This window comes from Nerophis lumbriciformis, linkage group LG21 (assembly GCF_033978685.3).
Source record: "Nerophis lumbriciformis linkage group LG21, RoL_Nlum_v2.1, whole genome shotgun sequence".
Classification (NCBI taxonomy): Eukaryota; Metazoa; Chordata; class Actinopteri; order Syngnathiformes; family Syngnathidae; genus Nerophis; species Nerophis lumbriciformis.
The window spans coordinates 15,291,771-15,435,949 of NC_084568.2; the positions used below are offsets into that span (position 1 = coordinate 15,291,771).

The window sequence follows — 144,179 nt, forward strand, 5'->3', positions numbered from 1 at the left end:
CATTTTTTGTCAAAACATTGTTTTTAAGGAAAATACACGATATGTACCGTATTATGTTTTTTCCCAAAAAATGTCAAAGTGGAATATCTGATGTGAGATAATTGGATAATAAATATATATATATATATATATGCATACATACATATATATGTATACACACATACATATGTATGTATACACACAAACATATATACACACATACTGTATGTGTATATGTGTGGTGTGTGTGTGACAATCATTGGTACTTTAACTTTGGTGTGTATATATATATATATATATATATATATATATATATATATATATATATATATATATACATATATATATATATGTGTATATATATATATATATATATATTTATTTATATATATATATATATATATATATATATATATGTATGTTTGTTTTATGCCATTTTTTGTCAAAACATTGTTTTTTAAGGAAAATACACAATATGTACCGTATTATGTTTTTCCCCAAAAAATGTCAAAGTGGAATATCTGATGTGAGATAATTGGATAATAAATAATTCATAACATCATTGACTGATAAAAAAAAAAAAAAGTCTGTCCCACTAATATTAATGGGGATCCAAAAGGCACCTACTCATAAAAGTGTTAAAAATAAGTCATACATTTGTTTTTTACTTTCAGCGCTTAAGTCTCTAGATCTACTTTAGGTCCATCCATCGATTATTAGTTTGTTTGTTTTTAATGTTTTTTTGTTTGGTTGTTTTATGACCTTTTTGTCAAAAAAAACTTTATTTTTATGGCAAACACACAAACTATGCAATATTTCCCCAAATAAATATTTCAAAGTGAAATATTTGATGTGAAGTAATTGAAGTAATTGGAGTCTTGAACAAAATATATACAAAAAAAACAATATTGATTTTGATTCATTATCATTTTTCGAGCAATGGCATTTTCAAAGAAAAAAAAACAGCCTGCAGGGCAGGTATGTATGATTAGAGTGAACATTGCTACTTTTTCTTATTACATTTCACCTGTTTGCTCTTTCATTCCACTTTTTATGTTATTTTTGATGGTATTTTTACAATGCTAAAGAAGTAGCTGCGGGCCTCAAATGGCCCACTCGCCACACTTTGAACACCCCTGGTCTAAAATGAGCTTTAAAGGGCCACACAGGACTTGGGGAGGGGGGAGGGCGCAGTGAAAGGAAACTTTCATCAACTGGTTATTACTATCATGTTAACTTTGACAGCCCCAGTAAAATGTATAAAAATATCTATTGTTCGTGCACAATGATGTTACCTCCGTCCTTCTGGTTTTCTCTCATCCTGCCCACTAACCATGCAGCAGTTTCTTCCGTGGTGTCAGCTGACAGCTCCACCACCACCAGGGGGAAATGGCCGGATGCCCGACGAGAAAACTCCATCATGATTAAGTGTGACAAAGCACCTGTCAAACAACAAACAACATCCTGGTAACTTAAGCAACAATATGAAACAATGATTTATCACAACTTGTACAGCCAGGTATGCACACTGCTGGCTAAAATATCAATTACATACACATAATGTGTAAATATAATAATATATTAATCCCTTAATGTGTGCAGCAAGCTGTTGGAGATCTTTTTCAGTTAGTTGTGGCCAGTACCCTGTACTTTGCAGTGGTTTGTTGGGGGAGCAGCACCAGCAAAAAGGACTTAAACAGGATTGACAAACTGATCCAGAAAGCCAGCCAAACTATTGGCACACAGTTGGAGGCGTTTGTGTCAGTGAGGAACAGGAGGACACAGGACAAACTGCGGTCGCCTCCAAGGTTTCTCATTGTTATCCCATTGGGTTGAGTTTTTTCTTGCCCTGATGTGGGATCTGAGCCAAGGATGTCGTTGTGGCTTGTGCAGCCCTTTGAGACACTTGTGATTTAGGGCTATATAAGTAAACATCGATTGATTGATTGATTGAAATAAACAAGTACTGTATTATAGCGGTTGCTTTAAGTACATAATTCACCACACCTGTTTACTTGACTTTGTCATCATTATTCACTGTCATTGTTCGATTGTGCACATAACAATGTTGTTCTTCTTTAGCCTTCATATATGCAGTTAAGAGTGAGTAATTCGCAGCGGCCCCTTTAAGTGACCGTCAGGAGATTTTCGCAAAAGTGGGGGTTTGTTGTGACCGCCATTTTGAGTCGCTTGATATTAGGAGTCATTCCTTCTCGTCATTGATGAATAAACGGCGCACACGTTTTTGTGTGTCAAAAGATACTTCAAGTTGTCTTGCTTTGCGTTACAAGCGCAACAGTATATACATTTGCAAAAAAAATAAATAACTTTTCACATTGTCATTATGTGGTATTGTGTGGAGAAGTTTGAGGACAAAAATGAATGTGTTTCATTTTGGAATGAGGCTGTAACATAACAAAATGTGGAAAAACTGAAGTGCTGTGAATACTTTCCAGGTGCACTGTATTTTTTTGCTTTACAAACAGCCCCTTTTGTGTTTATCAGTAACATTTGATATGAAATAATATCACACATTTGTTAAGACACAAAGCAAAAAGGTGTTCTTTTTTTTTTTTTACCTGTCTTACACACCTGATTATGATTTTGAGACATGTGTTTTGCCTTGCTATCCATGGTTACCTGCAGAAATAAACATTTAAGTTGCTTAACAACTTAAATTATTGCAGACAAACTTTATTACAGTCATAATTATTTTCAGACTAAATTAGGCTGTAATGTAATTACAATATATAATAATAACATAATAACAATGCAATATATTTTTTTAAATTTGAATTTTTAACCATTGTAATTAGAATGCCAAAAGTGTGTATTTATCTTAAATAAGTAAACACAAAATAGACTGTCAATCTCTGTCAGCAAACATAATTTTACTTAAATAAACATAGAATAACTTGAAGTGTGTGTCATTTAAACTTTTTCTATTGACATTATCATGCCTTTAAGCACTTTGTTCAACTTTTGCTGTTGTTGTCGTGTTCAAATGTGAGTTTAAATCGTGTTAAGGAGGACTAATAATAACAAGCTGGGGGTAGTTCGAGAACATTCCGAGTATTTTTGGGGCGTAAAAGTCTTTGTACACAACAAAAGTACAACATTAATGACACACTGTCACGTCATCCCAAATGTTACAAACTGCATTTTGAATACCAAATGTAATGTTAGGTGGAATATACTGAAGAAATATGAACATGTTCCTACCGTTTATGTCATCGCTAAAGACCACTTCCTGAAAGTGAAGCTCTTTCTTCTTTTACTTTGCTTGTTGCCTATCCAGGTTGGCAGCGCACTACCGCCACCTGCTGGATGGTAGAGGAGGAGGTTTTAGGTTTTGTCTTTATTTCTACTTTTTTAAACAATCACTTGTTGCTCTGAAATCAATTTAATTGTATTGCATTGATTTGTATATGATTATTTTTCATGTATACCTGTTTGTATCGTGTTTCTGCTCATGTTTAATTACAAAAACCCAAAACCAGTGAAGTTGGCACATTGTGTAAATAGTAAATAAAAACAGAATACACTGATTTGCAAATCCTTTTCAACCTATATTCAATTGAATAGACTGCAAAGACAAGATACTTAACGTTCAAACTGGAAAACTGGGTTATTTGTTGCAAATATTAGCTCATTTGGAATTTGATGCCTGCAACATGTTTCAAAAAAGCTGGCACAAGTGGCAAAAAAGACTGAGAAAGTTGAGGAATGTTCATCAAACACTTATTTGGAATATCCCACAGGTGAACAGGCTCAGTGGGAACAAGTGGGTGCCATGATTGGGTATAAAAGCAGCTTTCATGAAATGCTCAGTCATTCACAAACAAGGATGGGGCGAGGGTCACCACTTTGTCAACAAATGCCTGAGCAAATTGTCGAACAGTTAAAGAAAATTTCTCAAAGAGCTATTGCAAGGAATTTAGGGATTTCACCATCTAGTTTGTCGCTACATCTGTAAGTGCAAGTTAAAACTCTACTATGCAAAGCAAAAGCCATTTATCAACAACACCCAGAAATGCCGCCGGCTTCACTGGGCCCGAGCTCATCTAAGATGGACTGATGCAAAGTGGAAAAGTATTTTGTGATCTGACGAGTCCACATTTCAAATTGTTTATGGAAACTGTGGACATCGTGTCCTCCAGAAGAAAGAGGAAAAGAACCATTCGGATTGTTATAGGCGCAAAGTTGAAAAGCCAGCATCTGTGATGGTATGGGGGTGTATTAGTGCCCAAGGCATGGGTAACTTACACATCTGTGAAGGCACCATTAATGCTGAAAGGTACATGCAGGTTTTGGAGCAACATATGTTGCCATCCAAGCAACATTATCATGGACGCCCCTGCTTATTTCAGCAAGACAATGCCAAGCCACGTGTTACTGCGTTCGAATTTTGTGAATGCAATTTTTTTGCATCAAATTATGCTGACAATTTCTATAAATTAAGCGATACATGACCAAAGTGTGTTTGTAAAAACATTTAGTTTTGTTAAAGTACAGTGTTTTGGAATTAATTTTGTAATATAAAAAAATAAGTGCAGAAATATTTGTTGCTTAGAAACTCAAGATTCACTTCCGGTAAATTGACACTGAAGAAACGAATCCTGTCTCGGAACCAGCCAATGAGGCGCTTCAGTCTTAATTTACAGGAAGTGAGTCTTGAGTTTTGAAGCAACAAATATTTTTGCACAAAATGTTTCTGCAATTAATCTTTTACACTGATTTTTTTCTGCAATTAATTTTTAAACAGTGATTTTTTTTCTGCACCAAATTAGTTTGACACAGAATTTTCCTACACCAAATTTGTAGACTGAATTTTTTTTACACTGATTTTTTCCGGCACCAAATTTTTTTACAATGATGATTTTTTTCACTGAATTTTCCTGCACCAAATTGTATCACACATAATTTTTTACACTGATTTTTTCTGCACCTAATTTTTTTACAATGATGATTTTTCACTGAATTTTTCTGCACCAAATTTTTCTACAATGGTGATTTTTTTTTCACTGAATTTTCCTGCACCAAATTTTATTACACTGATTTTTTTCTGCACCTAATTTTTTTACAATGATGATTTTTCACTGAATTTTTCTGCACCAAAATTTTTCTACACTGGTGATTTTTTTTCCCACTGAATTTTCCTGCACCAAATTTTATTACACTGATTTTTCTGCACCTAATTTTTTTACAATGATGATTTTTCACTGAATTTTTCTGCACCAAATTTTTCTACAATGGTGATTTTTTTTCCACTGAATTTTCCTGCACCAAATTTTATTACACTGAATTTTATTACACTGATTTTTTTCTGCACCTAATTTTTTTACAATGATGATTTTTCACTGAATTTTTCTGCACCAAAATTTTTCTACACTGGTGATTTTTTTTTCACTGAATTTTCCTGCACCAAATTTTATTACACTGATTTTTCTGCACCTAATTTTTTTACAATGATGATTTTTCACAGAATTTTACTTCACCAAATTTTTCTACAATGGTGATTTTTTTTTCACTGAATTTTCCTACACTAAATTTTTTACACTGATTTCTTCTGCACCAAAAGTTTTTACACTGTTTTTTTGGTCACTGATTTTTTCTGCACCAATTTTTTTTAGTGATTTTTGTCACTGAATTTTCCTGCACCAAATTTTTATCACACTGATTTTTTCTACACTAAAAGTTTTTACACTGACCTTTTCCACTTAATTTTTCTGCACCAATTTTTCTTTGACACTGAAATTGTACCCACTGAATTTAAAAAACCTGTATTTTAACAAACATAGTTTTTTTGCAGGGACAGTACTAATTTGAGTTTGCTTTATGGACACTTAAACACTTGGTAGAGTGATGAATCAAACACATTTTCCTATCAAACACAAATTAATTAATAACTTTTATTTCACGTTGTTTTGTTACATTTTGCCCCTGATAGATTAACATAAAATAGTTTACTCTTCCTGGCTTTATACTTGGTTAAACTTGTTAAATCAGCAAATACGTAGAAGAAAAATAATGTAATCAAGACAAAATAAGTATTACATAAGCAGTAGAGGTGCCAAAAAATCTTAATTATTCTGATTCTGATTTTCTGCTCTGCCCCCCTTGCCTGCGTGGAGAGGTCTTCAGTTTCCACGGTGGATCCGTTGCACTGGTCACCCAGGGGGAAGGGGGTTTCCACATCTGCGGTCCCTTCCAAGGTTTATCGTCGTCCCATTGGGTTGAGTTTTTTCTTGCCCTGATGTGGGATTACAGCCAAGGTTGCAGCCCTTTGAGGTATTTGTGATTAAGGGTTGACTACCAATACTAAATGTTGTCACAAACTGAGCTACAGTCTCACTTTTTCTGCAAGAAACTAGTTGCCAGACATCTGGCTGGACATTTACTATGGAATCTACGACCCATGTGGAGGACGAGATGAAAGTTTTTGAGTGGAAAGGGGAGAAGAGAGGGTTCATAGGGTAGTAAAGACTTTGTAAAGCCACCATAAAAAGACCTTTGAAAGAAATAAAACATGTTTAACGGCAATAGACTTTATTTTCCTCTCTTCTAAGAACAAGTAACTACTGGGCTGCATTGTAAAATGTCTGGTTCGCATGTTGATGTGGCTGAAATGAAGGTAGAGCAGCACATTGCTTAAGTTCGACACAGCAGAACGTCTGCAAAAGGGCCCAGAAGGTTGTTGTTGAATATACATCTGACCCACACCAGGTAGGTGGTGAAAGGCTTGATATTTTCTGAAAAGGTGTAGTTTTGTTGAGGAAGAATATAAGGCATGTAGGTGTTCTCTCCTTGTTCTTGAATCCATACCTCGTACTTGACTTCTTTGACTTTCAGGTATTTCAGATTCCAGGGGATGTGCCAGGAGACGGTGAGCTTTGCCTTGTCGGTAGCTTGCACCGAGGTTTGACACTGGGCTTCTCTGACCCGGCCTGGATGGAGCTTGCTGGCGGGCTTGGACATCTTGAAGCCGCGCTGTGACTTCACGGCCTCCCCGGCAACATCAAGGAGTGACGGAATGTCTACTTGGGTGTCTTGGTAGATCCGAAAGAGCCACTCTGGGTTGCGGCAACACAAGTGGCGTGAGACTTCTTTGCTGGTCAAGATTCGCTCTTGCTCTTCCTTCTCCAAGTGAGCAATGCCTCCTTGTTCCCAAGCTCTGTCGGGATGGGTTCGAGTGTTCTCCTTCTTGGTGTTCCTCCATGAAACATAGTGAAGGTCCATGCCTGGAAGAGTGGCAAGGGTTTTGTATGGAGTATAGTGCTCTGGGTTTATGGCAAAAGGGAACAGTTCCACCACCACTGCTCCTCTGGGGAGGAAAAGAGAGGTGATGAGCTGAGCCCCATGCATGCTGACGAGCATGGAGGCCCCACTGACCACCTGGACAATGCTGGGAAAAGACTGCTCCTCCAGGGACACCTTGAAGACCTTCATTTGGAACTCCTGAGCCAGCGCCATGATCAACTCAGCCTCATTGACTATCAGCCGTGTTGCTAAGCGACTGAACATAACGATGTATTTGTCGTCCGCAGCTTTCTTGGCCGTTCTCGTGATGTTCATTTTATCCAAAAAAGCTTTGGCAAACTGACGAATCTCGTTCCCCGAAACCAACAGGTTAGCTTTGGGCCCCTGTGGCTGCACAAAACCGTACTGATACCAGGTTGTCATTTTGGACAAGCCCACGTATGCCTTGGTGAAACAAATGAGCTTTCCAAAGTTCCTTAGCTGTTCTTTGAGAAGAGGCTGTTTGTTGCTCAGCAGTTTGTAGAGGTCGAAGTGCGGCCCTTCCCCCCAGCCCTCCATGAACACCAAGCGGGCGTGGTCGTCCAGGTCGGAATACAGCTTCATGGTGTAGAAGGCCGGCAGAAGGTCATCATGGAACACATGCATGATGTTGTCGGGGTTGAAGCGGTTTAAAATGAACGCCACATCTGGCACAAACACGGGCTTGGGCAAGAACTTCAAAGCGGCCGCCGGGAGCTCCAGGAAATTAAAGTACTGCGTACTGTGGTCTTCTACCGAGGACATGTCCAGCAGAGCAGGTTGGAAGCGTCTGGAACCAAGGTTTGGCAACATGACGGAGGAGTTGGAATGAAAGAAGACAAACTCTTCTGCCTCCGCGTTGTAGCAGAGGTCATCAAAGCGGCAGATGCGATCGGTGTGCATTTTGCTGCTGCACACCATGCGGGTGCCATCTTCTTGAAGCGCTCGCAGGGCCAGGTGATAGTCCAGATGGGCCTGAGTGAGTTCTTGGGATGGCCCCGTCATGTGCAGCTCCTCCTCCAGCATGGCGGCGTGCTCTCTTAACTTGGAATACTCCCAAAGCAGAGCTGCTACCACGGACACCAGCAGCCCGTTGAAAAGCACAGCCAAACTCATCCTGCAGCCCGACACCAACGTGTGCATCCTGCGCTTGTTGAGGACTCCAACCTGTGACTACGCCAGTGGCAAGCCTCTGCTGCCAGTAACGCAGACGAGAGAGGGGGAAGGAGGACCAGGGGGAAGTGTGGAAAAAGAAGAGAGAGAGAATGAAACAGGAAGTAAAAGACAGAGAGAAGGAAAGAGGAAGTAGAAGGCAAAGAGAATGAAACAGGAAATAGAAGACAGAGACAAGGAAAGAGGAAGTTGAAGACGAAGAAGGACGGAGGAAAAAGAAGACAGAGAAATTGAAACAGGAAGTAGAAGACAGAGAAGGAAAGAGGAAGTAAAAGACAGAGAGAAAGAAACAGGAAGTAGACGACAGCAAGAATGAAACAGGAAGTAGAAGACAGAGAGAAGGAAAGAGGAAATAGAAGACAGAGAGAATGAAACAGGAAGTAGAAGACACAGAGAATGAAACAGGAAATAGGAGACAGAGAGAAGGAAAGAAGAAATAGAAGACAGAGAAAATGAAACAGGAAGTAGAAGACAGAGAGAAGGAACGAGGATGTAGAAGACACAGAGAATAAAACAGGAAATAGAAGATAGAGAGAAGGAAAGAGGAAGTAGATGACATAGAGAATGAAACAGGAAGTAAAAGACAGAGAGAATGAAACAGGAAGTAGAAGACAGAGAGAAGGAAAGAGGAAATAGAAGACAGAGAGAATGAAACAGGAAGTAGAAGACAGAGAATGAAAGAGGAAGTAGAAGACAGAGAGAAGGAAAGAGGAAGTAGAATAAGGAGAAGGAAGGAGGAAAAAGAAGACAGAGAGAAGGAAAGAAGAAGTAGAAGACACAAAGAATGAAACAGGAAATAGAAGCCAGAGACAAGGAAAGAGGAAGTAGATGACATAGAGAATGAAACAGGAAGTAAAAGACAGAGAGAATGAAACAGGAAATAGAAGACAGAGAGAATGAAACAGGAAGTAGATGACATAGAGAATGAAACATGAAGTAGAAAACAGAGAGAAGGAAAGAAGAAGTAGAAGACGCAGAAAATGAAACCGGAAATAGAAGACAGAGAGAAGGAAACAGGAAGTAGACAACAGAGAGAAGGAAACAGGAAGTAGAAGACACAGAGAATGAAACAGTAAGTAGAAGACAGAGAGAATGAAACAGGAAGTAGAAAACAGAGAGAAGGAAAGAAGAAGTAGAAGACACAGAAATTGAAACAGGAAGTAGAAGACAGAGAGAAGGAAACAGGAAGTAGACAACAGAAAGAATGAAACAGGAAGTAGAAGACAAAGAGAATGAAACAGGAAGTAGAAGACAGAGAGAAGGAAACAGGAAGTAGACAACAGAAAGAATGAAACAGGAAGTAGAAGACAAAGAGAATGAAACAGGAAGTAGAAGACAGAGAGAAGGAGAGAGGAAGTGGAAGACACAGAGAAGGAAACAGGAAGTAGAAGACGGGAGGGAAGGAGAGAGGAAGTAGAAGACGGGAGGGAAGGAAAGAAGTTCAAGCATGTAAGATGAAAATAAGGTCAAAGAGAAACAAGGCTAACAATTTAACAGTAAGAGTTTATGGTATAAAAATCTGAGATTGTATTGGCTAAAAGAGTAATGTGTGTTGTGTCTTCATGCAAACTCATCCAATCATATTTCACTTGCCTATGAAATAAATTGCTGATCATGCTGGATGTCTTCCAGGTGTCCTCCATGCAATGTCCCTGATGGCCTCTAGGGGTGCTCCTCATCTGGAATCCTGCTGCTCATCTCGGGGACAAGGAATTGATGTCACATGTTCCTGAGCAGGACATGACGCTACTATACCAAATATCATAATAATGATGAATATACCTTATGCTGTTCACATCAACAATCATGTAATTGACTGACAATACTAATACAGACAATAATAATCAAAATAATATAATAAGTACTAAATATCAATGTACACATTTTAAAATTGTGTGTATTATTAGTGTGTGTTTTGATAGGTAATACAGAGTGGCATTATGGTCCTTTTATCCTCATCTCATCTCATCTTCTTTTGCAATTTTGCGTCTCATTCGCAACTTCTGTGTGAGACAAGAACGCATATGTCATTCTCTTTTTCATTTCATTCTAAATCATAACTAAGCGATAGCAAGAGACGGCTAACATTTCAAGAAATGGGATTCGATTTATTCCGCCTAGCCTTCTAAAAAAACCTCCAACAACATTTTATGTACATGCTGTAAGTACAGTATTTATGTAATGTAGTCACAGGCACATTCACAACAACATGTAATATTTACGTTATTTTGCTCAGAAATTTTATTTTTGGGCGTATTAATTTCACAGAGCGCATCACAACGTTCGCAATTTCCTTTAAAAATATCAACAACTACTAATCATGGTGGACTTCATGACAGACGACGACTACTTTGGGACAAATTATGATCCAGAAACTTATATTTTTGAGCCTGAATATAGGGAGGAAGATCTATAAGTTTTATCAACTCTGTGCTAAGCAGATGAAGCTTTAGTGAAACACTAATCATCATGTAGCAGTATTGCTAAGGGCTAACCTCTAAAAGCAGGTCTAAAATTTGTACATTTTAAGGTCAAGGCAAGTGTTGCCTTAAAGGAGGGCTCATATCTTAGGGCACCAAGGCAAGTTGGAAGTGCACCAAGGCAAACATTATTTTCTTTCGAGGCAGGGGCTCCAAAGCATGCATGCGTATATATATATATATATATATATATATATATATATATATATATATATATATATATATATATATATATATATATACACATACATACATATACATATATATATATATATATATATATATATATATATATATATATACATACATACATATACATATATATATATATATATATATATATATATATATATATATATATATATAAATGTTGAAAGATGACACCTGATGGCCATAAGACGTAACTGCACTTTTTGTCCTATAGATAAAAATAGTGTTCATGTATGAGATCTAGGGCTGCAAATTATGGCCAAAGTAATAAGTTTATTGTTATCAATATTGAAATCATGATTACTGATTGTTAGGTAAAGCAGTGTTGGGGTGTGAACTTAATACCATCATGTCATTTGTAATGTCTAATAAAGAGACTATAGATAAACGTTATCTATATGTCTATCGACAAGTATTAGGATTTATTATTCTTTAATAATCGCAATTTGTCAGCTTTTTGTCATTACATGATGCCTTAATCTCTATTTTTACATTTTAATGGAGGTAGTTATTTTTTTAAATTATTTATTAATTTTTTAAAGTGATGTACATTCATATGTTCATGTAGATGATGTATCAGGAGTCAGGACAGATCCATTAAGAGTTTGAGTAGAATTATGTCGTATAGGAATTAACTATACACAAAAGAACATTAACAAAATGCTGTGTCACAAAAATGGTTTTTGAAGTAATACCTTTTTGACATGAAAAAAACACAAGTAATGTAAAAAAAACATGGTGTTTACTTTTTTATATAAAAATAAAACAATGCAGTTCAGCTAGATGAAGTCTAATAAACAAGCTTTGTTCTTCTCCAACGCCTCCTTGTGGTTCAGTACAAGAGTTTGGCCAACAAAAATAAAGAGAAGTGATATCTCACACATCAAATACACAATCTTCACAGCCTTTGTTCAATTCAATGAGAAGGCAAAACATTTTTGCAAGTATTGATGTTATTTGAATACTGATAAATAAAGGACGAGTGAACTTCCCTGTCAACAAAGTAAAAACTTTATAAACAAGTTGTGACAACGTTCACGACACATCGCCTGCTGCATGTTTACTTACGTCATTAACTCTCAGTCACAGCAGCTGATGGACGCTGTATTGAGAAAATAAAAGCAACATCAAATAGTTTTATCCTTCCCTGTGTACTTTTAGTGTGGGGACAAGTGCGTCCGTCTCCAATATTGTCCACACCTGTCTCCATCTAAACACAGCAATGCGCTCTTAAGCACACACGTTTAATCCGAAGGGGAAATCTCCCAAGCAAATTCCTTCATGATTATCAAGCGACGCTAGTGCGCATGCGCCTGGCTTTGTGTTGCCTAAAATGCATTAATAAATGACGGGTTTATGGTAATTAAAAAATTAGACGGTATTACGAACCGTCTGGAATTTTATTGCGAATTATCCTGATACCGTTTACCGTTACATCCCTCGTCCATTAACAAGTAAAAAGTCAAGGGCGGTCACGGCATGTTCTTGCCGCTGAAGTTGGTCAATTTTTTAGGGCATTACGGCAAACGACGGTTGCCGAGGTTGCCATGGTTAAATTTGAGCCCTGTAAAAGTAGTTCCTCAGTGTTAGCGCTTATAATAACAATATCGCTAATACTTGGTTAATATTCAGGTGACGACATGTAAATGGAGGATTGTTGGTGGTTCTTAGGTGTTTTTTAGAGTGCGCAATAGAGTACCCGCATTAGCTGCATTGTTAGCCACCTCGTACTTGCCGTATTTTACGATTTAGAATGCATTAAAAAAAAGAAAAACATATGTGTTCTTGTCTTACATAGGGATTGTGAATGATTGGCAAAATTCCAAAAAAAAGTGCAGTTCCCCTTTAATGATTTCTAAAATGAAACAAAACTGCTCGCAGGAAATTCTCCAACATTTATTGGAGAATTTGCCATATTTACAAATGTGAGTACTACAATGATGTATTGCAATATATGGATGTACTATTATCATTAGGTATTATCATGATATATTGTATAATGGTGTATTACTATCATCCATTATTACCTTGATCATGTATTGTAATATAATGGTGCATAATTATCATTAAGTATTAACATGACGTTTTGTAAAATAATGATGTATTACTATCAATAGTTATCGCCATGAAGTATTATATAATAATAATGTATTAAGATAATTATGCTATCATTTGTCAATGTCTGTGGATCATCGATGCGAGTGAATTTAAGCATTTAAAGGTCGTCTTTTATCAAATATCAGCTTAGCTGACTGATTATTTAAAAAAAAGAAGAAGAGAGATTAAACAAATATTACATATTTACCTTTCAGCAGGAGACCGAATATTATCGACATATTCCAGAAACAAGCGTTTTGTTTCAAGCGCTGACCTCCACTGTAGTCACTTCCGGTGCAGGCCATACAGGAAATGCCAAAATAAAATGTCAGCGGCACTTCCAATTGATCAGATTTTCAAAATAAAACGGCGTAGACGCTCCGGTAGAATTTATTTACTCAATATTTATTCCACTATTCAACCAAAGTCCCTTTCAGCCGAATAACGTGAACTACTAGAAATATTTGGAGCTTTTAATTTGGACAATTAAAACATGAGCATCTTTTCCTGTGTCATGTTTATGATACATTATTTGCAAATTGCAGTTCCTGCAAATCGACAATATTTGACTTGTAACTATAAAAACTAATATTATAATAAAAATGTGCTTTAATAGTAATGAGTTTTCATACGAAATAAATAATATATATACTTATATATTATATATGTTATAAGTAAATTTATTGACAACACAGTAAACATTACACAGCATTCAATTCAAATAAAACATTTTTTTATATAATATAAGCATTATTAATTCCAGCATTGTCTTTCATGATTAATGTCTAATTCATGTACCATCCAGATGTAAGTAAACGATATAATTATTTATTTGTACCGTTACTCCTTGTCAGTGTAGAAAGAAGCGTTGATAAAATAGTTTGAAAAGTCCACTTAAAGGATGTGTAATTTTTTAAATCTTCTTATATATGGTATCTATCCTGTATTTTCACCTCTAAACCTTTAAAAGAATACCAAATATTAAGAAACCGTGTATTAAAAGTGCTAAACTAAAATTAATCTAAAACACATGATTGCAACCACTAAATATGGCTAATTAAATATGGCAAATTAAATATGATAGATTAAATATGTCCAATTTAATTTGACAGAACAAACATGTCAATTAAATATTACGAATTAAATATAGTTAATTAAATATGACTAATTAACTATTAAATATGACCAATTGAATGTAGTTAATTAAATATGACTAATTAAATATGACTAATTAACTATTAAATATGACCAATTGAATGTAGTTAATTAAATATGACTAATTAAATATGAGCAATTAAACATAGGTAATTAAATATGATTACATTAGTATGACAAATTAAATATGACCAATTCAATATGATTAATTCAATGTGACCAATTAAATATGACCAATTAAATATGACCATTTAAATGTGGTTCATTAAATATGACCAATTAAATACTGCATGGCCAGTTAAATATGAAAAATAAAAATGGTTGATTGAATTTGACCAATCAAATATGACGAAGTATGATCAATTGAATATGAGCAGTTAAATATGGTTAATTGCCTAATCAAATATGATCAAATATGTTCAATTAAATACGAGAAATAATAATGATCAATAAAATATGGTTAATAAAATATGACTAAATATGATCAATTAGATATGTCCAATCAAATACGACCAAATATGACCAATTGAATATGGTTAATTGAATATATAACCAATTAAATATGGTTTATAATTAATATGGTTAATTCAATATGACCAATTGAATATGACTAAATACAGTATAAACTATTCAATATACTATTCAATGTGATCAATTAAATATGGTAAATTGAATATGACTGATTAAATATGACAAAAAAAATTATAATTTAAATATGAAAAATGAGATTCGACCGATAAGATATGGGTAACGGAATATGTCAAAAATAAATATCACAAAAAAAATTATCAATAAATATAATTAATTAGAAATATTCACTTCAATATGGTAACTATGGTTCCTTCATTGTCTGCAAGTTCAGCATGAAAATAAACAACTTGGATCAACTAAAGCACTAAACTGTAAGTATAGCTTCATAAAAGTTATAATGTATAATAATAATAATGTAAATGTTTCCTTCAACTTAGGGTTTATATATGTTATCTATTATGTGTTCTTCTATGAAATCAATAAACTCCAGAAATAAAAGCATCAAAATGACTGAGGACAAGCTGGTCTCACAATGTTTGGTTAGATTTACTGAGCAATGTGGTGCGTTCACTGACACTCTGGAAACACACACCCTTGTTTACTTTACCACATAATACAACTTTAATTGTCTATGCTGGAGTATTGTACAACATACTCGATAAGAAGCGACTGACTTTTTAATTCTACTTGAACCAAAACAGCGTTTGAAAACATGACATTACATATTACAAAACTGTTGTGTACACAAATTCACAGATGCTATTTTATTATAAAAAGGTCAGTAAATGGTTCTATATATTTGTAAACGCTCTGAAGTGGGAAAGGGGTAGGATTAAATAAGCTTTGCTTCTTCCTACTCTTTTTCGGACATGATGTAAAGTGAAATGATATGAAACTGTAAGTGTGTTCATGTTCGAAATAAACTAAAGAAAGAAGGAAAACCAAGACACATTTTCACCTAAAACTGAATCAGGCTCAAATGAGGTACAAAATTATTTTGAATGGAATTAAGGAAGATAAATGAAACAGTGACATTTATTCATGTTATTAATCACTAATTGTATGACTCATTAATTGGACATCGGCAAGATTATGAAATTCGGTCACTAATCTACTTATTTAAGCAAATAAAAAGCACAAATAAAAGAAAGAACAACTCTAAATGCTGACCCATCATATTGATTGTTAAAATGTACGTTTTACATGATTGGAAAAAGTTATTTTTATTCAATAAAAATGAGTAATTAATCATTATAATCTGCTTCAAACTTGTATTTGTACATGACGTACACACCGTTGCCTTATGAAGAAGTGGTCAATCAAAATAAAATAATATAGCAATAGCAAACACAGTACTAACTGCATGCACAGTAAAACTGCTCAATGACTAAAGTGTTGATGAATATTAGAAATGTTTCACACGACGTCCTTCTTAATCTGTGAAACTTCCTGCAGGAAAACGATGAACAACTTGGTGCCTTCAATGTAGTTGTACCTGGAAAATGTACACAAACATCATGTATATGTTATAGATACTGGGTTTGTATAAATAAATATATATATATATATATATATATATATATATATATGCACACACACAGTATATGTACAGTATATACATGTATGTATATATACACATATATATATATATATACATATATAATATATATATGTATGTGTGTGTGTATATATATAGAGAGCTATACATATATATGTATATATACATATATATGTGTGTGTGCGTGTGTGTGTATAGATATATATATGTATGTGTGTATATATACAGTATATGTAGAGAGAGATATACATATATATGTATATATAAATATATATATATGTGTGTATGTGTATATATATATATGTATATGTATATATATATATATGTGTATATATATAAATATATATATGTGTGTATGTATATATGTATGTATGTATGTATATATATATATATGTATATATATACGTGTATATATACACATATATATACATATTTATATATATATATATATATATATATATATATATATATATATATATAGGTATATATATATATATATATATATATATATATATATATATATATATATATATATATATATATATAGGTATATATATATATATATATATATATATATGTGTGTGTGTATATACTGTATATATATATATATATATATATATATATATATATATATATATATATATATATATATATATATATATATATATATATATATATATAAACAGATATACATATATAGATATATGTATGTATGTATGTATGCACGGTAAGCATCAAACCTGCTTATTTTCTCATTTTGGGAGTGCAGGCCGTCATCAAAGCCTCCAATAGGAATCATGATGATGTTTTTTCCAGTCACATCTTGGAAGGTTTTGGCGATGGGGATGGTTCCGCCCTCGCGGATCAGATCCGGCTCGACATTAAAAACTACAAAATGACGAATTGTGTCACTGCTCTGCATCCCAACAGCATGAACAATGTTCATTTTCCATATTGTCAGCCGTGAATCATTGTATGTATAGTTATGTACAGTTTAATCTGTCATGTAAAAACCAATGACGATCACAATCAATTAATCAATTAAACAACGAGTCAAAAAGTGCAGTAGTTTTAGACAAATATTTGGATAGTGCAGAATTGAAAAAGAACAATATTCAATCATTTTGCTGTTAAAGGGATTAAAAAAGATTAACAAGTCGTAAATTGTAGGATTCATACTACAGTACACAGGAAAAAAGCTGAGTTTATGGTACAAAACTGCCAGTTTAGAAAAAAATAATGGTACTGTTTTTAACATTTACAGTAATTTGCTGTAAAAATCACTGTACATTTTTACTGTAGAATTCTGCCAACTAAGCTGTCAGTTTTGGGGGGTTTTTTTTTACAGTAAAATTTACAGATGTTTTTGTGTAAGTATGACTGTGCTTTAACTGGGTGACACTTATATGGTTTGGTGTGGCATAAAAGGGTGCTTGTGGTATGGGTTGGTGTGGTGTAAAAGGGTGCCAGTGGTTTGGTTTGGTGTGGTGTAAAAGGGTGCCTGTGGTTTGGTTTGGTTTGGCTTGGTTTGGTGCGGTGTAAAAGGGTGCTTGTGGTATGGGTTGGTGTGGTGTAAAAGGGTGCCAGTGTTTTGGTTTGGTGTGGTGAAGAAGGGTGTGTGTGGTTTGGTTTGGTTTGGTGTGGTGGAGAAAGGTGCCTGTGGTTTGGTTTGATTTGGTGTGGTGTAGAAGGGTGCCTGTGGTTTGGTGCGGTGTAAAAGGGTATTTGTGGTATGGATTGATGTGGTGTAAAAGGGTGCCAGTGGTTTGGTTTGGTTTAGTGTGGTGTGAAAGTGTGCCAATGGTTTGGTTTGGTGTAGAAGCATGCCAGTGGTTTGGTTTGGTGTGGTGTAGAAGGGTGCCAGTGGTTTGGTTTGGTTTGCTGTGGTGTAGAAGGGCGCCTGTGGTTTGGTTTGGTTTGGTATGGTGTGGTGTAAAAGGGTGCGTGTGGTATGGGTTGGTGTGGTGTAGAAGGGTGCCAGTGTTTTGGTTTGGTGTGGTGTAGAAAGGTGCCTGTGGTATGGTTTGGTGTAGAAAGGTGCCAATGGTATGGTTTAGTGTACTGTAAAAAGGTGCCAGTGGTTTGTGATGTAGAAATGTGCAATTGGTATGGTTTGGTGTGGCATAAAAGGGTGACAGTGTTTTGGTTTGGTGGGGTGCAAAAGGGTACCTGTGGTATGGTGTGGTGCGGTGTGATGTGGTGTAGAAGGGTGCCTGTGGTATGGTGTGGTGTAGAAATGTGCCAGTTTTATGGTTTGGTGTTGTGTAGAAAGGTGCCAGTGGTTGGGTTTGGTGTGGTGTAGAAGGGTGCCTGTGGCTTGGTTTGGTTTGGTGTGGTGTAGAAGGGTGCCTGTGGTTTGGTTTGGTTTGGTGTGGTGTAGAAGGGTGCCTGTGGTTTGGTTTGGTTTGGTTTGGTGTAGTGTAGAAGGGTTCCTGTGGTATGGTTTGGTGTAGAAAGGTGCCAATGGTATGATTTGGTGTACTGTAAAATGGTGCCAGTGTTTTGGTTTGGTGTGGTGTAGAAGGGTGCCTGTGGTATGGTTTGGTGTAGAAAGGTGCCAATGGTATGGTTTAGTGTACTGTAAAAAGGTGCCAGTGGTTTGGTTTAGTGTGGTGTAGAATGGTGCCTGTGGTATGGTTTGGTGTAGAAAGGTGCCAATGGTATGGTTTGGTGTACTGTAAAAATGGTGCCAGTGGTTTGGTTTGGTTTAACGTGATGTAGAAAGGTACCAGTGGTTTGGTTTGGTGTGGTGTGGTGTAGAAGGGTGCCAGTGGTTTGGTGTAGTATAGAAAGGTGCCAGTGGTGTGGTTTGGTGTGGTGTAGAAGAGTGCCTGTGGCATGGTGGGGTGTTGAAATGTGCCAGTAGTATGGTTTGGTGTTGTGTAGAAAGGTGCTTCTGGTATGGTTTGGTGTGGTGTAGAAGGGTGCCTGTGGTATGTTGTAGTATAGAAAGGTGCTAGTGGTATGGTTTGGTGTACTGTAAAAATGGTGCCAGTGGTTTGGTTTGGTTTAACGTGATGTAGAAAGGTACCAGTGGTTTGGTTTGGTGTGGTGTGGTGTAGAAGGGTGCCAGTGGTTTGGTTTGGTTTGGTGGGGTGCAAAAGGGTGCCTGCAGTATGGTGTGGTGTGGTGGGGTGTAGAAGGGTGCCTGTGGTATGGTGTAGTATAGAAAGGTGCCAGTGGTGTGGTTTGGTGTGGTGTAGAAGAGTGCCTGTGGCATGGTGGGGTGTTGAAATGTGCCAGTAGTATGGTTTGGTGTTGTGTAGAAAGGTGCTTCTGGTATGGTTTGGTGTGGTGTAGAAGGGTGCCTGTGGTATGTTGTAGTATAGAAAGGTGCTAGTGGTATGGTTTGATGTGGTGTGGAAGGGTGCCAGTGGTATGGATTGGTGTGGTGTGGTGTAAAAGGGTACTTGTGGTATGGTTTGGTGTGGTGGTAAAGGGTGCTTGTGGTATGGTTTGGTGTAGAAAGGGTCAGTGGTATGGTTTGGTGTGGTGTAGAAAGGGTCAGTGGTATGGTTTGGTGTGGTGTAGAAATGTGTCAGTGGTATAGTTTGGTGTGGTGTGTACCTTTCCTGACAGCAGCCTTTCCAGCTTCATAAAGAATATTTTGAGGATCTGCTAACCAAGGTTTTGCTCCAATCACCATCTGAACTTTTAGTGTGTTTGGACTTCTTCTCTTGGCAAACATTGAATGCAGGTAGTCAGTGACCTAAAGGTGAAGAATCAGTAACAAGATGGATTATGATATATGTGTATTACCTATCATATTACCTATGTACTGTACCTGTTTTTCCACGGTAGAAGGTTCCATGTTCGGGACTTGTCTAATGGAGAACTTTGCGGTCACTTTAGCAGGAATGACAGTTTTAGTGCCAGCATCAGAGAACGCCCCCTCAATGCCGTGGATGGAGACAGTAGGATAGCGCCACCTATGGGCCAGCAAGTCCACCTGCAGGAGAGACAACGACAATCAACTTCACAATTTCATATGTTGGCATGATTTCTTACCTTGTTATTGTACATCAGCTGATCCACGCCAATCTTGTTCTTGTAATGATCGACATCAAACTCAATGTCTTGGAACATTTTCCATTCTTCGTCAGACAAAGCAGATACCACCTCTCTGATGCCAGGAATCAGAATTTTACCACTTGGACTTATCAAAGTGTCTGCAAATACATACATAAATACAGAACATGTACATACATTTACTATTAGTATTTATTTATTTACTGTTAGTATTTATTATTTGATCTGATCCAGATTCCTAGGGTGAAGATTCCATTCAGGACCGATTCTCGATTCAAACCAATTCTCGCAATATATTATTTGGTAAAATACCGTATTTTTCGGACTATAAGGCGCACTTAAAATCCTTTCATTTTCTAAAAAATTGACAGTGCGCCTTATAGCCCGGTGCGCCTAATGTACGGCGGCATAATTCTGGTTGTGCTTACTGACCTCGAAGCAATTTTATTTGGTACATGGTGTAATGATAAGTGTGACCAGTAGATGGCAGTCACACATAAGAGATATGTGTAGACTGCAATATGATGGCAGTAAACAACACCAAAACTTTAAATGTTCCATTGAGAGTATAGAACATTAAACGGGGCGCTCAAAAATGTGTCAAAATGTTTTTAGTACGACTTTGGTAAGCTATGAAGCCGCACCACTTGATGGATTGTTGGCGCATTAAACATACGAGTATTATTATGGTGTGTGTATAAGGACCGCAAAATGGCACCTATTAGCAGACATATTACCTGACATATTGTTTCGCAATATTATGCGAAACCAACTTTTCTTACCTTCTGGTACCTGCTGATGTGCATTTGGGATCTGCATAAGTCCTGAAAATGTCCGCACATCCGCAATTATAGTCCATGTCGACACCGTAGTCATAAGCTTCTTCTTTTTCTCTACCTTCTTATGTGACATTCATCTTCCACGGTTGCCATTTGTAATATAAAGTAGTGTAAAGTTCTTACTTATATCTGTCAGTAAACTCGCCATGAAAACGTTAAAACATACCGGTGTAATGAGTTTACATTATTCACCCAAGGAACTTTAGTTATTAGAGGGTTCCGGTCAGACGGTTTTTCCGGCGTTGTTGTTGCATTATTGAGCCACGGATGAGAAGACGCTGCTCCGTTATTGATTTAAGTAAAGTCAGAATGTCATTTAAACAGTTCGCGCCATCTTTTGACACTTCTTCCACTACCGTCCTTGCACACTACACCGCTACAACAAAGTTGACGGGGGAGAAGACGCTGTCGAAGGTGAGCCACGTGAATAAGACCGCCCACAAAACGGCGCATCCGGAAGCGACTGTCAGAAAGCTACTTGAAAATGGTCAGTAAAACATAATCTATGCAACATTTTGACCAAAGAACCACCATTACATGTTATGTAGACCACAAGATAGTGTTTTAAATTTAGAAAAAAATCATAATATGACCTCTTTAATGCGCCTTATAATCCGGTACGCCTTTTGTATGAAAAATGACCTGACAAGACCCACCCATTGGCAGTGCACCTTTTAGTCCGGTGCGCCCTATGGTCCGAAAAATACGGTAGTTATAACGAAACATTTTCAAAACAGGTTACAGGTTAGAAACGCTCCTTCTGGTTGCACGGAGAGGGCCCAAAAACATATTTGTGTGTTATTTTATGAAATCAATAAACCACACAAATGAAAAATGATCAAAACTACTGAGGACAGCCAGTCTTCACAATTGTACTAAAGTGTTTGGTTAGATTTACTTAGCAGTGCGTTGCGCTCACTGACACTCTGGAAACACGCACTCTTGTTGACTTTACTACATGATACAACTTTGATTGTCTATGTTGGAGTATTTTACATTATACTCTGCGAGAAGCCCAGACGGACTTTTTAACTCTACTTAAACCAACACAGCGTTTGAAAACCAAGACAGATTTTCACCTACAACTGAATCATGCTCAAATTAGGGCGTACGAAAAGAATCGATACTTGATTCAACACGTTTTTCGATTCAAACCGATTCTCGCAATGTATTATTTGGTATAATAATTATAATGAAACATTTTCAAAATGGGTTACAGGTTGGAAACGCTCCTTCTGGTTGCACGGAGATAGCCTAAAAACTTATTTTTTTTAATTGTTTTTTACAACAAAACATTTTTAACAGATTTTTAAAAATTTGAATGTGAATTTTTTTTGTGCCCCCAATTTACTATATAACTAATGATTAAATTTACTTTTAAGTACTGTAGTAAATATATTATGACGCAATGAGAATGAATGAGAAGAAATGATAAGAAGCTGATTCTGGACAAAAGTAGCATATATTTAGTAAATGTAAACACAAAAGTACATATTCGACAACGTTGTTTTTCTTTCCATTTTATAGTGCTCTTTACTTGAGTGAAACTCACAGTGATACTTGTACCTTTTTTAAGGTATAACTAGCAGTTTCTCTCTTGGCTCTTGGCAAAGGCGGTCGCACTCCCTCCCCTCTCCGTGTTTGCCCTGTTTGCCTCTTTGTCTCGTCCTGTCTTGTTTAACTTTCTTGGAGCCTCTTTTTGCACTGCTCTCCAAAATCTAAACAATGAAAGTGATCAACTGGCCTCTCAACAAAATTGACAAGATCCCGGGTTCAGGGGAACCTGTCTGTCCTGTCGGAACGGTTGTCGCTGGACACACGGCGGACTCTTGGGAGAAGCGGAGTTCCGCGTGCCCGGCGACCCTTTCAGCTCGGTACGTTGACTATTTGGAACCATGATAACAGGACAGCTTCTGATTGGAGTAAGCGTTTCCTTCCACAATGGTTGCCTGAGGAAAATCTGCCGAATCTTTTGACCTGACAAAATAACAAACAAGGAGCTGTATGCCAAAACCGGAGGTTGAGATGTGGTCCTTTAAATCAGATGACTCAGGTGGCTAAGCCACATTCTAAGAATGGAGGAAAAGAGGATAACTAAGGTAGCGTTAAGATGAACACCACCTGGAAAACATAACTCGGGGCGGTCTAAGGGAGCTCAAAGAGATTAAGCTTACACGGAGCGAGGTAAAGAGAACAGCAAAAGACCATGATGAATGGCGTCGAGTCGTTGAAGCCTCATTTCCCATCCGGGAAGAAGAGGATTGAGTAAGTAAGTGATGTATGGACAAATTGGAAGATGCTGGCAGCCATTCAAAGTACCCCAAAGCTGCCACAAATGATTGGAGGATGCGGGCAAAACTGTGGACACACAGACTTTTGTAATTTTGGATAACATCGGACCGTCTGCCCTGCAGGATGAATTTGAGGACCAGAAATAGACAATTAAAGTAAAAAGTTTAAAGTTGTTTTTGCTCGCTCAAACACAACCATTCTAATTTTAATTGTTTTCCCTGGCTGCGACATCTTCGAGATTCTCCTCGAAGACGAAACAAACTTCTTCCCAGTCAACAACACCTGAAAAGATAAACTCTGTTCCTTTGCCACCGCACACAGAGCGACTCCAGGCTTACAGACTTAACACACACACACACCTTGGACCATGGTTACATATGCATACATACACCCCAACCCCACCCCACCCCTTTGCAACCGCTTCACCCCACATGGTTTGACGGACAACATGGGCCGGATGCCTGCCCCCTCCCCTCCTGTTGCAGGTCTTGTGGTTTCTGTGTCATCATGTGCATCATGTGCTTATTGGCGATCAAGTTTTTGTCTCGGCCCCAGTCTGTGCCCCATCCCCCATAGGAGCCCAGTCCGACATCGACTTTTTTTTACTCATCCTCTCCCAGCATCTACCTTTTTCCCACCTTTTATGACCACCCATCACCGTTCTTGTTCTGTTGCTGTACAATGCTTGTCTAATCTCAAATGGGTTTGTGGTGAAAACGAAATTTTGTTGTACTTGTGAAATGACAATAAAGAGCATACCATACCAAAGCATAGTGTGCAGACTTTCCTGTAAGAACTTCCGAAATAAAAAATATTATAATTCTCAATAATGCCTTCTTTTTAGTTCATGATTTTGTTATCCGTAGAATTTGAAAGAAGCACACCAAGATCATCCTGGTCTGGTCCAGATAAAAAGTGAAAGTGCAACAAAGCAGTAACTCACCAAGAAGGCCAACAATGTCAGTCATTGGTTCGATGACGGTGCCTCCATAAACACCAGAGTGTAAGTCCTTCTTAGGGCCTTCAACCTGCAAACAGACATCAGTTCAGATTCGACTGAGCTTGCTGATTGGGGCATGTATCTGCGCTCAGTCGTACTACCTCAGCAAAGAAATAGCAGTTTCCACGAGTGCCATAGGTTAAAGCTGGCTTTGTGCTGAGCCATCCACAGTCGGAGATGATGATGTAATCCACGTCAGAGAAGAAAGTGTCTTTGTGAGACACGATCATTGAGTCCAGACCATTGGAACCTGTTTCTTCCATGCCCTCGATCAAAAACTTCACATTTACTGGTAATTCCTGGTGGACAACAACAGACATCGAGTCTTACACTTCTTTGTGTACATTTTGTGTATTTATCATGTTTGAGGAAGATTTAGGCACATCCATCCATCCATTTTCTACCGCTTGTCCCTTTCGGGGTCGCGGGGGGCACTGGAGCCCATCTCAGCTGCATTTGGGCGGAAGGCGGGGTGCACCCTGGACAAGTCGCCACCTCATCACAGGGCCAACACAGATAGACAGACAACATTCACACTCACATTCACACACTATGGACTAAGGCACATTTCAAATGAATTTGAATTGAATTGTTTCCAAAAGGGACAAGCGGTAGAAAGTGGATGGATGGATGTTCTATTCTATTAGTTACATTCCCTCTATTCATTACATTCTCTCTGTTACTTAAGTTGCTTCTATTAGTTACATTGCTTCTATTCATTACATTACTTCTATTAATTGAAGTATTTCTATTCATTACAATTCTTCTATTCATTACAATTCTTCTATTCAATACAATTCTTCTATTCGTTACATTCCTTCTATTAATTACATTATTTCTATTCATTACATTTCTTCTATTTGTTACATTCCTTCTATTAATTACATTATTTCTATTCATTACATTCCTTCTATTCATTACATTATTCCTATTCATTACATTTCTTCTATTCATTACATTCCTTCTATTAATTACATTATTTCTATTCATTACATTCCTTCTATTCATTACATTATTTCTATTCATTACATTTGTTCTATTCATTACATTCCTTCTATTAATTACATTATTTCTTTCCTTCTATTAATTACATTTCTATTCATTAAATTTTTTCTATTCATTAATTGTTTTCTATTCATTACATTCTTTCTATTCATTACATTCCTTCTGTTCATTACGTTCCTTCTATTACTTACATTTCTTCTATTAGTTACATGATTTCCATTCATTACATTCCTTCTACTAATTACATTATTTCTAATCATTATAATTCCTATATTCATTACATTCCTCCTATTCATTACATTTTTTCTATTCATTAGATTCCTTCTATTAATTACGTTCCTTCTATCTATTGCGTTCCTTCTATTATTATGTTTCTTCTATTCATTACGTTCCTTCTGTTAACTATATTCCTTCTACAAATTAAATTATTTCTATTCATCACATTCCTTCTATTCATTATGTTCCTTTTGTTATTAACATTCCTCTATACATCACATTCATTCTATCGATTATGTTCCTTCTATTTATTACATTCCTTCTATTCATCACGTTCCTTCTAATAATTACATTCCTTATATTCATTATGTTCCTTCTATTTAATACATTCCTTCTATTAATTACATTCCCTCAATTAATTATGTTTCTTCTATTCATTATATTCCTTCTATTCATTACATTCCCTCTATTCATCACTTTCCTTCTATTCTTTACATTCCTTCTATTAATTACATTCCTTCTAATAATTATATTCCTTCTATTTATTCATTCTTTCTATTAATTATATTCCTTCCATTAATTAAATTTCTTCTATTTATCAAATTCCTTTTATTCCTCACGTTCCTTCTATTCATTACATTCCTTCTGTTCATTACGTTTCTTCCATTTAATACATTCCTTCTATTCATCACGTTCTTTCTATTAATTACGTTCATTCTATTCATTATGTTCCTTTCTTTAAATACATTCCTTCTATTCATCACATTCCTTTTATTAATAACGTTCCATCTATTATATATTATATATATATATTCATTACTTTACTTCTATTAATCATATTCCTTTTATTTAATACCTTCCTTCTATTAATTACATTCCCTCTATTCATTACATTTCTTCTATTCATTACGTTTCTTCTATTCATTATGTTCCTTCTATTCATTACATTCCCTCTATTAATGACATTCCTTTTATTACTTAGATTCCGTTTATTAGTTACATTCCTTCTATTAATTACATTCATTTTATTCATTACATTCCTTCTATTCATTACGTTCCTTTTTTTCATTAAATTCCTTCTATTCATTACTTTACTTCTATTAATCATATTCCTTTTATTCATTACGTTCCTTCTATTTATTACATTCCTTCTATTTATTACATATACATAGATACTTTAGATGTATAGATGTAGAGTCATATAGTGAAATAGATGTAGTGATCTTTGACAAGACCAACAGGTGAGGATGGATATTTCCTCATAGACAAGACAGATATACAATAGATATTGATCAAGCAGATGTCGTCTGACCATATCAAGTGACTTGTAAGCTTCCACAGCATGAATCCAAGCTAAAACTGGAGCTTTGTTGTCCGACGCCCCTCTTCCATACAGGTTTCCTGCACATAAAGAATGACTTATATAGTATCAAATATGACACTTTCACATACGACTTTTATAGTATAAATAATGGGGAGAAATATATAGATTTATGACACCAAAAGACTTACAAAGTTTGCAAGGAAAAAGATCTGATCAAAATAGTATCAATCCCACGGAGATTCCCGAGCCATTTTGAGAGATAACGAGGAAGCCAGTCACGTGATCGCGTGAGGTCGTGCTAGGAACCACAGATCTCTTTCCCATCAACAACAATGCTAATCAAGCAGACTTTGTGAGAGCCAAAAACGATTACTTCTGGAAAAATTATGATCCGGGACCTTATATTTTTGAGCCCGTACACAAAGAGGATGAATAATAGGCTTTAGACGCCGAGTGATGTATTCAGTTTCATTGTGACACGAGCATCCGCTGCCTAAACATACAAACTAACAATTTTAAACCATAATAAAACAAACACTTACTGTAATAGTTCCACTCTCACTGGGATGCCCACCGACGGGACGCTCACATAATTCTGTTTGGATGAAGATTCAATCTCAATCCTCACAAAGTGTTTAAAAAAAGTTGCTGTTACAAGCGCCGTTTTGTGTCTTTTTCGCCAAAGTCCACCAGCCCGTCAGTCCATGGCCACATTTGTCTACTGGCAGGTGAGAGATGCATAGAATTTACTTTTCGCAAGATTGAGACCAAGCAGAAACAGCTGCCGGTTTATATAGTGTGTCAACAATAGCAGCGCAAGCATTAGCTCACTGCTATCAATGCGCCGCTAAAATAGTCCGTCTGCGTTGCCCACTAAAATAGTCCATCGGGCCTGCCGCGGAACGGGGTGTGGCAGGACCGGCCTCGAAGACAGCGACAGGTGCGTAGATGGCCCAGGTGGGCCTTGTTATCTAATCACCTGTCGCCTTTATTAGCAGCAGCCGTGATGAGACGGGTTAGTCGGGGTTCAAGGTGCTGCTTAGCGGATGCAGCAGACAAAGACACTTTGCTGAAAAGCAAAAGCCTCTGCACCTGTTATGAAAATAAAACAGTGTTATACCCTGACATTTCTGGCTCTTCTGGCAGTGTGTGGTGGTCTGAAGAACCCACTAGAGGGCAACCCCTACACACTCATATTTGGTTAATTTTCAGGTCTCGACATGTAAATGGAGTATTTTTGGTGCCTTCTGAATGTTTTTAGAGAAAGTGTAATGAGCTCAACAGAGGACCCTCAATCTGTTGACTCAATTGTTAGCTATTTATTTACGATTTTCAAATGCATAACAAAAGCCAAGCATATGTATTCTTGTCTTATATAAAGATTGTGAATGATATCTTTACAATGTTTGCGTATTTCCAGTCGGATTGTACAGTATACCGGTATTAGTATAGTACCGCGATACTAATGAGTCATTTTCGGTACTATACCGCCTCTGAAAAGTACCGTTCCATCACAACATCGTCTTTGTTTTTAAAAAAATGTATATTATGTTTATAAAGTCAGGAAATATGTCCCTGGACACATGAGGACTTTGAATATGACCAATGTATGATCCTGTAACGACTTGGTATCAAATTGATACCCAAATTCGTGGTATCATCCAAAACTAATGTAAAGTATCAAACAACAGAAGAATAAGTGATTATTACATTTTAACAGAAGTGTAGATAAAACATGTTAGAAGAGAAAGTAAGCAGATATTAACAGTAAATGAAGAAGTGGATGAATAATTCATTTTCTACCACTTGTCCTTAATTATTTTGACAAAATAATAGAATGGAAAATGACACAATATGTTACTGCATATGTCAGCAGCTAAATTAGGAGGCTTTGTTTGCTTACCTACTAATAAAAGACAAGTTGTCTTGTATGTTCACTATTTTATTTAAGGACAAACTTGCAATAAGAAACATATGTTTAATGTACCCTAAGATTTTTTGTTAAAATAAAGCCAATAATGCAATTTTTTGTGGTCCCCTTTATTTAGAAAAGTACCGAAAAGTATCGAAATAATTTTGGTACCGGTAGCAGTACCAAAATATTGATATCGGGACAACAGTAATTTCCAGTGTGACTTACCTAATAATATGGTCAGAGTGCAGAAGCGTTACTACAGTGACATAGAATCTATGGAAAATACTAAAGTTGTATTCTGTTCTACAGAGAAGCAACAACACAAGGCGTTAGTTACCGTTGACCTCAGTCAGGTTGTATGGTTGTGTAGCCCAGCCGTCCTCCAGCTTGGCAGGTTGGACATCCACGTGACCGTAAACACACACCGTGATCTTGTTGACGTCGTTGCCAAACTGAGCCGCCACCACTTTAGGTAACGTTAAGTTCTGTCCGTCAGGCAGCTGCACACACAAAGTCACCGTGATGGAAATGTGCGAGAAATTTCAAGCTTTACTTTTTGAAAAGAGAGCCGAATGGTAGATGCCCATTTCAGTCAAAGTCTGTTTTTGCTGATCTTGACAAAACATTTGTCATGTCCTACTAGTGTTGTACCGATACCGGTACTAAAATTATTTCGATACTTTTCGGTACTTTTCTAAATAAAGTATTGCATTATTGGCTTTATTTTAACAAAAAAATCTTAAGGTACATTAAACATATGTTTATTATTGCAAGTTTGTCCTTAAATAAAATAGTGAACATACAAGACAACTTGTCTTTTATTAGTAATTAAGCAAACAAAGGCTCCTAATTGATCTGCTGACATATGCAGTAACATATTGTGTCATTTATCATTCTATTATTTTGTCAACATTATTAAGGACAAGCTGTAAAAAAATAATTATTAATCTACTTGTTCATTTACTGTTAATATCTGCTTACTTTCTCTTTTAGACATTAGACATTAGACAAACTTTAATGATCCACAAGGGAAATTGTTCCACACGGTAGCTCAGTTACAAAGGATGGAAAGTGTAAGGATGGAAAGGATAATGCAGGTATAAAGTAGACTGTAAGGATGGAAAGGATAATGTAGGTATAAAGTAGACTGTTCTATCTACACTTGTGTTAAAATGTAATAATCTCTTATTATTCTGAATGATACTTTACATTAGTTTTGGATGACACCACAAATTTGGGTATCAATCCGATACCAAGTCGTTACAGGATCACACATTGGTCATATTCAAAGTTCTCATGTGTCCAGGGACATATTTCCTGACTTTATAAACATAATATACATTTTAAAAAAACGAAAGAAGATGTTGTGATGCCAAAAAATATCGACGTAATCATAGTAGTATTGACTAGATACACTCCTGTACTTGGTATCATTACAGTGGATGTCAGGTGTAGACTGATACTTTTCAAAGGCAGTATAGTATACTGGTATACCGTACAACCCTATGTCCTACTGTGCCGGGACAGGATCCAAAATGTCCGCTCAAAGGATATTTGTGCAATGTTTCTACATGAGTTGTGTTCTTCACTGACCTCCTGATGGCCGACATGGATTAACTCCACACTTCCTCCCAGTTGTCTCAGTTTCTGTGCGGTCACGTCCATCATGTGGTGTAGGTTACTTCTCTTCAACACGTTGCTGGAGTCGCTTTCTATAGACACCCATTCTCGCAGAATCTGTCATAAATATATTCATTTTCGTTCTTTCATGCTCAATGTTACTTCCTTTTCATACACACAGTTCTTTATTTTACTACTTTTCAATACTCCACTTTCTGGATATTACCATGTTTAATATGCAATATTGCTCCCCTTCAATACTCAATATTACCACTTTTTTTTCTTCATATTGTCACTTTTTTTAATATTCTTTATAGGACTACTTTTTATTACAACCATTTAATATGCAATATTCTCATTAACATTACTACTCATTATTCTTCACATTACCACTTTTATTACTCAATATTACTTATTTTTTCTCATCATCATTGCTTTTTAATATTCTATTTTCTTTATATTACAAATTTTTAATACACAGTATTACAACCTTTTAAATTCTTATTACAACCTTTTAATATGCTTTGTAGTCATTATTACACATTTTTGATATTCAATATTTTCAATATTACTTTATTATAATATCCAATATTACTACTTTTTAATACGCAATATTACTACTTTCTTACATAGATTGTACGTCCTTACATATGTGTGTATACGTCATTAAGTATGTGTACATATACATCCTTACATATGTGTATATACAGTACATTGTTAAGTATATGTACATATACATCCATACATATGTGTATATATGTCGTTAACTATACGTACATATACATCCTTACATATGTGTATATATGTTGTTAGCTATATGTACATATACATCCTTACATATGTGTATAAATGTCGTTAAGTATATGTACATATACGTCCTTAGGTATGTGCATATATGTCCTTACATATGTGCACATACGTCCTTACATCTGTGTATATATCTCTTTACCTATGTGCACATATACGTCCTTACATATATACTAATACTGTACGTTCTTACATATGTGCATATATCTCTTTACATATGTGCATATACGTCCTTACATAAAGTATATATAATAATACTGTACGTCCTTACGTATGTGCATATATGTTCTTACATATGTGCATATATTTCTTTACGTATGTGCATATACGTCCTTACATATATACTAATACTGTACATCCTTACATATGTGCATATATATATCTCTACATATACAGTATGCATATATTGCTTTACATATGTGCATATACGGTCTTACATATTTGCTAATACTGTACGTCCTTACGTATGTGCATATATGTCCTTACATATGTGCATATATATCTTTACGTATGTGCATATACGTCCTTACATATATACTAATACTGTACGTCCTTACATATGTACATTTATATAGCTCTACATATACAGTATGCATATATTGCTTTACATATGTGCATATACGGTCTTACATATTTCATATTTGCTAATACTGTACGTCCTTACGTATGTGCATGTATGTCCTTACATATGTGCATATATATCTTTACGTATGTGCATATACGTCCTTACATATATAATAATACTGTACGTCCTTACATACTTACATATATGTCCTTACATATATGTATGCATATATCTCTTTATGCATGTGCATATACGTCCTTACATATTTACTAATACTGTACGTCCTTACGTATGTGCATATATGTCCTAACATATGTGCATATGTATCTTTACACATGTGCATATATGTATCTCTACATATGTGCATATATATCTTTACGTATGTGCATATATGTATCTCTACTTATGTGCATACATATCTTTACATATGTGCATATATGTATCTCTACATATGTGCATGTATATCTTTATGTATGTGCATATATGTATCTCTACATATGTGCATATATATCTTTATGTATGTGCATATATGTATCTCTACATATGTGCATATATATCTTTACGTATGTGCATATACGTCCTTACATATGTGCATATATCTCTTTACATATGTGCATATACGTCCTTACATGTGTGCATATATCTCTTTACATATGTGCATATACGTCCTTACATATATACTAATACTGTACGTCCTTACATATGTGCATATATCTCTTTACATATGTGCATATATCTCTTTATGTATGTGCATGTACGTCCTTACATATATACTAATACTGTACGTCCTTACATATGTGCATATATATCTTTACATATGTGCATATACGTATGTATCTCTACATATGTGCATATGTATCATTACGTATGTGCATATACATCCTTACATACAGTATGTGCATATATCTCTTTAAATATGTGCATATACGTCCTTACATATATACTAATACTGTACGTCCTTATGTATGTGCATGTATGTCCTTACATACGTGCATATTTCTCTTTACATATGTGCATATATTAATTTATGTATGTGCATACACGTCCTTACATATATACTAATACTATATGTCGCTATGCATGTGCATATATGTCCTTACATATGTGCATATATATCTTTACATATGTGCATATATCTCTTTATGTATGTGCATATACGTCCTTACATATATACTAATACTGTACGTCCTTACATATGTGCATATATATCTTTACATATGTGCATATACATTTTTACATATGTGCATACATTTCTTTATGTTAATGCATATACGTCCTTAAAAAAATATACTAATACTGTACGTCCTTACATATGTGCATATATATATAGTATCTTTACGTATGTTCATATACGTCTTTACATATATAATATGTGCATATATCTCTTTACATATGTGCATATATATCTTTACGTATGTGCATATACGTCCTTACATATATACTAATACTGTACGTTCTTACATATGTGCATACAGCTCTTTACATATGTGCATATATATCTTTACGTATGTGCATATACGTCCTTACATATATATATACTAATACTCTACGTACTTAGGTATGTGCATATACGTCCTTACATATGTGCATATACTGTATATATATCTCTACATATGTGCATATATCTCTTTGCGTATGTGCATATACGTCTTTACATATATACCGTACTAATACTGTACGTTCTTACATATGTGCATACATCTCTTTACATATGTGCATATATATCTTTACGTATGTGCATATACGTCCTTACATATATATATACTAATACTCTACGTACTTACGTATGTGCATATACGTCCTTACATATGTGCATATACTGTATATATATCTCTACATATGTGCATATATCTCTTTGCGTATGTGCATATACGTCTTTACATATATACCGTACTAATACTGTACGTCCTTACGTATGTGCATATACGTCCTTACATATGTGCATATATCTCTTTACATATGTGCATATATATCTTTACGTATGTGCATATACGTCCTTACATATATATACTAATACTGTACGTCCTTACGTATGTGCATATACGTCCTTACATATGTGCATATACTGTATATATATCTCTACATATGTGCATATATCTCTTTACGTATGTGCATATACGTCTTTACATATATACCGTACTAATACTGTACGTCCTTATGTATGTGCATATATGTCCTTACATATATACTAATATTGTACGACTTTATGTATGTGCATATATGTATCTCTACATATGTGTATATATATCTTTACGTATGTGCATATACGTCCTTACATATATACTAATACTGTACGACTTTATGTACTGTATGTGCATATATGTCCTTACATATGTGCATGTGCATAGATATCCCATGTACTTGTATTTGATATTGTTGTGTTGCTACTGTAATATCAAAAGGTTGTATTTGCATACCTCGACGTACTCTTCTTGATGGCGGTCCACGTGTTGGGCCAGTCTGTCGTACTCAAAAGCATCAACATTGCACAAGAGCAGCAGGATGGAGAAAAGCCCTTGACCAATCATCTGATGAAAAGATAAGACACATTTTTTTACTGAACTTTTATGACCAAACATCCATCCATCCATCCATTTTCTACCAACAGGTTACAACAAATACTTTTTACTGTACTTTTATGACCAAACACATTAAAACAAAACTTGTTTACTGTACTTGTATGACCAAACAGGTTACAACAAATACTTTTTACTGTACTTTTATGACCAAAACATGTTACAACTAATACTTTTTTACTGTACTTTTATGAACAGACATGTTACAAAAATACTTTTTACTGTACTTTTATGACCAAACAGGTTACAACAGATACTTTTTACTGTACTTTAATGACCAGACATGTTACAGCAATTTTTTAAACTGTACTTTTATGACCAGACAGATTACAACAAATACTTGTTACTGTACTTTTATGACCAAACATGTTACAACAAATACTTTTTACTGTACTTTTATGACCAAAACATGTTACAACTAATACTTTTTTACTGTACTTTTATGACCAGACATGTTACAAAAATATTTTTTACTGTACTTTTATGACCAAACAGGTTACAACAGATACTTTTTCCTGTACTTTAATGACCAGACATGTTACAGCAATTTTTTAAACTGTACTTTTATGACCAGACAGGTTACAACAAATACTTTTTACTGTACTTTTATGACCAAACATGTTACAACAAATACTTTTTTACTGTACTTTTATGACAAAACACTTTTCCAACAAATACTTTTTACTGTACTTTTAGGACCAAACACATTACAACAAATACTTTTTTACTGTACTTTTATGACAAAACACTTTTCCAACAAATACTTTTTACTGTACTTTTAGGACCAAACACATTACAACAAATACTTTTTTACTGTACTTTAATGAACAAACAGCTTACAACAAATACCTTTTTATTGTACTTTTATGACCAGGCATATTCCAACAAATACTTTTTTACTGTACTTTTATGAACAAACACGTTACAACAAATACTTTTTACTGTACTTTTATGACCAAACACATTATAAAAAAATACTTTTTACTGTACTTTTATGACCAGGCACGTTACAAAAATACTTTTTACTGTACTTTTATGACCAAACAGGTTACAACAGATATTTTTTACTGTACTTTAATGACCAGACATGTTACACCAAATATTTTTACTGTACTTTAATGACCAGAAAATGTTACAACGAATATTTTTTACTGTACTTTTGTGACCAAACATGTTACAAAAAATACTTCTTTTTTTTACTGTACTTTCATAAACAAACACATTACAACAAATACTTTTTACTGTACTTTCATGAACAAACAGGTTACAACAAATATTTTTTACTGTACAAATACTTTTTACTGTACTTTCATGACCAAACATTACAACAAATACTTTTTACTGTACTTTTATGACCAAACATGTTACAACAAATACTTTTTTACTGTACTTTCATGAACAAACAGGTTACAACAAATACTTTTTACTGTACTTTTATGACCAAACAGGTTACAACAAATTATTTTTACTGTACTTTTATGACCAAACAGGTTACAACAAATTATTTTTACTGTACTTTTATGTAGTTTTAAAGTGCTTTATCTACTGTACTCCTGAGTTAATGTTGCTAATTAATTTTAATGTATTAATATTTATTCAGTTTTTTTTTTGTTTTTTTTTGTTTTTAGAATCTAATGGCTCAAGTCGGTGAAAAATGTTCACAGTTTTAAAATGTTTTCTTTTAATTTTGGTTAAATTGATGCACTTTAAATTGTTTCTATTACAGACTAAAAAGCAATGTTAATAATGTTACTTTTTGTTGTAAGTTGATCCATGTTTCTTTTTTGTTTTTAATCATGTTAATTAAGATAGCGTTATGCAGAGGTGTACTTATAACAATTGTTGATGTATTCATGCATGCTCAAAATTATTTTGTGAACTTAAATTGCATGAAAAGTTGTAAACATGTTTTTTTTGTTTTTTTTACTGACACAGCAAATATACTATGATGATTTTCATGTCTCGTTCATTAGACCAAAAATGGAATCCACAGTTTTTACCAGGCCAGAGTCAAAAAACGTGTGTACAATGTAAAGTACAGTACAAAAGGTATTGTTTCCAATACTTAAAAGTTGTTTCTACTATTTTAGAGAGAACTTTGACGTCATGACAATAGATCAAGAGAACATCCTACTCACCTTGTCCTTTGGCTTTCCTTGCTTCTGTGAGTGTGTTGAAGTTCTTTGTTTCTTTTATAGACCCTCCCCTCCTTCTGGTCCCCCTCAAACTTGTCCTGACTGCCAACACAGCAGTTTTCCCCCAGCTGGAAAGCACCAAGCTGATGTCTTTAATCAGTTGATCCCAGCAGTAACATGGGGAAAGAGCACATTCCACTGCTGAATTTTCCATGTCAACACGCTAATTAATCTGTTTGGTAAATCATCTTGACACTCAACTTGGACTTACTGCTCATGTTCCAACCCTCAAAGAACTGCGGTAAGTTTTAGAACTATAATATTTACTAATGAAAGAGTAAATACTGAGGCTACACTTCTAGAATAAACACACACACACACACACACACACACACACACACACACACACACACACACACACACACACACACACACACACACACACACACACACATGTGATCAAAAATGTACATAATAAGAACATAATGTCATGGCTGTCTTGAGTTTTCAATAATTTCTACAACTCTTATTTTTTTGTGATAGAGTGATTGGAGCACATACTTGTTGGTCACAAAAAACATTCATGAAGTTTGGTTCTTTTATGAATTTATTATGGGTCTACTGAAAATGTGATCAAATCTGCTGGGTCAAAAGTATACATACAGCAATGTTAATATTTGCTTACAAGTTTCACTGCAATAAGGCGCTTTTGGTAGCCATCCACAAGCTTCTGGTTGAATTTTTGACCACTCTTTGACAAAATTGGTGCAGTTCAGCTAAATGTGTTGGTTTTCTGATGTGGACTTGTTTCTTCAGCATTGTCCACACGTTTAAGTCAGGACTTTGGGAAGGCCATTCTAAAACCTTCATTCTAGCCTGATTTAGCCATTCCTTTACCACTTTTGACGTGTGTTTGGGGTCATTGTCCTGTTGGAACACCCAACTGCGCCCAAGACCCAACCTCCGGGCTGATGATTTTAGGTTGTCCTGAAGAATTTGGAGGTAATCCTCCCATTTACTCTCTGTAAAGCACCAGTTCCATTGGCAGCAAAAAAGGCCCAGAGCATAATACTACCACCACCATGCTTGACGGTAGGAATGGTGTTCCTGGGATTGAAGTCCTCACCTTTTCTCCTCCAAACATTTGTATACTCTAGCCTTTGAATAGCCCCCCTTTTTTTAGACCAGTTAATCTGCCGTTTATTTTCTTTTCTCCTCTGCTCCCCCCTATCCCTTGTGGAAGGGGAGACACACAGATCCGGTGGCCATGGATGGGGTGCTGGCTGTCCGGGGTCGGGACCCGGGGTGGACCGCTCGCCAGTATATCGGTTGGGAACATCTCTGCGCTGCTGACCCCCCTGCAAAAAATGTTCTATAGAATTTCTAAAGAATATCTCTATAGAATTTCTAATGAACTTTAGGACCGAAGTTCTATAGAATTTCTAAAGAATATCTCTATAGAATTTCTAATGAACTTTAGGACCGAAGTTCTATAGAACAGGATTCTAAAGAATGGTTCTATAGAACATGGTTCTAAAGAATGGTTCTATAGAACAGGGTTCTAAAGAATGGTTCTATAGAACAGGGTTCTAAAGAATGGTTCTATAGAACAGGGTTCTAAAGAATGGTTCTATAGAACAGGGTTCTAAAGAATGGTTCTATAGATCTCCTCTAAAGAATAGTGCTATAGAAGAAAGTTCTAAAGAGTAGTTCTATAGAACAGGCTCCTATGGAATGGCTTTCTGTGGAATACGGTTCAGAATGATGTAGAAATGATTGGGCAGGCATTCTACAAAATCTGTGGTCTAACACTGGCAATGGAGAAAGACAAATATTGCAGTTGAATGAATGTTGACTTGTATTTATTATATACATGTAACTCAAATCTTGACGTAATAAATAAATGTCAGCAGCATAAATCAACATGATCACCGCGCTTCCCCGACTGTTAGAGACGGCTAGACGTCCAGCAGAATTTGTTTCTGAGGCCTTCTTTTTTTCCCATTTTCTGCGCAATGTTCAGTTTCACTCCAATGATTTTCTTTATCACATTTGCTTCACTTGAGGGATGGAGCTTCTTCACAAAATCTGAAAGATCAATAAAATATACCAGAATTAGTGTCTGCAGACACCAAGACACTAGCTGTCATGCAATGAGTTACACTATGGCATTTTTCAGCTCGATAAAGAGAGTGATGTCTATCATTTAATCAATGCAATGGATAGTCAACACACTGCATACATTGCATATCACGCGTTTCTATGCTGTAAGGCACTTGCACTGCTTGACGCACACAAAATCATATGTGGTGCAATCATGCCAGGCTTTACGAACTGCAACAAATCTGTATCAAATTCTGACAGTGCATGTACACTATTCATTAGCTATATAGAAAATCCATTCAGTGTGTGAAATATTTTTCAAATTATTTTCAGGATTTCACTTTCTTGTGAATCTTGTTGTGTACTTGATGGGTGTCCCCAATGGCGTTCGAACAATCACGAAAGTGCATTAATAGAATTCTAATAAAAATATTTAACTTCAATCTGATTGAAACCATATCCACATCGGGAAGGGGATCTGACACATTCCCTATCTAAAAGTCGTTCACTTCTCAACTTGCAGCAGAACTCACGGAAATTCCCGACGCTAGTTGTTAAATAGTAAGGCGGAGAATGCCGATATAAGATATCAAACGAGAAAAAGGTGTAGATATCCGTGCGCTGCGGTTTTTGCTTAGTCACTTGATGTTGGTTTCCGACGAGATCAAAGCTAATGTGACCACCCATGCCTATAAATCTGTCAAAACGAACATCTCGCAGTCAATTCATGGACCAAGCAGACTGGAAGCTATGGATATCTATACTTCATGCCAAACGATCACGGAACGACTTGGAGATAGGAAAAGGGTCAGATCCACTTCCCTGATGTGGATATGGTTTTAATCAGATTGATTTAACTTATACTCACCAATAATAGCAGACACTTTCTTGTCATCCAGTTTTGGTTTCTCATGCTTATCCTTAAAAGCATTGGATTTTTTTCCTGTCCAGCTGCTGTTGGCCAGCTCCTCTCTGGCAGAGCGACAGCAGGACGTCGAGCTGATAGTATTGTTGCCTGACGTGATAAGTCGTCCATCTTCATTAGCAGGCCAGGAAGTCCTTTAATAGAAAAAAGTACATTGTGATGCAGACACAATAAAAAAAAAAATACATTAATAACATGAAGCTGGCGATATCCAAACCGCTCGGCTCTAACCCCAGCTATCATAATGTAAGGGTATTTTGATAGGAATCTTGTTCAAGTCAAGGGAAACATGGTAAGGAAGCAATCAAAGATGAAAAATATAAAACCATATATATTAATTCATCCTGACCACGCGAAGATTTAATATTTGTCGGTCAAGTATTAATCAGATATCCAGCTGAGACAAAATATCAAGAAGGGACGTAACTCTTGCTAATATAAGAGAAACACACAAAAACGGACGGACAGACAGACAAACAAACAAGTACCATATGGCCTCCCCTTATTTAGAGGGGAGGACATCACAACTTAGGATGTTGTATATGCAACAGTTCTGAAATTATCCCAAATCATAAATGGATTTTTATTGGAAAAAAGGGGCATAACTCTGGAAAATATTGTCCGAGACGACTCATTTTCGATCTATCTTGTTACACTAAGATAAATAGATGTAACAAGTTTGGTTTCCGTACATGAAACAATTCTGTAAATATTGCGGTGACGGATGGACAGCCGTACATGACGACAATACCCGTAGGCCAAAGTTAGATGAAAATACAGTACCGTATTTTCCGCACTATAAGGCGCACCTAAAAACCACAATTTTTCTCAAAAGCTGACAGTGCGCCTAATAACCCGGTGCGCTTTATTACGATTCATTTTCATAAAGTTTCGGTCTCGCAACTTCGGTAAACAGCCGCCATCTTTTTTCCCGGTAGAACAGGAAGCGCTTCTTCTTCTACGCAAGCAACCGCCAAGGAAAGCACCCGCCCCCATAGAACAGGAAGCGCTTCACCCGCCCCCATAGAACAGGAAGCGCTTCACCCGCCCCCGGAAGAAGAAGAAAAAACGCGCGGATATCACCGTACGTTTCATTTCCTGTTTACATCTGTAAAGACCACAAAATGGCTCCTACTAAACGATCCGGTTCATAAAAAGACGCAATCTCTCCATCCGCACACGGATTACTACCGTATTTCACAGCAACTGAACCGCACTGTGGAACGGGAGCACGTACGGTGAATATTCGCTCCACAGGGAATGAGAAGTCATCCTTCACTGTGGTTCTAGCTTGCCATGCTAACTTCCACCCATCCAAAAGAGACCTTTCCAGCCGGCGTCATCATAAAAGCTAACTCGAAGGGATGGATGGATGAAGAAAAGATGAGCGAGTGGTTAAGGGAAGTTTACGCGAAGAGGCCGGGTGGCTTTTTTCACACAGCTCCGAAGGCGAACACACCTTCACTAAGACGGGCAGACAGCCTCGGACGACATACGCCAACATCTGCCAGTGGATCATAAATGCTTGGGCAGATATTTCGGTCACAACTGTGGTCCGAGCTTTCCGGAAGGCAGGATTCACAGAACAACAGCGACACTGACTCCCGATGACTTCTACGAGACGGAACCGGCCATTTTGGATCCCACGCTAGCGCAACTTTTCAATTCGGACACCGAAGACGAAGAATTCGAAGGATTTACGAATGAAGAATAACTTCAGAAGGTGAGCGCTATGTTTATTTTGTGTGTTGTGACATTAACGTTCGAGCAACATTATGTTACTATTGCTCTACACCATTTTGAATTTTACTATGTTTGTGATTGCACATTTGCGTACATTTTGGGACAGAGTTGTTAGAACGCTGGTTTTCAATATATTATTAAAGTTTGACTGAACTATCTGACTGTTTTTTTGACATTCACTTTAGCGCAGCGTTTTTTTGACATTCACTTTAGCGCAGCGTAGGCGCGGCTTTTAGTCCGGGGCGGCTTATTGGTGGACAAAATTATGAAATATGTAATTCATAGAAGGTGCGGCTAATAATCCGGTGCGCCTTATAGTGCGGAAAATACGGTAATAAGAAAGTTATTTCATACATCGACATGTAAGCATATTTTCCATCAACCTATGATAATTACAATAACATACTTCTAGAATAAGAAAACCTACCTTCAACAACCCTCAATGCATCTCGAAGGGATTTGTTTTCCTCTCTCAACTGGAGGACTTCCTTCTTCAGGGATTCCATTTCTGTACATGTATCTTTCGGTGAAGTTCTTCCCAGCTGAAAATGTCAAAATAGTAAATCAAATGAAATAATTTGTATTATGATTAATTTGGGCGCTCATATGTTTTCCGGAAGCAATTTGTCCTGGATACGGCCCTGACAGCACCATATAAGTTTTACATGTATAAGCAACCTTGTAGGCACATTAATTTGAATATGCTACATGTACATGTAGCAGTAAGCCATTCACACAGTAGGCACTGTTCATCGGGTATTTGTAGTGTTATTTTCATATAAGTAAAAGTATAAACTTGTGTTTTAAACCAGTTGCCAGGGATGCAATTTTTACGTCCTCGATTTCAAATGAATGCTATGCACTTGTGATTGTTTGCCTCGAGAGGGTGCTTTGATTAACCAATAAAATCCTATTCTATTCTATTCATGTACTCACAGCAGCAAGTTGGGCCTTCAATTGTGCCCGAGCATCATATCCCACAGCTGTACGGCTTACTTTCCTCTTTTTCTTCTGAAAAATCAAGATTAACAAGAAAACGTGTTCAGTTCTTTTATATGCCATTGAAGTGAAGAAATATGTTTGCAGAAATGATAGATTTTCGAGTACATGCAGAAAGTCTGTCAACACCTCAATTTGTCTTGAATATTATTCTGTCTGAGTTGGTCGAATTGAATCAAAATATTCAATAACTTTAAAGCCTACAATGAAACATGATTTGATTAACTTTTATGATAAAGAAAAACTGACAAGGTACTTCAAAAGTATGGGATTGAATCCTACAAAACCTCACACAGTTGAAACACCACTGAAATAGTGAGTGAGTGAATTAACGTTTAACGTCGCTTTCAACACTATTTCGGTCATATCGCGACAACACCACTGAAATAAAAGTACCTGCTGTCTGTCAGATAGTCTCCTCAACACTTTCATCCTTGCTCTCACTGTCTGATGACCAAGACTTTGGCTGTTTGTTTCTCTTGCCTCTGCCATATTCCAAATCACCAGTAAGGGGTACATCCTTGCCATCCTGAGCGGCTTTCAAATATGGCGTCGGTTCACGTGTGTCTTCTGTGTAAAAACAAATATGTGCCACATTAAGCTAAATTAAACTGTACAGTTAGTCATACATTTCAGCAGCAGATTGTTATCACTAAATTACTTTGGTATACCTACAGTTCTGATGATTCAGAAATTCACCTCAGCGAGAAACAAATTTCACCTTACTTTCCCTTATTTACAGGCTTACAGCCATATTAAAAAAATGTCAAGGTTAAGTCTGTACTATCATGACAATCACCTCAGCATTGCAGATTGAAACATTCAGTATACCAGGGCTGCACTGATGAGAAATTACTATCAATCATGGAAGAAAAAAAATTATATTAATTAAATTTAACTTTACATAAACAAAGTCGAAAGTTCAAGGTGTAAAATCAGAAGTACATTAAATATATCTATATTAAATATATCTATATTTATATGTACTTCTGGTAAAACGTATACTTTTTACTGAATTGAATTGAAAAGTTTTCAACTGTTTATTAATTACCACCAAATCTCAGAATTCTTGCCACGTATTTGGTTTGTGACTGCTTCCTTCCTCCTGCTTTGTTGAGTGGCCATGGAACTTGGACTTCTTCATCACTGTCCCAATTTTCTCCATTCATCTTCTCTCGAGAACCGCTCGTGGTTAATATAATATATTTCGTCTCGATGATCATCCTCCCCTTGCTTCCGTTTGGCGACCTGACTGGGGGCCAAACTCCTTCTCTGTGTGATCACACAAGCCTGACGTTACAAACAATGGAGGGATGATAATAATAATAATACTAATAATAATAAATGAGGCTAGTTTTGCTAGCTCACCATTTCCGCCCGTGCCTCGAAGCTGCTGTTTGGCTCAACGTTAGCCCGCTTGTGACGTCTCGCATCGCGCCTAGAAGACCCTAAACCTAAATGTGATGTTTAAGCCAACAAAGTTACCGTCAATGAACTCCGACGTGACTTGGGCAGCTTAGAAAGAGCGAGTGAAGTCAACATGGACGTTGTGGCCGCCATCACCAACTCAAACTGCCCGCGAAATCTGCTTTGCAACTACGGCAAGCGCGAAGGGGAAAAATAAATAATTTAAAAAAAAAAGTTGATTTGAAACATATTCGCACTTATTAGTGTCGGATATGAGAAACATTGATACAACGCGATTATTACCAACTATACATGAATTTGGTTGTGATTGCAGCCTTAAAACAGTTTTGTTATTTTATAACAAAACGAGAGCAGTTCTATCTATCGTGTTTGGGGGGGGGGGGGGGTTTGTAATGTTACGGCGGGAAAAGTAGTAAACTAAATATAACATTGAACCATGCTTTTGAAAATGTATACATTTAAATCCTGGCAAATACTGACTTTTAACAATATAAATTGTTACTTACATGAGTTCGGTAAAGTGTTTTCCTATTGGGCTCCGTGAAGAAACGTGTCTGGGCTTGTTCTTCCACAGCTGCATGCAGGTACGTGGGCGGGTCCTGACGTTTTAGGTCTGATTTAAACCTTTGAACTGAGTTTTGCTAAATCAATTTATGTTGGAAGTCCAATAAAATTAATTTTATCACATAAAAAAGTAAGTTACGAAAATATTCACACTTTTTACTTATAGATAACTCAAAAACTCTAAAAATAAAAATAAATTGATTTATTGGAATAAATATACTTTTAAAAATAAAGTCTGCCGAAGTTCTGGGTGTCCGCCTTGAAATGACACCTCACAATTTTAAATGATACAAAATTAACATTTTCATAATTGAGGGAGACATCCTGCATTGTTCAAAAAACAAGCTCAAGTCTGGTGAATCAACTTAATGAGATTAATCAATGCTATGGTGATAGCGCTGCTGCCATTTTATAGAATTTTATTCCATGGAACAATCTATAGAACTTTCAGCAGATAAAGGATAATGTCTATAGAATTTCTGTTAGACATTCTATAGAATGCCCAGTTCTATAGAACAATCTATAGACCTTTCAGCAGATAAAGTAATGTCTATAGAATTTCTGTTAGACATTCTATAGAATGCCCAGTTCTATAGAACAATCTATGGACTTTTCATCAGATAATGTAATGTCTATAGAATTTCTATAGGATATTCTATAGAATTCCCAGCTCTATAGAACAGTGAAAAGACCTTCCAGCACATGAAGCTGATGTCTATAGAATTTCTATAGAATTTTGAATACATATTCTATAGAATCTTCAGTTCTAAAGAAATTCCGACGAAATTCTATAGCGTTCTATATATTTCTATAGAGATTCTATAGAACATTTTTTGCAGGGCCGTCTCCGCTCGGGATGGTTTCCTGCTGACCCCACTGTGGACTGGACTCTTACTGTTATGCTGAATCCACTATGGACTGGACTCTCACAATATTATGTTAGACTCACTCGACATCCATTGCATTCGGTCTCCCTAGAGGGGGGGGGGGGGTTACCCACATATGCGGTCCTCTCCAAGGTTTCTCATAGTCATTCACATCGACGTCCCACTGGGGTGAGTTTTTCCTTGCCCTTATGTGGGCTATACCGAGGATGTCGTTGTGGCTTGTGCAGCCCTTTGAGACACTTGTGATTTAGGGCTATATAAATAAACATTGATTGATTGATTGATTAATTGTGCCAAACAGCTACATTTTTGTTTCATCTGACATCACATGGACAAAAGAAGACCTTCTGGAGGAAAGCTCATTGATAATTGATATATCATTGATATATCACTATCTATTTGTGATCTATTAGAGATCTATCTACACATGATCCATTATTATTATCATTAATTATCCATCAGTGATCTATCAATGATATATCAATGACATGTGATGCAAATTGGATATGATAAAAATATTTTCATGACAAAATACAATATAAAAACATATGCTATATTAGTATAACATAAAAACAATAACCCCCTATTGTATTTAATGACACACAATTAAGAAAAACGTCACTTGTGCAAATTAACAAAAAAAGCATTATAACACAAATTTGAACGTAAAAACTTAAAGAATAATTACTTCCATTGCAGGCAAATCTTTTAGAAAAATGACGTCAGAGAGAGAAACTGCAGCTACATAAACTCCTTGAGGACATTTGAGGGATTTTCTGTCCGTATCGAGGGGAAACAGCAACAAAAGCATCGATCCCATCATGCTAGTATTTATTAGACATAGCCAATAATGATGATAAATATTCTCATTTATATGGGACTGATAAACATAGTGTATTTACAACACCTCTTCTAACATCCTCTTAGTAGCGCTGTTGCACATATAAACTGGATTGCAGCCACCACCAGAGGAGGAGAAGAAGAAGTAACCATAGAAGAAGAAAAAGAAGAAACGTATTTGTTGACGGCTGTTATGACAACAACGTTTGTGTAATTTCATGTGTTTTAAGGACAGGAAATAGTATTTATTTGTATATTTTGAGAAGAATAATTTATCGATATGTTTAGTGACGAGCATCAAATGTCTGTGAGTATTGAGTCGTCATGGACAAAATGTCAGCATTTGGCCCAGGAATCGGTACGTTTGTTCACCTAATATTACTGTGATCAATTGTTGAATTTATATTACTAGATAATTACTCTAATTATAGCTGTGTGCCGTGACATACAGTCTGGTGTGCCGTGGGAGATGCTGTCATTTCACCTAATTGGGTTAAAAATATTTTTTGCAAACCATTATAATCCGCAAATAATGTGCCGTTGTTGAGTGTCGGTGCTGTCTAGAGCTCGGCAGAGTAACCGTGTTATACTCTTCCATATCAGTAGGTGGCAGCAGGTAACTAAATGCTTTGTGGATGTCGGGAACATGGTTTGTCGTGATCACAATATGCAGGCGACAGCGGGAGGCAGTGTGCAGGTAAAAAGGTATCTAATGCTTAAACCAAAAATAAACAAAAGGCGAGTGCCGCTAAGAAAAGGCATTGAAGCTTAGGGATGGCTATGCAAAACGAAGCTAAAACTGAACTGGCTGCAAAGCAAACAAAAACAGAATGCTGGACGACAGCAAAGACTTACAGCGTGTAAAGCAGACGGCGTCTACAAAGTACATCCGTACATGACATGACAATCAACAACAAAATAGGAAAGACTACACACAGGAAAACATAAAAAAACTCAAAATAAGTCACGGCGTGATGTGACAGGTGGTGACAGTACACCTACTTTGAGACAAGAGCTATATTGATGCATGGGTGGTTATGGTTTGAATTCATATCCAACAATTGCGAGAACAAATTTTTACTGTCAATGTCGGCTGCTGAGTTTCATTTTTTTTTATGTTTTCTGCTAGTGGTGTGCCTCGGGATTTTTCCAATGGAAAAAATGTGCCTTGGCTCAAAAAAGGTTGAAAAACACTGGCTTAGTACACCAGTGGTTTCTTTTGTCTTCAGGACATTCCAAATGGTTGTACTGGCTGTGGCCAATGTTTGTGCAATGGCTCTGATTGATTGTCCATCTTCTCTCACATTCACAATTGCTTCTTTTTCACCCATAGACAGCTCTCTGGTTTTCATGTTGGTTCCACCTCTAAATGCAGTCTGCACAGGCAAAATCTATCCTACCCAATCTGAAACTGAGCTCAGACATTCAGTGCTATTTATTGTTTGAATCAATGTCCAATTGGGAGACACCTGGGCAACAAAACACACCCGTCAGTCACATGTTCCAATACTTTTGCTCTTATGAAAAATGTGTAGGTTCAAACAAAAGGTGCTATCTTCTAAGTTGTGTATCAGACCCAGATGTAAATACCTGGGCATAAAAGCTGAAATGTTGATCTCTTGTCCCATATTCATCTTTTGATGTCAAACCCAAATGTTTTCGGTCTACAACAAAAATAAACAAATTGGACCCACTGTTCCAATACTCTGCGATGAGGTGGCGACTTGTCCAGGGTGTACCCCGCCTTCTGCCCGATTGTAGCTGAGATAGGCTCCAGCGCCCCCCGCGACCCCAAAAGGGAATAAGCGGTAGAAAATGGATGGATGGATGGATGTTCCAATACTTTTGGAGGGCACTGTATATATACATAGACTTATTATATACATACATTTATATATACATAGATATATATATATACACACATATACATATACATATATATATATATATATATAAATAAATTTACATATATATATACATATACATACACGTATATATATATATATACACATATACACGTATATATATACAGTATATACATATACATACACATATACACGTATATATATACATATACACGTGTGTGTATATATATATATATATATATATACACACGTATATATATACATATACATACAAATGTATATATATACATATACATACATATACATATGTATATACAGTATATATGTATATACATAAATACATATACATATATATATATATATATATATATATATATATATATATCTCATATCATGTTGGTTGGATTTGTTTTTGTAGCTTTTATTTTTTAATAGAAAAATGTAGTCTGCTTAAGCCTTTAATGAAACTACCTATTTCCTAAAGTGTGTGTGTGTGTGTGTGTGTGTGTGTGTGTGTGTGTGTGTGTGTGTGTGTGTTTTTCAGAGAGGCTGTCAGACCAGAGTGATTGACAGCACTGAAGCAGGAGTACAAAGTGTGTGTAGTGTGATGAGAAGTACTCAGACTGATCAGCAGGATCATTTAAGTCCAAAGGTCCTTCAGGATCAACAACACGAGCTTCATTCCGAGGGCCTGAAGGAGTTTGTGCGCCGCGTGGAAGCCGCCGTCATCAGAGAGCTGGTCAGGAACGCCAAGAGTCACGCTTTTGATGACTTTCAGGTCAACTGGGAAGAACGCAATCAGAAGGTGAGAAGTAAATCATGAATTTACCAACACAACACACCAATATTATGTTTATACATACAGTCATGTACATTAGGGGTGTGTGTTGTTGTGCAGGTGTTGTGTCTTCACCAACTTCAACATCCCAAGGCCGTAGAGCGATGTCTTCACGTGACGAGCGTATCGTGGACCTGTACCGGAGCGTCCATCGCCTGTGCTTATGGCCGGTGCGTTTACGTGTTAACGACAATGCCGGCTGTCAATCAAACACCGCTTTTGTTGTGCCGCGGCAGGATGGCGGAAGGGGACTGGAACCAGGACAAGTCCTACGTTTGCATGTGGAACTTAGACCATGGAGGTCTGAAGCCTCAACAAGCGGATGTGGTCATCAATGTTTCTACGGCAGTGACGTGTCTGTGCTGCCACCCCAAGCAGCCGGCCCTCATCGCGGGTATTCAGATTTGTTTGGAATATTTATTTTTGCCACTGCATGCATGACAAGAAACATGTGCTGCAGGTGGTTTGTACAGCGGAGAAGTGCTGGTCTGGGACACCAGTCAGACTACAGATCCGGTGCTGGCACAAACTGGCATGTCAGCAGACAGTCACAGAGAACCTGTTTGTCAGGTGAGACACTTATCAATCGTCTTTTTTTATCGCAAAAATATTACAGCTAATGCAATAATAATGTGTGTTGGAGCCAAATTTTCTTATTTTGTTTATATTGTTTTTATTTTGTTTTCTCTAAATGATTGCTGGCCTCGACTTGTCCAGGGTGTACCCCGCCTTCCGCCCAATTATAGCTGAGATAGGCTCCAGCGCCCCCCGCGACCCCAAAAGGGAATAAGCGGTAGAAAATGGATGGATGGATGGATTGCTGGCCTCTGTTCATGCTGATGTTGTCACTGGTCCCCATTAGGGGTGGGACCGTTGCTATGGTGCGGTTGCCATTTAATCTTGGGTTCAGGTGGTAGCACTCAGGTGCGATTACAGGGGGGGGACACAAACAGTTTTCGACCGTGCCGTGCGTGGTCAGGTCTCGCTGCTGTGACAATGTTCAATTCAAGGGCAGCATACTAACAATGACATTATGGTCTATAGCCTACATTTGATTTCATTTTGATGGCTTAAAATAAACGGATTGTCATATCCAAACATATTTCTATAGTACTGGACGTTGAATCATTTGCACGCGTCAAACTAAGTCAACACAGTCGCCCTCGGTATCAGCTTAAAGGTAAAAGCTGTACAATGTGTTAACTATCGTATGTTCCTGACGATAGAGCGCACCGGTATATAAGCCGCACCTACTACATTTTTGAAGAATTTAATATTTAACTTACCATTAACTTGTACATGTAATGTACTGAATATCAGAAGTAGAGATGTCCGATAATGGCTTTTTTGCCGATATCCGATATTGTCCAACTCTTAATTACCGATTCCGATATCAAGTCAAGTCAACTTTATTTATATAGCACGTTTACGACAACTTTTAAATTGAACCAAAGTGCTTTACAGGTTAAAAAAGCATAGAGCAAAAAAAAAACGATACCGATATATATACAGTCGTGGAATTAACACATTATTATGCCTAATTTTGTTGTGATGCCCCGCTGGATGCATTAAACAATGTAACAAGGTTTTCCAAAATAAATCAATTCAAGTTATGGAAAAAAATGCCAACATGGCACTGCCATATTTATTATTGAAGTCACAAAGTGCATTATTTGTTTTAACATGCCTCAAAACAGCAGCTTGGAATTTGGGAGCATGAGGAGGTTGAGGTGGGCGGGGTTGAGGTGGGTGGGTGGGTGGGGGGGTAGCGGGGGTGTATATTGTAGCGTCCCGGAAGAGTTAGTGCTGCAAGGGATTCTGGGTATTTGTTCTGTTGTGTTTATGTTGTGTTACGGTGCGGATGTTCTCCCGAAATGTGTTTGTCATTCTTGTTTGGTGTGGGTTCACAGTGTGGCGCATATTTGTAACAGTGTTAAAGTTGTTTATACAGCCACCCTCAGTGTGACCTGTATGGCTGTTGATCAAGTATGCATTGCATTCACTTGTGTGTGTGAAAAGCCGTAGATATTATGTGATTGGGCCGGCACGTAAAGGCAGTGCCTTTAAGGTTTATTGGCGATCTGTACTTCTCCCTACGTCCGTGTACACAGCGGCGTTTTAAAAAGTCATAAATTTTACTTTTTGAAACAGATACCGATAATTTTCGATATTACATTTATCGGCTGATAATATTGGCAGTCCGATATTATCGGACATCTCTAATCAGAAGCATTTATTCAGCTATAAATGTCACAGATTACATTAGCAAACATATCTGATAATCAAAGCATGATCGTAACGATACACATTTTGTGTTATTAATGAGTGAAACTGGTTTCTAAACCCGGAAGCAGGAATATAAATTCTGTCGGGGATACACCAACACAGTGCAGGTCTTTTTTTTTTTAAATTGTCATTAAAAGCGTGTATGTCCATTTGTGTTGAGCTGTTTAAGAAAGCATTATGTTTAAAAAACATTCTAATAACGCAAACTAATTGTCCAGTCATCTTATCTAAGCTAGCTATATACTGTATCTACAGTTAGGTCCATAAATATTTGGACATTGACACAATTTTCAGTATTCCAGCTCTGTACAACACCACAATGGATTTGAAATGAATCAATATGTGCTATAAGTGCAGACTTTGAGCTTTAATTTGAGGGTATTTACATCCAAATCAGTTGAACGGTGTAGGAATTACAACACATTTTATATGTAACTTCCACCTTTTAAGGGACCAAAAGTAATTGGACAAACTAACATAATCATAAATCAAATTGTCACTTTTTAATACTTTGTTGCAAATCATTTGCAGTCAATGACAGCCTGAAGTGTGGAACACACAGACATCACCAGGCGCTGGGTTTCGTCCCTGGTGATGCTCTGCCAGGCCTCTGCTGCAGCTGTCTTCACTTCCTGCTTGTTCTTTGGGCATTTTCCCTTCAGTTTTATCTTCAGAAAGTGAAATTCATGCTCAACCGGATTCAAGTCTGGTGATTGACTTGGCCATTGCAGAACATTCCACTTCTTTGCCTTAAAAAACTCTTTCGTTGCTTTTGCAGTATGCTTCGGGTCATTGTCCATCTGCATTGTGAAGCGCCGTCCAATGAGTTTTGAAGCATTTGGCTGAATATGAGCAGATAATATTGCCCCAAACACTTCAGAATTCATTCTGCTGCTTTTGTCACATGTCACATCATCAATAAATATAAGAGATCCAGTTCAACTGGCAGCCATGCATACCCACGCCATTACACTACCACCACCATGCTTCATTGATGAGGTAGTATGCTTTGGCTCTTGAGCAGTTCCTTCCCTCCTCCATACTCTTCTCTTTCCATCATTCTGGTACAAGTTGATCTTTGTCTCATGTGTCCATCAGATGTTGTTCCAGAACTGCACAGGCTCTTTTACATGTTTCTTGGCAAACTCTAATCTGGCCTTCCTGTTTTTGAGGCTCACCAATGGTTTACACCTTGTGATGAAACCTCTGTATTTTCTCCGGTGAAGTCTTTTCTTAATTATTGACTTGGACACAGATCCACCTACCTCCTGGAGACTTTTCTTCATCTGGCCAACTGTTGTGAAGGGCTTTTTCTTGACAAGGGAAAGGATTTGTCTGTCATCCACCACACTTGTTTTCCGTGGTCTTCCATGTCTTTTGGTGTTGCTGAGCTCAGCAGTGTGTTCTCTCTTTTTAATAATGTACCAAACAGTTGGTTTGGCCACACCTCATGTTTTTTCTATCTCTCTGAAGGCTTTGTTTTGATTTTTCAGCCCAATGATGGCTTGCTTCACTGATAGTGACAGCTCTTTGGACTTCATATTGGGAGATGACCTCCCCAGATTCCAAATGAATATACCACACTTGAAATGACATCTAGGCCTTTTATCTGCTCTTTGTAAATGAAATAAATGGGGAAAAAAACAAGGGAATAACACACACCTGGCCATGGAACAGCTGAGTACCCAATTGTCCAATTACTTTTGGTCCCTTAAAAAGTGGAAGGCACATATAAAATGTGTTCTAATTCCTACACCGTTCACTTGATTTGGATGTAAATACCCTCAAATTAAAGCTCAAAGTCTGCACTTAAAGCACATCTTGATTATTTTATTTAAAATCCATTGTGGTGTTGTACAGAGCTGGAATACTGAATATTGTGTCAATGTCCAAATATTTATGGACCCAACTGCATATCTACAGTTGTGGTCAAAAGTTTACATACACTTGTAAAGAACATAATGTCATGGCTCTCTTGAGTTTCCAATCATTTCTACAACTCTTACTTTTTTGTGATAGAGTGATTGGAGCACATACTTGTTGGTCACAAAAAACATTCATGAAGTTTGGTTCTTTTATGAATTTAAAGTTCATAAAAGTTCACTGGAAATGTGACCAAATCTGCTGGGTCAAAAGTATACATACAGCAACATACATTATCAATTTTGGTGATGTAGAAAAGTTACAATCAAATCAAATTAACTTCATGTGAGTGATTATGATTGACAACATCTGTTGACTTCTCTGAGCCCATTTAAATAGGGCTCATGTGATGCAGTCATTAGACTTTGTTACAAACGCGACAATGGGAAAGTCAAAGGAGCTCAGCACAGATCTGAATAAACAAATCATTGACTTGAACATGTCAGGAAAGTCACTTGGAGCCATTTCAAAGCAGCTTAAGGTCCCAAGAGCAACTGTGCTCTTGGGATCAGTGCTGGATCGTGAGCTCGACAAGCTCTCAATTTACCGGTCGAGCTATGTTCCCATCCTCACCTATGGTCATGAGCTTTGGGTTATGACCGAAAGGACAAGATCACGGGTACAAGGGGCCGAAATGAGTTTCCTCTGTCGGGTGGCAGGGCTCTCTCCCTTAGAGATAGGGTGAGAAGCTCTGTCATCCAGGAGGAGCTCCAAGTAAAGCCGCTGCTCCTTCACAACGAGAGGAGCCAGATGAGGTGGTTCGGGCATCTAGTCAGGATGCCACCCAAGCGCCTCTCTGGGGAGGTGTTTAGGTCACATCCGACCGGTAGGAGGCCACGGGGAAGACCCAGGACACGTTGGAAAGACTATGTCTCCCGGCTGGCCTGGGAACGCCTTAGGATCCCCCGGGAGGAGCTGGACGAAGTGGTTGGGGAGAGGGAAGTCTGGGCCTCCATGCTTAGGCTGCTGCCTTCGCCACCCGACCTCAGATAAGGGGAAGAAAATGGATGGATGGATAGATTGAGATTGGATTGTTTAGTGAGGTCCTCGGTCTGGCACTGCATCAACGAGACATTCAACTTGACTAAAGTAAAATTTATAACAAAGTTTCTGTATGAGCCTGTGTAAGGTTATTACCTTTACAACAAAGAGCTACACCTCTAAAGTAAGGCGGTGGGTCTGGGTGCGCGCCATGTCCAGTTTTCACCCAAGCCTACGCGGGATGCGCGTTTACAAACACTACCGTACTTTTGTAACACAATGTGAGATTGTTACTATTAGTAATATTAAATATTATGGTGATATTGTTACTATTAGTAATATTAATATTATGGTGATATTGTTACTATTAATAGTATTACAAAGTACTACATTGAATGATAGCTAACGTGTGTGTGTGTGTGTGCGTGTGTGTGTGTGTAGGTGACGTGGGTGCCCCTGAACACCAAAGGAGAGTTTGGTGTTCTGAGTGCATGTTCAGGAGGAAGACTTCTGCTGTGGACTTTAAATTCCGAGCAAGGAAGATTTGATGTGAAATCAGCTTTTATTTTGATCCAACAACAGATTCCTTCCTGCGGCACCAACTTCAAAGTAAACACACACTCATAAATGTACTTACATCATATGTTATATGACTTATTTATCTACCTACGTACTTTACCAATTTATTTATTTACTGTACTTCCTTTTTTACTTACCCACGTACTTACCTTTTACTAACATATTTACTAACTTACCCATTTACTAACAAATGTACTTACTTACTTTCTTACCCATTACTAACATATTTACTAACTTACTTTCCTATTTACTTACTTACCTATTTACGAACATATTTACTTACTTACCTATTTAATAACATATTTACTGACTTACTTACCTACCTATTTACGAACATATTTACTTACTGACCTATTTACTAACATATTGACTTACTTACCTATTTACTTACTTATTTATTTAATAACATATTTACTGACTTACTTACCTATCTGTTTACGAACATATTTACTTACTGACCTATTTACAAACATATTTACTTACTGACCTATTTACTAACATATTTACTTACTTACCTATTTACTAACATATTTACTTACTGACCTATTTACTAACATATTTACTTACTTACGTATTTACTAACATATTTACTTACCTATTTACTAACATATTTACTTACTGACCTATTTACTAACATATTTACTTACTGACCTATTTACAAACATATTTACTTACTGACCTAGTTACTAACATATTTACTTACTGACCTATTTACTAACATATTTACTTACTGACCTATTTACAAACATATTTACTTACTGACCTAGTTACTAACATATTTACTTACTGACCTAGTTACTAACATATTTACTTACTGACCTATTTACAAACATATTTACTTACTGACCTAGTTACTAACATATTTACTTACTGACCTAGTTACTAACATATTTACTTACTGACCTATTTACTAACATATTTACTTACTTACCTATTTACTAACATATTTACTTACTTACCTACCTGTTTACGAACATATTTACTTACTTACCTATTTACTAACATATTTACTTACTTACCGGTACCTATTTACTGACCTATTTACTAACATATTTACTTACTGACCTATTAATTAACATATTTACTTACTTACCTATTTACTAACATATTTACTTACTTACCTATTTACTAACATATTTACTTACTGACCTATGTATTAACATATTTACTTACTGACCTATTTACTAACATATTTACTTTACAGACCTATTTAACATTTACTTTACTGACCTATTTACTAACACATTTACTGACTTACTTACCTACCTGTTAAACGAACATATTTACTTACTGACCTATTTACAAACATATTTACTTACTTACCTGTTTACTAACATAGTTACTTACTGACCTATTTACTAACATATTTACTTACTGACCTATTTACAAACATATTTACTTACTGACCTAGTTACTAACATATTTACTTACTGACCTATTTACTAACATATTTACTTACTTACCTATTTACTAACATATTTACTTATACCTATTTACTAACATATTTACTTACTTACCTATTTACTAACATGTTTACTTACTTATTACCTACCTATTTACTAACATATTTACTTACTTACCTATTTACTAACATGTTTACTTACTTATTACCTACCTATTTACTAACATATTTACTTACTTACCTACTTACAGAGCTTACTTATGGAACTTACTTACAGTTCTCATTCTTCAATAATTTCATGATCAGGTTGTGTTTTCCAAAGTGTCTTTTTAGGAGATGATTTCTTCGATTCAGTTTTTGGGTTTGTGTGCGTGCAGGTCCAAGGAAATGTCACAGTGGGCGTCACCTCCATGGATCTGTCCACCTGGGACCCAGACACTCTGATTGTTGGTTCTGAGGGCGGTCTTCTGCTGAGATGCTCTCTGTCCTCACAAACACCCGCTGCTCTTCCACCTGAAAGTCAAAGTGTTCCACTGAGAGCTCCCGCGGTCTTCTCCTTCAGACCTGGCAGCGGCCCTGTCCACTCCATACACTGCTCACCTTTTCACAGGTACACACACCTGTCCACTCCATACACTGCTCACATGTCCACAGGTACAAGTAAAGTAAGCTAAAGTGATGTCTTTGTTGCAGGAATCTGTTTCTGAGTGCAGGGACAGATGGTCTAACTCACCTGCATTCTCTGCTGCAAAACAACCCTCTGCTGTCACTACGAGTGTCTGACACTTACGTCTTCAAAGTGCAGTGGTCTCCTAGCCGACCTTTGGTCTTTGCTGCAGCCACTGGACAAGGTACAGTCAAGTTTTTATTATGATCATTCATAATATTGGACGAGGTACAACAAAGTTATTAACATCATCATTCATAATATTGGACAAGGTCCAGCAACATTATTAATATCATCGTTCGTAATATTGAACAAAGTATAACAAAGTTGTTAAAATTATAATTCATAATACTGGACAAGGTACAACAAAGTTATTAATATCATCATTCATAATATTGGACAAGGTACAACAAAGTTAATATCATTATTCATAATACTGGACAAGGTACAAGAAATTTATTAATATCATTGTTCATAATACTAGACAAGGTAAAGCTAATTATTAGAACACTTCATAATAGTGCAGTGTATTTCTATGGTGTAAACATATAATATATATAGAGTATAGAGCCAGTATATATCGAGTGTTTATAATACACATAAGTATAGATCTAGTATATATAGAGTGTGTACAATAGATGCAAGTATAGTATTAGTATGCATAGAACATATATAATAGACATAAGTATAGTGGCAGCTCCGACCATCAGTGTGAACGTGTGTGTGTGAATGTTCGCTAGTGTATATATATATATATATATATATATATATATATATATATATATATATATGTATATATATAGAAAAGCGGTAGAAATTGGATGGATGATATGTATATATATATATATATATATATATATATATATATATATATATATAGACAAGCGGTAGAAATTGGATGGATGATACATATACGTATATATATATATATACACACACACACACATATAATAGCATATATAATATACACAAGTATAAAGCTAGTATGTATAGTGTATGTAAGAGATATATAGAGCTAGTATATGTAGCGCATATTTAATAGACATAAGTATAGAACTAGTATATACAATGTATAAAATAGATATATGTTTAGAGCTAGTATATATGGTGTATATTTAATAAGACATAAATATAGAGCTAGTATACATAGTGTTAATAATAGATGTAAATACAGCGAGTAGAGTGCATATAATACATACAGTATATGTATAGAGCTAGTAAATATAATATACATAAGTAAAAAGCTAGTATATATAGTGTATATAATAGGCATAAGTACAGAGCTAGTATATAGTGTATATAATAGAAAATTATAGAGCTAGTATACATAATGCATATGTAAGACATAAGTATAAAGCTAGTATAGTGTATATGATAGACATATGTATAGAGAAGGTATATATAGTGTATATATTAGATATAAGTATAGAGCTAGTAGATATACTGTATATAGTGTATATAATCAATATAAGTATAGAGCTTGTAGATATAGAGCATATGTAATAGACATCAGTATAGAGCCAGTAGATATACAGTGCATATAATAGATACACTAATACTTTGCATGTATGTATGTATTTATTTATATTACTATACACACGCGCACACACACACACAGTGGGGCAAAAAAGTATTTAGTCAGCCACCAATTGTGCAAGTTCTCCCACCTAAAAAGATGAGGGAGGCCTGTAACTTTCATCATAGGTATACCTCAACTATCAATCAATCAATCAAAGATTATTTATATAGTCCTAAAGCACGGGTGTCTCAAAGGGCTGCACAAGCCACAACTATGAGAGACAGAATGGGGGAAAAATAATCCAGGAAAACACATTGTAGAATTTTTAACTAATTTATTGGTAAATTCCTCTGTAAAATAAGTATTTGGTCACCTACAACCAGCAAGATTTCTGGCTTTCAGTATAGTGCTAGTATAGTGTATATAATATAAGTATAGTGCTAGTATAAACAGTGTAAGAATTATACAAACTAAATAATGCACTAAAAACTGACCTGTGAAATAATTTTACTATCGTATAACACATTTTAACTATCTTTTTAATCCAGTTTACTATCATCCTAATACATTGTAGTGTTTTTTTAATACAGAAACTGCTTATTTTATGATCACTGCATATTTCTTAGGCGCTGTGTGTATATGGAATTGTTTTGGCTGTTGGTTTTTGTATGCGTGCTTCATGTGGTTTTCACTTTGTTCTTTAAACTAAATGTTGTTGTGTGTTATTTACAATGACAATAGAAGGAATCTATCTAATAAAGCTACAGTAGTATATATAGAGTGTAGCTTTAAAAGGTGTTGTTGTGTGGCCCAGGTGAGGTGCAAATATTCGACCTGAGTGGAAGATCACTAAGACCAGCAGCCACCATCGGTCCAGAAGGCGTCCAGAAGGCTGCCACGTGTTTGGCCTTCAACGGGCAGAACGGCGGCCTCCTGGCTGTAGGAGGAAGTGACGGCATGGTCAGCGTTTGGAAACTCAGCACGGATTTGAGCGAGCAGAAGCCCTCAGAGACTCACTTCCTGGAGCAGATAGCCAATCAAGCAGCAGAATGATCAATGGCAGCTTTGAAGGGGGCCTTGCTCATGAATATCAACAACCGTGCACACAATTAATGTGACAAGCTACAAGCTAAATCTTGGTTTATTACATGTTTTGTGGTCCTGGTCTTCTTCTATTCACATTTACACTTCCTACTCTTAATCATAGATTATGGATAGATTTTGTTCGCTGGACATCAAGGGTCTAAATCAGGGGTCTTCAACGTTTTCCAGGCCAAGGACCCGCAAACTTTACACAAGTACACTAATCACTAGGTGACAACTAAATCAAGGGACCATATATAAATGTGAAGGTTACTTTTTTTGTGGGTTTTCTTTTCTTCTTTCTCTTTGTGTAGATTATATTTTCAATCTTCCTGTAAACATGACTCACCTTTACTTGGTTTTCTGGAAAATGTATAAAAATATATTTGATAAAAAGTGCAAAATCTCTCTTCCCTGGGCATGCACCCCTCATCTTGTTAGAGGATACATTGTCTATGTCCAGACTAGATGTGATCATGTGATCAATGTAAGAGGATGGATGACAGGTGAGACGTCTTCGAACACAAACTCAGCACTTCACTTGCCATCCATTGGAGGCCCTGAGAATACAATAACCTCATGAACGACAATATCCATAAACACGTACATAGTCAATTGCAACATTCTTTGATGTGTACTTAGTAAATTGTGATATTTGTTGTGTACATAATTGTAACATTTGATGTATACGTACTAAATTGTAACATTATTTTGTGTACATAGTTAATAAATTGTAACATTTGATGATTATTTACATAGTTAAACTAACATTTGATGTATACTTAGTAAATTGTAACATTGTTAATACATTTTTACATTATTTTGTGTACATTGTTAATAAATTGTAACATTTTGTGTACAGTGTTAATAAATTGTAACATTATTTTGTGTACATTGTTAATAAATTGTAACATTATTTTGTGTACAGTGTTAATACATTTTTACATTATTTTGTGTACATTGTTAATAAATTGTAACATTTTGTGTACAGTGTTAATAAATTGTAACATTATTTTGTGTACATTGTTAATAAATTGTAACATTATTTTGTGTACATTGTTAATAAATTGTAACATTATTTTGTGTACAGTGTTAATACATTTTTACATTATTTTGTGTACATTGTTAATAAATTGTAACATTTTGTGTACAGTGTTAATAAATTGTAACATTATTTTGTGTACATTGTTAATAAATTGTAACATTATTTTGTGTACATAGGTAACAATGTAGCATTATTTGATGTGTACATAATCAATTGTAACATTATTTGATGTGTACATAGTAAATTGTAACACATGTACATAGTTAATAAATTGTACCATTTGATGAGTACATATTTAAACTAACTGTTGATATATACTTAGTAAATTGTAACATTATTTTGTGTACATAGTTAATTGTAACATAATTTTGTGTACATAGGTAATCCATTGTAACATTATATGATGTATACATAGTTAAACTGTAACATTTGATGTATACTTAGTAAATTGTAACATTTTGTGCACATAGTTAATACGTTGTAACATTATTTTGTGTACATTGTTAAACTAACATTATTTGATGTGTACATAGTTACACTGTAACATTATTTTGTGTACATAGTTTAACATTTGATGTATACTTAGTAAATTGTAACACTATTTTGTGTACATAGTTAATAAATTGTAAACCTTGGTGTATATAGTTAATAACTTGTCACAGTATTTGATGAGACCTAAGTAAATTGTCACATTATTTTGTGTACTTAGTAAATTGTAACATTGTTTTTAGGTACATAGCTAATAAATTGTAACATTATTTTTGTGTACATAGTTAAATTGTAACTTTTTATGTACATAATTAATTGTGACTTTATTTGATGGGTACTTAGTAAATTGAAACATTTTTGTGTACATAGTTAAACTCTAACATTATTTTGTGTACATAGTTCATTTAGATTTTTCAGTTTTTTATTTTTAAAACATTTTCAAACAATCTTTAAAGACCTTTTCACATTGTCATTATGGGGTATTGTCTGTAGAATTTTGAGGGAAAATCAATGTATTCCATTTTGAAATAAGTAAAAATAATAGGCTGTAACATAACAAAATGTAGAAAAAGTAAAGCGTTGTGAATACTTTCCCGATGCACTGTGTAAATAGTAACATTATTTTGTAAATAGTAACATACTAAATTGTAATATTATTTGATGTGTACATAGTACAGTGTAACATTATTTTTGTGTACATAGTAAATAGAAATCTTCTTTATGTACATCGTAAATCGTAACATTTGATGTGTACATAGTATATTGTAACATTATTTTTGTGTACATAATAGAAACATTATTTGTGTACATAGTAAATTGTAACATTATTTGATGTGTACATAGTATTGTAACATACATTATGTGTACATAGTAAATAGAAACATTATTTTTAAACATAGTAAATTGTAACAATTGATGTGTACATAGAATATTGTAACATTATTTTTGTATACATAGTAAATAGAAACATTAGCGAACATAGTAAATTGTAAGATTATTTGATGTATACATAGTAAATAGTAACATTCTTTGTGTACCGGTACATAGTAAATTGTAACATTATTTGATGTGTACATAGTAAATAGTAACATTCTTTGTGTACATAGTAAATTGTAACATTATTTGATGTGTACATACTGTAGTAACATTCTTTGTGTACATAGTCAATTGTAACATTGTTTGATGTGTACATAGTAAATATTACCATTTTTGTGTACATAATTAGTAAATTGTTACTGCGTAAAGGTAAATATTTGTGTTTCACTACATTTTACTTAGTTTGATACAATACTACAGTACATACAGTAGATTTTTTAATTACACATGTTATATTTGCATTCTTACTTACAAGAAGGGTTCACAAGTTTTTTGTGTGACTTTACTAGCAATACAACATGTAACTACACAAAATAAGTGTACAGTCCTATATGAGGTTGCGTTAAAAAAAGGCGACATGTAAAAGGTAAACACAAAAGTGTAAAATTCTAGGCTGGACGTCAGGTGTGAATAATCCTCGCAGTGACTTGAGGAAATACAAATGCAAGGCAAAGTTATGGGAAAAGAGTAGGGTTTTATTGAAGTATTTCTTGTTAAGTGCTGTTGAAAGGTACAACATGTACTACGTGTAATGCACAGACAGAGAGGTGGAATGCCAAAAGGGGCTTGCTAAATGACTTGAAGGCACACCTTCCTTGCATTTGCTGTCACCCAGAGGAATTTGAACCACTTCAACACGCCCAACTAATAGCCGGGCCCTACTCCTAGCTAACGTGCTTATGAGCATAGTCATGTACAGAATATACATTCATATACATACCACACCGATGCTTCAACAGCGGGAATAACGTGAAAAGGAAGCTATCCAGCGGGCGGAGCAAGGCAGATGGCCAGGTGTCTGCTCGCCTACAAATATATATTCGGACACCTTGCTCTCTGACAGCGGAAGAACAAGTTATTTAAAAAAAATACTCAATGCGATGAATTTCACTTCCTGGAAATCCCCCACGAGTATAAAGTGAGAATGACTGACACGCAAATAGAAATACAACAGCAGAGTTCTTTTTTTCCTGTCATACAGTACATTCAGATAGCAAGAAAGCAAATCGTCACGCTGGCACCAAGATCCTGAGGTGTTACTCATTTTGATTCATTCTCATAAAAATATACACGCACTCATTTGATCTAGCGCTCCCACCTGAAGAAATAAATACCCTCTAAATCTACTTGACGAGTACCTGATCTCAGGCACCGCCGCCAATAGAAGTCCGTTTGAAGAGCGGCTCACTGGGAGTACATCCAGCACACCAGCAGGCCCAAAGCCAGCACAGCAGCACCGCCACCAGTCAGAATCACGGAGGTCCACGACAGTTTCTTGCCTCGTTCTTGCTCGCTCTTGTTCAGTCTTTGTTTCATGTCCTGGACCATCTGAGACGTGTGAGCAAGCCTCGCTTCGCGCTGACGCTTCCTCAGCCTGCAACAATATGCACACACACTACATTTCGTATCGCCCTTATTATTACCACGCCATTGATGAATGTGCTTTTATTACACGCGCTGAAATATTTGTGTTATTTTAAAATAAATAGACACACAATACACAGTGGAACCTCCATTTACAAACCTATCTTTTGGCAAACCTTTCGATTTAGATCAGGGGTGTCTAACTAATTTTAGCTTAAGGGCCAAATGGAGGAAAGTCTATTCCCAAGTGAGCCAGACTGGTAAAATCATGGCACGATAACTTAAAAATAAAGACAACTTCAGGTTGTTTTCTTTGTTTGAAAATAAAACAAGTACATTCTGAAAAAGTACAAATCATAATGTTTTGGGTTTGTTTTTTTTTACACTTTTTGTGGTTAAAAGTAGAGATGTCCGATAATATCGGACATAAATGCGTTAAAATGTAATATCGGAAATTATCAATATCGTTTTTTTTTTAATGAAATCAACATAAAAAAACACAAGATACACTTACAATTAGTGCACCAACCCAAAAAACCTCCCTCCCCCATTTTACACTCATTCACACAAAAGGGTTGTTTCTTTCTGTTATTAATATTCTGGTTCCTACATTATATGTCAATATATATCAATACAGTCTGCAAGGGATACAGTCCGTAAGCACACATTATTGTGCGTGCTGCTGGTCCACTAATAGTACTAACCTTTAACAGTTAATTTTACTCATGTTCATTAATTACTAGTTTCACTGTAACTGTTTTTATATTGTTTTACTTTCTTTTGTATTCAAGAATTTTTTTTAAATTTATATATCTTATTTTATTTTATTAATTTTTTTAAAAAGTACCTCATCTTCACCATACCTGGTTGTCCAAATTAGGCATAATAATGTGTTAATTCCACGACTGTATATATCGGTTGATATCGGTATCGGTTGGTATCGGTAATTAAAGAGTTGGACAATATTGGAATATCGGATATCGGCAAAAAGCCATTATCGGACATCCATAGTTAAAAGTCACAATTTTTCCGTGATTGTTGGTCCAAAACTAATGGAGATTATGGCAAAATGAGGGTAATAAATAATTTTTTAGTTAATCTGTGTATTTTGGGTGTTAGGGCATAGGCGCCAATCTACATTTCTGCCAGTGGGTGCTCGGTGTGTGTGTGTGTATTAGGGTTGTCCCGATACCAATATTTTGGTACCGGTACCAAAAGTATTTTGGTACTTTTCTAAATAAAGGGGACCACAAAAAATGTCATTATTGGCCTTATTTTAACAAAAAAATCTTAGGGTACATTAAACATATGTTTCTTATTGCAAGTTTGTCCTTAAATAAAATAGTGAACATACAAGACAACTTGTCTTTTATTATTAAGTAAACAAACAAAGGCTCCTAATTTAATCTGCTGACATATGCAGTAACATATTGTGTCATTTATCATTCTATTATTTTGTCAAAAATATTAAGGACAAGTGGTAGAAAATTAATTATTAATCTACTTGTTCATTTACTGTTAATATCTGCTTACTTTCTCTTTCAACATGTTCTATCTACACTTCTGTTAAAATGTAATAATCACTTATTCTCCTGTTTTTTGATACTTTACATTAGTTTTGGATGATACCACAAATGTGGGTATCAATATGATACCAAGCAGTTACAGGATCATACATTAGTCATATTCAAAGTCCTCATGTGTCCAGAGACATATTTCCTGAGTTTATGAACATAATATAAATTTTAAAAAATGAAAGAAGATTTTGTGATGTTAAAAAATATCGATGTAATCATAGTAGTATCGACTACATACACGATTGTAAGTGGTATCATTACAGTGGATGTTAGGTGTAGATCCACCAATGGCGTTTGTTTATATTGTAGCATCCCGGAAGAATTGGTGCTGCAGGGAATTCTGGGAATTTGTTCTGTAGTGTTTATGTTGGGTTGCGGTGCAAATATTCTCCCAAAATATGTTTGTTATTGTTGTTTAGTGTGGTTTCACTATTTGGCACATGTTTATGACAGTGTTGGCATTGGTCATACTTCCACCCTTAGTGTGACATGTATGGCTGTTGAGTAAGTATGCCCTTCATTCGCTCATGTGTAGTGTGTTCAAAGTTAAGGTGATTGTGTCATAGGCTCATTATCGGCCCAATGTAGTCTTGGTTAGGCTTTGTTAGTTATAGACTATATGATTTGTGACTTTTTTGTTATGTAAAACAGACCTAACTCGCCACAAAATTAACAACAACAAGATTGATTTTTCAAAAATTATTTTAAAGATTGAAAGTTGCCATCAATCCCACGTGGGTGCTCGGAATTGTCAGTGGGTACACTGCAGGAATGTAGCAGCAGAGTGCAAGTTTATGAGCTGGAATATGCTTAGAACTATATGTAGACATACAATTTTGTCTGAAAAACTAACATCAAAACGACAGCAATTGCATGCATCCGGGCACAGCCGCACACGTCCTTGGTAGCAGTCATGGCGCCTGTTGTTCAGTTGGCCATACCCTCTTTATACAAGACTCTGGCTCACACAGAAAAACGCTGCCCCTTACTGTTTCTGAAGAGAATTGCAAGTCACGCGGCAGTTTTTGATTGATTGATTGATTGAAACTTTTATTAGTAGATTGCACAGTACAGTACATATTCCGTACAATTGACCACTAAATGGTAACACCCGAATAAGTTTTTCAACTTGTTTAAGTCGGGGTCCACGTAATCAATTCATGGTAGTCCCCACGGAAGAGCTATAAACGAACAAAGACGCTGTCATAGGAGATGGTAGCTACATGACGCAAGAGTATATTCCAGCCTTAAGTCTAAGTCCACAGCGATTCTCTCCTTTCCAGTGAGTACCTGTGGCAAAGACGAGCGGTCAACAAATTTTGTATTTTTAATATTTCATTTAAAAAACGCGAAAGTAATATTTTGACATGAAAATTTCTGTTTAAAACGCAGATTGAAATTTCACATGCCTGAGTATGAATCCCAAAAAAATCAACAGACCAGCGTGGAAAAGAGGAAATAGTTGTGGAAAAAAAAGACTATTTGCAAGAAGTACATTAATGGCGCTCACAAGTATGGAAAATTCTACGAAACAGGCTTCGCACCACAACAAGTTTTAATTGTGATGAGATCGGACTTTTCTGGAAAAAAAATGCCAAAGCAGACTTATTTTACAGAGGAGGAGAAACACGTCCCCATGCCCCCTTTTTCTACCCTTCTGTCTGCTCTTTTCTCTTCAACTGCTCCTTTAATGTAAGTGGATTTTACTTTTTAAATGTTTTTTTATTTTAGCCATATGGTTGTTAAAGTTGAGGATTTTTGAGATTTCTGATCATTTGTGAGAGCACCAAAGTGACTTCTGTGTATGTACGCATGTTGGCAAAGCAACGCATACAGAGGACAGCAGCTTGTTTTTCTTTTGATTGTTAATAAACTAAAAGTTAATCAATCACCCCCTTATTATGTTTGCTATACAGTACTGTATAGCAGTTTATATTGTGTTCAAAGTCTACAAACCTTCACTAAAATATGGACTTTTGGTCGAGGCTGCAACACATTATTCATATTTACATTGTTTTGTATTGAGAACTTTGCTTCACTATACAAACTTTTCAATTTACAAAAACCTGGTTCAAGAACCGAGTAAGTTCGTAAATCGAGGTTCCACTGTATTTTACTTGTCAGAGGAAACATTACGTTTTCCGGAATCGAGTCTCAAATAATATGTTGCAATAGAAGGGAGCAACTAATGATGTATTTGGCATTTTGATGTGGTTTAAACGCACTAATTAAAGCAAAACATTATTGTCTTAAATACAAGAAAGCTTTATTAATGTGTGAATAAGTTAATAAAATGTTTTGTTTTTTTATATACTAAGTGTGATTGAATATGACTGAATAAGTTAAATAAGTTACTTTCCAGAGTAAGTGTGCTTGAATATGACTGAAAAAGTGAAATGTGATTAAAAATGACTGAATAAGTTACATAAAATAGTTATTTTTCGTAGTAGGTGTGATTGAATATGACTGAATAAGTTAAATGTGATTAAAAATGACTGAATAGGTCAAATAAAAAAGTTGTTTTCCATAGTAACTGATATTGAATAGGACTGAATATGTTAAATAAAAAAGTTATTTTTTTATAGTAAGTGTGATTGAATATGACTGAATAAGTTAAATAAAAGTTATTTGTCATTGTAAGTGTGATTAAATATGACTGAATAAGTTAAATAAGATAGTTATTCTTATAGTAAGTGTGATTGAATATGAATGAATAAGTTAAAAAAATAAATTTTTTATAGTAAGGGTGATTAAATATGACTGGATAAGTTAAATAAAAGAGTTGTTTTTTATTAAGTGTGATTCAGGATGACAGAATAAGTTGAATAAGATAGTTCTTTTTTTATAGTAAGTTTGATTGATTATGAATGAATAAATGATATACGATAGTTATTTTTCATAGTAGGTGTGACTGTATATGACTGAATAAATAAAGATTTCTTACTGTCCACTGGGGTCTGCTTGGTTGTGGTCTTTGTTGTCTCCTTGCAGCAGATGCTGGACTTTGGAGTCCAGTCTGTTGTTGACGTGAGGTCTAGGTGGGGGTGGAGGCGGCGGCAGGTCTTTTTCCAAATCATTCCTGTTCTTGATCTAAATCCAAGGAAAGTACTTTTCAGTGTTATACAACTGCATTACATCACATGGAAGTGTGTATCTACTGTATATCACAGAGTTTAAAAGCACTGTGAACTAATGTTCAGTATAATGTATATACTTTTTCAACAGAAAACTACACTAATTACATTTTTCATAGTCTGCACTGTGTTGTTGATGTTTAAACAGACAAGACACAAAGGGCCTGATTTACTAAGATCGCAACACCACGCTGTAAAAAACGTGTGCAATCTCTAAAATAGCATATACTATTTAGTGGGCGTGTTGCATGTGATCTACTAAGACTGTGTCTATAGTAAAGTGGTGCAGACCGCCTTATTTAAGTGAGGATTTTGCGTGTTCTATACGGGGCATCATCACGGAGACACTTTCATTTACTGCACATTCATGTTATCATGCTCTTACCTGTGGCGTTTTGCTATGTTTTCAAACATGCAGGAGACATCTATCGCTTTTTATGGACATTTCAGAAGCAGTCGGGCAGTGCACGACTTTTGTTTTTTTACCGCTGAAGGTGCGCTTATTGGAGAGGCTGCACTTACTCCGCTCAACAGGCAAAAAGTACACACTTTAATAAGTTTTTTCAACATAAGACTATTTTAATAGTATATACAGTATATGTTAAAAAACCAAAACGCAACAATTGAATTTGTTGTAATCAGCCCCTTAAGTCCTCTAGCAGCTATACAATTATAAAATGATGTTGCTGAATAGATGATGAAAATATTTTTTTTTACTTCTGACCATCCAAAATTGTGACACACACAGTTTACAAAAATGGACCTCAGTTCTAGAAGCCATCTTCACCACTTGCAGCCACATCCCCACTGCCTTGTAGAAACACTGACATCAAGCATGCCGAAACTATTTTTGAAATAATTTATTACTAACAATGGTGCAGCTACTAATTACTGAGTCATTTTTTGACATTTTCATTTCTAATTTAGTTTTGTGGGTTTTTTGGCTGTGGTCTTAAACTTTTGATCACCTCATAGGCAGCATATTTCACTTTATTGCTTGTTTGCAATAAATTGATTATTCAAATTTATTGGTCTGACTCCCATTTTTTCTTTTTGCATTTTTAAGCTTTTGGGGGGAATTGTGTCATTCACAATCCCTATGTGAAATCAGAACCTATGTTTTTTTTTAATGCATTCTAATTTGTAATCAACGGCTCGTACTGCAAGGCTATCAATGTATCAAACGGGATTAAACTATCCCACCCATACAGTCCTCTAAAAAACTTCCAAAAACCGCCAACAATACTCGAGACATGCATATTACCCAAATATTAGTGATATTGTTACAATAAGTGCTAACACAGGGGAACTACTTTTAGCAGTGCAATGATCACTGAGCAGTAAGTAGCGTTAGCAGCTATTTACATACTGAGCTGCTGCCTCTGAGTTGGTAAAAAAATATTGTAGATTATAAATCATACCTCTCACTTGTATAGTAAGTAAGTAAGCAAGTAACATGTATTTACAGTATATAGCACCTTTTTCAGACAAAAGCCACAAAGTGCTTTGCAGCAAAGTTTAAAATACTATAAAATAAACTCAATATAAAAGGCCAACATAAATATATAACGTAAAACACAATATTACAACAACATAAAAACACAATGTAAAAGACAACATAAAAATCATCAGTGTAGCTAATTAAAAGCCTGAATAAATAAATAGGTTAAGTTTGCTTTTGAAGGTGTCAACAGAGTCAATACAGCGCAAAGAGGGTGGAAGATCGCTCCAAACCATGGGAGCAACAGCCTGGACAGATCGGTCACCTCTAGTCCGAAAACGAATGCGTGGAACCTTCAGCAGATTCTGATTCCCGAACGTCAGAACCTGAGCAGGGATGTAAGGCTGGATCAGATCACTGAGGTAGGAAGGAGCCTGATCATGCAAGGCTCTGAAAGCTAGAACCCGAATTTTTAACTTGATCCTATTGGACACTGGCAGCCAATGCAGATCTGTTAGAATAGGGGATTTGTGGGTCAAAATTATTGCTGCAGAGTTTTTCACTAATTGTAGTCGAGAGGGCTCCTTCTTGTTCAGAAATGAAAACAAACTATTACAAAAGCCTAAACGCAAAGACACAAAAGCATGTATAAGTTTCAAATCATTTTGTGACACTATTTTCCTAACTTTAGAGATGTTTCTTAGTTGAATGAAGTAGTTTCTCGTCAAGTGCTTACACTGCCGCACTAACAACATATTCCGGTGTGAGGAATCCTTACAGCTCAACATATCTAAAACGAAGGATATGATTATTGATTTTAGTACCCACACCAATGCCAAACCTACCACAGTCATCAAAGGTCAGCCTGCAGACTTTGTGGACAGCTACAAATACCTTGACATGGTCATAGACTCAAAGCTGACCTTCTAGATGAACTGCGAGGCGGTGTGTAAAAAGGGACACCAACGTCTTCATTGCCTGAGGAAACTGTCACGTCTCCACACAGAACCATGTTGACACTCTTTTATCGGGCATATATTGAATCGATTTTGTCCTTCTCTCTGGTGTCATGGTTTGGTAGTTTGTCTTTGACAAACAAGTCTGCACTAAATCAAATTGTAAAGTGGGCTAGTAAGCTAATTGGTGAGCCGCAACTCAACCTCTGACATCTGTGCCACACAGCTGCAGCGCAAGGCGAGCTCTATTATTCATCACTGCACCGATCATCCTTTACACAGTGAATCTCAGCTCCTTCGCTCTGGTTGGCGGTACGTTGTTCTTTTTTGTAGGACTAAACGATATAAGAATACTTATGTACCTGCTGCCATCACACACTTAAATAAGGCTATGGTGATTTATTTTATTTATTATGCCATAACACTTCAATCACAATGATTTTATTGGTTTATTAGGTTATATATTTTTATTGTTCTACAGGCTGTATACTGGTGATCGTTTGTGGTTTTTAATGTTTTTATGTTTTATATGATTTGTGTTTGCTTGTTTCATTCTGCCTTGACGCTGAGTTACAAATGTCTGCACAACTATTTTACCTCAGGGTACCATTAAAGAAACCCTGACCGTGTAAAAGAAAACTCCTAAATGTCTAAGGCTTAAGCTTAGTAGACTGACCCAAGTCACCAGAGTACTGTTTAATCACAAGAACTAAATCATCAGGTGCAATTAACAGTGTTTCTGTTTTGTCTGCATTTAGCTGCAGAGAGTTATCGCTTAGCTATTGTTTTATGTCCACTAAACCAGTGATTTCCAACCACTGTGCCGCGGCACACTAGTGTGCGTGAGATATTGTATGGTGCGTCGTGGGAAATTATACAACTTCACCTAATTGGTCCAAAAAATATTTTTTGCAAATCAATAATCATAATAATGTGCCGTTGTCTAGTGCCTGTGCTGTGTAGAGCTTGGCAGGGTAATCTTGTAATACTCCATATCAGTAGGTGGCAGCAGGTAGTTCATTGCTTTGTAGAAGTCTGAACGCGTCGAGGATGGTTTGTCGTGATCCCAATATGCAGAGCACAGCGGGAGACAGCGTGCAGGTAAAAAGGTATGTAACGCTTAAATCAAAAATTAACAAAATGCAAGTCCTGCTAGGAAAATGCACTGAAGCATAGGGATGGCTATGTAAAACAAAAGTAAAACTGAACTGGCTACAAAGTCAACAAAAACAGAATGCTGGACGACAGCAAAAACTTACAGCGTGTGGAGCAAAGACGGCGTCCACAAAGCACATCTGTACATGACATGACAATCAACAATGTCCCCACAAAGGATAGCGTACGCACAACTTAAATAGTCTTGATTGCGCAAGACAGGAACTAAAGCACTACACACAGGAAACAACAAACTGAAAATAAGGCACGACAACCTGGTGGAGTTTCATTTTTTAACCTTTTCTGCTGGTGGTGTGCCTCCGTATTTTTTTTAAGAAAAAAATGTTCCTTGGCTCAAAAGGCTGAAAAACACTGTACTAAACAATGAAAGCAAAGAGTTAAGCTTCTGGATCTCCGACGGCTTAAAAAAGCAGTAGAGCTGGATATCATCAGCAAAAAAGTCAAACGAAATGTCACAAAACCTTTGGATGATCTTTGGTAAAGGGTTCAAATACAGCAAAAATAATACAGGACCCAAAACGGGACTTTGAGGCACTCCACACAACACATTTGGTAAGCTGTACCACTAAAGCTACGCCTTGATAAATGAAGAGAACCACTGTAGAACGACGCTGCCAGTCTTACTTGATCCCTGGTCAATGGTGTCAAAGACTGAGGACAGATCCAAGATCACTACAACAGTGTATTTTCCAGAATCAGCAGAGATCATAATATCGCTAGACACTTTCAATAAGGTCTTTCCATGGACTGCTGTTTACAGAAATTGGACTGAAATTACTGATGGATGTCAGCTGTTCACAGACCACTTTCTCAAGGATCTTAGACAGGAACGGGCGCTTAGAAATGGGCCTAAATCTATTCAGATCAATCGAGTCTAAACACGCTTTTTTAGTAATGGCTCCACTATGGCATGTTTGAGAGCATTGGGTAACACACTAGTAAACAAAGAAATGTTAACCATTTTGGCAAATTTCCTTAAACACTTTCAGGAAGGAAGGACGTCTGGTGAACAGGAGGAAGGCTTCATCTTGGTCACCAGTGGCGAAATATCAACAAATGTCAGCTTCACAAAAAACAAGGGTAACTGGAGCAGCAAAACATACAAGATCATTTATAGGGTCAAACAACACTTGGGGATTTTTCTTATTCAACGTTACTAGTTGACGGATATATAGTCAGAGTTTGCATTTTAAACCATCACATTGTAGGATGACACAAGATCCCCGAGACAAAGCCTGTGCACCTCAAGATAAGTGGATTTCCACATGCGTCCAGTCTTTCGACATACTCTCTTAAGTCTTAGGATATCTTCATTTGTCCAAGGGCACACTTTTTTCTGTATGGACAAGTTGGATTTAACAGGAGCCAACGGATCCAGAATTGTCACACAGTGACTGTTATAACAGTGATTGGGATCGTCCACATCAAAACAATCCATGGCAAAAAGAGGGTTAAACATACACATACACACGCCTCTGAGACCTGACTCCTGAAGGCTTGGGCTCAGGACTAGAGTGCAGATCACACAAAACAAGACTATGATCACTCATGTGAACATCATTTACAGACACGTTTAAAATGTCTAAGCCAAGTGCAAAAAACAAACTCTAAAATACGGCCTTTTTGATGAGTGGGCTGAGAAACATGCTACAAATAACAAGCTTCAGTCAATGTTCAAAGTTCCATTGCAGAGCAAGAATAGCCGTCATCAATGTGAAGGTTACAATCCCCAAAGATTACAACAGGCTCCAACTTTATTAAAGAGAACAAGAAATCACTAAAATCCTTTAAAAGACAGCAGCAGGGCCAGGAGGACGGTAGCTCAATACACAGAAAAAAGGGGATGAAAACCCCACCTTGACCAGCTACGATTCAAAAGAAGAGAATTATTGGGACTGGATCACTTTGCACTTGCATGTGTACTCATCCCTGTGTACAAAGACCAGGCCACCACTACAGCAGAGCAGCGAACTGGGCAGAGTTCATTTAACTGAATAAACTCTTTCTCTCTCTGCCATGTCTCCGAAAAACACTTGATGTCCAGTTTTTCTCTTGAGAAAAGATCTTTTAATGAAAAAAAGATTTATTCGCAATTGAACAAATGTTCAACGGGCCAACGTGAATTAAGGATGATGTTACTAAGGCACGGTTCGTGTTGCCCAGCGGAATTGGTCTAAGGCAGTGTATTTCAACCACTGTGCCGCGGCACACTAGTTTACAGTAAGATATTGTTTGGTGTGCCGTGGAAGATTACGGTATGTAATTTCACCTAATTGGGTTAAAAATATTTTTTGCATACCAGTAATTATAATCTGCAAATGTGCTGTTGTTGAGATTCTGTGCTGTCTAGAGCTCGGCAGAGTAACCGTGTAATACTCTTCCATATCAGTAGGTGGCAGCAGGTAGCCAATTGCTTTATAGATGTCGGGAACGACGACGATGGTTTGTGAGTAAAAGGGTATGGTTTGCAAGTAAAAAGGTATCTAACGCTTAAACCAAAAATAAACAAAAGGCGAGTGCCGCTAAGAAAAGGCATTGAAGCTTAGGGATGGCTATGCAAAATGAAGCTAAAACTGAACTGGTTGCAAGGAAACAAAAACAGAATGCTGAACGAGAGCAAAGACTTACAGCGCGTGGAGCAGACGGCGTCCACAAAGTACATCCATACATGCCATGACAATCAACATCAAAATATAAACGCGCAAGACAAAAACTAACACTACACACAGGAAAACAGCAAAAAACTCAAAATAAGTCACTGCGTGATGTGACAGGTCGTGACGGTACACCTACTTTGAGACAAGAGCTATAGTGATGCATGGTTGGTTATGGTTTGAATTCATATCCAACAATTGCGAGAACGACTTTTTACTGTCGATATCAGCTGCTGAGTTTCATTTTTTAATGTTTTCTGCTGGAGGTGGGCCTCGGGATTTTTTCAATGAAAAAAATATGCATTGGCTGAGAAAAGGTTGAAAAACACAGGTCTAAGGCATGTTTAGCGGTCATGTGGACTCCAGCTAATCCACAAGGGTAGAGCCGGCCTGAACACGGAAGTTGACATGAAATTATTACATATGGCACCTTTAACCTTCGACTTTGAGCCGTATATGACAAATTAAAATGAATTAAAAAAGAGAAAAACAAGTATTTTTGTTTCCCATAAGCGTTGTGAATAATAGGCAAAATTCCAAAAAAGTGCAGTTACTAACCTTATTGGCTGGTTCTGAGACAGGATCAATTGTTTTAGTCCTAATTTACCGGAAGTGAGTCTTGAGTTTTGAAACAACAAATGTTTCTACATTGAATTTTTACACAATAAATTTGTGTACAGTAACTAAATTTTTGGTGTTTACATCGATACATTCACACACTTTTGTGGGCAGCGCTTCACAAGTAGAAGAGCGACACCGGGAAGTGACCTCATTTTTGTTGCTACCTGCACTGAATTGTTGCTCGCAGGGACTTTGGCTCCCTCAATGACGGCCATGTACGAGAAACGAAGCTGGTCAGGAGTCTGGATCAAGCCCATTCGGTAATCCCTCATGTCAAGAAGAACCTGCTGGATGTCCACTGAGGATGGGTTATTCCTTCGATCCATCTGTAAAACATGTCTTTCCTCATGAGAATGAACAGGCTGTAAAAAAGTGCTGACATTTGTCATGTGACCGCAATCGCATAACACGTCAAAATTAAATACCAAGAAGCAAAGCACCATCTGTACTTTTTCCATTCATGACCGTTTTATGACACAATATTACACTAACTTTCACTATAGAAATCAATTGCTGGTTTTCATGAGTCTGGTTGCTGTTGCCCACACATACGGTGGGCAGACAAGAGCATTCTAGCAAGAAGTCAAGTGAAAGCAGGGAAAAAATGTTACATGCATGCACAGTTCTCACCTGTGGAAATTGATCCAATATGTATTTTGTAAAACATTATTATAGAGTTGCTAGGATAATCCATTATAAAGGTCAAAAAGTTGTTAAGGGGGCCCTATTATGCAAAACCTACTTTTCTTACCTGTTTGTACCTGTTTTGTGTAGTTGGAATCCCCATAAGTTCTGAAAATTCGAAATCCAACCATGCAGGCATGGCGGAGTTATTTATAAAACAATTTTGCCTTCCTCCAAATGTGCGGTTACGACTTTAAAACGTGACTGATGTGTTTTGCCTTAACGATGTCAGCAGATATCTCCATATATGGTAGAGATTTACTTGAAGAGCCATTTTTATTTACCGGTAGTTGGAGTCCAAAGTACTTTTACTCACCCAGGAAGCGTTTATCTGTACACTATGGAATTCAATAGTTCTGGCCAATCAAATACTCTCTACAACAACAACAACCTATAAACATATTGGTGTGCTTCTGGATTAAAAAAAACCCCAGCAAAAACCATAATTTTACAATAGAAAACAACCATACCAGTCACTTTCCGTACCTATTTTCAGTGGTACCTCGATTTACGAATGCCTCTAATAAACCACATTTTAAGACGCACTTCAAGACTAAAGATTTCTAAGATCCTACATTGTCAATTTTTGTACCACTACCGCAGCAGGAAAAGAAACACCCAAATGTAAATAACTTAATGTTCTGTTGTTAAATAAGCTGCAAAAAGAAAAATTATGAATAATCTGTGTTCTCACCAAGACCAGGCAGGTGTCCACCAAGGCAAAGGTCCCAGAACGCCCAATCCCAGCACTGCAGTGCACCACTGAGGGTCCGTGCTCTGTACCCAGTGAGCCGGAATTCCGAACCTTGAAGAGGAAGTTGAGAAAGGAGGCGGGAGATTCTGGAACACCAAAATCAGGCCATGCAGTGTAGTGAAAGTGGTAAATCTCTCTCCTCTCCCCAGTCTGCAACACAAAATGTGATGTGAGAACCAGCTCTTTGATAAAGAAGGTGAGAAACACTATCAAATTTCAGATATAACACAGCACAGTACAAAGGAGGTGTCCATGTGCCTTTTGATTCCTCTCCTTCCTCTCCGCTCATCACCACCTTTGCCAACAAAAGTATACAATTCTTGTTTTGGACGTCTGAAAAAAACCTAATCAACATCAGGAAAATACAGTTATGTCTGATGCTTGTGGGAGCGATGGTGGCTGTATCGTCCTATTCTTTAACAGTGGCTGCTTGCTGCTGTCGTCAACTGAGGTGGTGCTGAGCACGCTTGTTCTCAGCATCTACATTTGTCCAGGTGAGCCACACGTGCTCTAATTGTTAGATGCCAGTCTGTTTGATTCGTCGTTTTATGTTACCAGGTTGCAGGGCCAATGTTACGTGTCCTCAAAAATGTCTTTAAAATGTCCTTCAACCATTTGCGTTGTCTTCCTCCGGATCTATTTCCAATATCTAATTTTGAGTAAAAAATCTGTTTGGTCAATCGGTCATGAGTCATCCTTGCTACATGGCCCGCACGACCGACACATAGACTTTGATTTTGGTCTGAAGTTTAATATCATGGGATTTGAAGACCTGCAAATTGCAAGCTAGTGAAGTAGGAGTTAGCTTGGCTGATTCGGTAGTTGATTTTGTCATCTGTGGTGGAAGACAGAGTACTCCCAAAGTACTTGAAAGATTGAACATAATTGGAAACTTTCCCAATCAGGTTAAAACACAAGATCAGCATGCACTGCACCAGACGGTGGTTAATATAGAACTTCTGTCTTATTCATATCGATAGTCAATCCATATTTTGTTGTGGCTTTTGCGAAACAAAGGAAATGTTCTTCATGACAGCTGCAGGAAAAATGTGTTGAACAGCAACGGAATCTCTATGTCACATTTATAGATTTCACCTAGACTTTTGACACAGTCAGGAGAGAGAGCCTGTGGAAACTCTTACCCAGGTTTGGCTACCCACCCTGTCTGACAAGCAAAATCCGGCAATCCCATGAAGGAATAAAGGGGCGCATAAGTATAAGTGGTGAGCTGTCTGACCAATTTCATATCAGAAATTGTGTCAAACAAGTATTTCAGGATGCCACACCAAATCTGAACTCAGGTGTATACTTGCAAACCAGAAATGATCGCGGACTCTCAACTAGACTAAAAGCAACATCTGAAGTGAGAACTGTGGTGGTTTATGAGTTTCAATTCACCGATGATTGTGCCCTGGTCTCCCACGCACTTGACGACCTGCAGAAGTTTACTACTCACTTTGCAATCTCAGCCAAGCAATTTGGGTTGACTACAAGCCTGACAAAGACTGTATTGTTGTACCAACCAGAACCAGGAACAGATTACAGTGGTCCTGGATATACATACACAACACTCTGCTACCTGGGCAGCATCATGACACCAACAGCTTCCCTTGACATTGAGTTTGAAGCTACAATCAGAAAAGCCTGTTTTATATTTGGTCAACTGGACGAGCATGTTTAGTCTCAAAACATCAAAATGACCACCAAATGCAAAGTGTATAAAGGAGTACCTCAACCATGTTGTATGTGAGTGAGACCTGGTGCCCATATCAAAGTCACCTCAGGGAGCTCGACAAACTATAGCAATGTGTCAAATGTTGAGGTTCTGGCCAGAGCTGAGATGCATACCGTCTCCACCTTGGTCCACTACAATGGGCAGGACATGTATTTTGGATGCCTGACAGAAGACGACCTAAAGACATTTTGTACGGCCAACTTTTCATCGTTTTTTGAAAGCGATGCGGGCAGCGGCTTTAATTTAAGGATGTCCTCCACATAAATTAAAAAAAGGCAAACATTTCCTCTGATTCTTAGAAGGACCAAGCATGTGACAGGGAACAATGGAGAGCTTGTATTAAGTAGGGCGTGCAGACTGTGGAGAACAAGCACAGAGCTGTCATACAGGATAAACACAGAAAGCGCCAGGTTTGGCCACACGGACTTCCACAAATTAGAGCCTGACATGTCCAGCGTGTGGCAGAACATGCAAGTCGAAGATTGGTTTGATCAGCCACTCGAAGACACACATAATAATCCCCAACCAAAATACCTTATATACAGAAAGGAACCATCATCATCCATTAGGATGAAGAGTGACAGAAAGAGAGAGGAAGATTGAACTTTTCGATTGAGGTTTATAACAGTATCAGCTTGCACTGCACCAGGCATTGGTTAAGTTGATATTGAACTTCGGTCTTCTTCACACAATCCATATTTATTTGTGGCTCTTGCAAAGCAATCAAGTAGGAGCTTTTAGAAGCTTTAAAAATAACAGATAATGAATAATCTGAGTGTGAATGTTGTCTATCTGTCTGTGTTGGCCCTGCGATGAGGTGGCGACTCGTCCAGGGTGTACCCCGCCTTCCGCCCGAATGCAGCTGAGATAGGCTCCAGCACCCCCCGCGACCCCAAAAGGGACAAGCAGTAGAAAATGGATGGATGGAATAATCTGTGTTCTCACCAAGACCGGGCAGGTGTCCATCAAGGCAAAGGTCCTAGAATGCCCAATCTCAGCACTGCAGATCGTCCCCAAACATTAGTTTCTGACCAATTCCTTCTGAACTTTAATGTTGACTCGGAGATGAGCGATGTTGAATAAATAAGTATAGCAAATGCCCTCATCTGTCCTAAAGGCTTCTTGCATCACAGCTGTGAGGAACATTCAGAAAAGTGCTGGAGCCCATAAGTAGCCCTGTTTGAGACTATTCAAGATAGATAAAGATTTAAACAACTTGACCTCTATATCATCATAGAAAAGGCAGATGAGACTGATAAACATGGCGGGGCATTTGAATGTTTCTGGGACCGTCCAAGAGCTTCCATGTTTACAGTGTCTAACGCCTTTGTCAAATCAAAAAAGGTAAACGTAGAGGCTAACAATCAGCTCTCAGTGTTTCTCTTGGAGTTTCCTTAAAGCAAAGGCCATACATATCTCACCGAAAGTCACAATATGTTTTTAGGAATAATAGTTTCTGGTACGAGAATGTGCTACGTTTAGGACATCTTTTATTGTCCCCTCCCCTGATTGGGATGACCAGAGCTTTCCCTAAAAAAGACTGGTCAGTTTCTATATAGAAGGAGCCCCCTGTGCTCCATCCGGTGTGGACAACATCTGCTAAGTTCACCACTCGCCTATCGTCGAAGGATTGGTAACGCAAGCTGATGATGGTGCCTGTGCGTGAGAGGTTTAAGGTGGGAAAACCGTTGCACAGTGACAGCCCCACACACTTGACCAAGTTACTGAGTATCCGATAGTGACCGGAGCAGCACCCTGGCTGGAGTGGCTGGTTAACGTCAGATAATATGCCTGAGGATGTTAATCTTGAGGACGAGGGCTCGCTTGCCTTGGCAGACCCGAGATAACGGTGTATGGGTAGGACTTGGTCTGACAATAAAGTTCCTTGAATCTTTAAAGGGCACATAGCATTGAACACTGTAGTCAGTCAATCCCTGAAGTGAGAAGTTGCTGTTACCTGACACTTAAAAAGTGATTATGTTAATTTGAGGAAATCCTTGTGGCCTAGGCCTAACACTATAGGGACCTGTGCTTGATCTTATTGCTGTGTTTGCCTGCGGTTCAAGGCACTTACCCAAGGGGTACAGCCAGCTGGCACAACACTCACAAGAGTTCTAATAAGGTCTAGCCTAGTCTAAACTCCTACGAGTGCCGTGAGAGATATATCGTCCTACTATCACAAAGAGCCCTGCAAGCACATTGTGACTGCACACCGCCGCCTGTACTTGTCTACGGCAAAACGGTAGCAGTATGCAGGCTGGACAGACAATTGAGTGTTCAACAAAGCTAAAGTAAGGTTAACTATTAATTGAAATATTTCATTCATCATTTACTGTATATGTACAGTAGTATATCACATTGCTTACTGCATATAAAACTATTAATATTCTCTTTTAAATGTTGTGTCTTCATATGTTTGGCAGTATGGAACCGATTAATTAGATTTACATTATTTCGTATGGTAAAAATTGCTTTGGTTTTTATATGATTCGATTTTCCTGTAACCTTTTGGAACCTGTTACTCACAAAAACCAAAGTACTAGTATGGTATTTGACAAGACAATCGATACACGGTAAATACATATTTACAACTTGGAGTTTTGCCTCAGCCAAACATGACATAAATCTTTAGTCTTGCTCCTGCATTACATTACCTTTGTGTTCTGTAATTCCAGCACCCGGATTGTGAAGTAGGATTGGTCTTCCTCTGAAAGTAGCCGTACAACAAATCCAGTGTCTGTGAAAGACATCTGCTGCTCTTCAGTCGTTGGCCAGTACTGCGCACACTTTTCCTGCACAAATAGAAAAGTATCAAGTCAGTATGAATTAAAACAAGTCATCTTAGATAAAAGGTAATACAGTTGTCCCTCACTTACCACGGCCGATTGGTTCCTGGCCTGGGCATGGTAAACAAATTTTCGCAAAGTAAGATTATTATTAATAAATCTAATATTTTAATAGATAGAGCTTAAACAACTGTTCACAACCTTCTAAAAATGTTTTAAACATAACCAGAGCCCTCTAAACATGGAATGTGTTCTACCCTAGATTACAGTACTCACTGGTAGCCCAGAGAATCCTCCAAGCGTCATTGCTATCGTCGTTACCCCGGCCACTAAAATATGTACACTAAGTGGAGATACTTCATCACATCATCCAAGTTAGAGCTGGACTTCAATGTGAAGTGTGAAGTGAATTATTTTTATATAGCGCTTTTTCTCTAGTGACTCAAAGAGCTTTACATAGTGAAACCCAATCTCTAAGTTACATTTAAATCAGTGTGGGTGGCACTGGGAGCAGGTGGGTAAAGTGTCTTGCCCAAGGACACAACGGCAGTGACTAGGATGACGGAAGCAGGGATCGAACCTGGAACCCTCAAGTGGATGGCACAGCCACTCTACCAACCGAGCTATACTGCCCCAATGTGCGGAAACAAAAGGCGGAAGTTGTTCTGCCAAAACTTGGTCAACTTAACAGTCGCATTATTAGCAGTATCACCCTGCTCGGTAACAACCTTAATCGATCACCGCAACATAATATTAGAAAATGCGACAACTCTACTGGACTGTGATACATATGGGACATAAAAAACACTTAATGTAGGCTAAAATATGTAGAATATGCTTTTTTTTAAATCTGGCATGTGGGGAAGCCGCAATATTTGAAGTGTTGTGTGGCGAGGACAGTAAGTCAGTATAAAATAAAGTAAGTTATCATAGATAAAAGGTAATAGGACAGTACAGTATGAATTAAAACAAGTTAATTTAGTTACTTTTTCTTCCGCCTAGGTAAGTACGTATTGCGCAAACACAGCAACACACTGTGCTGTGCTCAGTCAGTCATTTGTTTTAAAGAAAATTCCTGGCCCTTAAAATAAATCACTCAGTATTATTAAACAGCAAGAGTTTGGAGACTCTACAGACAGTGTATTATGAAAGAAAACATTCTAAAACTGAGAAAGCTGAACATACTTAAATATTAAAGATAATATGGCTCGTAAGAAGCCAGAACACTGTTTATGTTTATTCTGTCAAGAAAGTATATTGTGTGTCTATTTACTTTATTTTTGAACAAAACTTGGTCAAAATGTCAGTGTGTGTATAAAAACTTTTTGATCACATTGAACAATACAGTGATAGTAATTATAAAGGTACAAATTTTGGTAACCGTGATATGACATTTTCATATCGTTACACCCCGAGAAGTGATAAATAGACCAAAATAAATTATTTTAATGAATAATATTGCAAACTTTTGCTGGTGTACCATGGATGTTACAGTGTTCATTTTGACAGCAGTTTTTAATTTGGTGTTTTATTAGTTTTAGTCATAATTTAGTCATCTAAATTGATATAGTTTTAGTTGACTAATTTCCTCAAAATTTTAGCGGACTAAAACACAGTAAATTTCGTCGACTGAAATATAAATTGTTACATTACATAAACTGTTGGCAATGTGGACTGCATAACTTAGAAAAATCCTTATTCAACTATGATGTTCAATAACTTTGTAACTAATTTATGTTGCATCATTAAAATGTATTGTGTACATTCTATCATGTAGGTCTACTATTTATTCAGCCAATTATGACCAAACAAAAAATAGCACTGATCTACAAGAGAGTTTAAAAAAAGACCGCTCTCAACGCCAGTGTATGAAAATATGTGTGCATGTATTACGGGCATACGAAGAAACAAAGTTGTATTCTATATTGTGTACACTACACAGAGTGTGCACACTGTCACGTTGATATACAGCAACAAGTGTTATAAATCTAGAACGTACATATATCTCACCGACCTGTGTTTGTTGTTGTGTTAGCTTGAAACATGACAATTGCTTATTAAATTAGCAAACAATGTCAGCAATGGTCCACAACAAAAGTAGTTGTAGAGTAAGCTGCCTTGCTCCTGCTCTACCGTCTTTAATAGCAACAGTAATTCAGAAATATGAGCTTCAGCCTACTTACTGTTTGCGTAAATGTCATGATAGCCTGCAGACAGCGCTGCAAGTTGGTCATATTTTACCGGAGAAATTTACGTGTCTTGTCTACCGCGGTAAAGGTGAAGTGTTCTTCTCTTCTCTTTGTTAAAGGTGTAGAAGACATATTGTATTGAAATGTGTAACAATACCGTTTTCTTGTAAATAAATCTAAAACACTGTGCCCTAAAAAGAAGATAGTTCTGATTGGATCCCCTCCGTGATTTATCCCATGCCCTCTCCCACATGCAACTATGACTGGATAGATTCCTAACTTGTCTCGTTTTTATTCGATGACTAAATTGTCGTTATTTTAGTCAGCGTGCATTTGTGTTGATTCGTTATCGTACTATTTTAGTCGGGGGAAAATAGGTCATTGACGATAACGAAGACGAACATTTTTAGTCAACAAAATTACCAATTGTGTAGTAGCACATAATGACAGAAGATGACGATGTTGTACTTACAGAACCCTTTTCAATGATCCTGTTCAGCATGATGACAGCTTTGGAACACTGTTCCCAAATCATCAGCCAGAAGTGACCACATGTGTTCCTCAAAGGCCCCTGCAAGTAAAAAAAAAAATATTCTGAAATGACATCTCATTCTAAAAGCAAAAAAAAGGAAATATAATGTAGATATCCAGTATGTTACTCGCATAGTATCAGTGAAGTACAAACAGGCATGTACAGCAAAAGGAAAAGTGTTCCTTAAAAAAGGGAACCAAGCATACATACAGCAGAAAGCGTGACACTTTTTACAGCTAAAACACTGTCAAAAACAGACACAGACACTCTCAGTCTCATGTTAAAAATCCTTTGTTACACGGACATATCCTGCTGTTATCATGCAATAAATATATACAGTATGTGTGTGTGTATATATTCAAGGATTATACGCCTTCCGCCCGAATGCAGCTGGGATAGGCTCCAGCACCTTCGCCCGAGAGGGACAAGCGGCGGATGGATGGATGGATGGATGGATCCATCCATCCATCCATCCATCCATCCATCCATCCATCCATCCATATATATATATATATATATATATATATATATATATATATATATATATATATATATATATATATATATATATTAGTGTTGTCCTGATACCAATATTTTGGTACCGGTACCAAAATTATTTAGACTCTTTGATACTTTTCTAAATAAAGGGGACCACAACAAATTGCAATATTGGCTTTATTTTAAAAAAAAATCTTGGGGTACATTAAACATATGTTTCTTATTGCAAGTTTGTCCTTAAGTAAAATAATGAACATACAAGACAACTTGTCTTTTATTAGTAAGTAAACAAACAAAGGCTCCTAATTTAGCTGCTGACGTATGCAGTAACATATTGTGTCATTTATCATTCTATTATTTTGTCAAGATTATTAAGGAGAAGTGGTAGAAAATGAATTATTAATCTACTTGTTCATTTACTGTTAATATCTGCTTATTTTCTCTTTTAACATGTTCTATCTAAACTTCTGTTAAAATGTAATAATCATGTATTCTTCTGTTGTTTGGATGCTTTACATTAGTTTTGGATGATGCCGGAAATTTGGGTATTAATCTGATAACAAGTCGTTACAGGGTCACACATTGGTCATATTCAAAGTCCTCATGTGTCCAGGGACTTATTTCCTGAGTTTATAAACATAATGTAAATTTTTTTTAGACAAAAGAAGATGTTGTGATGCCAAAAAATGGCGGACCGGTACTTTTCAGAGGCGGTATAGTACCGAATATGATTCATTGGTATCGCGGTACTATAGTAATATACCATACAACTATATATACACACATATATGTATATTTATATGTAGGCCCCAAGACGCATTTTTACTGACCAATGTGGCCGCCAAGTCAAAATAATTGCCCAAGCATGTTCAAAAATATATTAAAAAGTGTAAGTCCATCATAAACTTTTATTTATGATCCACACGTACTGTACCTCGCTCACGTACGAACATTGAAGAATTGTTAAGAGCCAACTAGTTGGATGTTCTGTAAGAGTCATAGACGTGTGTATGCTGCTAACATAGACACATGAAATCATAATTCATAACCATACATCACATCATGGTACAGTGCTTACCTGAGAAAGAATGTAGGCTCTTTGGACTTCTTTCACCGTGACTAAACTTGCATTGATGTAATCATTCTCGGAGTTTTCAAGCTTGACCCGACTGTGATCATCTGAAATCAAAAAATATCATTCAAATTAATTTCTTCAAGAAATAAATTAAATCATTCATTAAACACACATTCATTCATTAATATGAGACACATTCATTCATTCAAGACACATTCATTCATTAATATAAGACACATTCATTCATATAGAACACATTCATTTTAATAAGACACTGCGGTGATCACAATAGGTATTTATTGATTCATTAAAGACACATGTATTCATGAATTAAAGACACATTCATTCATATAGGACACATTCATTCATATAAAGACAACATGGCGAGCACAATAGGTATTCATTCATTCATTAAAAACACATTAATTCATCATTTAGGACACATTCCTTTATACATATTGGACACATTCATTCATATAAGACATTGTGGCAATCACAATAGGTATTCATTCATTCATTAAGGACACATTCATTCATATAAAACATGTATTCATATAGGACACATTCATCATTCATATAAGACACATTCATTCATCCATTAAAGACAATCATTCATTCATATAGGACACATTCATTCGTTCAATATACATTCATTCATTCTAAGACACATTAATTCAGTCAGTAAAGACACATTCATGCATTAATATAAGATATTTATTTATTCATGTAGGACACATTCATTCATATAAGACACTGTGGCCATCACAATAGGTATTCACTCATATAGGGCACATCCATTCATTCATATAAGACACATTCATTCAACCATTAAAGACACAATCATTTATTCATATAGGACACATTCATTTGTTCAATATACATTCATTCATTCACAAAAGACACATTAATTCAGTCAAAGACACATTCATTCATTAATATGAGAAATGTATTTAGTCATATAGTTGATTGGCAACACTAAAATTGGCCCTAATGTGTGAATGTGAGTGTGAATGTTGTCTGTCTATCTGTGTTGGCCCTGTGATGAGATGGCGACTTGTCCAGGGTGTACCCCGCCTTCTGCCCGAATGCAGCTGAGATACGCTCCAGCACCCGCCGCGACTCCAAAAGGGACAAGCGGTAGAAAATGGATGGATATAGGACACATTCATTCATGTAAGACATTGTGGCAATCACAATAGGTGATATTCATGCATTCATTAAAAAAACATTCATTCATATAGGACACATTCATTCATCCATTAAAGACAATCATTCATTCATTCAAGATATATTCATTCATTTATTCTAAAACACATTAATTCAGTCATTAAAGACACATTAATTCAGTCATTAAAGACACATTCATTCATTAATATGAGACACATTCATTAATTAATTCAAGACACATTCATGCATTATTATAAGACTCATTTATTCTAAAACACATTAATTCAGTCATTAAAGACACATTAATTCAGTCATTAAAGACACATTCATTCATTAATATGAGACACATTAATTAATTAATTCAAGACACATTCATGCATTATTATAAGACATTTATTTATTTATATAGGACACACTCATTCATATAACACATTGTGGCAATCACAATAGGTATTCATGTATTAATGAAAAACACATTCATTCATTTAGGAAACATTCATTTATTCGTATAGAAAACATTCATTCATTCATATAAAACATATTCATTCATTCATTAAAAACACATTAATTCATTCAAGACACATTCATTAATTTATGACATATTCATTCATTCACATAAGACCTCCATTTATTCATACAGCACACATTCATTCATGACAGACACATTAATGTATTCATATAATAATAATAATAATATTAATGGATCAGATTTACTGTATGTATAACACTTACATGGACTAACGTCTCTGTAGCGGTTCAACAATCGATTGGCAGGAAGTTTGGCCACTTTGTATGAATATTCATTGGCTTGGTTTCGGATTTCCTGCAGGAAAACACAAAAATGTAAGATTGACTTTCTCGACACAAATTATTGACTTACACACATGTGGAAGTTAGTCATCTTTGGTCATGAATCATAAAATGTTAACATATTTACAAAATAGCTGGGATGTTACCGACGTCACATCCGGCTCACGTCCCGCTCATTAAATATGCCTGGTGGTCAAGCTAGCTCTGTTCTCAATGGGTACTAGGCGCCAGTTATGTTATTAATAACATAAAAACTATTTTTTTTATTCCTGAGCGCGGCCACCGCTGCTGCTCACTGCTCTCCTCACCTCCCAGGGAGTGGAACAAGGGGATGGGTCAAATGCAGAGAGTACGGTAATTTCACCCCACCCAGTGTGTGTGACTATCAGTGGTACTTTAACTTTAACTTTACACAGTGGCGGGCCGTGCGTTTCCCACCTAGGCCTTCAGTGATGTCCGACTTCAATAATTACCTCTCAAAATACAATAATTTATGTCACCACATGACCATTGCTGGAGAAATACTATACAGAAACACATTTACGCACTACTGGGCATTGAATCACCACCAACAGTGTACATAACGGGTTATTTTCTGGCGCGTTTAAAAATCAATAAACTCGCATCAGCAATTAAAACATACTTTATGTCAAAAAACATGTTAAACGTGAAAAAAATAAAGAAATAAAACATCTGAATTCACAATTTGTAGAACCCATTCGAACTTCCGGGTCGGCCGACGCCGTCTCACAAGATTGATTGATTGAGACTTTTATTAGTACATAATCCGTACAATTGACCACTAAATGGTAACACCCGAATAAGTTTTTCAACTTGTTTAAGTCGTTGTCCACGTTAATTAATTAATGGTAAATGTATGTGTTGTCTTGTCTAATCATAAAAGACGCAGACGAGGCGTGTTGGCTGACTTCTTAAAGTTTACTCCACAAGGTGCTCATCCAAAACATCCCGCTGCCGGCGTGGCTAAACGCAGCTACTGCGCATGCTCGTCACTAATGTGGCATGCTGGGTAATGGAGTTCTTACGTTACCTAGCTCATAACATCACTATATGTATCTGCCTTCACGCAGCTGGTGCTCATCGTGACTACAAAACTAAAAGTTATTACTAGCTTTGACCAGCTAACACTGGCTAACAGGTGGCTATGTAAACAAAACAAAACACAAGCTAATACTGGCTATGGTTAGCTCTAATCAGCTAACATTGGCTAACAGCCGTCATTTAACAGAAACTAAACAAAAGTTAGCACTCGCTATGATTAACTCCAACCAGCTGACACCAGCTAACAAGCGCCATTTATAGAAAAACTAAGTAAAAGTTAATGCTAGCTCTAGCCAGCTAACACGAGCTAACAGCGGCTAGCACGTTTTGGTGCTACGGAAGTGGGAGACTATTAGCTCACTCGGCTACTAAGCTACTTGTCAATTGTGAAGAAGTAAAAGACAAATTCGCGTTAGTCAACTTTAAACATGTGGCAATGAAAGCTGGGAAAGTGTTCAAAAGAGGCACCATATAATATAATGTATGTTGCTCGCTAGCGAAGAAGCGTCGTCCACACAAAAAAGGTTTCGCCGCGTCCACTTACGTTGTAAATGTTTTGCCAGCTCCCCGAACAATCAATGTCTTGGAATTGTTGCTCCATTGTAACACTTCGTTACAAAAACTGTGTTAGCAAGTTCTTCTGGCAGCCATCAAACAATCTGTGAAGCGAGTATGTCTGCGGAGAGTCACCCTGATACCAGCGACGACGCGAACATCGGCAGTGTCGATACCAGGACTAGTATCAGTACTGTGGAGTCGATACTTCTTTAGTTGCGTGCTATGTTTTCATGTCACAAACATTGTTAAGTTAAAGTTAAAGTACCAATGATTGTCACACGCACACTAGGTGTGATGAAATTTGTCCTCTGTATTTGACCCATCCCCCTGGGAGGTGAGGGGAGCAGTGAGCAGCAGCGGTGGCCGCGCTCGGGAATCATTTTTGGTGATCTATCCAAAGATATAGGGCGGACACTCTAACCACAAGGCCACTGAGTAGGTTATTTGTTTATATTGTTTGTTCGTCTTGTCTTATATTACAGCCCTAAAACACATAGAAAGGTCTCAGTCATAAAAATATCAAAAATAAATCATATTTTTATCGATGCTTAAATATCTAGATTACTACCCGATCGGTACGAGAAGACCTTATCAGTCCACGCATGCGCGAAGAAACAGTCACTTCCTGTCTGACAATTAATTCATTAATTAATTAATGTTTATATTTTCGTTCCATTTTACTACTATGAAAGCTATTATTTTAATACAAGACATTGATAAAATTGATTAAACATCGCAGAAACGTTGTCGTAAAATATTTACAGAAAGGAAGTGACGTAATCTTTCGGAACTGATCGGGTAGTGACGCTATCGTTGCACTCGAAGAAGTAGCTTGCCTGCGAAACTGTTGTGCAGCTAACATTAACGATGTTTGTGGCACGCAGCATTGCAGCAGATCATAAAGATCTCATCCATGATGTTTCCTACGATTTCCACGGACTAAGAATGGCGACTTGTTCCAGTGACCAAAGTGTTAAGGTACATGTTAGCCTGTTAGCCGTTAGCAATCTTTCTGGTTGCTACCACGGAGTGTGCAAAATATAACGAGCTGTGTTGTAGGAATTAAAACAATCATAATATAAATAATGGCCTAAGTAAACAAAAGCTGTAAATTATGGTTATTACTTTTCACACTTGTTCAGCTCAGTTTCAGTTTCAGTTTATTTGGAACATGCATACGATATAATGTAATACATCACACATTTCCAGTTGTTTCATTGCATCACGTCCGAAAAGGAGTAGGAAGAAGCAGATCTTATTTAATCCCAACACTTTTCATACCATAGCAATTTTATCCAATTTCCTTGTTCTCTGTAACAAGGAAATAAATAAATAATGTACCTTAGTAAGCAAACAAATATCAAAAACATAAATGATCTTTGTCTCAAGAAAAAAAAGTGTTCAAGATGTTCATAAAAATTCTTGTTCCGTGTACTTTGTGAACACTTGTAGTGAGGTGAATTATATTTACATAGCGCTTTTCTCTAGTGACTGAAAGCGATTTTACATAGTGAAACCCAATATCTAAATTACATTTAAACGAGTGTGGGTGGCACTGGGAGCATGTGGGTAAAGTGTCTTGCCCAAGGACACAACGGCAGTGACTAGGATGGCAGAAGCGGGGATCAAACTTGGAACCCTCAAGTTGCTGGCACGGCCACTCTACCAACCGAGCTATGCCGTAGTGTGAACAGTCTCTTAAACTGAATCAATCTCACTGTCCCTTTTATTTAAACTGTCCACTATGGGTGCCCGAGCTTTCAGCCGCTCTGCCCCACATCTTTGGAACTCTTTACCACCAGACCTTCGTAACTTAGATTCAATATCCCTCTTCAAATCAAGACTCAAAACACACCTATTCCTGACTGCTTATTCATTGTAATCATCTTTTCTTCTCTATCTTTGTTGTTGTTGTCCATCCATCCATCTTCTTCCGCTTATCCGAAGTCGGGTCGCGGGGTCAGCAGCTTAAGCAGGGAAGCCCAGACTTCCCTCTCCCCAGCCACTTCGTCCAGCTCCTCCCGGGGGATCCCGAGGCGTTCCCAGGCCAGCCGGGAGAGATAGTCTTCCCAGCGTGTCCTGGGTCTTCCCCGTGGCCTCCTACCGGTCGGACGTGCCCGAAACATCTTCCTAGGGAGGCGTTCGGGTGGCATCCTGACCAGATGCCCGAACCACCTCATCTGGCTCCTCTCGATGTGGAGGAGCAGCGGCTTTACTTTGAGCTCCCCCCGAATGACAGAGCTTCTCACCCTATCTCTAAGGGAGAGCCCCGCCACTCGGCGGAGGAAACTCATTTCGGCCGCTTGTACCCGTGATCTTGTGCTTTCGGTCATGACCCAAAGCTCATGACCATAGGTGAGGATGGGAACGTAGATCGACCGGTAAATCGAGAGCTTTGCCTTCCGGCTCAGCTCCTTCTTCACCACAACGGATCGATACAGCGTCCGCATTACTGAAGACGCCGCACCGATCCGCCTGTCGATCTCACGATCCACTCTTCCCCCACTCGTGAACAAGACTCCGAGGTACTTGAACTCCTCCACTTGGGGCAAGATCTCCTCCCCAACTCGGAGATGGCACTCCACCCTTTTCCGGGAGAGTTGTTGTTGTTGTTGTTGTATTTTATCCAATTTGATTTTATTGTTTTGATTTTGTACGGTGTCCTTGAGTGCCCAGAAAGGCGCCTTATAAATAAAATGTATTATTATTATTATTATTATTATAATATTGGTGCTTTGTTAGAGTTCTTTGGTTAATCCATTACATAATTTAATTCCACATACAGATATGTATGTATGTTTTAAGTGTTGTACGAGCGTACAAATGTTTTAAATTAGATTTTCCTCTAAGGTTTTATGTCTCCTCTTTTGTTGAGAAGAATTGTTGTATATTCTTGGGTAGGAGGTTATAGTTTGCTTTATACATCATTTTATCTGTTTGCAAATGCACCAAATCATTTAATTTCAATAATTGTGATTCAATAAATAAAGTGTTTGTATATTCTTTATATCCAACATTATGCATTATATTATTTATTATTATTACTTGGTAGACTTTTACTAGCCTAAGATACGAGCTAGTGTTGTACTAATGGAATACTTTGTTACTGTACGTTAGTGCCTAACTTTGCTTAAAATGTTAGTATATTTTCAAAAGAAAATGATTACTTTTAAATATTGTACATCGCCGCTACTGCTCTTCCGTTTTGTTTCGGCAGCCAATGGCATTAAAAGATACTACGAGGCTGTGCACCAATCAGTGCACAGAACAAATAAAAGTCTGATTAGTTGGTTGTTTGAGGCGCCACAGACTCAAACACATGGTGGGCAAACAAGGCTATTCCTAGAAAGAAGTCAAGGGAAAAGCAGAGTAAAATGCTGCATGCAACCAACCTCAGGACTCCCTACCCCCTCACCTGTGTTCAGCTGACCCGTGCAAGTCAATGATGACGGAATGAATGAATGAACTGAGTTTATTTCGGTCATATAATCAACCATTTTGTGTGATCAATTTAACAGCACAGATTATACATATTAACAATCATAAACATACACACACAAAAAGAAAACGAATGACCGAAAAAGGAATAACCTGAAGCCAAGGCTTATATTTGCCTATCCTATACATTCACTGAAAATTAGATTGCCTGGAACATCAATGTTCAAAAAATCGATGGGATAGAAAGTAATCATTGCTATATTTGATAATTTTCCATTATTTCACCTTTCAAGGATTTCTTAAACCTTAACAAAGAACTACATGTCTTCAACTCATCACTGAGCTTGTTCCACCATTTAACTCTTAAAACTGGAATACATTTGCATTTTATATTGGTTCTGACTTTACATGTTTCAAAAATCAGTATCCCTCGTAAATTATAGTTTTCCTCCTCTTAATTTAAATAACATAAGAATACAAGCTGGAAGGCTGTTGTTCTTTACTCGAAACATAATTTCCATTGTTTTTAAAAACACAATATCTGAACATTTTAACACATTACAACTTATGAATAATGGATTGGTAGGTTCATAGTAGCACACTTTGTGTATTATTCTAATTAGCCTTTTTTTTTAACTTTAATTATTGGGTCTATAATGCTAGTCCATATAATGCTCTTTTTAACTGAAAAAAATACGATATTCACAAACATCTTTGCTCCACTTCTCCACACTGCTAGCCATTTTTGGTTTTTGGTTTCACTCTTGACTCAAAGGCTGCACTGAGTTCACACAGCTCAAATCCTTTAAATCTGATCATTCTGCAGTCACAACAGGATCTGTCTGGAGTCCCATTCTCTTCATCACTTACCATTTTCCCCCTTGGCCATAGATTCCCTAAATTTAACATTAACTACTACTGCTACGCTGATGACACCCAACTCTACCTCTCCACCAAGCCCAATGCCACACTTCCACCCTCATCCCTCACCTCCTGTTTATTTGAAATACAATTCTGGTTCACCTCAAACAGGCTTTTTTAGAAGCTGTCGTTGCCCCCAAAACATTTGATATATTTAGAGATGTCCGATAATATCGGCCGATAAATGCTTTAAAATGTAATATCGGAAATTATCAGTATCTGTTTCAAAAAGTAAAATTTATGACTTTTTAAAACGCCGCTTTACGGAGTGGTACACGGACGTAGGGAGAAGTACAGAGCGCCAATAAACCTTAAAGGCACTGTCTTTGCGTGCCGGCCCAATCGCATAGTATCTACGGCTTTTCACATATGCAAGTGAATACAAAGCATACTTGGTCAACAGCCAAGTATGATTGTCACACTGAGGGTGGCCGTATAAACAACTTCAACACTGTTACAAATATGCGCCACACTGTGAACCCACACCAAACAAGAATGACAAACACATTTCGGGAGAACATCCGCACCGTAACACAACATAAACACAACAGAACAAATACCCAGAACCCCTAGCAGCACTAACTCTTCCGGGACGCTACAACATACAACCCCCCCCCCCCAACCCCGCCCACCTCAACCTCCTCATGCATGTCCCAAATTCCAAGCTGCTGTTTTGAGGCATGTTAAAAAAAAATAAAAAAATAATAATAACTGGGATTTATATAGCGCTTTTCTAAGTACCCAAAGTCGCACTTTGTGACTTCAATAATAAATATGGCATGCTATGTTGGCATTTTTTTCCATAACTTGAGTTGATTTATTTTGGAAAACCTTGTTACATTGTTTAATGCATCCAGCGGGGCATCACAACAAAATTAGGCATAATAATGCGTTAATTCCACGACTGTATATATCGGTATCGGTTGATATCGGAATCGGTAATTAAGAATTGGACAATATCGGATATCGGCAAAAAAGCCATTATCGGACATCTGTAGATATATTGTATTGGTTTTGAAAATGAAAACTATCAAAATGGCCCCTGCATGCTTAGATTTTTCTTTGCCCTGAGTGGAAATGTTTGGACAACACTGCTTTAAATCAAGTAACTTTTGAAATCAGCTTATAAAGAATTATTGATTTGTGTGAAGACACATTTTAAGTTGTGGCATAAAGAAGAAGTAGTAGTTTAAAGACATGATGCTGTGTGTGATGTGATTATGAAAACATGGAATACTAACATTCAACATGCATTCTGCAGGTTTGGGACAAGAGTGAAAATGGAGAGTGGCACTGCACAGCCAGCTGGAAGGTAAACACTATGCGTGCATGCTGGATGTGACGATAAACGGTATCATGATAAACCGCGGTAAAACTTCCAGCGGTTATTGTTGCGGTTTGAAATAAAAATGATTGTAAAACCGTGATTGTTAACACCGATAAACGCACGGACCGGTGACACTGCTCATTTTGCAGAAGACGCAAGCGAGTGCTGGCTAACTTGAATGCTAACAAGAAAACCAGACATTAATGTCTTTCCTCAATAAAAAAAAAACAACAACATACACCTATCTAAACTTGTATAAACACATTACTGTCTGAGCAACTAAGACATTCAGTTGTGTACAATAATCGTACAGACTGTGCTCTCTTAGACACAGACTATGTTTACACTGCAGGCCAAAGTGGCCCAAATCTGATTTTTTTTAATCTGATGTTTTCCAGCTGACTATTTACACCAGACCTGGGCAAATTAGAGCCCGGGGGCCGTATGTGGCTCGTTGAGTTTTTCAAAATGGCCCGCCGGACATTCCCAAATAATTTTTTTTGCGCTTTAAACTCGAAACTGTAGCTGCCATTATGATGTGCAGTGATGTTTTCAAATGACCGTAAGTCTTGAACTATAGAAAGAATTTAAATGGTTGGAATCTGCGCTTTCGCATGATATACTAGTTACTATGGTAATCTAAGTCACAGCAGCTCATTGGTGTGGGTGGGGAGCGTTTCCACACAGTGTTTCCAGAGCGACCAGCCTGAGATGCGTGTGTCAGGGACAGACGCGGAAGGAGATTTTTATAACAAAGTTCCAAAGCTTAGTGATGTATCAGATATATCAAATTGTAGGTGGGTTTATTTTTTACCCTTCGTGTTCATTTTTCGCTGTGTTTATTGCATTTTTGTTGCGTTTCGCTTGATTATAAAATATTTCGACCGAGAGTGGGTGTGACATTCATATGTTGTCGATATTCAGTGTTTTATCATTTGTAGTTAATATTGACAATCACACATTCTTTATTTTCATGTACATTGTAGGTGTCTCATTCAGTCAAAAAAAAGTAAAATTCCGTTCCGTTTTTAAGGCGATCTGTCATAATGTTTTTAGCATTCAATCAGACATTATTGTGAGGTTTTGTATTGGTGTTCCGAAAAATAGATTTACCGGCCCCCAGACACATTTATTTCTCAAAATTTGGCCCCCCAAGTCAAAATAATTGCCCAGGCCTGGTTTACACCAAGTAAAATGTGATTTTTATCAGACTCCAAACGCGTCAATGTGGCTCTAATGTGGCCTCGACATCACTTGCATGCGCACTTCGATAAAGTGAAAATAAAGGAAGTTGACCAGGAGGAAGTAGCTACTACTACAAAATAAATAATACTCGCCTCACCTAAAAATGTGTGTTTTTTTACGTGAAACTAAATTAAAGTATTATAATGTTTGAATGGATGTATATAGTGTAATATATTTGGGAGGGCTCTAATCTTTTAATGGCTGTTAAGTAGAAGAGACATGGACATCAGCGTGGATCTACATGAGCTTTATTTTTCAAATTACATGTAAACAAATGCGCCACAGCGTCAATTCCGGTCCTTCAACAATCGCTCTTTCTTTAGAATCCATGTAACCTATTGTTTGCGCACTATTGACGGTCGTCATAAATAAACTTTGCTCACTGAAACCGGATGTTGTGATGAAATATCCACTTCCACAGACAACTGGGTCTTTCCTGGCGCACACGAGTGACGTAGCTCGCCCAAAGCTGACGAAAAAGTCAGATACGGGTCGCATTCAGGTCGCATTGCGTTTAGACTGAAGTGACATTTGAATAGATCAGATTCCTATCAGATTTGGACTACCTCCTGATGTGGCCGGAATCCTTTCCGACATTTCCCAGGTTCTAAACCAAAGGTCTTGGGCTGAGCCAGGACAGGTGGTGCACTTTCAAATGCACTCCAACTTAAATTTCTCTAAAATAGATTCATTTGCAATAAGGTCTTGTACATCCAACAGTACATCCAAAGTGAACAAAAACTAGTTTAACTGCATACTAAGCTATAAACAAAAAACTAAGGCTCAAGTGTTAACGTTAGAAGTGGTCAAAAACTGTTTTCACCGCCAGTCTCTCAACCCGACATTTGTCCAATCAATTTCACCTGTGCGCTCCTATATGCTATGGTTAGAGTGACGTACTCAAAGCCATATTAGCGAGACCTCTCGTTACAGGTGCTGTAAATTACACGGATGTAAATCATGGTTTCTAATTCAATAAATTATCTTGCAATATATCAAAATATATTTTCATGGCAATTAAAAAAAAAAAAAAAATAATTTAACTTAATAATATATGCAGTACTATGAAATATAAATAACACAAGAAATGGCTACCAGAACCATAATGAGCAAAATTAAAGCACAGTAGGCTCAAGTATTCATCAAGCACCACCACAATGACCGACATCAAAGCAGCGCAGTAGGCTTTAATGGCCATCTTTGAACAAATAAATAATTAAACTTACTAATATATGCAGTAGGGCAGCACGGTGGAAGAGGGGTTAGTGCGTCTGCCTCACAATACGAAGGTCCTGAGTAGTCGTGAGTTCAATCCCGGCCTCGGGATCTTTCTGTGTGGAGTTTGCATGTTCTCCCCGTGACTGCGTGGGTTCCCTCTGGGTACTCCGGTTTCCTCCCACCTTCAAAGACATGCACCTGGGAATAGGTTGATTGGCAACACTAAATTGGCCCTAGTGTGTGAATGTGAGTGTGAATGTTGTCTGTCTATCTTGTGTTGGCCCTGCGATGAGGTGGCGACTTGTCCAGGGTGTACCCCGCCTTCCGCCCGATTGTAGCTGAGATAGGCTCCAGCGCCCCCGCAACCCCGAAGGGAATAAGCGGTAGAAAATGGATGGATGGATATATGCAGTACTAGAGAAATATAAATAACACGAAAATGGCTACCACAATCAGATTTGAAAGACTTTGGAGCGTTTAGACTGGCAAAAAAATCAGATCTGTGTCACTTGAGGGCAAAAAAAATGAGTTTGGTGTGCAGTGTAATTGGGGCCAGAGAGATTGATTGATGCTCAATGACAACAGGAAATTAATTTTTGTGATGTCACATAAATCAGACGTTACCCACCCAGCATACAATTTGTTATTCTTATAGCCGGACATGTGTGTTTTCTTACGTACCTGACGGTTTCGGCTACCCACCCTACACACTTTTTTTTCTTTGTCATTAAAAAAAACCCACAAACATGTTTACAAATTAAAATGATAGAAGCAAAACATATTGAAACACTGAAATAAGAACAAGAACAATATTATAACATTTTCTTCTGACAAGAAAGTATGTTGTGTGGCTATTTATTTGATTTAAATGTATTTTATATATATATATATATATATATATATATATATATATATATATATATATATATATATTTATTTTTATTTTTTATTTTATTTTTTAATAAAACTTGGTTATGTGTGTGTGAATACGTTTGAGCACATTCAATAATACTGTGATACTAAGGATAATCCTGATAACATTGGTGACAGTAACCATGATATATTTTCATATTGTTACACCCCTAATATATATATAAATATATATATATATATATATATATATATATATTTTTTTTTTTAATAAAACTTGGTTATGTGTGTGTGAATACGTTTGAGCACATTCAATAATACTGTGATACTAAGGATAATCCTGATAACATTGGTGACAGTAACCATGATATATTTTCATATTGTTACACCCCTAATATATATATAAATATATATATATATGTATATATATATATATACATGTTGATTCAAGATGCACTTCATCTTCAACATGAATAACACAGCTCCACATCACATCGGTGAGCATTGTGAGCAATGTGGAATGACATCATAGAGCATGCGATGCTAACAGAATGCTAACGACACAGCGAATGATCCTAGCTATGACGGTCAAGTTTGCCTAATTTGTAGAATAACACACATCCGTGTTTAATTCATGTTTAGAAGACTCTATGTTTAAAAAAAATATATAAACCATATTTTTAGTGTTATAACTATGCAAATATTGAATTTAAGAATGATGATACTACATTTACTGCAGTCAGGCCTGGGACCAATGGGCCGCGATAAATGAGACGTATTTTAAGATGAATCCAATTCTCATGGAGAGTGACTTGACAAGAATTCAAAAATTGTTCATGAGTTGTGTATTCTTTCTGCACAAAGACACACAGTGGATCGGTGTGGAGAGTGACTTGGGCTCATCCAGAGTTTGGACAAGTTCTGGCTTCGTGCTCTTTTGACAGGACGGCGGCTGTGTGGGAGGAGATTGTTGGCGAGTCAAACGACAAGCAGAGAGGACTAAGCCACTGGGTTGGTACAACCAACATTGTTTCTTGCTTCACTTATGTCCACTAAAACAACCTCAACCAACTCTTCAATTTATGTCTTTTACCAGAACTTCACTTCCAACTTGTCCTTACAAAAGTTTTTACAAAAGAGTCACTTGTAATTAGGCCTGTAACAGATTAAGTGTTCCTGTGGGCCACACTTTGGATACCCCTGCAATAGTGGAATAGAAGTAGAAACATAGAGTGGTAACGTTGTTGTTGTAGTAGCCATTATTGGATTTAAGTGTGCCATGTTCTTTCTTCCCAGATCAAAAGAACCACTCTTGTGGACAGTAGAACATCAGTGACGGATGTGAAGTTTGCTCCTAAACACATGGGCCTGATGTTGACCACGTGTTCTGCAGACGGTGTGGTGAGGATCTATGAGGCCCCTGATGTCATGAACCTCAGTCAGTGGTCCCTACAACATGAAATCTCTTGCAAGCTCAGCTGCAGCTGTATTTCTTGGAACCCCTCCAGGTTAGACCCCTCACTTACTAGTTCCAAGTATTTGGAACAAGCACCCCAGGGGGAAGTAGAATACACATCTTGTGAGATTAAAAGTCGGGATGTTTGTGGTTGAAGGGAAGAGTTAGCATATTAAAAGAAAAACCATGGCATTGCTATTGTGACTGATGATGTAGTAATATACAGATAAGGTTTTCTCAGGGCCGATACTGATTATTGTAATAGTCAAAAAGTAGGGCTGGACAATTAGTTGAATTTTAATTTTGATTTCGTTTTGGCTTCTCACGATTGTGAAAATATACAAAACCAGTGAAATTGGCACATTGTGTAAATCGTAAATAAAAACAGAATACAATGATTTTCCAACTTATATTCAATTGAATTGACTGCAAAGACAAGATATTTAATGTTCGAACTGAGAAACTTTTTTTTGTGTGCAAATAATCATTAACTTAGAATTTAATGGCAGCAACACATTGCAAAAAGTTGGCACAGGGGCATTTTTACCACTGTGTTACATGGCCTTTCCTTTTAACAACACAACGACATCCTCGGTACAGAGCCCACATAAGGGCAAGGAAAAACTCACTCCAGTGGGACGTCGATGTGAATGACTATGAGAAACCTTGGAGAGGACCGCATATGTGGGTAACCCCCCCCCCCCCCCCCCCCCCCGTCTAGGGGAGACCGAATGCAATGCATGTCGAGTGGGTCTGACATAATATTGTGAGAGTCCAGTCCATATTGGATCCAACATAATAGTAAGAGTCCAGTCCATAGTGGGGCCAGCAGGACACCATCCCGAGCGGAGACGAGTCAGCAGCGCAGAGATGTTCCCAACCGATGCACAGGCGAGCGGGTCCGGGTCCCGACTCTGGACAGCCAGCACTTCATCCATGGCCACCGGACCTGTGCCCTCCCCCCCCTCCACAAGGGAGAGGGGAGCAGAGGAGAAAAGAAAAGAAACGGCAGATCAACTGGTCTAAAAAGGGGGTCTATTTAAAGGCTAGAGTATTAATTAAAATTAAAATTAATTTAACTTAATAATATATGCAGTACTATGAAATATAAATAACACAAGAAATGGCTACCAGAACCATAATGAGCAAAATTAAAGCACAGTAGGCTCAAGTATTCATCAAGCACCACCACAATGACCGACATCAAAGCAGCGCAGTAGGCTTTAATGGCCATCTTTGAACAAATAAATAATTAAACTTACTAATATATGCAGTAGGGCAGCACGGTGGAAGAGGGGTTAGTGCGTCTGCCTCACAATACGAAGGTCCTGAGTAGTCGTGAGTTCAATCCCGGCCTCGGGATCTTTCTGTGTGGAGTTTGCATGTTCTCCCCGTGACTAAGATGGGACTTAAATGCTTCTACTGAGGTAGCATCTTTAATTGTTACCGGGAGGGCATTCCATAGTACTGGAGCCCGAATAGAAAACGCTCTATAGCCCGCAGACTTAGGCTTTTAGGCTTCATAATGCGCCACACATTTTCAGGTCTGGACTACAGGCAGGCCAGTCTAGTACCCGCACTTTTACTACGAAGCTACGCTGTTGTAACACGTGCAGAATGTGGCTTGGCATTGTCTTGCTGAAATAAGCAGGGGTGTCCATGAAAAAGACTTTGCTGTATGTACCTTTCAGCATTATTGGTGCCTTCACAGATGTGTAAGTTACCCATGTCTTGGGCACTAATACACCTCCATACCAATACAGATGCTGGCTTTTGAACTTTGCGCCTATAACGGTTCTTTTCCTCTTTGGTCCGGAGGACACGACGTCCACAGTTTCCAAAAGCAATTTGAAATGTGGACTCGTCAGACTACAGAACACTTTTCCACTTTGCATCAGTCAATCTTAGATGAGCCAGTGGCGTTTCTGGGTGTTGTTGATAAATGGCTTTGCTTTGCATAGAGTTTTAACTTGCACTTACATATGTAGCGATGAACTGTAGTTACTGACAGTGGTTTTCTGAAGTGTTCCTGAGCCCACGTGGTGATATCTTTTACACACTAATGTCGGTTTTTGATGCAGTACCGCCTGAGGGATTGAAGGTCACAGGCATTCAATGTTGGTTTTTGGCCTTGGCGTTTACGTGCAGTGATTTCTCCAGATACTCTGAACTTTTTGATGATATTACGGACCCTGGATGGTGAAATCCCTAAATTCCATGCATTAGGTTGTTGAGAAACGTTGTTCTTAAACTGTTGGACAATTTGCCCACACATTTGTTCACAAGGTGGTGACCCTCGCCCCATCCTTGTTTGTGAATGACTGAGCATTTCATGGTAGCTGCTTTTTATACCCAATCATGGCACCCACCTGTTCCCAATTAGCCTGTTCACCTGTGCGATGTTCCAAATAAGTGTTTGATGAGAATTCCTCAACTTTATCAGTCGTTTTTGCCACTTGTGCCAGCTTTTTTTAAACATGCTGCATGCATCAAATTCCAAATGAGCTAATATTTGCAAAAATCAACAAAGTTTACCAGTTCGAACGTTAAGTATCTTGTCTACACTTGGGATGCTTACATTTTTATTAACATTCACAGATATTTTTTAAAGACTAAGAGTACTATACGTTTTTGCTTGAATTTCTTATGTGTTCATTTGTAGGGAATTTTTTTTTTCAATTGAATATAAGTTGAAAAGGATTTGCAAATCATTGTATTCTGTTTTTATTTACGATTCACACAACGTGCCCACTTCACTGGTTTTTGTAAATGACTATAAATATATATTTGAACAGAAGGCCAACTGGAAACGCGTTTCAGCAGATAGTAACTGGCTAAGAAGAAGAAATTAGCAAGTAGAATAATAAATCAGGAGAGACAATAATATAGGGACGGTTACCTTTGACATTCAACCGATACGGTACCAATTCCTGGTACCTTGGAATTTGTACCAATTTTTGATACTTTAGTGTTGCTCATAAATATGAAATGTTTATGATAATAACATCTAATTTTTTATTGCAACCTTTAAAAATATGCTGATTATGACAACTACTGTCGAGCTGTCATATCTTGTTTTAAATTAAATTTTTGAGTCGTTAAGTAGAACAGTAAGTTGCAATTACAGTTGCGTTACTGTGTGTTGTATTAGCGTGTGTGCTCATAGAAGAGTAAATTGCATTTTGTGTTCCCCAACCAGCTCGCGTGCCCACCAGCCAATGTTTGCAGTGGGCAGCGACGACAGTACGACGTATGGCGGCAAAGTCCATATCTACGAGTACAACGAAAACACAAGGTAGCTTCTTCTTCGCTGGTGGGTGCGTGTTTGTGTTTCCACTGTACTTAATTTTCTTTGCACGTTGTCTCCCTGCCAATATGGAAAAGGAAATACGCTAAAGCCGAGACTCTGATGACCATCACAGACGCAGTGCATGACATCGCCTTTGCTCCGAACCTGGGGAGATCCTTCCATGTCCTCGCCATCGCCACCAAAGATGTTCGAATCTTTAAGATGCTCCCTGTCAGGTGACTTTCAAATGCTGAATATAGGGCTGCACAGTTAATCCAATTTTGAATCACCATCTTGATTTGGGCTGCCTCGATTAAACGTGGATTATATTTGTTACTCTTGAATGCCCTGAGATTACAATGACCTGGATGGATGAGAACATTCATAGACAAGTACAAAGACACTTTCTTGCTCTTAATCTTGCACACTATTCTGTTTGCTTCATGAAGAGTCTGCAAAGTTGCGTGTTTCATGCCTGACGCTATGTTGCTGGCATCTAACATTACATCTGGTCTTGCAACCCAGATTATTTCGCCAATTTTGGACCTGTGTTGATGCTTTTCCTTCTCACATAGGGGTGTGTCTTACTCCAAACACTTTTTATCTTCCAGGACCCCATTACCGCAAGTAGATTGCTGACCTGTGGGGCACACTGTTTTACCCAACATAATGAATAATCATGTTCAGTAATCGTGATTTCAATCTTTCAACCAATTCAAACAACTTTATTAATCAGAGATGTCCGATAAAGGCTTTTTTGCCGATATCCGATATTCCGATATTGTCCAACTCTTAATTACCGATTCCGATATCAACCGATACCGATATATACAGTCGTGGAATTAACACATTATTATGCCTAATTTTGTTGTGATGCCCCGCTGGATGCATTAAACAATATAACAAGGTTTTCCAAAATAAATCAACTCAAGTTATGGAAAAAATGCCAACATGGCACTGCCATATTTATTATTGAAGTCACAAAGTGCATTATTTTTTTTAACATGCCTCAAAACAGCAGCTTGGAGTTTGAGACTTGCTCTCCTTGAGAGAGCATGAGGAGGTTGAGGTGGGCGGGGTTGAGTTGGGGGGGGGGGGGGGGTAGCGGGGGGTGTATATTGTAGCGTCCCGGAAGAGTTAGTGCTGCAAGGGATTCTGGGTATTTGTTTAGTTTTGTTTATGTTGTGTTACGGTGTGGATGTTCTCCCGAAATGTGTTTGTCATTCTTGTTTGGTGTGGATTCACAGTGTGGCGCATATTTGTAACAGTGTTAAAGTTGTTTATACGGCCACCCTTAGACCTGTATGGCTGTTGATCAAGTATGCTTTGCATTTACTTGAGTGTGTGAAAAGACGTCGATATTATGTGATTGGGCCGGCACGCCCCCAATATTGTTGTCTGGGTGGAAATCGGGAGAAATTCGGGAGAATGGTTGCCCCGGGAGATTTTCGGGAGGGGCACTGAAATTCGGGAGTCTCCCAGGAAAATCGGAAGGGTTGGCAAGTATGACTGGGAGACGCAACTGCTCTGTACTTCTCCCTACGTCCGTGTACCAATCCGTACAGCGGCGTTTTAAAAAGTCATACATTTTACTTTTTGAAACCGATACCGATAATTTCCGATATTACATTTTAAAGCATTTATTATCGGACATCTCTATTATTAATCCCTCTAAGGGCAATTCAATTTGAGCAGCAGGTTGTTGTGGTTCACAAAGCCTACATGGCTCACAATAAACAAAAAGTCAATATATACATAAACAATACAACACTCTGAAAAATTTAAAAGTTTAGGAGTCTGAGTGCAGAGGGGACGAATGATTTGGAAAAGCAATTTGTTTTACTCAATGGAAGGGCATAACGTCACCCTGAAGGCAACAGAGATAATTCCCCCGCAAGGACATGGCTCGGGGAGGCTAAAATGCTCTTTTTTCTTTTCGAAGGATTTGCTGGTTGCAGAAGAAGTTTAAGTCTTTTAGTTTTACTCCGGTAATCTTAGAGCACGACTTAACAATACTAGTCAGGCTGTTTCGGTCTTTAACTGAAAGACAGTGAAACCAACAAATAAAAGAAAAACACATGAGACTCTCAATAAATGTTTGATAAAAACGACAGAGTATAACAGGCCTGACAGAGAAATAATTACATTTCCTGAGAAGATTAACTCTCTGTTGTGCTCGCTTCACTATAAAATCTGTGTTCACATCAAACTTGAGCTGGTTGTCAAAAAAGGTCCCCAAATATTTATATGATGAAACAATGTCAACTTTTTTGTTATGTATGATGCACTCTGCCTTCTTACGTCTAAAATCAATAATTAATTATTTGGTTTTAGATACATTTAAATCCAAAAAGTTACAGTCACACCAGGAGATCAAATCCGTTAGGGCGCTCTCATGCTTTGACTGTGAACCATAGAAGAGGGACAGCAGTGCCGTGTCATCAGAGAACCTAATCAGATAGCTGTCTTTCTGCCGACTCCTGCGTTCATCAGTAAACATAATAAAAAGTAAGGGTGAAAGGACGCATCCTTGGGGTGAACCTGTGGAGATGGTTACAGAGTCAGAAAGACAGCTGTATAGAGAGAGTCTTCGCTCTATATCAGTTAAAAATCTTGATAAAAAGGATGGTGATTATTATTTTGGCCATAACCGTGCAGCCCTTGCTGGATGTGGGAGTGACTGGCATTGTGTATCTCCATCCAGGAAGGAGAGCAGCGCCACAGGACCCACCAAGTTTGACGTGCAGATTGTTGCTCACTTTGACAACCACAACTCACAGGTGTGGCGTGTCAGCTGGAACATCACAGGAACCCTGCTGGCGTCTTCTGGGGATGACGGCTGCGTGCGCCTCTGGAAAGGTTAGCCATTTTTAGGGTGAACTCTATGCTCGCGGACACTGCATTGTTGAATTTAGCAAACATCATTCATCAAGTTGTAAACTGCTTTATTTTACACTTATACTCAGACGTACACTAGTGGTTTCCAAAGTCTGACTGGGGGGCCAATTGTTTCCTGTAGCAGCATTTTTATTGCTTGAAAACTATCATTAAAACAACTTTGCCATGGTTGATTAGCATTAGCACCCGATGGAAATGTTTTTTTGCAAGAGCGAGGATTCCGATGTCCAAAAATGATTCAAAAAAATATCAAATAGCAGCAAACAAATAACAGTATTAAAACTGTAATTTGATTTTCAGAAACATACTAGCCTGAAATGGTTTATTCTGTAACTTTTAAAAGGTTTTGTATCTATTTCACTTTCTGACCCCCTACGTGTGTGGCGTGTGTTTGCCGTGGATGCATATGTGTGTGTAAACCTGCAACGTGTCTGTTACGCGACTTTGGTGTTCGAACACGATAGCACAACCAGTCAGTCCAACAAAAGTCAACAACAACTGGTATGTGTCCAATCACACTGCAAAAAGTCAGTGTTCAAAAACAAGAAGAAAAAAAAACTAAAATTAGGGGTATTTTATTTGAACTAAGCAAAATTATCTGCCAATAGATTAAGAAAATTCGGCTTGTCAAGACTTTCCAAAACAAGTCAAATTAGCTAATCTCAATTAACCCAAAAAATACCTTAAAATAAGTATATTCTCACTAATAACAAGTGCACTTTTCTTGGTAGAAAAAAATGAGACCTTTTTGATCAATATGTTGAAAAATATTCTTAAATGAAGTAAATGCTTGTGCCATTATCTTGACATAATGATATGCGCTCGGCATCATGATTTTTTTTCATGCTTGAAGTAAGAAATGATTACTTAAAAAAAGTAGTTTTATACTTGTGAGTGTTAATGACACAGCTTTGCATCAGTTGATATTCTAGTTTCAAGCATGTTTTACTCAATATAGGTCATAAAATCTCAGCAACAAGCTGTAATATCTTTCTTAGATCATTTAGGACCAAAACCCTTAAAACAAGTAAAACACTCTAACATAACATCTGTTTAGTGAGAAGAATTATCTTTTCAGACAGAAAATAAGCAAATATCACCCTTATTTTAGATATTTAATCTTACATAGATTTCAGTTTTTGCAGTGCAGAGACAGAGAAGGAGTTTGTTGCGTCTTCACTGCATTGTCCTCTGGGAGAGTCTCGAAGCAATGACCTTGTCACGTCGCTTGCAGCCAGGGAAAACAATCCAGATTAGGATGTTTGTGTTTGAGCGAGCAAAAATAAGTTTATACTTTCACTCTTAATTGTCTTTCTGGTCCTCAAATTCCAATCAGCAGATGCACTGTTATCCTGGTTCCGAATAGGTAGTTACCTTCAACGTCCGTGTCATTTAAGATACTCACGAGTCGGTCGTGTGTCCAGCAACAACCATTCCGTCAAGACAGGCAGGTTTCCCCAAACTCGAGATCTTGTCAATTTCGTTGAGAAGCAAGTTGATCCATTTCATTGTTTAGATTTTAGAGAGCAGTTCAAAAAGACGCAACAAAGTTAAAACGAGACAAAACAAAGACAAAAGCTGGAGAGATAAGGGAGAGGGAAAGGGAGCGTCCGCCTTCGATGAGTGCCGGTGAGAAAGACGATGTGGAGAAATGCCATATTTGTACCAATTTCTCCAGGAGATTTCATATATTTTGAAATGCAAATGTTGATGCTCCTCTTAGACACACGTAATAAAGGTGTTTGTGATGTTTTTGCTGCTAAATTAACCACAACATTAGCGCCCCATAAAACATTATGGAACACGGAGCAGCGCCCTTCGTGGCTGGTAGCTTTGGGCCAGATGCCCGTCCCCTCACCCCTCATTGCAAGTCTCGAGTTTTATGTCGTAATATGTATATGTGCTTCGCTATTGAGTTTTATTTTCTCACTCCAAACTCGACCCCCTAAATAGAAGCTCAGTCTTTTCAACTTCTTTTTTTACTCATCCTCCCCCAAGGTCTACCTTTTTCCCACTTTTTAAGGGGCACTCCTCTTCTCCCAAGAGTCGGTCGTGTGTCCAGTAACAACCGTTCCGTCAAATTCAGGCAGGTTACCCCGAACCCGAGATCTTGTCAATTTCATGGAGAGACAAGTTGATCAATTTCATTGTTTAGATTTTAGAGAGCAGTGCAAAAAGTCGCAACAAGGAAGTTAAAACGAGACAAAACAAAGACACAAGCTGGAGAGATGAGGGAGAGTAGGGGAAGGGGAGCGTCCGCCTTCGATGAGTACCGGTGAGAAAGATGATATGGAGAAATGCTATATTTGTACCAATTTCTCCAGGAGATTTCCCGTATTTTGAAGTGCAAATGTTGATGCTCCGCTTAGACACACTTATAAAGATGTTTGTGATGTTTTTGCTGCTAAATTAACCACAACATTAGCGCCTCATAAAACATTATGTCGCTAGTGGTTCGACGTTCCCAAAAAATAATGTTAAGAACAAAACAACTTAAAGCCTTGTCCAGCTGTTTACTGACCTGCACTATTTATGTTTAAACAACTTTTACTGCAAATTAATATCGGCTCCAAATATTGGTTATCAGCCTCCTTGACTACTAAGAACCGGTATCGGCCCTAAATAAAACACATATCGGTTGATCTTTAATAATATGCTTACAGTACATAAAAGTAGCATTTGTGTTTGTCAGGTTCAAACACTGATGACATCTATTAAACAAGACAAGAAGCAAAGAATCAAACAGAGACAGAATTAAATTTGGCTCAGTGAGGAGAAACGTGTACATCTGTAATGTAATGACACTTGTACAGTGTCATTACGCTCTGGCGAAAGATTGTACGCCTCCTCTTTTTTTGGGCTTTCCCTGATTACATGGCAACAGCTGTTTCTAAGGGACGGGGGTCGTAAACAGCCATCGCCTTTGATTAAAACAGTTCAAAGAAAAGGTCGTAAAACAATTCAAAGAAGCGGTGCCTGGAGGGGAGTCTGGTCCTGCTTCCTCTTCGCTTTGTAGATCTCGGGTCAAGACAATATCTTTCTGTTGATTACAATACATGAAAGAAACAGAACACCTTCATGTTGCTTCCCATCCTACACAGTGGAGTTTTACAAGCCTTCTTCTTGGTAGGTTCAAAGACAGCTTTTGTCTTCTCGTCCGGGAACTCATTGAAACACAAAGTTTTGTGATAACTTAAGATACAATTATTCTGACAGTGTTGATATGGTTCTATAAAATACCTCGAGAAGTAATGTTGTATAACAGAGAAGAGACAATGAAAATGTTGACGTCTTTCACAGCTAACTACATGGACAACTGGAAGTGCACGGGCATCCTGAAGGGAGATGGCAGCCCCCTGACGGGTTCATCTGGTCAGCCGACAGCCATGAGAACTGTGGTCGGTTCTTCCGCTCAGAACGCTGTGAACGGAATGCCTGCAGGAAGGTAGGTGGCGTTGCCAGCCTGACACCGCTCGCCACAAACTGGGCCAACTGACTACCTGCCATAGCACACCTTGACTGGCGCCATGACCAACTAGTCTCATGTAAACATACATTTAATGACACCCAAACTGTACTAGTTCCATCACTTCAACATGCATTTCATATACGACATGACATTTCTGTCTCCATGTTTACAACTCATCTGTTCTCTGTATCACATGTGGAGAAGCAATGGCATTCATTAAATAACACCTCTTGATTTTGACTTTGTGAATTATTTTGGACTCCTTCTATTGCCAACCTTTGTGAAATGTAACTGGAGGAGCGATTGCAATACAGTTGGCTGCACTGCGCGTGTGCATGTGTGCATGTGTTCGTGTCGGCTCTGTCAGCTCAACCCGCCTTTCTCACACACACACACACACACACGCATGTGTGCACTGCAAATGTAAGAGAAGCAATTGCATCACAGTGTGCTATGCCGTAATCTAACAAGCAACATTATTTTAATGCAGTGAAAGCTGTTGCATTAGTAGCCATATTGAGCTTGAATTTAAATCATGGGTGTCCAAAGTGTTGCGGCCCGCAGCTAATTTATTTAACTGCCTGTGGCATATTCTATAATTACTCTTAATTAAAGTGGAATAAAAGAGCAAACAGGTGAAATGTAACAAGGAAAAGTTGTTATGTTTGACTCTAATAACATAAAGCTCTCATGCAGGCTGTTATTTTCTTTAAAAATGTTGTTGTTCAAAAATAATCATGAATGTCAATGTTGTTATGAATTCTTGACTCCGATAATATAAGGCTCCAATTACTTAACATTAAATATTCAATTTAGAAATATTTTTTGGGGGGAGAAATATTGCATATTTTATGTTTGCCATAAAATAAACAAAGTTGTTGTTTTTTTTGACAAAAAGGGCAAAAGACAAACACACACAAAATCCTTAAAAGATAATAAAAACTTATAATCGACAAAATAGATCTGAGGTTGACTTACTTTTAACACGTAAGTGTTGAAAGTAAAAAATATATATATATATGATTTATATTTAACACTTTTATGACTTTGGATCCCCAGTAACTTTAGTACGACTTTAAAATTATTTTAAACACAGTTTCTTTGACAAAAAGGGCATAAAACAAACACAAAAAAATTAAGAAAATAATACAAACTTTTAATGAGGAGGAAGTCCTGAAGTTGATCTAGAGACATAAATGTTGAAAGATGAACAATTATGTATCACTTATTTTTAACACTTAAGAGTGGGGCTCTTTTGGATCCCAATAATTTTATTACGAGTTTTTTAAAAAACTGTCAAATTAATTAAAATCAAAGTTGATATGAAATATTGACCTATTTAAAGCTCCAATTATTTCACATCAAAACTTTTAAATATTTTTGGGGAAAATATTGTATATTTTGTTTTGTTTGCCATATTAAAAACAAAGTTTTCTGTGACAAAAAGGGCATAAAACAAACAAACAAAAACGTAAAAAAATAATAAGTTCATCTGAGACTTATTTGTTGAAAGTAAAAAAAATAAAAAGTATAACTTATAACATTTGTCAGTGTTTTAGTAGGACTTAAAAAAAAAAAAAAAATTACAACTCATTGCTAAAAATTTTATTCCAATGAATGTTGCTATGAATTATCGATTTAGATAATATTACACTTTAAAACATTTTGGGGAAAGTATCGCATATTTTGTGTTTTTGCCATAAAACAGGGTTTTAACAAAAGGCCATAAAACATTATTACAACTTTATATCAACCGATACACCTGAAGTTGATCTAGAGATTCAAGTGTTGAATTAAAAAAAAATATATGGCTTATTTTGAAAAATGTTTTGACTGAGACCCCTTTGGGTCCCCGGTACCAAACTTGAGGGGAGCCCTAATGATTAAAAAATTGAATTGATTTTGGAAAACGGAAAATATTCAGTGTGCGACCCTCAATGGAAAAAGTTAAAATCTGGACACCCCTGACTTAAATGCTCGTTGTGTGTGTTATGTGCGAGGTGTCACACATGAACTGGAGGAGGATACAAGAAGCCATACTAACCGCTAAGACAGAGCTCCTGACTGTAATCCGGGGCGACCGGATCCATACAAAATATGTACAAACAGCAACGATACCAAGTATAGTATCTATATGGTCAATACAACGATTAGATTGATGTTTTTTTATTATCACAACATAAATGTTTTGATGTTTTTTGTTATTGTTTACAAACTGAGGAAATTCAGTTATTTAGCACTATTGGCTTTATTTTGATCAAAATACTGCATGTAATAAAAGTGAATGAAGAAATTATTTAAATGTAAATTAATATTGTGACACCACCATCCTGTGTTTTTATCTGATTATAATTCAAGTATCAATATCTGCATTGATATGACCAATACTGCCCCTGTAATTACTCCATAGTCAAATTTGTAGTATCGCCCAAAACTAATGGGAATTATCCAAACAACGGAAGAATAAGTGTTTATTACATTTTAACAAGTAAAGATAGAACTATGTTACAACACAAAGCAGCCAGATATTAACTGTAGATTAATAACAGTTTTGAGAAAATAAATCGAAAGACCAAAACAAAGCTGTTATGAGAAGTTTTTATAAAGCTGAAGTGGTGTTATCCAAGTGCAGCAAAGAAGGTAAGAAAAAAAGGAGTTCTTGAAAATCAAAACTATGACACCTGTGAAGTTGAAGCTCATCGAGAGAATGCCAAGAGTGTGCAAAGCAGTAATCAGAGCAAAGGGTGGCTATTTTGAAGAAACTAGAATATAAAACATGTTTTCAGTTATTTCACCTTTTTTTTGTTAAGTACATAACTCCACATGTGTTCATTCATAGTTTTAATGCCTTCAGTGACAATCTACATTGTAAATAGTCATGAAAATAAAGAAAACGCATTGAATGAGGTGTGTCCAAACTTTTGGCCTGTACTGTATGTATATATATATATATATGTATTATATATATATATATATATATATATATATATATATATGTATATATATATATATATGTATATATATATATATATGTGTGTATGTGTATATATATATATGTATATATGTATGTATGTATATATATATATATATATATATATATATACAGTATATGTATGTATGTATGTATATATATATGGATGTATATATTATACATATATAAATATATATTTATATGTATGTGTATATATGTATATATATATATATATATATATATATATATGTGTGTGTATTTATGTGTGTGTATATGTATATATATATGGATGTATATATTATACATATATAAATATATATTTATATGTGTATATATATATATATGTGTATATAAAGTAAAACCGCTGCTCCTCCACATCGAGAGGAGCCAGATGAGGTGGTTCGGGCATCTGGTCAGGATGCCACCCGAACGCCTCCCTAGGGAGGTGTTTAGGGCACGTCCCACCGGTAGGAGGCCGCGGGGAAGACCCAGGACACGTTGGGAAGACTATGTCTCCCGGCTGGCCTGGGAACGCCTCGGGGTCCCACAGGAAGAGCTGGACGAAGTGGCTGGGGAGAGGGAAGTCTGGGCTTCCCTGCTTACCCGGACCTCGGATAAGCGGAAGAAGATGGATGGATGGATGGATATATATATGTATATATATATGTGTGTGTATGTATATATGTGTGTGTGTATATATATACACAAATATATACACACACATATATATATATATATATATATACACATATATTATAATGTATACATATATATATATATATATATATATATATATATATATATATATATATATATATATATATATATATATATATAATAATATATGGCTTATTTTTAAAATGTTCATGACTGAGACCATTTTGGGTGTCTAGGACCAAACTTAGGATGAGCCCAAAAAGTTAAACAAAATATTGTAATGTTTTTGAAAAATATATATATCAAAATGGCGCATGATAAGGCATGATCTTTCAGTGTGCGGCTCTCGGTGGAAAACATTTGAACACTCCTGATGTAGCGCAAACCCGGCAGTCAGGAACTCTACAAAGAGACGCGTCTCGTTTAAACAGGGCCACCATCAAGAGCTCTCTTTTTCCCACCAGTCACACACTTCCGGCCTTCACAATAATAGCTCTACTCATCCCATCCGGTCCAAGTGGGCTAACACAATAATGATCCCATCAAATAATTACTTCCATTTCATGAGATGTTGCTTATTGATCCCATCAGTTCCAGTAAAGACGTTGGTCTTTTACTGGAACTGGAACTGTCCTAACAACATGCCACATGACTAAATAGGCCTCTTGCATGTGACAATGAAGTGTATAACACATGAAGTGTGTTTCATAACATGCGTGATACATGAGAAGTGTGTTTCATGACAGGTGTGTTACTTGTGACGTGTGTTTTATGACAGGCGTGTTACATGGGAAGTGTATTTCATGACCGGTGTGTTACATGTGAAGTGTGTTTCATGACAGGCATGTTATACGTGAAGTGTGTTTCATGAGAGGTGTGTTACATGTGAAGTGTGTCTCATGACAGATGTGTTACACGTGAAGTGTTTCATGAGAGGTGTGTTACTCGTGAAGTGTGTTTCATGAGAGGTGTGTTACACGTGACATGTGTTTTATGTCAGGTGTGTTACACGTGAAGTGTGTTCCATTACAGGTGTGTTACATGTGAAGTGTGTTTCATGTCAGGCGTGTTAAACGTGAAGTGTTTTTCATGACAAGCGTGTTACACCTGAAGTGTGTTTCATGACAGGTGTGTTACACGTGAAGTGTGTTTTATGACAAGTGTGTTACATGACAGGTGTGTTACATGTGAAGTGTGTTTCATGATAGGCGTTTTACACGTGAAGTGTGTTTCATGACAGGTGTGTTACATGTGACATGTGTTTCATGACAGGCGTGTTTTACGTGACGTATTTCATGACAGGCGTGTTACACGTGACGTGTGTTTCATGACAGGCGTGTTACATGTGACGTGTGTTTTATGAAATGTGTGTTACATGTGACATGTGTTTCATGACAGGTTTGTTACATATGATGTGTGTTTCGGGACAGGTGTGTTACATGTGCTGTGTGTTTCATGACACGCGTGTTACATGTCGTGTGTTTCATGACAGGCGTGTTACATGTGACGAGTGTTTCATGACAGGCGTGTTACATGTGAAGCGTGTTCCATGACAGACGTGTTACACGTAAAGTGTATTCCATGACAGGCGTGTTACACGTGACGTGTGTTTCCAGACAGGGGTGTTACATATGACCTGTGTTTCATGACAGGCGTGTTACATGTGACTCGTGTTTCATGACAGGCGTGTTACATGTGAAGTGTGTTTTATGACAAGCGTTTTACATGTAAAGTGTGTTTCATGACAGGCGTGTTACACGTAAAGTGTATTTCATGACAGGCGTGTTACACATGACGTGTGTTTCATGACAAGCGTGTTACACGTGACGTGTGTTTTATGAAACGTGTGTTACATGTGACGTGTGTTTCATAGCAGGTTTGTTACGTGTGATGTGTGTTTCGGGACAGGTGTCTTACATGTGCCGTGTGTTTCATGACAGGCGTGTTACATGTTGTGTGTTTCATGACAGGCGTGTTAGATGTCGTGTGTTTCATGACAGGCGTGTTACATGTGACTTGTGTTTCATGACAGGCGTGTTACATGTGACGTGTGTTTCATGACAGGCGTGTTACATGTGAAGCGTGCTCCATGACAGGTGTATTACACGTGAAGTGTGTTTCCTGACAGGCGCGTTACATGTGACGTGTGTTTCATGACAGGCGTGTTACATGTGACGTGTGTTTCATGACAAGCGTTTTACACGTAAAGTGTGTTTCATGACAGGCGTGTTACACGTAAAGTGAATTTCATGACAGGCGTGTTACATGTGACGTGTGTTTCATGACAGGCGTGTTACACGTGACATGTAATTTATGAAACGCTTGTTACATGCTGTGTGTTTCATGACGGGCGTGTTACATGTGACGTGTGTTTCATGATAGGCGTGTTACAGGTGACGTGTGTTTCATGACAAGCGTGTTACATGTGTTTCATGACAGGCGTGTTACATGGGACGTGTGTTTCATGACAGGCGTGTTACATGTGAAGCGTGTTCCATGACAGATGTGTTACACGTGAAGTGTGTTTCCTGACAGGCGTGTTACATGTGATGTGTGTTTCATGACAAGCGTGTTACATGTGACGTGTGTTTCATGACAGGTGTGTTACATGTGATGTGTGTTTCATGACAGGTGTGTTACATGACAGATGTGTTTCATGACAGATGTGTTACATGTGTGTTTACAAAAGTGTTGGTTTGTTTGCATGCAGGATTAGAAAGAGGACAGGTGATCTGTCCAAAGATGTCCTCCACACTAACACCATGCCTCTAACCACATCTGCCCTCTTGTGTGCTGCTGTCCTGCGCACCCTCGCTTCTTCATTTTCTCCAGTTAGAATTACAACTTGATGTCATGACCGCAGTCGTTCTTTTAATGTCCGTCTTCTTTCTCTTTCCATTCCATTCTTGTCCGCGTCTTCTTTTGTGGTGTCTTCAGGTATTTCTTTCCACCTCTGGACTCTCCCAGAAGCATGCATGGTCACCTGCTGCCCCCCTCCTCCCTCATAGAGCCTTGTGACGCTGAAGCCAGTCAGCAGCACGCCCACTCTGATACCATCTGATACTTTACATGGTCCACATGTCATCTGTCTCTCACGTGTGTGTGTTTAGGATGGCCTTTTTTCACTCCAAAAAAGAAAAACACCACAAGCAGCCGTGTCCCAAAACGTTTTCCACAAAGCAAAATCAGAGCATACGGTGGCCATTTTCTTATTTTTCCCTTTTAAAACCAATACAATATTTTTTTTTTTCTTTTTTTTTTTTTTTACCTTTGGCTCCCCTCATCTTTGGTACCTGGGGACCCGGAAGGGTTTCAGTCATAAAAATTTAAAAAATAAGTAATTTGTTGATTTTTTAAAAGTGTTTCTATTTAACACTCTAGATCAACTTCAGATCCATCTGTCAATATGAATTTATAATTTTTTATTTTATGTTTTATGGCCTTTTTGTCATATTCATGACAAAAACACAAGATATACAACATTTTCCCTAAAATATTGTAATATTTGATGTGAAGTAATTGGAGCCTTAAATAAGTCAATAATTCATAACATTGATTTTAATTATTTTTGTTTGTTTGTCGTACATTTATATGTATATATATATATATATATATATATATATATATATATATATATATACTTCTTTTTTTTCATTTTTTTTTTCAGCGATTACATTTCTAGATCGACCTCAGATCTTTTTGTCGATTTTGAGTTTTTATCATGTTGGTATGCTTTAAAAAAAATTGTTTTATGCCCTTTTTGTCAAAGAAAACTTCGTTTTTTTTATGGCAAACACAAAATATGCAATATTTTCAAAAATGTTTCTATTTAACACTCTAGATCAACTTCAGATCCATATGTCAAAATGAATTTATAATTTTTTATTTTATGTTTTATGGCCTTTTTGTCTTATTTATGGCAAAAACACAAAATATACAACATTTTCCCTAAAATATTGTAATATTTGATGTTAAGTAATTGGAGCCTTAAATAAGTCAATAATTCATAACATTGATTTTAATTATTTTTGTTTGTTTGTCATATATTTATATATATATATATATATATATATATATATATATATATATATATATATATATATATATATATATATATATATATAATTTTATTTTATTATTATTTTCTTCAGCGATTACATTTGTAGATCGACCTCAGATCTTTTTGTCGATTGTGAGTTTTTGTTATGTTTTCATGCTTTTTTTAAAATTGTTTTATGCCCTTTTTGTCAAAGAAAACTTTGTTGTTTTTTTTATGGCAAACACAAAATATGCAATATTTTCCCTAAAATATTGTGATATTTGATGTTAAGTAATTGGAGCCTTAAATAAGTCAATCATTCATAACATTGATTTTAATTGTTTTTGTTTTAACAAAGACAGTTTAAAAACAAAAAAATTCCACTCAAATTTTTGGGGACTAAAAAGGGCGCCTCTCATAAAAGTGTTAAAAATAAGTCGTACATTTAAAAAAAAAAGTTATATTTTTATCCGTTAAATTTCTAAATCGACCTCATATCTTTTTGTCGATTATGAGTTTTTATCATGTTTTTAGGCATTTTTTTGGTTTGTTTTATGCCCTTTTTGTCAAAGAAAATGTATTTTTTTTATGGAAAACACAAAATATGCAATATTTTCCCTAAAACATTTTTTGAAGTGTAATATTTGATGTGAAGTAATTAGAGCTTTAAGTAGGTCAATAATTCATAACATTAATTGTAATTATTTTTGTTTCAACAAAGACAGTTTGAAAACAAAAAACATCCCACTAAAATTATTGGGGATTCAAAAGGGCCCCACTCATAAAAGTGTTAAAAATGAGTCGTACATTTGAAAAAAAAATTTTTTTATTTTCAGCGGTTAAATTTCTAGATCGACCTCAGATCTTTTTGTCGATTGAGTTTTTATCATATTTTTATGCTTTTTTGGTTTGTTTTATGCCCTTTTTGTCAAAGAAAACTCATAAAAGTGTTAAAAAATTAGTTGCACATTTTAAAATAATTTGTTTTATTTTCAGCAGTTAAATTTCTAAATCGACCTTAGATATTTTTATCGATTATGAGTTTTGATTATGTTTTTATGCTTTTTTGGGATTGTTTTATGCCCTTTTTGTCAAAGAAAACTTTGTTTTTTTATGGCAAACACAAAATATGCAATATTTTCCCCCAAAATATTTTAAAGTGGAATATTTGATGTGATGTAATTGGAGCCTTAAAGAAGTCAATAATTCATAACATTGATTTTAAGTCATTATTATTTTGTTCAGCAATGACAGGTTTAAAAATAAAAATCCTCACAAAAATTATTTTTGGGCCCGAAAGGACCCCACTCCTAAAAGTGTTAGAAATAAGTGATACACAATTTATTCATTTTTATTTTTTATTTTTTAAACGCTTAAATCTTTACATCAACTTCAGATCTATCTGTTTTATATATTATTTAAAAAAAATTAATTTTATGTTTTATGGCCTTTTTGTCAAAACCCTGTTTTTATGGCAAAAAAAACAACATATGCAATATTTTTCCCAAAAAAATTTCAAAGTGGAATATTTGATGTGAAGTAATTGGAGCCTTAAAAATATCAATAATTCATAACAACATTTATTTTAATTAATTGTTATTTTTTGAACAACGACAGTTTTACAGTAAAAAACAGCCTGCATTGCAGTTTTGTGTTATTAAAGTCAATAATTCATAACATTGATTTTAATTTTTTTTTTTTTTTTTTTTGAGCAATGAAAGTTTAAAACAAAAATTCTCACTAAAATGTTCAGGGACCCACTTTTATAAAAGTATTGAAAACAAGTCGTATGTTTAAAAAAAAAAAAAAATTTGTTTTTACTTTTAAAGCTTAAGTTTCTAGATCAACTTCAGATTTATCCGTTGAGTACATGTTTTATCAGGTTTTCATGCATTATCTGTTTGTATTATGCCATTTTTTTGTCAAAGAAAACAGTTTTTTATATGGCAAACACAACAAATATGCAATGTTTCCCTTAAAATATTTCAAAGTGAAAAATTAGATGTTAAAGCATTTGAGCCTGAAATAGATCAATAATTCAAAATATTGCTTTTAAATCATTATTAATTTTGAGCAATGACAGTTTTAAAATAAAAAGCCTACATGGCAGATTTGTGTTAAGTCAACATTGCAACCCTTTCTCGTTACATTTCACCTGTTTGCTCTTTTGATAACATTTGTTGTTTTTTTCCGAATAATATTTTTAGAATGTGCTGCTGGTTGTTAAAAATTAGCTGCAGGCCACAAATGACCCCGGGGCCACATTTTGGACAGCCCTGCTCCAGCTTATAATGTACTTGACTTTTTAATCATGTCTGTAAAAATGAAAGACTTTGATACATTTGTACATTAAAGATGCTTAAATTCATCTATGATAAACTATTTGAAGATAATAATAATTATAAAGACAATATTAATATTGTTCTCCTCATTATTGTGCTGAATCAGCATCATTTCTACATGTGTACTTTCAAGTAGTATACTGTTTGTACTTCAGTCAGTACATTCAAGTAGTATACTGTGTGTACTTCCATCAGTACATTGAAGGAGTGTTCTGTGTGTACTTTATCAGTACATTCAATTAATATACTGTGTGTACTTCCATTCGTACTTTCAAATAGTATACTGTGTTTTCTTCCATCAGTACATTCAAGTAGTGTACTGCGTGTACTTTATCAGTACATTCAGTTGGTGTACTGTGTACACTTCCATCGGTACATTCAGTTAGTGCACTGTGTACACTTCCATCGGTACATTCAATTAGTATACTGTGTGTACTTCCATGTGTACATTCAATTAGTATACTGTGTGTACTTCAATTAGTACATTCAATGAGTATACTGTGTGTACTTCCATTAGTACATTCAAGTAGTATACTGTGTGTACTTCCATCAGTACATTCAAGTAGTATACTGTGTGTACTTCCATCAGTACATTCAGTTAGTGAACTGTGTGTACTTCCCTCAGTACATTCAGTTAGTGTACTGTGTGTACTTCCCTCAGTACATTCAGTTAGTGTACTGTGTGTACTTCCATCAGTACATTCAAGTAGTATACTGTGTGTATTCTATCAGTACATTCAATTAATATACTGTGTGTACTTCCATCAGTACATTCAGTTAGTGTACTGTGTGTACTTCCTCCAGTACATTCAATTAGTATACTGTGTGTACTTACATCAGTACATTCAGTTAGTGTATTTTGTGTACTTTCATCAGGACATTCAGTTAGTGTAATGCCTGTACTTCCATCAGTACATTCAGTCTGTGTACTGTGTGTACGTCCATCAGTACGATCAGTTAGTGTACTGTGTGTACTTCAATCAGTACACTCATTTAGTATGCTGTGTGTACTTTATCAGTACATTCAATTAGTATACTGTGTGTACTTCCATCAGTACATTCAAGTAGTATACTGTGTGTACTTCCATCAGTACATTCAATTAGTGTACCGTGTGTGCTTCCATCAATACATTCAAGTAGTATACTGTGTGCACTTCCATTAGTACATTCAAGTAGTATACTGTGTGTACTTTATCAGTACATTCAATTAGTATACTGCATGTACTTCCTTCAGTACTGTCAGGTTCAAACACTGATGACATTTATTAAACAGACAAAGAAGCAAGGAATTAAACAGAGACAGAATTCAATTTAGCTCAATTGAGGAGAAACGTCTGGGCTGTACTCTTGGACAGTCTCCCACCCCACTCTGACGAAAGATTGTACGCCTCCACTTTTATTTGGACTTTCCCTGATTACATGGCAACAGCTGTTTCTAGAGGAAGGGGGTCGTAAACAGCCGCTGCCTTTGGTCACAAAACAGTTAAAAGAAAAGGTGCCTGGAGGGGAGTCAGGTCCTGCTGCCTATCCGCTTTGTAGATCTCGGGTCAAGATAAAATCTTCCTGGGGATTACAATACATCAAAGAAACCGACACCTTCATGTCGCTTCCCATCGTACACAGTGGAGTTTTACAAGCCTTCTGCGTGGTAAGAACAAAGACAGCTTTTGTCTGCTCGTCGGGAACCCATTGAAACACAAAGTTTTTTGATAACTTAGATATAATTATTCTGACAAGTACATTCCACTAGTATACTGTGTGTCCACGAGCGGGTTCTAGGATTACCGCCACGACAGGCACATGGTGTTTGTTGTGGACAATCTTTGACCAGCACAAAAGTCCAATAACAAGACACCACTCGGGTTCAGATCCGGGCGGCCATTCTTCCCAATCACGCCTCTCCAGGTTTCACTGTCGTTGTCAACATGAGCGTTGAAGTCACCCATTAGAACAAGGGAATCACCCGGGGGAGCGCTCTCCAGTACTCCCTCCAGGATAGATAGAAACATGAGCCTGCTTGCTGTCATGTGGATGATTTACAAGTACTTGATGGAGGAGAAAGTAGGATTTCAAACAGGTAAAGTACTTTTTTTTTTTTTTTACTTTTTACACACTAACTGTATCTTACATTGTACTGCATTTACTGTAATGCATGCACTCATTACACACTTTGGGCTGCGTACGTCAACAAAAACTATACTTACTTACACCTTTATGTTTACAATAATTGGTACTTTAACTTAATTACAAGCAATTTGTAGGACAGCGATTGTCAAACTGTGTCGTGGTACGCCAAAGAATCACTTAATTAAATATTCACACAGTGTTACTGTTCAAACTGTGTGTCATGTGGTGGCCAACATAGTAAATATACCTCTTAAATAAAACATCGGCCTTGTTTTGAATGAATACTTAGGCCTACTACGCTACTGTAATTTAATGTTTGACATTATGGTGGTACTTGGAGAGCCAAGGGTTTTTGAGGTGGTACTTGGTGAAAAACAAGTTACATTTTTGTTTCAAACTTTCATTGCTCAAAAAAAGAAAATAATTAAAATCAATGTTATGAATTATTGACTTTAAAAACACAAAGCTGCAATGCAGGCTGTTTTTTTTTTACTGTAAAACTGTCATTGTTCCAAAAATAAGAATGCATTAAAATCAATTTTGTTATGAATTATTGATCTATTTAAGGCTCCAATTACTTCACATCAAATAATCCACTTTGAAATACTTTTAGGAAAAATATTGCATAGGTTGTTTTTTCGCCATAAAAACAGGGTTTTGACAAAAAGGCCATAAAACATCAAATACAAAAAATATATATAAAACAGATAGATCTGAAGTTGATGTAAAGATTTAAGCGTTTAAAAAATAAATTAAAAAAATTAATAAATTGTGTATCACTTATTTTTAACACTTTTAGAAGTGGGGCCCTTTCGGGCCCAAAAATAATTTTTGTGAGGATTTTTATTTTTAAACCTGTCATTGCTGAACAAAATAATAATGACTTAAAATCAATGTTATGAATTATTGACTTATTTAAGGCTCCAATTACTTCACATCAAATATTCCACTTTAAAATATTTTGGGGGAAAATATTGCATATTTTGTGTTTGCCACAAAAAAAAACTAGGTTTTCTTAGACAAAAAGGGCATAAAACAAACCAAAAAAACATGATAAAACTCATAATCGACAAAAAGATCTGAGGTCAATCTAGAAATTTAACCGGTGAAAATAAAACAAATTATTTTAAAATGTGCGACTTATTTTTTAGCACTGACATAAGAGAAAGTGTCGGAAAATCTACAACTGGTTATTTTACGTCTAATTTATTCAATAATCAAAGCATAATCAATACTCTATGCTCGTCCAAACCTTTCAGACACTGAGTGATCAAAGCATGTGGTGGCCATTTTGATATTTTTCATTTTCAAAACCAATACAATATATAGATTTTTTTTTTTTTTTTTTTTTTTTTTTTTTAACCTTTAGGGTTCCTCTCAAGTTTGGTACAGGAAACCCAAAAGGGTCTCAGTCATAAAAATGTTAAAAATAGGTAATTCATTATTTTTGTTTTCGACTCCAGGTTCATCTGTCGATATAAAGTTACGTTTTTTTAATGACCTTTTTGTGAAAACCCTGTATTTATGGCAAAAACAATATTCCATATTTTCCCCCAAAAAAGTGTTGAATGGAATATTTGATGTGAAGTAATTTGAGTCTTAAATATGTCAATAATTCATGACATCGATTAGGTTTTTTTTGTTGTATTTTTCTTGTTTTTTGTTTGTTTTGTACCCTTTTTGTTTTTAATGTCACACAAAAAATATGCAATATTTTCCCTAAATATACACTACATTGCCAAAAGTATTTGGCCACCCATATAAATGATGAGAATCAGGTGTCCTAATCACGCTTTTCCATCTGGCAATCTGATGGACCAGTCTGGATCTGGAGGTTGCCAGGAAAACGGTACATTTCGGACTGCATTGTGCCGAGTGTGAAATTTGGTGGAGGGGGAATTATGGTGAGGGGTTGTTTTTCAGGAGTTGGGCTTGGCCCCTTCGTTCCAGTGAAAGGAACTTTGAATGCTCCAGGATACCAAAACATTTTGGACAATTCCATGCTCCAAACCTTGTGGGAACAGTTTGGAGCGGGCCCCTTCCTCTTCCAACATGACTGTGCACCAGTGCACAAAGCAAGGTCCTTAAAGACATGGATGACAGAGTCTGGTGTGGATGAACTTGACTGGCCTGCACAGAGTCCTGACCTGAACCCGATAGAACACCTTTGGGATGAATTAGAACAGAGACTGAGAGCCAGGCCTTCTCCACCTCACCAATGCGCTTTTGGAAGAATGGCCAAAAATTCTTGTAAACACACTCCGCAACCTTGTGGACAGCCTTCCCAGAAGAGTTGAAGCTGTAATAGCTGCAAAAGGTGGACCGACATCATATTGAACCCTATGGGTTAGGAATGGGATGGCACTTCAACTTCATATGTGAGTCAAGGCAGGTGGCCAAATACTTTTGGCAATATAGTGTATTTCAAAGTGTAATATTTGATGTGAAGTAAATGGAGCCTTGAACAGGTCAATAATTCATAACGTTGATTTTGATTCATTATTATTTTTTAAGCAATGATGGCACATACAAAGAAAAAAAACAGCCTTCACAAAAGATTTGTGTTATTAGAGTCAACATTGCAACTTTTTCTCGTTACATTTCACCTGTTTGCTCTTTTATTCCACTTTTGATGTTTTTATTTTCTAAATTGTATTTTTAGATTGTGCCTTGGGCCCTTAAAAATTGGCTGCGGGCCGGAAATGGCCCCCGGGCAACACTTTGGAGACCACCGAACCATAAAAATTTGACCTTTTTTTTCACTCCATTCGAAAAAAAACTGGCCACAGTCCAATAAAAACATGCAGATTTTTTGGGGGGGAAGAAAACTGGTAGGTTAGTCGCTAAAGTTTTACTGTAAAAATAATAATGTATTCCATTTAAAGTTAAAGTACCAATTATTGTCACACACACACACACTAGGTGTGGCGAAATTATTCTCTGCATTTGACCCATTTACTGTAATTTTGAGTAAAACCTACAATATATTTTACTCATAAATTCTGGGGACCGAGCTCTCCGTGTTTTACTTTAAAATTTTCCGTGATTTATGTTTGTGTTTATTTTGGGTGTGAATCTTTGGGCACCTAACGATTCCTGAGGTGTCTAATTTTTGTCAACTTCAATAAAAAAAAATTAAAAGAAAGAAGAGAAAAAACATTTTACTTGAAGACTCATCTTTAGACAATACACTAATTTATTCAGTCTGATACATATTAAATAAATATATCCAAACCGAGTTTAGTGAAGAGAAAACCCAAATTGGAGTTTTAATGCAGTAAAAATACCAATAAAAAGAACACTATTGATAATGAATAATACTAGTAATTATTACCTCTATTATAACGTTTACTTTAAATGCAACAATTTATGTACCGGTATGTAATGAAAACTTGAATGACAAAAGAAAGCAAATAAAAGGGGAGGAAGAAAGAGAAGCAGATTGTATTAACCTTATAGATTGTTATGGAAAACTAGGTTAATCTTAAGCAGTGTATTGTGTTTTACCCAGTTTCACGTTAATATATGTTTGATTAAATGTGATATGCATGAGTGTATGTATGTATGTTTGTACAGTGAATGTGCGTTTAGGTGTATGTACTGTGTGTATGTATGTACATATGTTTGCATGTACAATATATTTGTCTCCCAGTATGGGCGGGAGCCAAAGTATGGTCCCAGCCACCCAGAAAGCCAAACCCAAACCAACAGGTGCGCTGCCCAAGGGGCCCACGCAGGCAGGAGCCCCCCAGGACAAGGCACGGGAGAAGCAGGAGACAACCAGCCCCCAAGCCAGCGAGAGACCACACCCTACACGGGTAGAAAGACGGGACTCCCCGCCTTGTCCTGAGAGGCCTAGAGACTACCCGCAGCCGAACGGGAAGACCGCCCCGTCTCATGAGCAAACGCCCCCCCCCCCCCCCCCCCCCCCCCCCACGAGGTCAGCTGGGATGGCTGACCTAATTTTCCAGTCCCTATAGATATGTGTGCTGGAGCGTGAGGGAGATAGGTATGCGGGTGGATACCAATGATGCAATTATAATTGGGGGATATTTAAATGTATAAGTATAAAACTAAATCAAAATAAAAACATTTAGTTGGAAAGACAACATGGAATAACAACATGGAATATTAATCAGTCTGATATTAAGTAACATAAAGTTTGAAACGCTGGTTTTAGACACAAAATGTGTGCTGGCCCCTGTTTGAAAAGGGCAGCTGTTTTTGTTTTTTAATGCTCATGTAAAAGAATATGAATATGAGTGTTTTTATACACCATGTTCACACAAGTCACCTCATAATGTACACGTGTTACGTACTATTTAATAATCATTTCTTCACAACAGTAAGTGTACAGTTGTGGTCAAAAGTTTACATACACTTGTAAAGAACATAACGTCATGGCTGTCATGAGTTTCCAATAATTTATACAACTCTTATTTTTTTGTGATAGAGTGATTGGAGCACATACTTGTTGGTCACAAAAAACATTCATGAAGTTTGGTTCTTTTATGAATTTATTAAGGGTCTACTGAAAATGTGAGCAAATGTGCTGGGTCAAAAGTATACATACAGCAATGTTAATATTTGCTTACATGTCCCTTGGCAAGTTTCACTGCAATAAGGCGCTTTTGGTAGCCATCCACAAGCTTCTGCTTGAATTTTTGACCACTCCTCTTGACAAAATTGGTGCAGTTCAGCTAAATTTGTTGGTTTTCTGACATGGACTTGTTTCTTCAGCATTGCCCACACGTTTAAGTCAGGACTTTGGGAAGGCCATTCTAAAACCTTCATTCTAGCCTGATTTAGCCATTCCTTTACCACTTTTGACGTGTGTTTGGAGTCATTGTCCTGTTGGAACACCCAACTGCGCCAAAGACCCAACCTCCGGGCTGATGATTTTAGGTTGTCCTGAAGAACTTGGAGGTAATCCTCCTTTTTCATTATCCCATTTAAAGCATTAGTTTCATTGGCAGCAAAACAGGCCCAGAGCATAATACTACCACCACCATGCTTGACGGTAGGATTGGTGTTCCTGGGATTAAGGGCCTCACCTTTTCTCCTCCAAACATATTGTTGGGTATTGTGGCCAAACAGCTTAATTTTGTTTCATCTGACGTCACATGGACAAAGATAAGACCTTCTGGAGGAAAGTTATGTGGTCAGATAAAACAACAATTTTGCTGTTTTCTCATAGCAGTTTGTGTACCCCGCCTTCCGCCCGATTGCAGCTGAGATAGGCTCCAGCACCCCCCACAACCCCGAAAGGGACAAGCGGTAGAAAATGGATGGATTTTGACAATGTGTGTAAAAAATTAGTTGCCGGACGCACTTTGGACACCTTTTCGGATCCATCCCTCAATTCCAATCTAATCAAATCCACTCCATTTATTTAGCACATTTAAACAACAAAAATGTTTCCAAAGTGCTGCACAAAAATATTAAAAACAAGATTCAAATACTATCCTTAGCTCCACCAATGACTGAATGAAAACAAAATAAATAAATATAAAAACAATATAAAAATAAAATGATCAAAATCGATGTTTAAAGGTTAAAACCAATTAAAACAATAAATAGAAATACACATTTGAAATACAGTTTTAATTATAAGTTGTTATTATTTTTTTAAACGCTAGTTTTAAAGTAGAAAACTGCCTGTTTTTTTTTGTTACATTACACCTGTTGGCTGTTTTATTCCACGTTTTATTTATTTATTTCCTCAAATAATAATTTTTTTAAAGTGTGCCGGGCCGCTAAAAAAAAAAGTCATATTTTTCGTCCAATTAGAAGTGAGAGTCCATGAGTGGATAAGCCAATCAGGTGATCGTAAAAGCGCTGACTCCCGCCTCCTCAGAGATGACGTAGTGGCGGGCTTCCTGCTTTCAGTCTTCGAACTTCTACATGTTGTTCGTCTTTAACGACGATTTTCCGACATCGACCGAAGTTTAATGTGTGTTTAAATGTGTGTTCGGTCGGTAAAAGGTTTAATTTGCAGGTCGGCCATTATTTGTTGCACCGTTGTTCGCAAAGACGAGACGAGAGGACGCTGCCTCCATTGAACGTTAGAGAAGTAAGTGCCTAAATATTCTCCATTTCTTTATACTTTATACCTTTTATAACGTGTTATCTTCATCGCATTCAACACTTTTACACGTTTCGACCAACTTCCACTACCGAGCTGCTGTCCTTCGCTTCACCACCGGAACTATACAACTTTTGTTTTTAGCCAGCGGCTAGTTAGCTAGCTGTCTAGCTAGGAAGATGTCCAAAATGTGGCCCCGGGGCCCATTTATGGCTCGCCACTCAGAACCGTCAAATAACATCAATCTTGGCTCAATTTCAAGAGAAAAATGCGTGTTGAATTTTCAAAGAAATCACTTGAGTTTAGTTGAAGAGTTTCGAAATAAATCAATCATCCATCCATCCATCTTCTTCCGCTTATCCGAGATCGGGTCGCGGGGGCAGCAGCTTAAGCAGGGAAGCCCAGACTTCCCTCTCCCCAGCCACTTCGTCCAGCTCCTCCCGGGGGATCCCGAGGCGTTCCCAGGCCAGCCGGGAGAGATAGTCTTCCCAGCGTGTCCTGGGTCTTCCCCGTGGCCTCCTACCGGTCGGACGTGCCCGAAACACCTTCCTAGGGAGGCGTTCGGGTGGCATCCTGACCAGATGCCCGAACCACCTCATCTGGCTCCTCTCGATGTGGAGGAGCAGCGGTTTTACTTTGAGCTCCCCCCGAATGACAGAGCTTCTCACCCTATCTCTAAGGGAGAGCCCCGCCACTCGGCGAAGGAAACTCATTTCGGCCGCTTGTACCCGTGATCTTGTCCTTTCGGTCATGACCCAAAGCTCATGACCATAGGTGAGGATGGGAACGTAGATCGACCGGTAAATCGAGAGCTTTGCCTTCCGGCTCAGCTCCTTCTTCACCACAACGGATCGATACAGCGTCCGCATTACTGAAGACGCCGCACCGATCCGCCTGTCGATCTCACGATCCACTCTTCCCCCACTCGTGAACAAGACTCCGAGGTACTTGAACTCCTCCACTTGGGGCAAGATCTCCTCCCCAACCCGGAGATGGCACTCCACCCTTTTCCGGGAGAGAACCATGAACTCGGACTTGGAGGTGCTGATTCCCTTCCCAGTCGCTTCACACTCGGCTGCGAACCGATCCAGTGAGAGCTGAAGATCTTGGCCGGAGGAAGCCATCAGGACCACATCATCTGCAAATAGCAGAGACCTAATCCTGCAGCCACCAAACCAGATACCCTCAACGCCCTGACTGCGCCTAGAAATTCTGTCCATAAAGGTTATGAACAGAATCGGTGACAAAGGGCAGCCTTGGCGGAGTCCAACCCTCACTGGAAACGTGTCCGACTTACTGCCGGCAATGCGGACCAAGCTCTGACACTGATTATACAGGGAGCGAACTGCCACAATAAGACAGTCCGTTACCCCATACTCTCTGAGCACTCCCCACAGGACTTCCCGGGGTACACGGTCGAATGCCTTCTCCAAGTCCACAAAGCACATGTAGACTGGTTGGGCAAACTCCCATGCACCCTCAAGGACCCTGCCGAGAGTATAGAGCTGGTCCACAGTTCCACGACCACACTGTTCCTCCTGAATCCGAGGTTCGACTATTCGGCGTAGCCTCCTCTCCAGTACACCTGAATAGACCTTACCGGGAAGGCTGAGGAGTGTGATCCCACGATAGTTGGAACACACCCTCCGGTTCCCCTTCTTAAAGAGAGGAACCACCACCCCAGTCTGCCAATCCAGAGGTACCGCCCCCGATGTCCACGCGATGTTGCAGAGTCTTGTCAACCAAGACAGCCCCGCAACATCCAGAGCCTTAAGGAACTCCGGGCGGATCTCATCCACCCCCGGAGCCTTGCCACCGAGGAGCTTTTTAACTACCTCGGCAACCTCAGCCCCAGAAATAGGAGAGCCCACCACAGATTCCCCAATTGATTCAATCAATCAAAGTTTATTTATATAGCCCTAAATCACCAATGTCTCAAAGGGCTGCACAAGCCACAACGACAGCCTCTGCAAGAAACAACTCAACCCAATGGGATACAATGAGATACCGTGTTCTCATTTTGGTAATGCAATTTACATCAATTCATTCTAAACACAACAGTTAATTCAGGAATGATTCACATACTATGATGAATAATACCTTATTTTCAATAAGTTTGAGACGTTTTTCATAATTCTTCTTCTTTGTACTTTGTCAACAATTGTAGTTTGAACAGCCTCTATATTAGTACATTGTTTAACTCAGGGGTGTCAAACGTACGGCCCAAGGGTCGGATCAGGCCGGCAAACAGGTTTTATCCGGCCCGCAGGATGAGTTTGCTAAGTATAAAAATTATCCTGAAATTTTTGAATGAAACAGCTGTTCCAAATGTGTTCACTGGATGTCGCAATAGCAATTCTTTGTATCTTTGGAGATGATGCTACTACATATGTACATAATAAACCACATGATGTAAGTACATCAGTCGAGGAAAATGATCAAACTACATGAATAACATCCTGTAATTTGATTTTGATACCATTTTTTTATCTTGATAGATTGAAAATGAACACCAATGAGTTGACTGATGAACATTTTCACATAATTTATTCGGAAAATATTACAGATGTTCGATAATGGCTTTTTTGACGATATCTGATATTCTGATATTGTCCGACTCTTAATTACCGATTCTGATATCAACCGATACCGATATATACAGTCGTGGAATTAACACATTATTATGCCTAATTTTGTTGTGATGCCCCGCTTGATGCATTAAACAATGTAACAAGGTTTTCCAAAATAAATCAACTCAAGTTATGGAAAAAAATGCCAACATGGCACTGCCATATTTATTATTGAAGTCACAAAGTGCATTATTTTTTTAACATGCCTCAAAACAGCAGCTTGGAATTTGGGACATGCTCTCCCTGAGAGAGCATGAGGAGGTTGGGGGGGCGGGGGGTGTATATTGTAGCGTCCCGGAAGAGTTAGTGCTGCAAGGGGTTCTGGGTATTTGTTCTGTTGTGTTTATGTTGTGTTACGGTGCAGATGTTCTCCCGAAATGTGTTTGTCATTCTTGTTTGGTGTGGGTTCACAGTGTGGCGCATATTTGTAACAGTGTTAAAGTTGTTTATACGGGCACCCTCAGTGTAACCTGTATGGCTGTTGACCAAGTATGCTTTGCATTCACTTGTGTGTGTGAAAAGCCATAGATATTATGTGATTGGACCGGCACGCAAAGGCAGTGCCTTTAAGGTTTATTGGCGCTCTGTACTTCTCCCTACGTCCGTGTACCACTCCGTACAGCGGAATTTTTAAAAAGTCATACATTTTACTTTTTGAAACAGATACCGATAATTTCCAATATTACATTTTAAAGCATTTATCGGCCGATAATATCGGCAGTCCGATATTATCGGACATCTCTAGAAAACATAAATGACGACAAATAATTAACCGCTACACGCAAGTGTAAAAAAAAAGGCAACCTAACAACATTATGATTTGTACATTTGTGCTTGTTCTATTTCTAAACAAAGAAAAAACAATCTGAAGTTGTCTTTATTTTTTAGTTATCGTGCCGTGGTTTTACCAGTCCGGCCCATTTGGGAGTACATTTTTCTCCATGTTGCCCCCGATCTAAAATGAGTTTGACACCCCTGATTTACAGCAATATCCTGTAAAGACAAAAAAACCCGATCGAATCCAGGGTAAAATTCTGCCGACTCAGCTGTCAGTCTACAGATTTTAGTACGTAAAAAATAAAAATGTTGTTGTGCAATAATATTATGAGGTGAATATTACTCAGCGTTACAATCGGCTCTCTGAGGGCAGCCATAACTGTGATGTGGCCCTCGATGAAAAGGAGTTTGACACCCCTGGTTTAACTTATTTGTTTAATCCATTCCATAATTTAAAGTTCATGTTAAAGTACCAATGGTTGTCACACACACACTATGTAATTCCACATATTGATATGCTAAAGGTTGTAAGTGTTGTAGGTGCAAACACATTTTTTAAGTTAGATTTTTCTCTGAGGTTGTAAGTCCCCTCTTGTTGAGAAGCGTTGCTTGGTAGCAGGTTATAGTTGGCTTTGTACATAATTTTAGCACCAAATCATCAAATTTCAATATCTTGGGTTCAATAAATAAAGGGTTTGAATTAGGGCTGCAACAACTAATCGATTAAATCGATTAAGATCGATTATAAAAATAGTTGGCGATTAATTTAGTCATCGATTTGTTGGATCTATGCTGTGCGCATGCGCAGAGGCAATTTATTTTTATTTTTATTTTTTATTTTTATTTATTTAATTTTTTATAAACCTTTATTTATAAACTGTAACATGTACAAACAGCTGAGAAACAATAATCAAAATAAGTATGGTGCCAGTATGCTGTTTTTTTCCCAATAAAATACTGGAAAGGATAGAAATGTAGTTTGTCTCTTTTATCTGATTATTAATCGATTAATCGAAATAATAATCGACACATTAATCGATTATCAAATTAATCGTTAGTTGCAGCCCTAGTTTGAATGTTGTACAATGCCACCGTTATGTATTATTCTGACTGATCTTTTTTCTTTATATCTTGAATGTCAAAACACTTAGATTTAATTAATAAGTGAAGACTGTGTGAAATGTCATCTTTGTTTGGTTCACTGCAGGTCCTTCAGGTGCTCTTCATGCCTCAACGCTTCCCTTTATTGCAATAAATGGCTGAGAGTTACAAGTTGGAAGATGAAGTTTTCCCCAGCTTCCTGCTCAAGTCTGTGGACGGCAGCACTTTGGAGAACGTGACACTGGGATCTGGACTTGGACTACCAGTAGCGGCTTCTACTGTGGCTAAGATTAGACCTCCGTCTGACGACAGGTGGGTGCACGCCTCTCCTATACTGCACTGTATTATCTACTATAATGTTACTTTACTGTATCTACTAATATTTAAATTTTCTGCTACCATCCTCCCTATGAAATCAAACACTACCGGGTATTAAAACATTACACAGAAAACTACTTGGAATCCTGCAAAATGGCAAACTACTGTACCTTACCATCCTTCTGCACATAGGTAGATCTGTGTCTTGTACAAGCTGGTACGTTATTAGTAGTAGTAAAAGTAATAACAATAGCACTTGTAGAAGTAGTACAAGTAAAGTTGCTTGTAGTAGTAGTAGCAGCACTGTTGGTAGTGCACGTAAAGTTGGTAGTAGTAGTAGCTCTGTTGGTAGTACAAGTAAAGTTGGTAGTTGTAGTAGCACTGTTGGTAGTACAAGTCAAATTGGTTGTAGTAGTAGCACTGTTGGTAGTACAAGTAAAGTTGGTAGTAGTAGTAGTAGCAGCACTGTTGGCAGTACAAGTAAAGTTGTTAGTAGTAGTAGTACTGTTGGTAGTACAAGTAAAGTTGGTAGTAGCACTGTTAGTAGTGGTACTAAAAGTAAATTTGGTAGTAGTAATAGCACTGTTAGTAGTAGTAGTATTATTACAAATGGAAATGGTAGTAGTAGCACTGTTAGTAGTAGTAGTAGTAGTAGTAGTAGTAGTATCACTGTTGGTAGCACAAGTCAAGTTGGTGGTAGTAATAGTAGCACTGTTAGTAATGGTAGTAGTAGCACTGTTAGTAGTAGTAGTAGTAGTATCACTGTTGGTAGCACAAGTAAAGTTGGTAGTTGTAGTAGCACTGTTGGTAGTACAAGTCAAATTGGTAGTAGTAGTAGCACTGTTGGTAGTACAAGTAAAGTTGGTAGTAGTAGTAGTAGCAGCACTGTTGGTAGTACAAGTAAAGTTGGTAGTAGTAGTAGTAGCACTGTTGGTAGTACAAGTCAAATTGGTAGTAGTAGTAGCACTGTTGGTAGTACAAGTAAAGTTGGTAGTAGTAGTAGTAGCAGCACTGTTGGTAGTACAAGTAAAGTTGGTAGTAGTAGCACTGTTGGTAGTACAAGTAAAGTTGGTAGTAGCACTGTTAGTAGTGGTACTAAAAGTAAATTTAGTAGTAGTAATAGCACTGTTAGTAGTAGTATTACAAATGGAAATGGTAGTAGTAGCACTGTTAGTAGTAGTAGAAGTAGTAGTATCACTGTTGGTAGCACAAGTCAAGTTGGTGGTGGTAGTAGTAGCACTGTTAGCAATGGTAGTAGTAGCACTGTTAGTTGTAGTAGTAGTTGTATCACTGTTGGTAGCACAATTCAAGTTGGTGGTAGTAGTAGCACTGTTAGTAATGGTAGTAGTAGCACTGTTAGTAGTAGTAGTAGTATCACTGTTGGTAGCACAAGTCAAGTTGGTGGTAGTAGTAGTAGCACTGTTAGTAATGGTAGTACAAGTCAATCGGTAATAGTAATAGCACTGTTAGTAGTCGTACTGTTAGTACAAATAAAGTTGATAGTAGTAGCACAGTCAGTGGTAATAAAAGTAATGTTGATACTAGTAGCACTGTTAGTAGTAGTAAAAGTAAAGTTGATAGTAGTAGCACTGTTAGTAGTAATAAAAGTAACGTTGATAGTAGTAGCACTTTTAGTAGTACTAAAAGTAAAGTTGATAGTAATAACACTGTTAGTAGTAGGAAAAGTAAAGTTGATAGTAGTAGCACTGTTAGTAGTAATAAAAGTAACGTTGATAGTAGTAGCACTTTTAGTAGTACTAAAAGTAAAGTTGATAGTAATAACACTGTTAGTAGTAGGAAAAGTAAAGTTGATAGTAGTAGAACTGTTAGTAGTAATACAAGTAAAGTTGATAGTAGAACACTGTTAGTGGTAGTGAAAGTAAAGTTAGTAGCAGGAGTACTGTTTTATATTTTATGTGTATTTAAAGTAGGGATGGGTACCGAATTCGGTACTTTAGGCACAGAGAGAATTTTGTTGGTAAGTCCGGTTGCGTCACGTATACAATCAGTCAAGCAGCACTCAGGGCGGACTTAGCCAAACTCCTTTTAAGTACCGGTAATGTTGCCATTTTTAACAACAACAAAGCAAGCATGCTTTGTAGAAAACACTCAAACGTAAAGTAAGGATCCACTATTCCAAAATGTGCTAGCTTGATGCTAATTTACATTGGATTTTTTTATAGACAGGCTACTATTAGCATTTGCGATTTTACATGGTGATTTCAACAGCACCAAATTTGGCAATGAAAACTACAATTAAGATGAATGTTACAATCAAACAGCTGGTGTGTAATAAGGAAAATCCTTACAGGATATATACTTTGTAGGGCGCAACATAAACCATTCAGCTCCCTGGAAAAAACTCCTTCTTAGTTCGACAACATACAATAGATAGCCTTTGCAGTACTGCCATCTAACGTCTTGGAAGTGAAACAAGATATGACAGCTCATTTTTATTACATTTTTTAATCATCAAACAATTGCAATTTATCAACACACACAACAGTAGCAAAAATTGGTACTGTATCGCTTCAGATGCCCAATGAGAAGTGCTATGTAAATTAATTTTGATTTGAATACATGTTTTAACTGGGTGTTGGAGGTCTTTGACTGGTAGGGATTTAATATTCCCAAACAAGTCGGCTCTTTTGGATGGCTCTTTTTCAATTTCACTCTGTGTGTTCTGATGTGACCAATGTGTTCTGCAAGTCACCTGGTGTAGGCTCCTGTTCCCCCATGATCGCAGTAGTGAACACCAGCGCTGTATGAAACGTTTATGTTTTGTGATGGAAGTTGGTGTCAATATGATGATATACTTTGCTGTCACAATGAACAGAGGAGATTGTGCTGAGGCGTCCTACCTGGAGGAAAGAACACTGCAGCAGGACAGCTCCCAAACATCTCAATCCAAGCAGTACAAGTTTGCCCTCAGTTTCAAAGAGGATGAGATGTGAGTAAAACATTACTTTTTCCCTATTAGCCTCTTAAAACGCAGGTGCAAAAATAAGGAAACCATAAGAAATGCTGAATAAAGTGTAACAAAATAGTGCAAAGTGTGAAAATGTAAACACAGAGAATCCTGAGAAGAACTATTTTCTGCAGGTTTAGTGCCAGGAAGTTACAGCTGTGCTCTAAAACAGGGTTTCTTAACATTTTTGACCCCAGGGCCCAACTTTTCTACTACATAGGAGCCTGGGGCCCACTCATATATTAACACTGAATTAGTAATCTTACTCTTGATTTCAAAAATGACATTGCTAATATAAATATAAACAAACATAAATAAATACGAAAAAAATAACAAATGGATGGATAAATTAAAAATAAATACATTCTAATTGAATTTAATGATAAATCCTTTATATGTTTCTTAAATATACTGTCAATAAAATTAAAGTGCAAATGACATTACAGCTTCAACACTTTAGTCATAATTTTTGTGCTTAAGAAACTTCTCTGACTTTAGCTCCAGATTTCTTCTGTTTGTTTGATATTGTCATTACTGCCACAAATGGTGAAAATGTGCATTACAACTGAGTACGACAGCGGCCCATACGCACCACAGCTGAGAAAGGGATATTTTCTGGCGGCCCAACAATAAGGGTGAGCACGGCTAAGATGGTGTAGTTTTAGCGGTCTTGGGGGGGACGAGCGCCTTGCATCATTTACAGACCACAATGATCTGACCACAGTCCCTTTTTAAAAAATCCAAAAAACTGCAATAATATCGAGGTGACTTTTCCTCGTTTTAGCCACAAATTCTTCACTCTTCTCACTCCATGCACAGAATCAACCGCAAGACAACGAGACGGCGCAACCAAGCCTGATAGTTAATGTTGTTACCTGATTGGCTGTTAGCGTGTCACTCCCGCTGACAGGGTTCGTACGGATGCCTAAAAACCTTGAAAATGCTTGGATTTTAATGTTGTGTTTTCAAGGTTTGAAAAATGCTTGAATTTTGGGTGAAGTGCTTGTAAATGCTTGGAAATGTTCATCATATTTCTCAGCAGTCTGACTCAATAGGAAAATTATAAAATGGAAAAAAGTTAATTTAAGTTTCCTTAAAAATGAAAGCTACGCGCTTGATCTGTTGCACGAGCCCTTACATCAGGTTGTTTTTGATTGATTGATTGAGACTTTTATTAGTAGATTGCACAGTACATATTCCGTACAATTGACCACTAAATGGTAACACCGGAATAAGTTTTTCAACTTGTTTAAGTCGGGGTCCACGTTAATCAATTCATGGTAATTCATATTGTCATGACAGAGCCGTATATACGGCTCTGTGTCGCCCCAAAGAGGACAGTGGTGCATCGGTCCATCATGCTGGGAGGTTGTCGTTTTAATGAACATTGGATGGAAAATGACAAATACAAACTTTGGATAAAACGTGGACCAAATCCACGTGTAGCCTGTTGCAAAGTATGCAAAAAGGAAATGCAGCTTTTTGCAATGGGAGAGTCGGCTCTCTCGAGTTATAATGAAAGGTATGCCACAGAGATTACTAGCCCTACAAGTTAACTAACGTTAGCTAAAGTTTAGTTTTCTAACCTTTTGGTACGTGCTAGACCTAAACTGTGAGATCACCGCTAGATTACATGTTAATTACTGACAGTTATTACGAGCTATGAAAGGAAAAAAGCGAGAGTTTGTCAATGATAAATTATAATGTTAAGAACTTCCCTCAACTACAAATCTAAGCTCAGCTGACGTAAGGTAAACACTGAGTGCCATGGCTAGCCTACAGTTGCAAGGCTGTGAATGACATAGTCTTAAGACATAGCCTAATAGAAAATAAGTTGACATTTATATTTTCATGTTTAGTCATCTAATTTTATTTTCATTGGTAACATTTGGGTGGAATTAGAACCATAAAAAAACTAAAGAGAGAGACATGCATTAAAAACAGAAGTTTGTAGCCTAAATCTTTGAACAGTAGGCTTAGGTCCAGATGATAAAATATATGCAGAAAAGGCTGAGGCTAAAGGCAAACTCTACCTCATTTCAAAGTCAAACGGACTTAGAAGGGCTGCAAAGGAAAAAGAGAGAAATCTTGAGACCTTTGAACAACAGTTGACAGAGAAAATGAAAGAACTGAATGATGTACTTTAAAGGATCCTGACCAATTTGGTCTTTGGTCTTACCATGAAGGGTATTTTTATTTTTTTATTTTTATTTTTTCAAACATAAAGGATCACTTATGTTTGCGGAAGTTCTTATTAATTTGCACTTTTTGGACTTGTTTGCACTTTGAAGGTCATATGTAATTTGTAACCTTTTGCACGACATAGAGCTGAGTTAATGTGAATGATTTTGAGTTTTTATACAACATGGTTCAATGTATGTTTTGCTCCATTATTTTGGTTGTCTACTTAACTTGTCTATCTCAGTTAAAGCAAACAAGTTACATTTTGTTGTTTTGGATAAGCGGAAGAAGATGGGTAATTGCATTAAAATGGTTACATTATTGGACTTGTTTGTACTGTGAAGGTCATGTAATGTACGGGGGCGGCATGGCGTAGTGGGTAGCGCGGCTGTACCAGAAACCTGAGGGTTGCAGGTTCGCTCCCCGCCTCTTGACATCCAAATCGCTGCCGTTGTGTCCTTGGGCAGGACACTTCACCCTTGCCCCCGGTGCTGCTCACACTGGTGAATGAATGATGAATGAATGATAGGTGGTGGTCGGAGGGGCCGTAGGCGCAAATTGGCAGCCTCGCTTCCGTCAGTCTACCCCAGGGCAGCTGTGGCTACAAACGTAGCTTACCACCACCAGGTGTGAATGAAAGATGGGTTCTCACTTCTCTGTGAGTGCTTTGAGTATCTAATAATAGAAAAGCGCTATATAATATTGAATCCATTATTATTATTATAATTTGTAATCTTTTTCACAACTTAGAGCTGAGTTAATATGAATGATTTTGTAGTTTTTACACAACATGGTTGTATGCATTTATTGCTCTATTATTGTCTACTTAACTTGTCTGGCTACCTCAGTGAAAGCAAAAAAACTTAACTTTTGTCTTTTTGTTAATTTGTAATCATAGCCACAGTTATAAGGCCAGATGTGCTTAATGAAAAGTGACTGAGGTGTTGTGAAACAAACAAAATATTTTCCTTTAAGTTATTATCCGTATATTAATGTAGAACAGTTTTGTAAATAAATGAGTGAAATTGACATTTTGAGGGTGCGTGTATTTATATCACATTATGCAGTTTACAAGCACAAATACGGTGTGAATCAATCCGTGCTGTTCGATGTCTTTGAGTGCTGTAAGTAAGAAAACGAACAAGAAATTTGAAAAATAACACACATGAAGACACATTTGCAAACACCAATGACATTGAATAGTCTACAGAAACACTGCTTAATTTTCTATGCCCCAATCAGTTAATTGTTAATTGGTCCATTGTTAGGCTTAGATTTTAGCAGATTTTCCGTGTTTTTCCTTCAGACATTTGGTGACCTCAAACAACAAGGCTATGGATTGATTCACACTGGTTTTCGCCTCTTGAAGGGTACTGGAAAAACTGGAAAATTGATCTTGAAAGTCCTTAAAAATTGCTTGAATTTGGCCATGGAAAAGGTGTACGAACCCTGCACTGATCAGTGATCACTTCCTGCGTTGCTTGGTTACCAGAGAGCGAGTGTCTTTGTTTATGCAACCAACCTTGCTTTGCAACTTCCGCTTTTATTTTTTGAAGAAAAAAGTTATTGAATGTTTTATTCAAAGCATTTTCCATTGACAATGATTCCGTGTCAGTAGCAATTTATATTCACATCGTTAATCTCCCAGCCCTACTCAATCGTACCAAAACAAATTCTTTTTACAAGAAGGAATTATATGTGCCCGAACCGCCGGTATGCGTGAGCGGAACTGAAATGCTTAAATGTCTAGGGTGAGTGGAACGGTTTGAATCGCTTTAGAAATGTGGGATGTGAAGAGGTGTGTATATTGTCCATTCATTTTCAAAAGAGGGAAATGCCTGGTAATTGGTAATCAGGGAATTTTCAGAACCGGGAAACATGCTGGCATGAATGTCCAGGGTGAGCGGAGTGTGTGGGTGGTGGAACGGTTGAAATCGGATGAGTCGATTGTATTTTTTGCAATTCATTTGCCGGAAAACCGGGAATTATGGTAAAAGGAAAACATGTTTTGCCTTTGATATATGGGAAGAGCAGTGTGGGTGGATGGTTAAAATGTTGGATTCAGGTTTAAAAATGTGAAAATTAGAATGAGAATTACCTAGGCAATTGGGAATTTCGGGAAAACCGGGAATTTGTGAAAATATTGACAATGGCACAATTGTCCTAGATGATATGAATGGGTTGGTGTTGGAATTTTTTTAATCGGTTGAAAAATGTTGATGTAGTAACAGTTTAAATTTAAATGGGTATTTCGGAATTCCTGGAATTTGTAATGGTAATTTTGTTTTCCCAACTAAGAGAAATGTTTCGAAGGTGGAATGGTCAAAAACGATTGGGAAAATGTGGACTGTGAAAACCTTCCAGGAATAAGTGAAAATAAGGCTTTGGAAAACCGAGAATTCTAGGAATTCCTGGAATTTTTATGAACTTGAAAATGGTAGTTTGATGGTTCAAGGTGAGTGGAGTGTGTGGATGGTGGAACAGTTCCAATCGGTTGAGAAAAATGGCCCATTCATTTTCATTGGGAAAAATGGCCCAGACATTCTGGTTAATCTGGGATATTTTTTAATAATAATAAATAGATTTTTTTTTTTAATGTAGAATCTTATATGTGTGGATGCTTGGTTGGACATTCACACAATTAACTCAATTCCGACAGCCAGAATATAACGACAAACACATTTTATAGAGAACAATTACATTTACATGTAGAAATCAATGTAAATGGAATGTATAAATGAACATTTAACATCCCTTTACCTTCATTAAGAACTCTTGTTGGCAACGACGGGGATGGGAGGAAGGGAGAGACATGTGGACGCCACCTTTGTACTTTGCCAGTGATGACATCATAGAGGGTGACAGCCGGCAGAAAATGACTTCTAGCTTGGAGTTAGGAGCAGGAAAAGGAGCACATTGTGTAATAGAGATAAAGAAACACCACAAGATTCAATCAACACCTCGGGATATTCTTTGTTTGGACAGTTGGTACTCATTCATTCTACTGCTGCAGCTATCAATTATTTTGACAATGGAGTAATCTATCGACTAATTTGTTCGAGTAATCGAATAAAACGCACCGTACGGCTTCAAAGCGACTTTTAGTGGAAACAGTTAAAAAGCAGGAGTATCACACTATGCTAATGTTCCTAACAACAAGGCAAAACAAAAAACGTAAGAGACTTGCTCGCATTTCGCAATGGGTGGCATGATAAATGTCGGACAGACTATTGTTGGGCCAAAATGAGCGATGAAATTCTGTGCTGGGATTGATTATCTTTGAGGAATGTTGTTGCATCCAAACAGAAGGTAGAAAACATCCTCACCTCGGATTTCAGGTTAGAGCCGTGGTGGGGGCGTGCGTGGTCACCATGGCATCATTGCATAATTTGCTATGATGATATGATTTTCTTTAAAAACGCTCAGAAAATGTATGCATTGACAAACAAACCTGTTATTATTAATTGGTATTAACATATATGTTGCCATATTTTCAATTGTTGCTGCTTATTGTACATTGTTACTGTATGTTAAAAGCTGCACTGCAGCCATGTCAGTTCCCCATTGTGGGATAAAAAAAAGTCTCGCCTACTTTAGTGAGACATTTTCAAGTGTCTAGAGACGTTTAGTCCCTTTTAAAAAAAATTAAAAACGGCTATCAACAAACTTAGCATCTTTTTCTGGTGTTATTATAGACTGTACTCGTGTTTAGAGACTACTTATGTCCCTGCAGTGAGGATGACGTCACACTTGCTTTGCGCTGCTGCTCGAGTTGGACTTTCTCTCCTTAAAAGCCATCACTGGCATCTTAATATTTTCATATTTTGTAGATTGCTGTCCGCGGGTATATCTGGGATATATCAAAGTTACGTCCACATTGCAGACATGCTGACAAAGCTCCAGACAATCGCGTGCGTCTTGTTTACATCGGTTTTCGGCAGCGCTGTTTTCGATGATCAAACTCTTTCCGGTGGCCATGTTTTTGGCGCATTACTAGTTAATAGTGCACACATAATAGGCTATATGTATCCATTCACACTGTAGCCATCTGCTGGTGGTAATGTTTTATGTTTGTGTGGTTTTGATTTGTTGTTAATTTCTCCTATGATCACAAACACATGGTCCGTGCCTAAAAGCAGATTGGCGTAGAATGAGCAAGTGTTGTTGTGTGTTCAGGGAAGCACGGAGACGAAACTGTTTGCACGGGAGGTAAAACTTGTTTAAATTGGGCCTGTTGTTGGCAAAAGATTGGCAATAAAAGTTAGATATAGCGTCGGATTTTGTGTGGCTTCAATACATTATATCACATTAATTTGTTTTCATGTAAAAAAATATTACAAGGTGTGGTGGCTAGACATTTGTTTAGTTACAAGTTACATGAAGGGGAAACCCTGCAGACATATCCCAGGCTGCTGTACGGGCTACTGTGTCATAACCAGCTGATACGGGGGGTGGTTCGTGGAAGTTGAATGAAGTGTGTGTGCGTGTCGCACGCCACGGATGATGTTACTGTTGTGTTAGATAGATAGATAGTACTTTATTGATTCCTTCAGGAGAGTTCCCTCAGGAAAATTTAATTTTGCTTGCTACAAAAAAATAAAATGGTCGTTCTGCAATGCAAAACTGTTGTCTTTTCCACGAGTCACGTTAAGTCAATGCCTTCAAAGACGTCCACCTGTGGGTATTGATGGACGGAAAAGCTCGAGACGTTCCGCGGTGTTGACTAAAACACCCTTATCACGGGAATATGCGTAGATTTGCGAGCAGCACGGCGGAGCAGCATCAGAACGGCGATGGGGATCACCAGTGGAAATCATGGGTCACAGGTTTTGTTACTTTGTTTAAAAGTTGGCATTTACGTCCTCCAAATCCATCAAAAATATATTTTTTTGTAGTATTGTGTAAAGTTTTTAGCTTTCGCTTAGTGGGTTGCCTTTCAGTTCAATTAGGAAATACAAGAATACAGTGATTAGGGTTTTTTGTTAAGACATCATTGATCCTCGGGAGCATCATATTGATTGTTATTCTATTCCTTCAAGAAAAGTGTAAGTGAAGTGTTCCATCGTACGTCGGATCTTTTTCTATGTAAAGCATTTTTTCTTTCTGATGCACACTGGTTGCATCGTGTTGATTGTGTTAAGCTTCAGTTTTATTTACTGTATTAGTGAATTAGTTCTCAAACTTCTAGAAACAATTTGTTGCTTACCTTTTGTTTGGTTGTATTAAAGTATGTTTACATGATTTTCCAATTTGCACACTTTCCAATGATTTGTTTTCCATTTCTGTTCATGCAGGGACAATGCAGACGACTTCATTGCTGCACATAATCTGTCAGACATGCTGATTAAATTGAATGTGGATGGCACAACATCTCCAAACCAAGGCACCGTGCGGTGTCCTCTTCCCACTCAGATGGGTTCGAACCAGGGCGAGCACACAGAACTCCAAACGGGTAAGAACATTCCTGTTTTTCACTTAAAGACTGACATATCCTGTAATACGCAATATCAGTGTTCTTCAACACACCACTCAAGATATTAACCATTTAATTTTACTTCATCATTTCACTGTTTTTTCACCAAACTCACTGTTCTTAACAAGGAGCTGAAAGGCAAACGCATTTCAGTGTGGAATTATTTGTATCCTTTTACTTCACCCCTTCACACCACCAGCTCGCTTAGCGATCAGCATAACTTCTTGTGTGCTGCTGTCTTAGCCTCGTCCTCCAGTGATGATCATCTTGTAAAAATGTTTTCCGGACCATAGAGCGCACTGGTATATAGGCCACACCCAAATTCTAGGATTTAAAAAAAAAAAGAGCCGCAACAGACTACCGTATAAGCTGCAGATATATACATTGTGAAATTAGTAATTTACAAATAAATGTTTATTTAAAATACCTTAATTGTTTCCAAACGGTGCTTGTAACACAACAGTAAAACTGCTTATCAAACAGAACAGAAGTCAATGTCATGGCAGCCACTAGCTGCGGAAGCAAGCTCTCCAATCAGCTAAACAGACTCAATAACTCCACGGTGATGTTTTGGTGAATTTACTGAGGAATTTATGAAACTGAAACAATACAAAAAGATTGCTATTGTCAGTTAAAAATACTGACACAGAAACTCGTAAACCTGTTCGCATATTAGCTAATGCTAACGATGCTTGCTTTATCACATAACAATAGCACGTACAAATATGCATGAAAACACTCCTGCAGACATCACACATGGGACAGTTTAGTAAATAAGAATAGTTTTAGTTATATTGTAAAGCTTACAAACATTGCTTTGAGTGATGAATGAAGAATACATACGAGTAGAAACGCAATGGACGACTAGAAGCCGGAACGGCACTTCTACTTCTGGTTGAAAGCTCTAAACTGCTGCACCTGCAGTAAGAAAACACGTTTGAAAGATGACTCTATAGCACAAACAATAACATACATTTTCAGTGTCTTTGCTTGTTTTTTTGTATTATTATTATAATTTTCATAATGGCCGCTGGTGAAGAAAAATCCGTAAATTAGCCACACCGTTTTATAAGCCGCAGGGTTCAAAGCGTAGGACAAAAGTAGCTGCTTATAGTCCGGATTTTAGGGTAGTTTATTTGTGGCAGTGTAGGTGATGATTACGAAGTCTGGGGAGCAGCTCCACACTGTGTATAGACGTACACAGTTTTAGCCTTGTAGTCTTTTGTACGGCTCTTTTGAGTGAATGGTGAGAATCTATTCGCACTTGTGAGCCATTCATTTTGAAGCCAGACATTGCCCACCCGACTGCCGTCTGGACTAGAAAATTAGCCAAAGGAAACCGAAGCCTTGGATTTACTTTTAAAAAACAAAGAAATAAACAAATGAAAATAAATACATAGAAAAATATGTATTTATTTATTATGCATGTAAATTTTATTTTGATTACATTTTCTGGTAAATTTTTCTGATATGTTAAGTAGTTCAAGTGTCCACACGTACAATATTACAATAATTTTATTGTGTCCTAATTTTAATTCCAGTTATATTTTATACTTTTTA

General features: G+C 37.1%; 7 protein-coding genes and 1 long non-coding RNA gene across 17 annotated transcripts in view; 3 read left to right on the top strand and 5 right to left on the bottom strand.

Moving 5' to 3' along the window:
* ano10a (anoctamin 10a) overlaps nt 1-3,297 on the bottom strand; it is a 29,132-nt gene extending 25,835 nt beyond the window's left edge. The window contains exons 1-2 of one of the 3 annotated variants that reach the window (XM_061982870.2): nt 3,202-3,297; nt 1,275-1,421 (exon numbers count right to left, since the gene is read on the bottom strand). In XM_061982870.2, the coding sequence (XP_061838854.1) occupies nt 1,275-1,401 (127 nt within the window). In that variant the 5' untranslated portion in view covers nt 1,402-1,421; nt 3,202-3,297. Of the gene's footprint in view, nt 1-1,274; nt 1,422-2,571; nt 2,592-3,201 lie in introns of those variants that run through there. The other 2 variants (XM_061982871.1, XM_061982872.1) reach the window with 2 other exon arrangements.
* A 2,965-nt stretch (nt 3,298-6,262) lies between these two features.
* Nucleotides 6,263-14,386, bottom strand: pomgnt2 (protein O-linked mannose N-acetylglucosaminyltransferase 2 (beta 1,4-)). 3 transcript variants are annotated; one of them, XM_061982878.2, is made up of 3 exons: nt 13,426-14,386; nt 10,024-10,120; nt 6,263-8,449 (listed from the first exon to the last, which is right to left on the bottom strand). In XM_061982878.2, the coding sequence occupies exon 3, from the start codon at nt 8,398-8,400 to the stop codon at nt 6,631-6,633; it is 1,770 nt and encodes a 589-aa protein (XP_061838862.1). In that variant the 5' UTR covers nt 8,401-8,449; nt 10,024-10,120; nt 13,426-14,386; the 3' UTR covers nt 6,263-6,630. The 3 variants fall into 3 exon arrangements, with proteins under 3 accessions (XP_061838862.1, XP_061838861.1, XP_061838857.1); XM_061982877.2 differs by having other exon boundaries at nt 10,024-10,128; XM_061982873.2 differs by having other exon boundaries at nt 10,024-10,179.
* Nucleotides 14,387-15,497: 1,111 nt separating this feature from the next.
* On the bottom strand, nt 15,498-36,880 carry cndp1 (carnosine dipeptidase 1). Its single transcript, XM_061982868.1, has 12 exons — nt 36,788-36,880; nt 34,491-34,601; nt 30,675-30,818; nt 29,419-29,581; nt 27,155-27,243; nt 24,723-24,920; nt 24,565-24,649; nt 20,470-20,630; nt 20,246-20,410; nt 20,029-20,170; nt 17,202-17,349; nt 15,498-16,398 (listed from the first exon to the last, which is right to left on the bottom strand). The coding sequence occupies exons 2-12, from the start codon at nt 34,599-34,601 to the stop codon at nt 16,320-16,322; spliced, it is 1,485 nt and encodes a 494-aa protein (XP_061838852.1). The 5' UTR covers nt 36,788-36,880; the 3' UTR covers nt 15,498-16,319.
* A 6,225-nt stretch (nt 36,881-43,105) lies between these two features.
* LOC140679690 (uncharacterized) lies at nt 43,106-45,041 on the bottom strand. 2 transcript variants are annotated; one of them, XR_012051065.1, is made up of 3 exons: nt 43,923-45,035; nt 43,606-43,826; nt 43,106-43,124 (listed from the first exon to the last, which is right to left on the bottom strand). It is a non-coding gene; the product is annotated as an uncharacterized lncRNA (long non-coding RNA). The 2 variants fall into 2 exon arrangements; XR_012051066.1 differs by lacking the exon at nt 43,106-43,124 and having other exon boundaries at nt 43,144-43,826; nt 43,923-44,008; nt 44,489-45,041.
* Nucleotides 45,042-46,439: 1,398 nt separating this feature from the next.
* dync2i2 (dynein 2 intermediate chain 2) lies at nt 46,440-60,192 on the top strand. The gene is made up of 9 exons (XM_061982867.1): nt 46,440-46,631; nt 48,683-48,943; nt 49,037-49,146; nt 49,213-49,370; nt 49,437-49,546; nt 54,608-54,775; nt 56,525-56,757; nt 56,841-56,998; nt 59,148-60,192. Exons 1-9 carry the CDS (start codon nt 46,554-46,556, stop codon nt 59,384-59,386), a joined length of 1,515 nt encoding a protein of 504 aa, XP_061838851.1. The 5' UTR covers nt 46,440-46,553; the 3' UTR covers nt 59,387-60,192.
* Nucleotides 60,193-62,500: 2,308 nt separating this feature from the next.
* ptpn2a (protein tyrosine phosphatase non-receptor type 2a) lies at nt 62,501-89,058 on the bottom strand. Its single transcript, XM_061982864.2, has 9 exons — nt 88,806-89,058; nt 87,122-87,212; nt 85,226-85,326; nt 83,590-83,688; nt 80,797-80,934; nt 76,348-76,557; nt 75,134-75,295; nt 67,932-68,077; nt 62,501-63,420 (listed from the first exon to the last, which is right to left on the bottom strand). Exons 1-9 carry the CDS (start codon nt 88,860-88,862, stop codon nt 63,231-63,233), a joined length of 1,194 nt encoding a protein of 397 aa, XP_061838848.1. The 5' UTR covers nt 88,863-89,058; the 3' UTR covers nt 62,501-63,230.
* A 539-nt stretch (nt 89,059-89,597) lies between these two features.
* seh1l (SEH1-like (S. cerevisiae)) lies at nt 89,598-109,190 on the top strand. Its single transcript, XM_061982865.2, has 8 exons — nt 89,598-89,797; nt 94,440-94,490; nt 98,703-98,849; nt 99,135-99,346; nt 102,494-102,589; nt 102,679-102,819; nt 105,288-105,442; nt 108,782-109,190. The coding sequence occupies exons 1-8, from the start codon at nt 89,687-89,689 to the stop codon at nt 108,928-108,930; spliced, it is 1,062 nt and encodes a 353-aa protein (XP_061838849.1). The 5' UTR covers nt 89,598-89,686; the 3' UTR covers nt 108,931-109,190.
* Nucleotides 109,191-126,917: 17,727 nt separating this feature from the next.
* Nucleotides 126,918-144,179, top strand: part of cep192 (centrosomal protein 192) — a 104,707-nt gene continuing 87,445 nt past the window's right edge. For 4 of the 5 annotated variants that reach the window (XM_061982844.1, XM_061982843.2, XM_061982846.2 and 1 more), the window contains exons 1-4: nt 126,922-127,159; nt 131,786-131,991; nt 134,834-134,947; nt 142,441-142,598. In XM_061982844.1, coding sequence (XP_061838828.1) covers nt 131,834-131,991; nt 134,834-134,947; nt 142,441-142,598 — 430 coding nt within the window. In that variant the 5' untranslated portion in view covers nt 126,922-127,159; nt 131,786-131,833. Of the gene's footprint in view, nt 127,160-131,785; nt 131,992-134,833; nt 134,948-142,440; nt 142,599-144,179 lie in introns of all 5 variants that reach the window. The other variant, XM_072915559.1, reaches the window with a different exon arrangement.

Coding starts and splice junctions, on each gene's coding strand:
- cndp1 (XM_061982868.1), bottom strand. CDS start 34,601: ATGATTGGTCAAGGGCTTTTCTCCATCCTGCTGCTCTTGTGCAATGTT. Junction 24,650..24,722: donor ACTGCTATTTCTTTGCTGAG/GTAGTACGACTG, acceptor GTCTGTTTGCAG/GTTGAAGGCCCTAAGAAGGA. Junction 20,631..24,564: donor TGACATTGTTGGCCTTCTTG/GTGAGTTACTGC, acceptor ATGTATTTGCAG/ACACTTTGATAAGTCCAAGT.
- pomgnt2 (XM_061982878.2), bottom strand. CDS start 8,400: ATGCACACGTTGGTGTCGGGCTGCAGGATGAGTTTGGCTGTGCTTTTC.
- seh1l (XM_061982865.2), top strand. CDS start 89,687: ATGTTTGTGGCACGCAGCATTGCAGCAGATCATAAAGATCTCATCCAT. Junction 99,347..102,493: donor ATTTCTTGGAACCCCTCCAG/GTTAGACCCCTC, acceptor TTCCCCAACCAG/CTCGCGTGCCCACCAGCCAA. Junction 102,820..105,287: donor TTTAAGATGCTCCCTGTCAG/GTGACTTTCAAA, acceptor ATCTCCATCCAG/GAAGGAGAGCAGCGCCACAG.
- ptpn2a (XM_061982864.2), bottom strand. CDS start 88,862: ATGGAGCAACAATTCCAAGACATTGATTGTTCGGGGAGCTGGCAAAAC. Junction 76,558..80,796: donor TGGAATTACAGAACACAAAG/GTAATGTAATGC, acceptor TTTGTGTTGCAG/ACTGGGGAGAGGAGAGAGAT. Junction 68,078..75,133: donor CGAGCAACAATTCAGTGCAG/GTAGCAACAAAA, acceptor CCTTGGATTTAG/ATCAAGAACAGGAATGATTT.
- dync2i2 (XM_061982867.1), top strand. CDS start 46,554: ATGTTTAGTGACGAGCATCAAATGTCTGTGAGTATTGAGTCGTCATGG. Junction 49,147..49,212: donor ATCGCCTGTGCTTATGGCCG/GTGCGTTTACGT, acceptor GTGCCGCGGCAG/GATGGCGGAAGGGGACTGGA. Junction 49,371..49,436: donor GCAGCCGGCCCTCATCGCGG/GTATTCAGATTT, acceptor CATGTGCTGCAG/GTGGTTTGTACAGCGGAGAA.